The sequence below is a fragment of the Aedes albopictus genome, chromosome 3 (assembly GCF_035046485.1).
Source record: "Aedes albopictus strain Foshan chromosome 3, AalbF5, whole genome shotgun sequence".
NCBI classification, from domain to species: Eukaryota; Metazoa; Arthropoda; class Insecta; order Diptera; family Culicidae; genus Aedes; species Aedes albopictus.
The window spans coordinates 243,033,304-243,177,482 of NC_085138.1; the positions used below are offsets into that span (position 1 = coordinate 243,033,304).

Sequence of the window (144,179 nt, forward strand, 5' to 3'; positions counted from 1 at the left end):
AAATGTATGAAAACCAGCTATTTTGTTCGGATGTTTTTCGAAGAAATCGTCGAAGGTCGAAATTGAGAGCTAAGTAGGGGGTCTTATGCACTTATTTAGGCTCAAACTAGCAGACTAATATGATTTGACAATTTTTGCAGGTATTTTCAAACCTGGACCACTATGTTGCACCAAGATCGACATAGGTGTACGGCAATGAGAGTTTAATGAAGGTGGGGAAGAAGATACTTCGTGTGCGTGAAATCCGTGTCTGGTGCAAAACATGTCACTACTACAAGCAAAGCGAGCTCCCATAAGAACGCGTGTCAAATAGTTACATCACTATTTGTGTTTACATTTTTCTTTCCTTACTAATACATAGCCATCTCTTCTTCTTCCCCACTTGTAATATACTCTTATTACCCAATGCACCCGCACGGAACAAAAATATGAGAGCAGCTTTTGCGATTTTAATACATAAATGTACAGAAAAACAATCAGCTTCAGTAGACGCACCGAAATCCGAGTTTTCAACTTATACTTAAAATTTGTACGCCACACAAGGCTTTACTTGTGTGTAGCAGTGAAGAATATAATACGTACATGGTGGCCTCAGAATTGGATCTCCAACTTGGAGCTCAATCATCGATGTCATCAAATCGACACTAATTTTTCATTTGGGCCTAACTGACAATTTCGAGTTCTCTTCATCGATTCTCTATTTGTGTTATCACAGAATGTGTATTGAGTTTTCCAAAGATTTTTTGGTTGAAATGCGAAGAAGACGACTACATGTTGCTATAGAAACAAAAAGAATAAAAATGTCAGTAGCTATAGAAATTCGCAGCAGATGCAGGGCCAGAGGCTTACACTGTAAAATATTTTTGCTGGTAATCAGCAAACTTTGCTGATTTTTGGCGTGCTGATTGCAATCAGCAATACAAATTACTGAGTATCAGCAATTGTTTTTCAACTTGCTGAACCATCCAGCAATTTTGACAGTTGATCAGCAAAGTTGTGCTGAAATTCAGCAAAAATGTTGCTGAAATTCAGCAATTTCTTTTGTTGATTTTTGGCGTGCTGGAAGCATTTCAAAAATTTTGGTGTGTATGGTAGCGCAGCCTTAGCAAATCCGACGCTTGTGTGTGACTCTCATCACCAATGCATACAACACATCGGAGATACATAATACCACTCGGCCAGGCCTACTGTACAGCGTCAATTAAAATTGAATAAAGCCTAGAACACCGACGTATCGACAACCGACGTTGTTGAAAGTATTTGTTATAGACATATCTGGAGCAACATTTGAAAAGGGCTCAAGAGGTCTTATGTCTTTTTTCTAAAATGCTCCGTTGAGCCTAACAGCAGCCCACCCACGCAAATGAGCACCGTTATCGAGAAGATCGGTGTTTGCTTTATCAGAAGATAACGGTCTTAATTTGTGTGAATAAGCTGATGGGAGCTCAGGAGCGACATGTGAAGTCATTGTTTACCAATGATTGTATGCCCTTTTCAAATTTTGCTCCAGATATAGTAAAATCTTTGGGAGTGACTTCATCGAAGCTCTTCTACAAGGGATGGGACTGAGAACTTAGCAAATATCTGAAATCTTTGGATTATGTTTCGGCCAGACGACTTATTCGGCATGAGGACATTTGCCCAACAAATTAGGCCACTCGAGATTCGGTCAAATTACCGGACACTATCAGGTATCAGAATTTTGGCTCAGGCAGCACGTTCTCCTCCAAATGGGAGATTCGTACCTCACACGCCATTGACATCTCATCTGTTTATTTATTCATATCGGTGGAGGAGTTTATTATAATTCCTATTTATTTATCCCAGCATGAGCAATTGGAGTTATTATTTTATTTACCCGATGAAAAATATAGAATTAAGGGAATAAGGGAAGGATTCAAGAATAAAAGAATGGATGCAAATGATAAAGAGGTAAGGAAGAGAAGTATTCTATAAAAAACACCCCAAATGAGATACTAATTAAAACTACATTTGCATAATTGATACGTAGAACGAAAGCAACACAAAGGAGAGTGAGATTCTTTTATTTTTGCGTACAATAGGGAAGAATCCAGTACAGTATTCCCGAAAGGATACTGAAACTCAATAACTCAACATCCATACAAAAATCATTCCACTGCAACCTGTAGTAGATGGTGATTATTGAATATTTTGAAAAAGAACTCGATGGGAGCTTACTTTTTTGAAAGAGACAAGTAGAAATTTTGTGGAAACCATAGTTCACCATAAAAATTTGCTTTTTTAGGAGATCAACTGAGTTATCGCCAATGCTGCAGAAAACTAGACGATATCCATTTTCCTTTTTTTGACGTTGTTGATCTTCCTCAAGTTTGTCAAAATCGAGGGATTCTAGAAAACTATCCTATTTAAAACATCAGTCTGATTCAGTTTTTATCTCATCCTTTAATACGTCAGTAAAAAGCCGTTCTTAAGCGAAATCTGAAAACGTAATGAAGATCGTGAATTAGGAAGCAGCTTTGCGATTAAGCTTCTTCCTTTGGTTCTTTGCGTAGTATTTACCTCTTCAAAAAGAACCACCTTGATCTTCACCAGTCGATGCAGAGGAGGCTGCAATAGGTAATTTTTTCCCAGCATTCTGGGTTTTCTCAAAAGTATGTCCAGTAGATATTTCTGTTGAACACCCAGACTGCTGTTCCGAATTTCCAGTTGCATTGCCCAGGAAATCAGCCATTATTATGAAACTGTTTCTGATAGCTCGAACAAAACGATCAGCTTTAGAAAACGTCCAAAGAGAAAAGTAAGATTATCTTCAATCAGATTGTTTCTAGACCCGATGCCAAGCGACAACCGTTCGCTGCTGGCAAGCTTCGAATGTGGAAGAAGATGTAAGGTGGAAATCAGGAACCCTGGAACTACCTCTACGAAAGGAATTTCTGTTCAAATGATAAAAGTGCGGTTTGTTGAATTGTGATTTTGATCACACGAAAGCCACCATTTACCACTAGATGAATTTACAATGGTTTAATTTTTGTTATGAAACAAATCTACTATTAAAATCATGAAGAAAAGAATTAATGCCGACAGCCAGATGGCGTTTAGCTGATCACCATTTGGCCGAATGCCATCTGGCTGAATGGGTCGATTGTACGGATGCCATTTGGCTGTATTTTGTTCAAAATAATTCAGAGGAAATTTTTAACATTTAAGCTGTCAATTTAATCGTTAGTGATCCTTCCTTTGTTGCGAAGGCAGATCATCCTTTGCACGATACACAAAAGATTGAAAGCAGCTTTCTGGTTGTGCAGCTTCAATGCTGTAATTCAATTTATAATAATAGTATACACACATTTTAGTATTTTATCCCGCGCTCTTTAAAGATGCAACCTCCTATCAATAACTTGCTATAATAGCCTGGGCCCGTGGCGTAGTTGGTCACACGTTCGCTTCATATGATGGTCATGGGTTTGATTCCCAGCCCCGGCACTTGCAATTTTTCGTCAGTTGCTCTTCTCCCGAGAGCGACTGACACTGACCCTCTTCTGAGCCCCATTGCTCAAACGGACCCGGAAACCTGGACATCGGCGAACTGCTACTTATAATGGATCCCCAATCGGACTGGAAAGGAACAACGGCCATCCATCATCCTTGTGCTCATCATTCTACCAGGTATAAAAGTAGAAAAATGAAAGCAGCAAAAAAGGCAACAATTTCGATAAAGCAGAATAGAATCTAGGCGCTGTAAGTGCAGCAGTCACTTGAATTTGCTCACGTAGTGCCCCAGTGGACAATAGAGCTATAAAATTAGGTTAAGTGATTAAGAATAAAAAAAAAACTTAATTTTTGCCGTTATCTTCCATTCGACCCGTGTTGCCAGTTTCACATGGCATTGTCGTCTCAACATCCTTCTTTTAATCATTGCCTATTCTTCTGGTTCTACAATTCAGATTTTTGTTTGCATTAAAATCATCATTTTTTGTCCCACAGATGTTGCCTTCTTGAAATCATAGGCTGTTTATTTTTTAGCTACGACCGCTTAAGGCTCAATTGGCTTCTTTAGCGGTGTTGAGATAATTTCATATTCAGAATCTGCATGCAAAACTGAGCCGAAATCCAAACTTTCATGAATTTTGGTGTCCGGGAACCTATTTAAAAATCAGTTTGAAGTTTGTATGGGAGCGATTTGTCAAATCACCCCTCGTCGCATTTTGTACTGGGCGGAGCTGTCAAGCAGTTGGCCAGCTGTCAAAAGGTGATTTCGAAAAATCTCTTCGAAATCGATTTTAGGTACCAAAATGAAGTTCTAAAAATCTGAAAAAAATCATGGTGGTTCAGAAAAAGGTGCTCTTTCGTATAAAATCAAAAAATCAATACATTTTTCTAAATTTAAAACCCCAATTGAGAATGGCAAATGTTCCAGAACTAAAATAGCAGTTTTTCCAAATGATCGACAAAATGAAAAAAAAAAATAAGAATGTCCGATTGTTTATTAAGTCAATTATAACAATTCGTTATTCTGGAGAAAAGTGCCTTTTCAGTTATGGATAATATGCGATTCTCATTTGAGCCTCAAGGACAAACGTATTGAAATCCCACTTCAGCAGTGCATCAAAACTTCAGACACTCACATCTTAAGAAAAAAGTTTCAAACAATAGTACATTTCATTATTCTGTTCTTGCTCACTTGCAATAAGCTTAAAATAAGAAGCTCAGGTGCGCTGATTTCGTTTACGAAGAGGTTTGTGCGCTCCAAATCGTGAGTAGGTGCCAAAGTCAGCCATTGTGGTGGCCATTATGGGATTCTAACAAGTCTGTCCTTAAGTTCATAATTTCTTTTTCTGTCAAACAACATTCGGCCAAACAACATTCGGCCAAATGGCATAGAACTTTTGAAATCAATTCTGTAGATGTTGCAGGTAAATATTATGGTGAAAGGCTAGGTGATTTTATTTTAGTTAATCACATTAAGCCAGTAAAATTAAAAAAGTTTGGCATACACTGTCTCTTGTTGAATGAATGGATGGCCGCACGTATCCCGCTATGACGGGTCGATAAGACCCAATTAGCATTGAGACATTTGATTTACTAGATTTTCTCTCTTGTCGACCCTGCGAATGGCCCAAAAAGAGACCGACGATGTTGATAATTAAAGTATCGTTTAATATCTTCCTCCCAGGGAGTAATGTGACCGCATAAACGAGAGCGGGAAAATCGGTACGTTGGATAGACACGATCAAAATTCGACGATGGGAATGAACATTTCGACCACTCCGGAGCGCATACTGTTTTACTCGCGCGTCTTCGATTGTGCGCGGCTAGGACCGCGCGGTTTTCTGTCCCGGTCTTCCCGGTCGTCGGTGGTTCGGCGATAGTCTGTCTGGGCGACGACGTTTGATCGTGATAATTTTCGATAGCCAACGGCCTATGGGCCCGAAATGTGACCGGGTGGTGCGGCTGGGATAGTGATTGTGTTTTCCCGAATCGGCTGCGGGTGGAAAACCGAGATGGCACTAGAGGACCGGACTTTAGGGCCCGATCTTCGATCCTTCTAAGGATTGCCCACAGAAGCTCGGGAGAACATGGTCCCACGTATAAAAGCTAGATATTCATTGTTTCTTCGTCACTCGTCGTTCTACTAAGAAGCCGGCAAGGCATATTCTGCTATCTTTCCAAAGGGTTAGTTATCGTGTTTCGTGTTTATTAATTAATTTGAATTTCTTTATCGGGTTCATAAAAAGTGACTTGATCGGTGTGAAAAGTGATTTGACTGTTGACCAGTTTAAAATTGCGGTTGCATTAAATGAAATGACAAACGTGCGCAGCTCTGGCTTATGGATTATTGAATCATCAGTGTTAAAGTGAAAAGTGATGAAGTTTTTTTTATTAAAAGTTGACTAGTGAAACGTTTTTGTCAAAGAACAAAAGTTTTTTAACCTATTAAGTAAATTGAACGTGTTTAGTTCAATCACATTCAGTTTCAGTAAACCGAAATTTCCGTTATTGGAATTGTATCCCGGTTGAATAATTCACCAAATCAAATTTGAAAGCAGCTGATTAGTTCAAAACTTTGTGAAGAAAATTGTTCAAGGTTTTTCTGCTGAAGAATTAAACAGTGAATACATTCATGATGATTATTTTGATGTTCCATTGAAACACTGCCTTGGATTTTTCATGATACCGTGGGCAAACTGTTCATATTTCATGAAAAAAAAATCTCTTCTTGTTGTTTTTTGCTGTTCTACAGTTTGTTTATTTTTTTTAAATGTGTTCACGACACTATTCACAAGAAAGGTGCATTCGTGTCGAACCAAATTCCTTTAACAGTAGATTTTATCATATTTGAAATTCTTACATGTAACGAGGCTATATGAAAATTTGTGAAAAACGTCATACGTTATGACGTTTTTCACAACTTTCATATTGCATAGTTTCATGTGAGAATTTCAATAATTTTTACGCTATTCAACTTCTACGTTATTCAATGCATCTCGCAAACTTGTCTCACTGATGCAATTTTCTCGTCTTTCCTTCTCATATTTTCGGCAAAGTCATTCAGTTCGTTTCTGTTCTACTGTTTTTTAATTAAACTATCATACTTTATTGAACAATTTATTTTTAAACAATCAAACAAAATTGCACAGCTTACAGAGGGCGAAAATGATTCTCTACTTGCTGACGGCAAATATTTGACTTCTTGCACGTAGGTACATCGACGAGTGAAATTATAGTTTTCAATCTTTACCCCACCCGTTTCACACGTTGGTTGAGAATTATTTTTATCGCTTTACACAAGTTCAAAAAGATGTAAAAAAGCGAGATCAATTCGTGAATGTCAATGCAACCTCGGGACACTTGAAGATTTAATCTAGCAGAAGTTTTCAACTCTAGTAGTAATCTTAGCCCAGCTGCGCGCTGTTAATTAATGTCTGCTGTCAAGCTAATTATTTCTTACATATAACGATCGTGCTGTTCATAATTTTCTTGTCTATCCATCTACAGGGTCAGTAAATCTAAACCAAACCAGCCAAAATGTGTGACGATGATGCTGGAGCGCTCGTTGTTGACAACGGATCCGGAATGTGCAAGGCCGGTTTCGCTGGTGATGACGCCCCACGTGCCGTCTTCCCATCCATCGTTGGCCGCCCACGTCACCAGGGTGTGATGGTCGGTATGGGCAACAAGGACTCGTACGTCGGTGATGAAGCCCAGTCCAAGCGTGGTATCCTCACCCTGAAGTACCCAATTGAGCACGGTATCATCACCAACTGGGATGATATGGAGAAGATCTGGCATCACACCTTCTACAATGAACTGCGTGTTGCCCCAGAAGAGCACCCAGTCCTGCTGACTGAGGCCCCACTGAACCCCAAGGCCAACCGTGAGAAGATGACTCAGATCATGTTTGAGACCTTCAACTCGCCAGCCATGTACGTTGCCATCCAGGCTGTCCTGTCCCTGTATGCCTCCGGTCGTACCACTGGTATCGTCCTGGATTCCGGTGATGGTGTTTCCCACACTGTCCCAATCTACGAAGGTTATGCTCTGCCACATGCCATCCTCCGTCTGGACTTGGCTGGTCGCGATCTGACCGATTACCTGATGAAGATCTTGACTGAGCGCGGCTACTCTTTCACCACCACCGCTGAACGTGAAATCGTTCGCGACATCAAGGAAAAGCTGTGCTACGTCGCTCTGGACTTCGAGCAGGAAATGGCCACCGCTGCTGCTTCCACCTCCCTGGAGAAGTCTTATGAACTTCCCGACGGTCAGGTCATCACCATCGGCAACGAACGCTTCCGTTGCCCAGAAGCCCTCTTCCAGCCATCCTTCCTGGGAATGGAATCTGCCGGTATCCACGAAACCGTCTACAACTCCATCATGAAGTGCGATGTTGACATCCGTAAGGATCTGTACGCCAACACTGTCCTGTCCGGTGGTACCACCATGTATCCAGGTAAATATTGATCAACTATTCAGCTTCCCAGAAAATTAAAAAACACTCACACGAACTTTCTCACCACCCTACCACAGGTATTGCTGATCGTATGCAGAAGGAAATCACCGCCCTGGCCCCATCCACCATCAAGATCAAGATCATTGCTCCACCAGAACGTAAATACTCCGTCTGGATCGGTGGATCCATCCTGGCTTCTCTGTCCACCTTCCAGGCCATGTGGATCTCCAAGCAGGAATACGACGAATCCGGCCCATCCATTGTCCACCGCAAGTGTTTCTAAATCGCTTCCGCCAAAACCAACGCAGTTTAGAGCATCGAAGGCAGTCGGCCCAACGCCACCCAGGGCAACTGCGGGCTGAAACTGCTAGCATACTACCAGCAACAATAGCAGCAGCAACAACAACACCAGCAAGCATCGAGAAATTATTTAACATCATCATCATACAATGTTATCCCATATGTGATTCAACTTATTTATGTGTAAATGATTTTCCTTTATTTATAATGTGGATCATTATCGTTATGTTTTGAGGTTCGTATAGCGAATAAAAACACTCAACCGCTACTATAAACCAAAGAGCTAGTTGAGACTATGGCTACAGCATAGTCGCATTCAGCATCCGAAATACACAGTCGAAATGAAACAAACATCGCCATACTCTAGAGTCTGTTATTCGACCGGACAAATCTTCCAATAGATGTTTAGAAACAACTGAAACAACTTTTATAGCAATAGGGTGTAAAACACTTTTTTGTTATACTTTATAATTTTGTATTAAAGAGTGAAAGTTTAAATGTAGTTCATAATAATTTTTTTGCTAAATTGATGACATTTCGCTTGTTTGAAACTACTTGTTTGTTGGAAATTAAATTATATACATATTTAACTGTAACTGGTTAAATATTGCTTATTTCACCACTAACATTTCAGTTGACATGCTTGTTTAGTTTTTTTTTCTTTCTTTGTCTGCCATTGCATGAATTTGTATATTGTGAGGCAAGTACAATGATACACTATGCCCAGGGAGTCGAGAAAATTTTCCCGACCGGAACGGGAATCGAACCCGCCGTCTCCGGATTGACGATCCATAGCCTTAACCACTAGGCTAACTGGAAACCCAACTATGGGAAATATTGACTGCAATTCAGGATTCACCCATTGAGCAGCATAAAAGTTTAGGGACTACTAATCATCATATCAATGTGAACAAGAAATTCAGATCGAAAGTTTGTCCGGTATTCGACCCAGTCCCTATAAAACCACTCACCAATATCAATTGATTGATTGCTTTGTCTTTATTAAAGAGACTTTCAGCCCTTGGCTGGTTCGTCTCTCCCAATATCAACTTCCTTTCCCGATTAGCCAAGATAGTTGGGTTGTGCTGAACCTTCACGTACCCGGCCCCCGACAACCAGTGAAGAGAATTGTCAGACAAAAGAGGCATGAAACATGAGACAAAGAAGACACGGCGATTGCTCTTTATCCCAACTGGTAACAGATGACATGTTCTAGATTTTTTTTTATTGCAGACAAAATGGAAGCTGAATTCGTTGCGTACTTTTCAACTCGTGACTAATCAATTAACCCAAAATCGAACCTTTTTGATGATACATCTTCAGCAGCATTGCAGTGTTTACCGACTCAAAGTTACCGCTCGAAAATCACAATCCAAGGCTTAAAAATCTCTAAACTCGTGGTGCACGATCTTCGTCCTATTCTGTTCAATTTGGAACAAACCTATGTCGCATTGGGTAGAATGTCGCAACAAATGTAGGTTGCGAGATTGTCTTTATTGTTGCGCGATGGTTGAATTTTGATTCACTGCCGACAGCTCATTTTCGAAATGATGGCTTTTGTTAATTTTCATCCGCAATTTTTGAAGTTGCCCTCAATCGATCATGACCTGATGCAATCATTATTATTATTAAGTTTATTATACTCAAACGGCCATGTAATATCCGGAAACATTCCGGGGATATTCCGGATTGGGCTGGGATCAGGGTTACCCAAATGGATAGAAGTGATTATTTCGTGTGTAATTGTATTTGAACCACCGATTTTCCGCGAAGTTTTGTTGCGAACAGTGAAACACAACTGCGATAACCATATTTGAATAAGTTGACCCTTCCTGGATCCCCGTGATAAGTTCCACTGCGTCTCATTGAGGACACTTCTGGTTTTCAACCCAAACATGCCGTGCGAATCAATCTTCATGATTTCGTATGATTGAGTCAGTATATTGTGAGACAAGTACAATGATAAGGTAAATCGGGGTAATTAGGCCACTATAAGGAAAAGTCAACCGAATATGGAGAAAACATGGTTGAAACTTCCGCACATCGTACGACCACAATGATTTTTGTATTACTAAACTTCATACATGTAAATATTTTAGTTAAATTGTGTTTACGTGTAAAAGAAAGATTTTTGGAAAAATCTGTGATTTTGGGTCGATTTTGAACCGATAGGATAATATGAGCACCCGATTTTTGATGAAGAATTCATCCCACCTAATAAAACACAAACTTGATATTATCATTGTGCATCAAATCCTATAGTATCAACGTGAAATATATGAAAAACAAATTAGATCAAAAGCTATCTAAGGTATTAAAACAAGAGAAGTCTTATGTAGTGTTTTCTGTCTGCGCTCGTCGGGGTAATTTGGCCAATGTTTTCGAAAATTATTTTTCCAATTTAATGCGAACTTGCAGTACTTCGTTCTAACATTTCAGTCGCTGCAATATCAGGCCAGTATTAAAGCTGTAAGTTGAATTTGCAGAAATTACTAGATTTTATGTGTTTTTCATGAGGTGCTCATATTGCTCCATTGGCCAAATTACCCCGACTACCCCTACACTATGCCCAGGGAGTCGAGAGGGCTTTTTCTTCTTCTTTATGGCTCTAAGTCCCAACTGGGACTTGGCCTGTCTCGCTTCAACTTAGTGTTCTTTGAGCACTTCCACAGTTATTAAAACTTAAACTACCAAGGGTCCAAAAAAAGTTGGAAGTCCAACTTTGACAAGGCATTTCTCGGCCGTTTTTCAACCGATGGTTGAACCATATGGTTTTTTCGACCCTAAGTCATGCGTACAGTTTATGCAAAATAAGTGATTTTTCAGTACACTATATGTAAATTTACTGAAAAAACTGCTAAAATACCCTATTTTTCACATCAAATATGCAATAAATCAAAATTCAAAGCGATGACATATAGTTTTTTTTGGTCTTAAATTGTTCGTAGGATTATACTGGACATTTTTGATGAACAATAAAAATGTTCTCTTACACTCATATTTTGTTTTACCTGAAGAACTACGAAAATTCCATATTTTTTACACAAAGTAGTCAAAATTAGAACAATAACTTGTAGTTTTTTAGCCTTGAATTGTTCTTAGTAGTTTGGGGACATACTTGAAGAACAATAGTGATTTTTTCACCACACTCACATTTTGATTTACTCAAAAACCATCCAAAGTACCACATTTCTCGCACAAAATGGTTAAGAAATAAAAATGGCTTACAATTCATTGTAGTTTTTTTGCCTTGAAAGTATCCGTGAAAGAGTACAGGACAAATTTGATGAACAACAGTCACGTTTTTATGACACTCTTAATTTATTTCACTCAAAAAGTAACGGCTCAATTAATTTGCCGAAGCAAACCCCCGTCCCTGTCAGCATACGAGGTTGGTTACTCGATCTTTCCTGAAGTTACTGGTATCCCGGCCGGTGCCATGCGGAGGTAGGGATCGGAATAGCATCACAAGAAGCTGAAGGACCTTATAAGAGATCTGAGTCGCGTTGCCAGCCTTTACCATGCCATTTCATGCCTTTATCAACTTTTTACGTTGCGGGTTTGTTCATCAGTTTTTTTTTTTCAGTGAAAATAATTAAAAATCCAGCATGTACCGAAAGTTTCGATCTTCTACCGTTTTCGGTCATCCTCAGTGGTTCCTTAAATGTTTATATTTGTAGAAAATAATATCAAAAACTTATATGCTATGGGGCAGAAGTGCCCATTTGTTTATTTTTGTTTCTAATTTCTGTTCATTCGTTCGGTGTTGTATTGGTGTTAGTGCTTTATGTTTTTAGTTTTTCAATCAGGCCGTTGTATCGTTGTATGCCGTTAACCTGAACTTCATTGAGTCCCTTTGCAAATTTACAGTGTTGTCGGTTTTTTATACAAAATGTTTCAGTTATTAGACAAGTTTCTGTTCTAGATCAAAGTTTAAACAATGATCTCCCCTCAATAACACCTCCCTACCCCCCTTGTGCACGAGCTTGGTGTCCAGGAATTTCAGGTGGCTATTTTCCTAAATTTCCACCGTGAATTGGAGTCTCGTTGTTGAATACTTTGACAATCCTGCTGATTTCCTGACGTCGTATGCCCAATAAACAGTTATCTACGAACCGTTTAAAGAACATCGGGAAGTTCAGGTCCGCATACAACGGCCTGATTGAAAAAATTAAAAACACAAAGCACTAGCACCAATATAACACCGAACAGAAAACAGAAACAGAAGTAAACATATGCGCAATGGATATACTTCTGCCCCATATCATGTAAGTTTTTGATATTATTTTATATAAATATAAACATTTGAGGAACCGTTGACCGAAAACGGTAGAAGGTCGAAACGTTCGGTAAATGCTGGATTATTGATCATTTTTAACAAAAAAAGCCGATATACAAAGCCGCAACATAATCAACAACGGTGATGATCCAAATAAAACAATTTTATCAACTTTTAGTCTTTTTAGTTTTTAGCCCATTACACAAAGTTCTTGAAATAATCTGGAATCGAACCATGACACTTCCCAAGTAACCACGCTGCTGAATGCCGTAATGCATGCATAAATCCGGTATATATCCAAGTAACACACTTGTCACAGAAGAGTCACTGCGGCGCAGGTTTTTGTTGCACATAAGTCACTATGACTTACTTCTAACAAATAGATACTTACTTGCTAGAAGTAAGTCACAGTGATTTCTGCGCCGCCGTGACTCTTCCGTGGCAAGGGTGTTATACTTGGGTATGAAAAAAAAAGCATTGAAATTCAGGTGGATAAGAAAACCAAATTGAACTTGGCTGCAATGCGACTGACTATATTGGAACACTATGTTAGGATATTTTAACAGAGCATAACAAAGCATAGAAAGCCCATGCGTTCAATTTTTAGGCTCAACTTTTTCTCAAATCTATTTAGCAACAATATTGTCATTGTTGACTAAATATCGGATGGCTCGTTTCACCCCATTGCTGGCGCATGTTGTTGTGATTATCCCTCATAAGCATTTTATTGGTTTTGGTCAATGTTAGACTACATCTTACTACATACATCCAAGTCATAGAATCACAGACCCGTTAAAGGTGAATCACTTACATCGTTGTTTTAATGCCAGACCATCGAATGCATGCACGCGAGATGCACTCCTAGGCCCTCATCCATATATTCTACTCGGTGACAAAAGACAACACGAGGAGGTTATCTGTTTGCCGAAAATAAATGTGTATGCGCACAAACCAGCTCGTTTGCTGCGAAAGCTTAGACAGTAATTTCAGTTACCACGTACTTACTTGCTTGGATTAATAATATAATTATTTTTATCGTTTAGAAACAACGGCATCGAGAAGGAAAATTGCCTTGAATTCTCCCTTCGAGAATAAATTCTCACAACAAATAGACATGAAATCACTTGTGACAAGCCGAAGCCCCGAAGGAATTTGTTCACCACGCAGACTCCGTGGGCGTAAGCGGGTATTGGTGATTTTGTTTAATATGCGAGAAGGGCCAAGCGGGCCCATTACTCCCGGGGATGGTCAGTCTTTTCTCGGCCGCGACACAGTATCTAGCTGCGATAACTTGATTCTCAGTGCAGAAACGGGTGCATATTAGTGCATAGAAAGCAAAATGTGTGACGATGATGCAGGAGCGCTTGTTGTTGACAATGGATCTGGAATGTGCAAGGCCGGCTTCGCGGGAGACGATGCTCCGCGTGCCGTCTTTCCGTCGATCGTCGGTCGCCCTCGCCACCAGGGTGTAATGGTCGGTATGGGTCAGAAGGACTCGTATGTCGGTGATGAAGCTCAATCGAAACGTGGCATCCTCACGCTGAAATATCCCATCGAACATGGCATCATTACCAATTGGGACGATATGGAGAAGATCTGGCATCACACTTTCTACAATGAGCTTCGAGTGGCTCCTGAAGAGCATCCAGTGCTGCTGACGGAAGCTCCGCTCAATCCAAAAGCTAATCGCGAGAAAATGGCACAGATTATGTTTGAAACGTTCAACACCCCAGCAGTGTACGTAGCCATCCAGGCAGTACTTTCTCTGTACGCTTCCGGTCGCACCACTGGCATTGTTTCTGATTCTGGTGATGGTGTGTCCCACTGCGTTCCCATTTTTGAAGGTTATGCTCTGGCGCACGCTATTCTCCGTTTGGATATGGCTGGTCGTGACTTGACCGACTACCTGATGAAGATTATGACCGAGCGAGGATACTCCTTTACCACCACCGCTGAGCGGGAAATTGTTCGCGATATCAAGGAAAAACTATGTTACGTTGCTCTGGACTACGAACAAGAGTCCTTGGCTGCTTCGTCATCTTCATCGCTGGAGAAGTCGTATGAACTCCCGGACGGTCAGGTCATTACCATCGGTGCTGAACGCTTCCGCTGTCCAGAAGCTCTCTTTCAACCGTCTTTCCTGGGCATGGAAACTGCCGGCGTACACGAAACTGTTTATAGTGCAATCATGCGTTGTGATGTAGATATTCGTAAGGACTTGTACGCTAATATTGTCTTATCCGGTGGAACTACAATGTATCCTGGTACATGAAGCTCTAGCTTACCCCTACATGCAAAGTTCTCTCATTCAAATCTGTTTTAGGTATTGCTGATCGTATGCAGAAGGAGATTACCGCCCTCGCTCCGACCACCATCAAGATCAAAATTATCGCCCCACCGGAACGAAAATATTCAGTCTGGATAGGAGGATCTATCTTGGCTTCGCTGTCCACCTTCCAATCGATGTGGATTTCCAAGCAGGAATATGACGAATCTGGTCCATCAATTGTGCATCGAAAATGTTTCTGAGGGTGCAAATGGCATCAAGTTATCGTATTTTCTATTACAAAAGCAATTTTGATATTCACGTGCATTATGATTAGTCACGTTTTTGGTACCGACAATACTGTATTTATTGCATATCTTTTGATGCTTCAATAAAATATATTTAAAAGTTATATCCATCGTCCACTTTATTAAAACATTATTGCTGAAGGTGCCCTACTAACCATAACTGCCCCATGTAGTTTTCAATGCAAGCCGTTTTTCTATCAGTCACGAAGTCATTTGATGGTGACCCGATTTGGTCAGCCTTTTTGAAAAATAAAAATAATAGTGTGTAATCATTGTCATTTTATAATCAATATGGCGTCATATATAAAATACAAAACGAACAAATATCGTGTAACTTTTAAAAACGGTCAAATGTACTTCATCAACTGAATCTGGTCCCAATATCAAAGCATGAAAAATGGGCTTTGTTTTCCAGAGATGCCTTCAAGAATTCCTCCATGAATATTTGGAGGCCGTTCATAAACCACGTAGGCTTTAAGGGGAAGAAAAAGGTCCGGCCAAAGATGATGATAAACGGCCCCTTGATGGAATTGCTTCAGGAGTTGCTACCAGCATTCTTCCAGGCAGTGCTGAAAAATTCATTTCGTCATATCTGAATTCAACCACCTACAGCTCATTTTAGAAGCTGAACCTGAGAATATGGTGTATGAAAAACTTGTGCGGCTAGCCCGGTTCTGCTAGAAAGTCACGGAAAAATCGCAACTTTTTGAATATTTAAGATAAATGTCACGGACTACCTTCGAAAAATCCCAAAGATATTCACGGTGAATATCATTTGGCATTTTTCAAAGGTAGTCCGTGACATTTACCATGAATATTTGAAAAATAGCGGTTTTTCCGTGACTTTCTCGCAGAACTGGTCTAGCTGCACAAGTTTTCCATATACCATATTCTCAGGTTCAGCTTCTAAAATGAGCTGTAGGTGGTTGAATTTAGATATGACGAAATGAAATTTTCAGCACTGCTTCCAGGGGTTTCTACAAAAAATCCGTTTGAAACCCCCCAGGAATTCATAGTAACTGGTGGGACTCCTCCAGAAATTCGCGCTGTGGTTCCTCCAGAAATTTCTGCTGTTGTTTCTTCAAGATTTTCTGCGAGAATTCTTCCAGGAATTTTCCCGATTTTTTAACACTGAAGCCCGACATGGGGCCTTTAGAAGTAAGTAAGTAAGCAAGCTGTAAAGTTCGGTAAAACTCAAAACTGCTCTACTTAACCCTACTTTACTTAAAACCCTCTCTTACCAACCCCACTTTCTTTTACAATTAACTAATTAAGATCTACTCATGAAATATTCTGATTGAATATCTTTAAAAGTTCAAAAAACTTCAATGGTAAGTAAAGGAAAATGGTTCATAACCAAATGTGCTAGTTGGGTGCACATAACCAATAGAGTGGGTCATCGTTTATATGGAAAGATAAAAAAATCAATGGTATCCCATCAGATCAAAGCTCTTTTGATCCCATTTCAGGACCCAAATAAGTGTGCAAAATTTGGGCACGATCGGTTATGTCTACGTTTTGCGCATCGCGTTTGAAGTTTGTATGGGGTTTTACATGGGAAAACACACTTTTTTGCATTTTTCTCATTACAAGCTCGATTTTTTCTAAAACCGTGTAACCGATAAAGTAAAAACGTAGTCTAGAGTGTCCTGAAAAAAATTGTCGAAGACCGCGAAGTGATCTGATGCTTATGAAAAAAGTTATAGCGTTGGCATTGCTTGGCGAAACAGCATGATTTTGTTGCTATTGTTATTCCTTTACATGTTAAAACATAAACACATGCATGCGGTTCGTTGGTTATAACTATTTTCACAAGCATCGGATCGCTTTGCGGTCTTCAACAAAGTTTTTCAAAACATCCTAGGCTATCATTTTATAGTATCGGTTAAAAAGTTTCAGACAAACTTTTTCAACTTATGACAAAAATGCAAAAAAGTATGTTTTCCCATACAAAATCCCATACAAATTTCAATTGCAATGCGCAAAGTGTAGACGCAACCGATCGTGCTCAAATTTTGCACAGATACTCAGGAGCCGAAACGGAACCAAAAAAGCTTTGATCTGAGAAAACGGTTCCGATGACCCACACTAATAACCAATTTTACTCAAGGACTGTGTCCGATACGTTTCGTCTTCGACTCATCAGTACAGACCAGTGCCACTTGCACCGCTAAGTAGGCGTAATGTCTATTAGAGCTTGTACTCACTTAGTACTCCCATATATTTGGCTTGAAAACCCCATATACAAACTTCAACTCATTATTGTGCCAAATTAGTTTTTGCCAATTGAGCTGAATCTCACAAAGATTGTTCCTCTTTTCCAAAGGCACAATTATAGAGGGGGCCATATGGAACTTTTCCGCCGTTACCCGAGCATACTCCCCGATATGAAGTAACTACTTCAACAGAATAAAATGTAACGATCATGCACTACAGCCTGGTTGTATTCGAACCATGCAAAAACCCGATGAGATGACTATTCCGATGAGCTTTTGCCGCTGGGGGCCCATTTGCCGCAACGGAATTTCATGCAACATGGCCGTCTTGTTCTTCGAATACATGGTAGATTGGAGGCTACGGGGTACAAGGTGTACCGCCAGAGAGTGAAGACTGCTCTGGAATTCGCCTTGACGGAGGCTCTCTGAGAGAATTGCGCTGTGTGTGAAAACATTTTTTTTTAACATGGGAAAGGATAGGAGCTGCATTTTCAAATGCTTCTAATTCTTTATAGAAATTTTTTTAAGCAAAACGTTCTTAATGTTATCAAATGAGATTTTGATACGCTATATTATAGACATAACATTGTGATTTAAAAACTTTTTGCCTAAAACCAGTTATAGTGTAGCTAATTGAAAGTATATTGCAAAACATTAACTCTTTCTTCAATCTGAAGTCCCTAAAATATTTTAGAAGCATTTGAATATGCAGCTCCTATCCTTTCCCATGTTAAAAAAAATTGTTTTCACGCACAGCGCAATTCTCTCAAAGAGTTCCGTCAAGGCGAATAACGCTGTAGGAAGCACAATTAAACATTCACCTCCAATCAAGTGACATCCAATACCAGAGCGAGGCAACGATGAACGCTGGGAGCGGGATAACACCGATAGACGAGTGCACCGATGAACATTGAGTTCACTGAGCCTGAAATTTTTTGACAGCACAGCGGGGTCGACTCTCAACAACTTCTACTCGGAGATGTATCACCAAAATGCGCTGATAATATTTTTCTTTGATTTCTTACATGAATTAACATTTAAAGTGATGCATATGCATATAGCTGAAGCACTAGCCGATATTTTTGCGACTTCATCGCGAAAACTAGATGCAATAAATTAAAAAAATGTTCAGCTGGGTAGAAGTTGTTAAGAGTCGACCCCGCTGTGGTGTCAAAATTCGCGGCCCGAGTGAACTTTCGGCGGGCGGTGCACTCGTCTATAGCACACGATACATTTGAACAAAGCAGCTAGTTGGTCCGGTGCTGATTCCATTGAACAATAGAGTGTTGTAATCAGTGAAGACTGGAGAGGTTGGTTGTAGAACGGAGCATGTTGAACTGTTTAACTTTCAATCCATCGAAGATTTTCCGCGCGTTAGGTCACGGCACCATTATGATAGCGCAAGTGGTAGGTTCACAAGGCTCGAGAACGACATTTCTCCTCAGGACTGAAACACTTGGTAAACGGTTACAGAATTTATTAACTAGCACTGCCGATGCAGTGGATTGGCCTACGCTGTGTTTACTACTGAATACATTTGGTGATACATAGCTACTGTATGATAGTAATGGTATGGTAAGAGATCTGCGCCGTTACCCGAACACTACCTTTTTTGAGCTCTTGCTAACCGATCATCAGAGTATCGAAAAAGCCGCGATTTGATAATTCACTAGCATGTATTTGGCTGACTCACATGTTTGGCTACCTGCCACCGGTTCCGGAACACAACCCATTGTTTTAAATATGGTTTTACTCTATTTTCTTACGAACCGTTCATCAGGTTACCGAAAAAGCCGCGATTTGATGTGCCGCATGTATGGGTTTGCTGCGTTTTCCTATCTGACCCCTTCTTGGGGTACCGGACCAAAACACCGAAATGGCCATAACTCCGGAACGGCTTGACCGATCTGATCCATTTTCAATGGGAAACAATGGGACAAAATGCCCCGTCGAATGAACCATCGGTCGTTGAAATCGGTTGATATTTACTACATATCTAAAAATGAGGTAACCTTTTTGTACATACACACGCGTACATACTCACACACACATATACACACACATACATACACACACAGACATTATCTCAGCCGCGTAGTTGCCGGCTAAGAATAGAACTACTAACCCCAATTCAAGGTGTCAAGCGACCCGTGCCGAGTAATGAATGATCGAGGGGGTGAAAAAGATGCTCGACCCTTAACGGATCCTGTGGGGTACCTGGGCACCCCCCACAGTAAGCTGTCCCTTACCGCGTTAATGCAGGGCTCTGGCGTGGTGGACATTCTTTCCCGTGCAACTCGTGGGAATCAAATATGAGCAAAAATTCGAAAAGTCAAAACATAGGTGAAACTTGTGGGGCGATCAACCCCTTCGCAAGAAGCGGGTTGATGAGGTCTCCGACAAGGAGAAGTGAGGAGTCAGGTGCTGGAAGCTGCTTACGTAGCTCAAGCGTGGGAGCTCCTGTCCACTCCACGGCAAGCCAGCCGGTGGAGGTCATGGACGGAGCGTGGTTGCTGAGGGCCATCAGCCAAGAAGTAGGATAAGGACGGCCCGCATTAGAGGTAGCTGAGCAGCAGCTTGGCAAAATCATCGACTTTGCGACAACTAAGTCGAATATAAGCAAGGACCTGAAAACGGTCTTGCTTCGACTTAGAGTGTCTGTCGATGAGGCCAAGCAGGAGCACGCGGTCGCGTTGCTGACTGCTGCAGCGGCGGAACCCGCAAAGGAGAATACGTCGAAGTTTACACAAACGGAGGCCTTCTCCTTCGCAGGTAGTCCGAAGAGAGTGGAAGTGAATGCTCGTGACAAACGTGACAAGCATTCGCAGAAGCGGGCGAGGCAGCCGTCAGGTGAGGAGCTGTCTGGCGGCGCCCGCAAGGCCAGGCGTATAATAACCCCGCCGGCAACGGCAACTGGGTATCGGATGGGACCAGGAAAATGGCGGTGATATGAACGACGGGTAAATACCCCGTGCAGGAGTTGGTGTCTACTACCTATGAGGGCTTCGTGGTCGTCAAAGTAAACGGGGTCTTCTTCTGTAGCTGTTATGCGCCTCCGCGGTGGCCGATCGAGCGGTTCACGCAAATGCTGGAGCGCTTAACGACCGTGCTAACAGGGCGAAGGCCGGTGGTAATAGCGGGTGACTTTAATGCCTGGGCTGTGGAATGGGGAAGCCGTTTCACGAACCAGCGGGGTCAGATCCTGCTAGAAACACTGGCCATCTTAGATGTCGACTTGGCTAACGTCGATACCAAGAGTACCAATAGTCGAAACGGAGCGGAGTCAATTATTGACGTGACCTTTTGTAGTCCTGGCCTAACAAGTAGTTCGAACTGGAGAGTAGATGATGGCTACACTCACAGTGACCACCTGGCGGTTCGCTACAGTATCGACTACAATAACAGCAGACAGCGGATAGAAGAAGAGGCGGCTAGGCCAAGGCCAAGCCCTCGTAGGTGGAAGACATCATACTTCGACGAAGAGGTATTTAGGGAAGCGCTCTGCCGTGAGCGAAACTTAATCGGTTTAGACGGCGACGAGCTGGTAGCGGTGCTCTCACGTGCGTGTGATGCGACCATGCCTAGGCGAGTCCACCCTAGAAATGGGAGGCCTCCGGTTTATGCCTGCCTACGGGCTAGGCGGCGGATGCAGCGAGCACGATCAGAGGAAGAGCGAAACGAACGGCGGGTGGTGTTCGCCGCTGCAAAAGCCGCGCTCAAGACCGAGATAAGAGCAAGCAAAAAGGCCTGCTTCGAGGGTCTCTGGCAGAGTGCTAATACGAATCCGTGGGGTGACGCCTACAGGATCGTTATGGCCAAGACGAGAGGTGTGATGGCTCCTACAGAGCAATCTCAAGAGATGTTGGAGGGGATCATTGGAGGACTTTTTCCGCGTCATGATCCTAGTCCTTGGCCTCCTTGGTTGCTATTGCAGAAGCTCCCGAGATGTTCAGGTCTGCTATGCAGAAATGCTTGGACGAGGGAGTTTTCCCAGAAACTTGGAAGAGGCAGAGCCTGGTACTATTGCCAAAGGCGGGGAAACCACCCGGGGACCCGTCGGCATATAGACCAATATGCTTGATTGACACGGCGGGGAAGGTGCTCGAAAAGATCATCCTCAATAGAATGTTGAGGTTCACTGAGGGTGTAAATGGTCTTTCGAGCAACCAGGCTTCCGGATGGGGAGGTCCACCGTTGACGCTATCTTGTCGGTTACAAAAACCGCCGAGAAAGCACTCGAGCCTAAGAGGAGGGGAATTCGCTTCTGCGGGATAGTGACTCTGGATGTAAGGAATGCGTTTAATAGCGCCAGCTGGTCTGCTATTGCCGATGCGCTCTTGCGTCTGGGGATACCGGAGTACTTGTACAAGATTCTCGGAAGCTACTTTCAGAATCGCGTACTAGCTTACGACACGGAGGTGGGTCGGAAGTGCTTTCACATAACCTCAGGAGTCCCGCAAGGTTCCACCCTGGGTTCGGTGTTATGGAATGTCATGTACGACGAGGTGTTGAGGTTAGAGTACCCAGTGGGAGTGGTGATTGTCGGATTTGCCGACGATATTACGCTCGAACTCTACGGTGAAACGATCGAGGAGGTAAAGTTGTCTACCAACCACTCGATCAAGGTTGTGGAGGCGTGGATGTGGTCCAGAAAACTGAAGCTGGTTCACCACAAGATAGAGGTGAATTTTCACGCAGATTTGTGTAACACCGGATCAACACAAAAAATGTGCTGATCCGGTGTTACACAAATCTGCGTGAAAATTCTTTTGTCTTTTTGCTCGCTGCGTGAAAGTTACTCGTGCGCTGTGTTGTTTCATTTAAGGGTGTGGGGAACGCTGTCGTGAGATGCCCGTTAATCAACAGACGAGAGGAAGAGAGAGTCGAGATCCGAGAAAGCAGCTCCACTAGTTGAGGATTGAACCCGAGGGACCGCATGTTGTTGTATAGAAACGAGTGCCTTACCCGATCGAAAGTATGGTCGAAATCGTAGCTCACAAGTTTCCCTACCTGCCTTCGTGCTGTCAGCTGGGCGATCCGATCTTTCAGCGCCAACGTCGCCTGAAAAATATTGTTGCTCCCATTTGAGCATTTTTGGGCGTTGCTCAGTATTCGGTGTTCCTTCATCACCCGCTCCAGCCGAGATTTTAAGACGCGGGAGAGCAGCTTATAATCGTAGTTGAGAAGGGAGATTGGACGATAGGATCCGACCGTGTCGCCAGATCCCCGCTTTTTAACTACTTAGGACAATGATTCCATCGACGAACTTTGTTGGAAAGTTGGATCCCAAAGCCTCATTTAGCACCAGATTTAACTCCCGGTGGACGATATTGAAGGCGCGAAGATAGAATTCCTTTGGTATCCCATCTGGTCCCGGGGACTTTTTTGACGCGCTCGTTTTGATTGCCTGCAGAATTTCTTCAGTGGTGATCGCCTCCATAGAGGCGTCGTTTATGGTGAATATATAACGAAGCCACACCTCGAATTTGCAAAAGCACAAATCTGAAGAACCGAGGGTTTATTTGCGCTGAAAAGTTGATCGATTGGTCACCACCAGCGGGTCACCAATCGATCAAATTTTCAACGCAACCCGTCTTTTGGTTCCTCAGATTTGTGCTCTTGGAAATTCGAGGTGTGGCTTCGTTATACATTCACCTTATGGCATCATTTTCTGGGATTATCCGGTCACACTGGAAATCATCGGGTGGTCTTCTATCTCTTTCTGGCTCCGAATACAACTCGGTGAAGTATCGAAGCACGTGGTCTTGGATGGCGCGAGAGTCGTTGATAGATTCGCCTTGCTCCCCATCTAGTCGCACTATCGTCGTCCGTTTTCGCCTTCGATCCCCCAGCTGGAAGACAGAGAGCGGCTCTCCCGCCACGATCGGCGCGTTGATGTGCACGAAGGCTTGAGTAAATCTTCGTTGCAGCGATAGCATTTCTCCCTTGAGCCGGTTGATGGTGGATAACATTGCGGGGTTCTGATAGAAGCCGTCGTAGGCCCGTCGCAGCTGGTTGTGGAGGGCTTGTTGCGCGTGATGGAATTCATCAAAAGTTTGTTTTGATTGCCAGCGGAAAAAACTGGCGATTTTAGGCTTACCATGTTCCAGCCACCAGTCCATCCAGCTGCGGTAATTTCGCCTTTGCCGGGTCCAAAACTGCCATCGTGTCTGCAGATCTTCTAGCGCTTCTTCGGTGAGGAGGTGCGGGCGCAGTGACCAGAATCCGCGCCCTGGTGCTGGTCCTAGATCGGGAAGGCACAATCGTGACGTCACGGCCATGTGATCAGTGAACGAGCAAGCGTGCGTGTGTATGTTTCGCAGCTGCTGACACAGACCACCGGAGACGTAGATACGATCCAACCGAGAAGATGAGTTGGCGGTGATGAACGTGTGGCCTGGGTCTCTTGAGCGGAGTTTCAACCACACATCATGCAGCTGCAGCTGCTGAACGGTGGCTTGAAGAGAGGGACTCATGTTATATCCCGTCGCATCGCATTGTCTCACCACGCTGTTGAAATCTCCAGCGAGGACTACGTTCTCGGTGGGATGACGAAGATAGAACGCCAGCGTATTATTGAAAAATCTCTCCCTTTGGGCGCGTAAGGCCGAGCCAGATGGAGCGTAGACACAACAGAGAGTAGTGTTCTGTACACGCACAGCTACGAGACGGCCATCCAAACTTTTCTCCACATGTGAAAACTGGATGTGTTCTTTCAATGCGATAGCCGTTCCTCTTCTAGAGTGGTCAACGTTGGCGATGACGTCGAAACCCGGCAGCGAAAGCTGCTCGTTTTCCACTTCTTGAATGAACAGAATATCCAAGTCCAAAGTTCGGATAAATGTTCGGAACGCATCGATTTTAGTCGTGTTCGTGATGGTGTTCACGTTTACCGTAGCGATATTGTAGCTGGTGAAGAGAACGGCTTAGGGGAGATGGTCGAGTGTGTTGTCGTCGTCGCAGCGCATTTTTTTGGCTTGCTTGTGCGATCGTTTGCTGGAAGTGGACGAATCGGTTTCGTTGCCATCCGTTTTCTTCTGCATTCCCGATTTGCTGCGAGTCACTCTGGTCCAGTCGTCGCCTTCATGTTCGTCTTGCTTTTCGTGTGTTGATGCCGAGGGGTCGCTGACTCTTTCCGGCGGGGGCATTGATCCGCTCGTCGATGGTACGACAGCGTTTTGTAGCGGTTGTGGTGACACTCGATTTCGATGCAATGGTCTTCGGTGGGAGCATTTGTTTGCCTGCGAGCGCTTTGGTACGAGTTGTTTGTGGGTTTTTTGTAACATCAGCGTACGAAGCGTTGTTTGCCGCTAGCTTTTGTACAAGCAGCTTTTTGTTTTGTACACACGAAACGCCGTTGTGTACAAACTCGCTACAGTACCGACACGTCTGATGCTGGCCATAGTAGGGGCATCTGGGGTAATACGCACTGTCGAGGCAAAACGCACCCCCTTTGTTTTTCAGGGATTATCCGTTTTAGAGCTTTGAAACCTTATCAGTCTAATAGAACGTCTTAATAAATGAGCATCTGGAAAATTTTACATATCTGCGTTACGTAATTAGTGAGAAAAATGAATAAAATTGAAAAGCACGATTCTGATGTAATTTTCCCGATCGTTTGTCGAATGATTTGATGGTGAAAACCGACCAAACATCTAATGCTGTTGTATTTATTCAGTTCATTGAGGGCAATTCTAAGCATAGGAAAAATAACTTAAACAGTAATCTACGTAAATTGTATGTTTTAAACTATTTTATTTTTTGCTATTGATTGGGGCAATATGCACTCCATTGGTTGGGGCAAAACGCACCTATAGAAAACAAGCTGTAATAATATCTATGAGTGCTCTGTAAGTAATCGCAAACAAAATTGAGCTATTGTTTGTCTTAAAGCCTTATAAAACATGCATTTTGCATAAGAAGTAAAAAGATTTCTAAACTCGACGGTGCATCTTGCCTCAATGTTGTGGTGCGTCTTGCCCCTTTGTTTGAGTGCATCCTGCCCCATTGTTGTAGTGCATTTTACCCCGAGCAAGGGTGCATACTGCCCCGCATAAACATACGAAGCCGTAATGTTAGTCTTTGCAAAAAACGTTATTTTCAAGAGCTGAACTGTATTAAGGCTGAAATTTTGTTTGGTTTCTCTTAGAATGAAAGTATATGCAATGAATGCATGCATTAAACCAATAAATTATTGCCTTTTTATATGCATTTGGACGCATCTTCCTTAAGTGGTGCGTATTACCCCAGAATCCCCTAAGCCAGATGGGTCGTTTCGGAATCGATCGTGACGTACGAGGCAATGTTTTTTTTGACGACCATTCGTACGACACGGACACCGGTCGGCAGTCCGGCGAACAGATGCTTCTCGTCCCACACCTCCTCGCGGATTGAGAGCACCTCTCCGTACGAACCGAGGAATTTTATGATTTTGTCGTTCGTCACGTCCTCCGAGAGGTTGAAGAGTTTCACCTCCACCGCCCCGTCTTCCATCTTCAAGTGAAGCTTGTACGTCTTCCCGTCCACTGTCATTTCGTGTTTGTCGTCGTTTTCGGCGACGATTTTCTGCGCTACCTCTAGGCAGATGGTCTTGACGAACGCAACGCCGAGATTGCGGCTGTACTGGATCCGCAGCACTTCTCCGCGTTTCAGGCCCAGTGTTGCACCAACGAACTGGTGAACCTCCTCGGATGTTGGCTTCTTCGGCACATTCGCATAGTCAATGCGAAATGTGTTTTCGCGCCGTTTTACCGCGGACATCACACACGGCCGCAAAAAGAAACGGATACGAAAAATACGCGATATTTCACTGTCGAAAACACGCTTCCACGAGAGAAAAAAAAAACTACTAAACGCCGGCGATTGGCTTCCGCAGACGATAACGAACGCGTCTGATCAGCTCGGAAGTTGAGCGCTGGCTTCGTAGGTCATACCGGTGCCCTGCGGTCGAGATCGACCCTTACAGCGATTAAGTGGCCGCGGAGAGGAAGTCCCGGTAGCGGTGCTGTCGTGGCGTCGGTCTACTGGGTTGGATCCGAGCCCGCGGTTGGAAAGGGGTGCCCGGCAAGGGTCGGGGTAGGTGAGACCCTGCTGTCTGCAACCTTCGGGTGCATCTGATAGGGCCTGAAGGGTAGTGATACCCTTCCTTTGCGGGCAGGTCAGATCGGGTTGCACGTGGGCATCAGTTCTTGATGTCTGCTAAGCAGTTGGGCGCGGGCGGGGTTGACCCTGCCCGCCTTCCGAGGACAAAGGGAGTGGCGAGGACCACTCCGGAAACTGGCTAAGCGCCAGCATGCTACCGTGATGGACTCTCCAGAGCGGGTCATCGATATTCGTTGCTGCTAGGCTACGGCATCTAACCTTCAGGGTGCAATATGCACTAGCCCCTCTCTGAAGCAATACCTTCTTGGTGGTTCCGGAGAGACGTAGGGTTTGGCGACCATAGGAATGTGTTTTAGTGGGTCGAGGAGAGAGTAGTCCTGGCTTTTACTAGTGTTGTAGAAGACGGCCTTAACCCCACACTACCCTAACCTTCCTGTTAGGATGTCTGTTGAGCAGATTTATCTCCCTATGGTTTAGAAGAAAAAAAAAAGACATTATCCAAACTTGTCGAGCTGAGTCGATTGATATATAAGACTTGACCCCTCCGAGAGCTCCATCAAATTTTAATTTTTGGAGTGAATATACTGTTATACAGCTTGTCTTATTGTTACACTTTGGTGTACGAGAGAGGCAAAAATAACACAAAACAATACAATTACAGTATAGTAAATTACACTATTCTGGAGGTGAGTTCTACAGTAAAATTACGAAGGATGTTAAGTATCTACATCGTTTGGTAATGAAGTTTCTCTCGGGTGCCGGACTGCGCAGGTTTTGGAGCTGCTGTGAAAAACACATTTGGCTTTGAACAACGCGAAACCACATGCTTTCAAGAAATTTTAAAAGAACATTTTAAATCGGTTTCTCATATAGGTAATTCTACAAAATCGTCATGCCATTGCAGCACTTCTACCGACGCGTCTGCACGTCGTCGGTAGCTGCAACTGCATCCTAATTAAAAGTACGTTGCCTTCGCTATTCTCCCCATCGTCGCCGCCGAATCAAGCGTGACCAGTGAGTGTCATTGTCAATCAACCAATAAAGCGATCATTTACACAATTGGAATCACCAAATGTCGCACTAAATCAGGCAGCCGGCCTCCCCCGTAAGATGGCACTGCTGCAGGTAAATCCGGCCCACAATGGCCAGTGGTGGTGCGTGAGCTGTTTTCGGTCACACGCTTTAGCAAAACTAAGGTTCGCTTATTCCGAAACGTTACACAACAAACGGTGACCGGCGCGGCCGGACAAGTGCAGATGGGAATGGCGGCTTTCGGCGTGAGGCCACTAATCGATTTGATCTACACCCTACGAAACGGAGCGCAACCAAAACATAAAATCAACGTTTGATTGAGTTTTAAACGCAGGATCGTAAACTGGCCAGTTCACCTGATTTGTACAGGTGATTGTTCTGTGCGGCGCGAAATTGTCATGCAAGGAGAGTGCGCTCATTTTGGATGCCATCATATGACACGTATGAACTAAAATAGATTCCTAGATTATTTTAATCAACATTTGTGTGCACAATCATGCGAGCAGCCGAAAAATATGGCGATGATGTGATATGATTTGCAAGCTATGAGGAATTGGAGGCAGCTTTATCAGCGGAAGTAAACTATTTATTGTAATATGGAGAAGATAGACCTTGAACTACTGAATACTATTTCATTGAAGCATTTAAATGAACATAGATTTCAATTTGTATACATTTGTGCCAATGATAATTCGTGGGATGATGCCTACAGGATCGTGATGGCCAAGACAATAGGTGTGTGGTATATCCAGTATTCCTGACAACACTTGCCATGCCATGCTGCTGCGATAAGCATTCGATGGAGTTGAATGTTTATGAACTGATCGAGTTTCGTCGTGTCAGCATTGCATGTGCGGTGCGGTCCCACGGTCTGGACTGACCGCAGTTCTAAGACACATCGATCGTATGATCGTCCAAGCCCCTCCCCAATCCAACTTTGTATGTGTTAGTAATTAAGTAGGTCTAAGAAATATCATGAATAAAGCACAAGCCATTATGGTCAGAACCAACGTAGAGTGAAGTCCGATTCTTCAAGAGAACTCCCGTGGAAAACGTAAACTACCTCATGGCGAACCGTGAAAAATCGTAGTGAAAAGTGTTAGAAGCCACCGTTTGATAGTGAAGAAATAAACTATAAACCATTATGTGACACTTGAAGTATAGTGCAAACCGAGGCTGTTGTGCAATTAGTGAATCGCAATTGAAAACTTTTACACCGAGCCGTCGTCACCATCAAAATGGGTAATCAAAAGTCCAACCCAAAGACTGAACAAAACGGTGATTCGGATATTACAATCATCAATAACCAGGATCAGCACACAGAGATGTTGTTAGCACACGAATGGAAGATTGTAGTTATTTTAGTGATCGTTGGACTACAGTTGGCAGTTACGTTATACGTACTTTTCATGAAACGTGAAAAACGAAGAGCATCAAAAATAGCAGCAAGGTCAATCGCGGCATTGAACCAGGTGTAGTCCACATGCACACGAGCAACGAAGTTGAAACGGAGCCCCCAATCATCAATTACCAACCATGGTGAGTGGAGAAAGTTTGCATGGGTAGGCGACGACATTCCGGTGAGTGACATTATCGGTCAGGGTGATGGTCGAATCAGAGTTAAGAAAACTTCAAACGATTTTGGCAAATTTTAATAAATCGCCAAACAGGCGTTATTTACGCTCAACACTGCACGAAAAGCAGAAAATTACTGAGCAAATTTATAAGCAGATCTTATTGTTAGTGAAGAACACAGAAAAAACAACGGCAGAATATGTTATAAAAGTGGCAGAAGATTTAAAAAATAGCATTATTACTTTTATTGAAACAAGATTGAACCAGCCAAGTTTGCCTAAATTCAAAACAATCGCGAAAAGCTTCATTAAATTTACAACTCTTTTCAAAAACAGCCACCAAAAAATGGCATTCGACATCAAACAAGCTTCAACGCTTGTGGAAGTTTTTGATGGGAACCCTGAAAAAACAGAAGCATTTGTGGATGCTGCTAATTTGCTAATAGAACTGACACCAGCAAATCAGCATCCCACTTTGTTCAAATTTCTAAAAACAAGGCTTGCTGGACAAGCAAGACAGGCCTTACAAGGACAATTAAATGATGATCCAGCTTTATTGGTACAGTCGGTAGAACAAAAATGTGTCTCTCGTCAAACACCGGAAACTATAATAGCCAAGATGAAAAATGTCAAGCAAACATTGGCGTAACTAGGATTTTTTCCTGGAGGGGGCCCAGGGGGGGCCTGACTTGAGATGAATTTTAAGCGGGATGGGCGCCCGATATGTGAATATGCAAATCAGTATTGTAGTTTTGAGTAATCAAAATGACTGTTTCAGATTTGTTCATAGTTTTGTAAACTATATGAGTACGAACAATTCCTCCAAGATTTTTTTCCATAGCTTAATTCCGTGATTCCATCTTGGCTTCTTCCAGTAATTCAATCAAGAATTCATCTAGGGATTCCACTAGACATTTTTTCGGAGATTTGTCCTGGGATATCTTTAGAGGTTCCTCCAGTAATTGTTCCAGTCAGTGCTTTTTTCGAAGTTTCCTTCAGGAATTTCTACAGAGATCCTTTATGGTATTTCTGCAGGTATTCAGAGACTTCTACAGGGCTATCTCCATATATGCCTTCCAAAATTCCACTAGAGATTGCTCCAATAATTACATTTGGAATGATTCGAAGTATTTCTGCAGGAATGTATTCCAGAAATTCTTTTAGAAAATTTTACTTAGAGATTCTTAAAAACCACTCCAAGAATTGCTTGAAAAAATTGTACAAAAAACTTTTAGGGATCCTAGTTTTGTTTATGTGTATTAACGAGATTTTTATCCTTAGGCTAGTTCATCTCGGGACCCACGCTTTATTTCCCTTCCGAAGGAAGAACTCACATTATGCGAGTTTGTCGGGAGTGGGATTCGATCCCAGGTCCTCGGCGTGATAGTCAAGTGTTCTAACCATCCCACCAGGTCCGCCCCACTAGGGATCCTAGTATTCCTTCAACAATTACTGCAGACATTGATTTCTTCATTTTTTTCATCCAGGAATATTCCTACAAAAATTCTTCCAGGTATTCGCTAAGAAAGCTCTCCTAAGATTCCATAAAGAGTTCCTAATGGGGCTTGCTTCCGGGATTCCTCATCGGGTTTCTTCAGAAATTACTTCAAGAGTTCCTCCAGGGATTCACCGGAAATTTCTTCTGTTATTCTTACAAAAACGAATTCCGAGATTATTTTAAACATGTCTAGAAGAACTGTTATTGTGATTCCTCCCGAAGGAATTAATCCAGGATTCCTCTGGGAATTCCTCTAGAAATTTCAATTGGATTTTCTTCAGAAATTTCTCTTGGAGTTTCTTCAGAAATTTCTCTTGGAATTTCTTCAGAAATTTCTCTTGGAATTTCTTCAGAAATTCCTCCATTAATTGCTTCCAGAATTTCTCTCGAGATTCCTCCAGGAATTCATTCAAGAATTCTTCCAGGGATAGTTCCAAGGAATTTCCGCAAAAAAATCCTTTACAGATTAGTCCAGGAATTCTTCCTGAGATTCCGCGAGGAATTTATCCAGAACTTCCTGCAGGAATTTCTCCAGAACTTTCCAGGCATTCCTCCTGAGGTTTCTCCAGAAATTGCTTCAGGGATTCCTCCAAGGATTTTTCAAAGAATTCTCCCAGGGATTCTTCCAAGAATTTTTCTAGACATTTCTCTAAGGATTCCTCTTGGAATTTTTCAAGAGGTTTCTTTAGAAATTTCTCCTGGGAGTTTCTCCATGGACTCATCCCGGGATTTCTCCAGCAGTTCATCTAGAGATTGCTTCGGGAGCTCTTCTAAAAACTCCAAACTCCACTAGATTGCTCCCAGAATTCTTCTGAAAACTCCACCAGGAACTCATCTAGAAATGTATCCAGAGATTACTCCAGGCATTAGTCCAGGAATTTCTCCAGGGATTTTTCAAAGAAATTCCCCTGGGTATCCTCCAGGGATTTCTTAAGGAATTTCTCGAGAGATTCCTCCAGGAATTGATACAGGCATGTCTCCAGGAATTTATCCAGGGGTTACTCCAGGCATTCCCCTAGAAGTTCCTCCAGAGATTTCCATAGGGATTCCTCCAGGCATTAATCCAAGATTCCTTCAGAAATTACTACCGCAAATTCTCCAAGAATTTATCTAGAAAATCCTCCAGGGATTCATTTAGAAATTACCCCAAGAATTCTTCCCGGATTTTATCCAAGAAATATTCCAATAATTCTTCCTGGGATTCCTGAATGATTTCCTCCTGAGATATCTCTAGGAATTCCTTCAAATATTTTTTTCAGGAATCCTCCAGGAAATTCTCAAGGGATTCTTCTAAAAATTTCCCCACAAATTCTTTCTGGAATTTATTCAAGAATTATTCCAGGTATTCCTCCTAGCATTCTTCCAGGATTTCATCCAGGCATTTCTCCAGGGACTCCTCCAGGAGCTCTACCATGAATTTCACCAAAAATTACCCCAGGTATTTCTTCAGGAATACTTTCGGTAATTTATTCAGGAATGGATGCAGGAATTCCTCCAGGAATTTCTTCGGAAATTCGTACAGCAATTCCTTCAGGAATTGTTCCGGGAATTCCTCCAGAAATCCTTCCAGGGTTTCGCCCAAGAATTAATCCAGGAATTTCTTCTGCGAGGTTTCCTCTACACATTCCTCCAGGAATTATTTCATGGATTCCTCCAGAAATTCCTCAGAAGATTTCTCCAGTAATTCTTCCAGAAATTTCTCTTGAAATTGCTCCTGTAAGTCCTCCAGAAATTCCTCTGGAAATTTCTCCTGGAACTCCATTAGAAATTCCTCTCAGAATTCCTCTAGGAATTTCTCTAGGAATTTCTCTAGGAATATCTTTAGGAACTTCTCTATGAATAAATTCAGAAATTTCTCCATGGATTCCTTCCAGAATTCCTCTAGAGATTCTTCCAGGAATTCATTGAAGGATTCCTCAAAGAATTGATTAAGGGATTCCTCCTGGAATTCATCCATGAATAGTTCCACGGAATTTTCCCAAGATTTCATATAAAGATTTGTCCAGAAATTCCTCCTGAAATTCCACCTGGAACTTTTCCGGAAGTTCCTCCAGGAATCCCTCCTAAGGTTCCTCCAGAAAATTGTTCCAGGGATTTCTCCAGGGTTATTTCCAAGAATATCTTCAGGGATTCTTTCAAGAATTTTTGTAGAAATTTCTCTAAGAAATTTTGCGGGGATTCCTTATGAGATTTCTTCAGAAATACTCCAGGAATTTCTTCAGAAAGTCCTTCAGGAATTCATATAGGAATTCCTTCAGGAATTCATATAGGAATTCCTTCAGGAATTCCTCTGGGAATTCTTCAGAAATTACTACCGCAGTATCTCCAGGGGCTCCTCAAGAAATTCCACCAAGATTTACCGTAGGTATTTCTGAAGAAATTCCTACAGGAATTTCTTCAGAAATTGATCCGAGAATCCCTCCAGGAATTTCTTCGAAAATTCCTACAGCATTCCTCCAGGAATTTCTGCAGGAAATCCTTTAGAGAATGCTTCCGATATTCTTTCAGGAGATTCTTCAGGAAATTCTATAGGAATTTTTCCAAGGGATGCCTCCGGCAAATCTTTCAGGTTTCCTCTTGGAATAATCCCATGAATTGCAACTCCAGGGATTCCTCTAGAAATCCGTCCAGGAGTTATTTCACGGGTTCTTCTAGAAATTCCATCAGGAATTCCTTCAAGAATATATCAGAAATTCCTGCAGGGATTTCTAAAAGGATTCTTTCGTGAGATTCCTCCAAGAACTATTCCTGGAATTCCTCCAGAAATTCCTCTGGCAATTCTTCTAGAAACTTATCTTGGAATTTCATCAGAAATTTCTCTAATGCTCCAGGCATTACTCCAGGAACTTCTCCAGGGATGCCTCCTTCAAAAATGTATCCATTAACTTTCGAGCCAAGGGCTGAAAGTCTCTTTAAAAAAGACAAATCAATCAATCCATCCATTAACTTTTCCAGGGAATCCGCCAGGAATTTGTCCAAAAAATTTTCTAGGATTTCCTCCAGAAATCCATCTTGGAATTGCTGAGAAAATTTGCTTATGATTTCACAAAAAAAATGTGCATATGATGCTTCGTTCTATGATTTTTCAAAGTAGGTGGTGTCTGTGGAAAATGTTTGATTTTCACTGGAGTTTTCCGGAAAATTAGGCGACCCTGATTTTTTTCAATTTAGTTTTTCAAATATATATGAACATATGATCCTTACCTAATTTCATTAACCTTCAGAAACTTCATACCAATTTGCACGATAATAAAAAAACCCTAATGCTCCAGGCATTAGTCCAGTAACTTTTCCAGAGATTCCGCATGGATTTTTTCCAGAAGGTTCTCCCGGATATCCTCCAGAAATACATCTAGGAACTCCTCCTGTGATTTCTTGAAGAATTCCTCTAAGGATTCCTCCAGGAATGCATCTATAAATTCCTCCAAGGATTCATCTAAAAAATTTTCTAGTAATTTCTACAGGGATTTCTGATGCGGATTCTTCAGATTTTTTTTCCAGAAATTCCTAGCATAATTGCTTTCCGGATTCCTCCAGGAATTCATCCAGAGATTCCTCCAGGTACACTTTCACAAATTACTCCCAGGGATTCCTGCAGGTATTGCTCCGAGAATTCTTGTAATAATTTCTTCCGAAATTTCTCTCGGGATTTTTTTTTTAAATTTATTCAGCGGTTAGTTAAAAAAATACAGTTTTCCGTTCATAATGTATTTCAGGGATTCACCCCAGGGTCTGTTTTAGGATAACTTGTAGATTTTTTGAATAATTTGAAGGATTTCTAGAGAAATTCCTCCGGCGATTTGTATTGAAATGCTTTTAGATAATTTTAGAGGGACATAGAAGCCAAGAAATTCTCCAAGAAGTCATCCAGGAATTCTTTCACAATTATCTCATGAATACCAAGTCTTTTACAAGTTCAATCATGAATACCTTCAAACTTACGATTACATCTTGCAGCACCAGCTTTTAAATATATTAAAACTTCCTCAATGACCATTTGAATTTGTGCGTTGTTTGATAGACGCAAAAATACCCCTGGCCCACGAAATAAAAGAAATTAATAGTGACCGACTAGAAATCACCTCCAGAATGGTTTTAATGAATACACTCGCGTTTACGCTTCAGCTATGTACATCTATTCTCACTAGGAATTCACAAACTTTTGCTGGAATTCCATTGCAAATTCAACCAGAGATACCTATCCAGGAATTCCTGGAAATTATCATTTAGATTAAATTTCTCAGCGATTTCAAAAAGGAAAATGTACAAAGTAATTGCTTTTTATATAATTCTGATTATATAATATTTCCAAACAAAACTAACTAATTACATAGACCATTTTGGACAATGATCTTGTAAAGAGTGTCAAGTTGAGAATTGTCTCCAAGAACTGTCAATTTAAACATATATTATGCCAAATAAATTTCTATTACTGTACGTGCAGTTGAAACCCGGAATTTTCGACTATCGAAGTTGGATTTTTCTCCAAATCCGACCTAACTTCGGAAGTGGTGCGCTGTATAGCTGTTTGCTATACAGCGCACCACTCCGAAGTTAGGTCCGACGCACGGATTTGGAGAAAAATCCAACTTCGCTAGTCGAAAACTCCGAAAACTCCGAATATAGATCTATGTTTGTCACCACGACAGTGGTTTTCAGATTTTTTCTAATTTCCATATATAAAGTCAAAAAAAATTTCTGGGGGGGGCCTGGCGGATTCTGGGGGGGGCCTGGCCCCCCTGGCCCCCCCTCTAGTTACGCCAATGCAAGCAAAGAGGTCAAGCAGATACTTTTTGCAATGAAATCGAAACGTTAACGACAAAGCTGAACAGTTTATACGTTCAACAGAAAATTCCCGCTGATGTAGCGTGCAAAATGGCTACAAAAGCAGGGGTTGAGAGTTTAATAGCTGGGACCAATAACCCAGAAATCAAACTAATTTTAAAAGCATCGTCTTTCAACACCATTGGAGATGCAATTCAAAAAACTTTGGAAAATTGTGTCTCGCCGACAAATTCAGTGCTCCATTTTACTCGAAACAGAAATGGACCAAATGGTCGTGGTCGAGGCAATATTTTTAGAAGCCGAGGAAGACGTGGTTATTACCAACATGGTCAAACACGTTCTCAAAACAATCATCGTGAGTATAACAATGGTGATTACAACTTTAATCGTGGACAAAACCGTGGACGAAGAGGAAATCACAATCACTCCTGTGATTACCGAAATGTTCGTCAGATTCAAGCAGAAAATGACCAGGAAAACGCTCAGGCGCCTCAGCGAGCAAATCAAAATGCATTGCCGCTGAGGGAAGCCAGACAACAATAAAGAATATATACTCCATAGATTTTGCTGGAGGAAATTTTGTGAAAGCATTTGTTGAAATTGCTAATACTGAATGTACTTTCATACTAGATACAGCCGCAGATATTTCAATACTAAAAGCAGATTTAGTCGATCAAAATTACTTAATAGATCCCTCAACGAGATCTATTATTCGTGGTGTTACAGACGGAACCGTTGGAACTGCAACAACTAATTTAAATTTTGATGGTAATATTTTAACTAACTTTCCTTTCCAATTAGTTGAAACAAATTTTCCCATACCGTCGGATGGTATCCTGGGAAAAGATTTTTTGAACAATTATAAATGCAGTATACATTTTGATTCATACGTATTAGAAGTGCGGACCAGAGAAAAAGTTTTTGAAATTCCAATGGAAGACACTATTCACAACCAAATTGTTATACCTTCCCGTTGTGAAGTCATAAGGAAATTTAAAATAGACAATATCAAAGAAGATTGTGTAATTAAATCAAAGGAATTGATTCCTGGAGTATTCATTCCCAATTCTATTGTGAACAAAGACAATACTTACGTCAAAATTGTCAATTCTAATTCATATTCTGTAACTATTCCGGAAAATCCACAAGTTGATTTTGAAAGTTTAAATGATTATTCAATATTGAACATAACAATTGAGGAGTTTTCTGATATCTTTGCACTAGATAATGAGAAATTATCTGAAAATAATTTTTATCAACAAAAAATTTCTGTAACGGACGATACACCGGTTTACATTAAACCTTATCGTACCCCGCATAGTCAGAAAGAGGAAATTAATAAGCAAGTGAAAAAATTATTAGATAACGATTTAATCGAAACATCTACTTCCAGTTACAACTCTCCTATTTTACTTGTTCCGAAAAAAGGTACAAATAGCGAGAAGAAATGGCGTTTAGTTGTCGATTTCCGACAGCTGAACAAACAAATACTTGCCGATAAATTTCCGTTAACCCGTATTGATGACATTCTTGATCAATTGGGTCGAGCAAAATAGTTTTCCACATTGGACTTAATGTCCGGATTTTTGCAAATTCCTCTTGATGAAAAATCAAGACAATATACAGCTTTCAGTACTGAAAATGGACGTTACCAGTATAAACGTTTACCTTTTGGTCTAAAAATTTCACCCAATAGCTTTCAAAGGATGATGACCATTGCTATGACAGGTCTGAATCCGGAAGTTGCATTTTTGTATATTGACGATATCATCGTCATAGGTTGTTCTACAGAGCACCATCTGAATAATTTGCGTAAAGTTTTTGAACGATTACGTAAATATAATTTGAAACTGAACCCAAGTAAATGCAATTTTTTCAAGAAGGAAGTAACCTATTTAGGGCACAATATTTCCGATAAAGGCATCCTCCCTGATTCTTCAAAGTTTGAAGCAATTATTAACTATCCAGTTTGCAAAACTGCAGATGATGTGAGACGATTTGTTGCATTTTGCAACTATTATCGTAAATTTATTAAAAATTTTGCGCAAATAGCAGCACCTTTAAATAAATTATTAAGAAAAAACGTTAAATTTGAATGGACGGAAGAATGCCAAAGTTCATTCGACAAGTTGAAGAGATCACTTACTGAACCAAATATCTTGCAATATCCTGATCTCAAACAACCTTTCATTCTAACTACAGACGCTTCGGATAAAGCGTGTGGAGCCGTACTTTCACAGAAACATGGTGAAGATGAGTTGCCAATTGCTTTCGCCAGTAAGTCATTTACTAAAGGTGAAGCACATAAACCAGTAATTGAAAAAGAATTAACTGCAATTCATTGGGCAGTTAATCATTTCCAGCCATATTTGTTTGGCACACGTTTTACAATTAAAACTGGTCATAAACCTCTAACGTATTTGTACACCAAAAAGAACCCGAGTCAAAAGTCAACTAGAATGCGACTTGACTTGGATGAATATGATTTCGATATAGAATTTATCAAGGGTCAATCAAATGTTTGTGCGGATGCTTTATCCAGAATCAATCTAAGCTCAGATGATCTTAAACAAGTAGCTATCATGGCAGTACAAACCAGAGCGATGACCAACTCAAGTGAAAACGGAATGGCCAACCGTATTTACGAAGTTGTTAATCCCGAAGAAACGCATAACCTGCCTAAGCTAATAACGAGTACTTCAAAAAGGGGAAAAAACTATGAAATTAATTTTAAACTGACGTCAAAGAATCGAAAAAAGTTAATTAAAGAAATGACTAGTCATATCAATCCAAAAGAGGACTTAGCATTCGAGCTAATGTTTTCAGGATTAGAATCGATGCTATGGGACTGCAGCCCGAAAGTAGCATTAACAGATAGTGACCCCATATTTGAAATTATTCCATTACCAACTTTCAAAGAAATAGGAACAAAATTTCTCGAGAAAGTTGAAATATTGATTTATAAAGCGCCCAAAACAATTGAGCATGACAATGAAATTCAAGAAATATTGTTTAACAATCACAATACAAAAATCGCAGGACATCCTGGACAACTGAAATTGTATAAAAAACTAAAACCTTTTTACTATTGGAAAAACATGCGACAAAGTATACGAGAATATGTACAGAATTGTTCATTCTGTCAACAAAACAAAACTTTCAAAAATCCAAAAGAACAATTAATAAAAACTGATACACCTCCACAACCTTTTCATACAGTTGAAATAGATACTGTAGGACCATTACCAATCACAAACAATGGTAATAGATATTTATTATCGCTACAGTGTGAATTTAGTAAATACATCATTCTAATACCAATGATGGACAAGAAAGCTTCGACAATAGCTAGAAAATTTGTTGATAGCTTATTTCTTATACATGGACCCATACAGTCTATTAAAACAGACATGGGCACAGAATTTAAAAATGAAATTTTCAAAGATGTATCAACATTCCTGAATATCGAACACAAATGTTCAACAGCATATCATCCTCAAACTATTGGTATGCTTGAGAGGAACCACAGAACATTAAACGAATATCTAAGAACATTTTTGAACGAATCCAAAAATGACTGGGATGAAATAATCCAATATTATGCTTTTGCTTATAATACGCTTCCAAGTATTGACACAATATTCTCACCTTTTGAATTGATTTTTGGTAAACCATGTCCAATGCCAAATTCTGTACAAAACAAACCAACACCAATATATAATCCAGAACATTATTACAAAGAATTACATTTCAAACTTAGCAGAGCTTATCAACTGGCACAATCTTGTATTGAAAAAAGTAAAAAGAAACGAGTGAATAATTACAATGTTAACACAAAACCACTACAGTTAGCAGTAGGAGATTTAGTATGGTTAGAGAATAATGCACATCATAAATTAGGAAATTTAAGAATAGGACCATATGAAGTTACAAAAATAAATACACCAAATGCAACCATACGAGATTTGAAAAGTCCTAATAAAGAACAGACAGTTCATAAGAACCGATTAAGAAAATATTGTGGAACAACATTTTTGTGAGGAAGGAGGATGATATCCATCTATATAAATTACAAATAACATTCCTAAAAGTTATAATTTTATATTTTTATTCCAATTTATTATCTCTTATAGAACTATTTGTTGTATTACCTATGATTCAATTTTATCCAATTATTGTTTATCTAACTTCTGTGTAAGGAACTATTTTATAAAAATATCGAATACATTTATAATCATTTAAATCTATATATATAAAAATGCAGTGGCATACGTGGGACCGCGCATAACTTGCGAACGGATGGTCTGATTTGGGTCGTCTAAGTTTTGATCTGTTAGTTTTCACCCAAGGAAGGTTTATGAGGAAAAAAAAACATGCGCAAATTGAGATTTTTTAAAAATCGGGTTTTCATACATTTTGAACGGGGAAAAACGCAGTAGGCAAGACAAAGTTTGCCGGGTTCAGCTAGTCTATCTATCTAAATATATAAAAATGAATTTCCGTCTGTCTGTCTGTCTGTCTGTCTGTCTGTCTGTCTGTCTGTCTGTCTGACCGCTATGCATTCGGAAACTGCTGAACCGATCGGCGTGAAACTTTGTATGTGAGTACTTTTGGGGCCGGGGAAGGTTCTTAGCATAGTTTGAGATCCCTCCCCCCACTGTAAAGGGGGGCTTCCATACCAATGGACCCGAAATGAGCCTTGGGAGAAGTTCAACTCGGTCGCAAACAAAACTAATCTAGAGTGCGGCGCTGCAATGATTGTCAATTGCGTATTTGAAAGGGCTGAAACGAATCCACAAGTTACCTATCACTGCCTTTCCGGCTCAAGACACTCTTTCGCGAAAAAAAAAAACTATACAAATTCTTTACTTTTCTCGAATTATTTTTAAGATGCCCTAATTTGTGACGTGTGCGTGGTCGGTTTAGCAGGCACAGCGACTCCAGTCGAGCTGCGCGGCCGGAAACCTCATCGGACGGCAAGGCAAGCGGTGTGTGGGCCTGTACTCGGCCGACGGGCCCGCAGGCATTGTTGGAAGGGAGATGCTGGAGTCTTCCCTCTTAGACGCAATCGGCAGGCCGTGGCATCGCCACATTGGTCGGCTCCAGGCCGAGAGGGAGAAATCTCCTTTTCAAGATGGGCTTTTGCGCGAGATGATCCTCCTTGGAAAATCCTTTATGGTAAGGCGCGGGAACCAATCCTGATTCCGCGGGCCGAGCCATGTGCTGGACGGTGGAACCTAATTCAGGTCCAATAAAAGAAGTTCAGTTGGACGCTCTAAAGAACAGTGCAGTCCTACAAAATACAAGAGAAGGGTAGGGAAGAGAGAGGGGAGAGTAATGGATGGGGTTTGTCCGAGTGTTAAATCTGATTATCACTGCACTGGCTTAAAAATCTCTTTGTACATGGACGCCTTATTGCAAAAACTGCCTAATTTGGGCGAAGGCCGCCATAATTTTGTAATCTCCAATTCCATTTTTTTAATGCAATCTCTCAGCCAGCCAAGTTTCTATTTTGGTAACGGCAACACACAGCGGTACTTGACCCATTCACTCTGTGGTACAAGAAACGTAAAAAGTCCGACAAACAACATAAAATGAAAAACAAAAACCCACAATCCTGTAACCCAACGGATACAGGGAAAAATAGGTTCTAGGACTATTTGGGCAGGGGGGCCTATTTTGGGCATATGCTGTTATAACTCAGACAATTTCAAACAAATTGACTTGAATTTTTGTACATGGCTAGATACTAAACGTATCTCACCGTGTCCCAAAAATCAAGTCAATTGGTTCAAAATTGTTTGAGTTATAGCATCAAGTGCCCAAAATAGGTCCTCCTTCCGAAATGGTCCCAGACCCCAATGTTCGCCGGTTCAGTCTGACCCTTATGGATTCGGAAACTACTGGACCGATTGACGGGAAAATTTGCATGCAAGATTTTTTTGGGACGGGGAAGGTTCTAAGCATGGTCCGAGACCCCTCCCCCTCTGAAAAGGGGAGCTCCCATACAACTGCATAACTTGAGAACCAATCAAGCAATTGCAACCAAATTTGGCATGAGGAGGATTCAAAGGTTAAAGAATGTTTTTACGGTAGTGTGAGACCCCTCCACCCTTTGAAAAGGGGGGCTCTCATACACATGAAACGGAATTTTCTGCATAATTGAGAACTATTCAAGAAAATAGAACCAAATTTGGCATGTGGAGGACTCAGAAGGTGAGGAATGTTTTTATGGTGGTGTAAGACCCCTCTTCTTCTCGGAAAGAAGGGCTGCCGCACAAATCAAACGGATTTTTTTGCAAACTCAGGATCCAATCAATCAAATGGAACCAAATTTGGCATGTGAAAGTTGTAGTAGGTGTGGTAACGGTCCTTGAGGGTCAAGTACAATAACACGCGCGCTGCGAAGCGGACTGAACTGTACGTTCGTATGGCCGGAGATAGACTGATCGCATGCGCCACAAAGCACACCGACGAACATCTATCGGGTGCGCACGAGGCATACGAAGGGAAACGAATATTAATTGATACTCTACCACATCCCCTTTTTCCTATAGAAAAGATGTTTTCCGTCATTTGATTTAGTATTTACTGATAGTCAAATAGGAAGCAAGCAGCTGCGGTTTTGCTAAAGTGCCGATAGTGGCGCTTTTCTGATAAATGCGGTAAACGTGATAACAGTGTAAACAAGCAGAGAAGCTTGCGCTACGGAATCATAGACGGCGCTCGTGTTCCATGTGTTTTTCACATATACAGCGGCGCCGCCTGGCACCTATCCGCTCGAAACATCATGCGCAACACGGGTGCAAAATGCCAGTCAGAAAAAAAGAAGTAAACAACTTGAAATTTGTATGGTGATGTAATCAATTCTCTGTTACTGCAATGAATCCAGAAGAAACGCGTAGGGATAATGATTTTGTTTCTAATTTGCAATTTTTTGCCCCAAGGCACAAATCGCTGCGATGCGAAACAAGTGCAAGCCAGCGATTTGTCCATACAAGAAAAATGATTTTACTTTTAATGTGGTGGCGCCATCTCTGAGAAAATCAAGCTTTGATTCCTTACTATTAAGTATCATTCATGTTATTGTTTCGCTAAAATAAAACTTTTAATACATACTCATCCGAACTATTTTGAACTCTCCACTATTTACAGAATTTGAAAACCTGTTAAAGTTATAAACCTACTTTATTATGTTAGTTATTACGCCCGCTATTGACTACTTGAATACCGATTACATCAACGCATTATTTTTTTTCATGGAGGAGCATAAACACACAGCTCTATCCCTTCTTTTTTCGTTAAATTATTAGAAATCAAGTTCACCGAAGCTAAATTAACAGTTTATAATTTAACACTGACCAATTCACTCTTATCTTTCATGCAAAGCTGAACAGAATCTAACTATTATTGTTTTGCTCCACTATGTTGATTTATATGACATAAACTCTTATTCAAAGCGAAAATGTTTTAGAGCTCTGAATAATTTTATTTTTATAGTACTGATGAAACTTATTACAATGATAACCGAGGGTTTGGGTACATTCATAGTTATGATAAGGATTGCATACTTAAGTGACATGTGAAAGAAACACTTGGCATTTGAAATGTTGGCATTATATTTCCAGCTAGACAAATATTGGTGATGTTGAATTGAATTTGAATTTGAATGATGCCACGTTTTCACTTACCTACACAGATCGAAAAAAGAGTGTAAAATTCTGTGACATATGATGCACATAATTGGAGCGTGGGATATCGCAGAAGTTTACATGACATATCATGTAAAGTTCATGAAATATCATGTAAACTTCCATTATATGTCATGTAATTCAGCATGACCCTGAGAATTTGCATGACATATAACATAAATTTACATGATATATCATGTAAACCATCATAACACTAAGTTTACATGACTAAAATGAAGTTTACATGACGTGTAAACCTCATTATTTTTATCTGTGTATTTCTGATTAACTAGTGTTACAATAAGGAGTTTAAATACCAATTGTTTTGAACATATATATTTTTGAACTTATGTAACATGTCATGCAAACATCATGGTCTCGTAAAATGTTATCTACAAAAAAGATTAGAGGTTTACTATACTTGATGAGAGGTTTAATAATGATATTCGACATCATAAATAGTTTTTACGACCTTCATCGATTAGTTATTACTTTTGCAATTGTTTACGCACACTATCCACTCTTGAGCAGATTCTTGTGAATATTTACGACGAAGACTGCGCATTTATTTAATTATTTATTCTATTTCTTCTGTTTGTTTGACAACCCATAGTTGCAATCGCAACAGTGGAACAACCCTCGTTAATGATGGATTTTGTTTGCACAATTTAAAGTATTGTGCACTATTCATTAATTTTTTTTTTAAACATACTTCCTCAATATGGGTCGATGCTGTTGACGTTGCATCATGATGAGCAACAATAAGCTTATTTTCAAAAGTGACAGCTGCATACCAAAATCATGTCATAACGAGGAAAAATAGGCTGCAATAACTGCACTTTGCTACGCTAATATTTTTCAGCTTACTTGTTCCAACATTTCTTGATAAGAAGTACAGCCAGCGTCAATGAATAACTTATTTAGCACCCCTTCCTTGAATAACGCCTTCTGATCCACGAACTGGACTATCACAGCCGTTCTGTATTACTTGACATCTAGGCACTGCAATTTTAATTTGTTTATTTGTACTATCGAGAATATTGATGTTCCACTCAGTGTTGCTCTGCTACATACTAAACGACCACTCCGAGTAAAATTGCACGATACAGCGAGTTTTTTTCCATGGAGTATAAGCTACGATTTTTTTTTCGAAGGGGCGTTCCTTAGCTAATAAAACAGGAATATGATGCATGTATTATTAACGAGAGAGCCTGCTAAAACAGTCGTATCTCAATGGATGGAAAATCAAATCTTTTGGTAATATGTATTTTCGTTTATAAATTTCAGTTCTGGATAAAATTGTGTAAAGATCAATGTTCCACGCTCTTCACAAAATATACTATTAACTTTCCCCTTCTCCCTTTGAACTATTTACTCAGACAAACTTTCATAGTGGGAAGTGTACAATAGCGATACGCCTGCAATGCTGTATTCCTATAAACCTTATTCGTGCATTAGCTGGCGCTCACCACAAGACATAGTTCACGCTCATCGTGTCTGTCTGGATCATACAGCCCATAAAAAAATACAGCCAAAACCGTCTTCTAAGTTCTCTTCATGAATGTTCAGAAAATATAACAAATCGTAATGAACGATCTCATTAGGAAAATAGTGTACTTAGTCATGAGTGATAACGCAGTGATTTATGTATGAAAATCAGTCCAACGGTCAAAGATATGTTATATATGATATATAAGTACGGTATTTTAATTCTTTGATTTCTTGGGTTTCACAATCTATGAACAAAAGTGTTTTTTTTTTCTTGGAGTTTTTCGCCACTGCTGCCACAACCTTACTGCTACCGAACAAGATTTTTTTTAATGCACGTTTTTTCGCCGGGGTTAATAAATAAAGTAGAGTAGTATTGTAAAAAGCAGTAACATACAGAATTCCTTCATGATGTATGATTTAACAATGGTCGCATTTTTCCTGCCACATGCTCCAACTATTTCACGGTATCCACCACATACATACGTTCTACTTCTATGTGAGGTATCAATCAAATATTTTACTTCGCTGGATTATCATACTTTAATACGTAGCTTCTCATCGTCCATTTTATTACAAAACGTTTTTATTACTATAGCACAAACATAAACTTTTCTCCTTTTTCATAATCCAAGGTAATCCGCTTAGGAATCATTCACTGTTTACAAAAAGTTAATCATGCTTGAATCAGCATAACGGCCAATTCTTCAATATCTCACTCTTACATCGTTTATAAGCAATTGCTCAGGAGATTGAAATTATCGTTAATTGAATTTGCCATATCTCACGAACGATATTTCAAAAAAACACATCCTCGCAACATTTAAGAGCGAACATTGTTGTACCATTCGAGAGCAATAATTTACGGGATTTTTTGAGCCACATTCTCACTAATGTGTTATATTCTCGTGACATTCAAGTACGATAACTCATGAGACCACCTTCTCGCATCATTTAAGAGCAAACGTCCTCGCATCATCCAAGAGCGACAATTCTTGAGCTACATTTTCGCAACATTTAAGAGCGATAACTCATGAGATTACATTCTCGCATCATCCAAGAGCGATATTTTACAAGACCACCTTTCGCATCATTTAAGAGCGAATATCCTCGCATTATCCTAGAGCGACAATTTATGAGATACATTTTCGCAACATTTAAGAGCGATAACTGATGAGACTACATTCTCGCATCATCCAAGAGCGGCAGTTAATGAGTTACATTCTCGCAGCATTTAAGAGCGACAACTCATGAGTTACATTGTCGCAGCATTCAAGTGCGATTGCATATGAGACAACCTTCTCGAATCATTTAACAGCTAACATCCTCGCATCATCCAAGAGCGACAATTCATAAGGTACCAGCTCGTAACATTTCAGAGCAACAGTTCGTGAGGTACATTCTCACAACATTTAAGACCAAAACGCATGAGACTACATTTTCGCATCATCCAAGAGCGACAACTTGTAAGACATATTATCGTTATATTCAGATCGATTACCCATAAGACTACTTCCTCACATCATTTAAGAGTGATCATTCTCGCAACATTTCACTTTTTTTTTCCATTCAGATACACATTCGTATCGTTTCATCGATTACTAGTACGATTTTATTCCATTGTCTAAAAGCGAAATCTGTATTTTGAAAGGTCCTCTGTGATATACACATTCCATATCGCTGCATCATTCACACTTTCTTCTTCTTTCAGACTCTACATTACCACTGGGATCGGGTCTGCATCTATTGAAATTAGTATTTATTGAACACTTCCTTAAATGTTATCTATGCCGACCATAGTGGTGTCTGCCTTCAGTAGTGTTACATGTATAGTACATATTGCGCGCAAACCCCCAAATTTTATTCCCACCTTTGGGTTTCCGCGCCGAAGACCCAGCGCCAGATTCGGCGACAAAGAAAACTGACAGCAGTCGCCGGACAGTTGGCAATCCTGATATTTGACGGCGGCCGCCCGGTAGTCATGGGAATGGGTTGTTGTCACGCAAATAGATCTTTTCGCTGAAAATGCATGTGTATTGAGTTATTGTTGACAGATTTTCTGCAGTACTAGTCTGAAATTCAGCGATTTTCTGTATCGCGTAAGCCTTCGCTGGAAGAAAACGTCATGTTGTTCAGCGAAGCAAGGAAAATTTTCAGTGAAAAAAACAATACATCGCATAACACGAACACCACCTGAATTGCTGGTGGAAAACAGTAAAATCAATTGTTCTCAGATAAACCAAACGAGCACATTTTCTACCAGTATATTTGCGTTAGTGTTCGTGTGACTGCGTGAAAAGAGCATAATTCCATGGATAAATAGGTGTAACGAACACAATGACACACAGTGTCTAGCAAGTCGAAAAGTCCCAACTAGAACGGGAACCGATCGTGCCGCCTCCGGCTTGGCGACCCAAAGCCCTACTCACAAAGCGAACTGGAAAATGCATCATTCATTCATTATTTTTGTTAGAATCATGGGTGGTCAAAAATCATATCATTATAGCTGTTCAGTATTCACTATTTATCTCCGTTATGTTACAAATTAACAAAAGACAAAATTGTTTTATTTGCTCTCTTTGGTCAAACGTCAAATAATTGTTTTTATATGAAAACTGACACATTGTGATAGCCTTGAAATAATGTTCAAGATAATGGAACATGTGATAGCTGCTCTGGCTTGAAAACAATGCCTTCAGAAAGACTTACCTTTATTTTACACCATATGATACCTTCGCGATTTATTGGTATGTTTGAATTATATAAATATGATCGATATTTAACACACTGTATTGAAAGCGAAAGCAATCTAGTTTTATTCGCGGTAACAGTAATCACCACACAAGCAGAAGTAGCAGCAAATGATCGAAGCTGACACGCTTGCGCGTATCATTCACGCGCCTAGCATCAAACACTTTTTCCTTTTCGCACTCCCTCAAGACTACAACAATAAAATCGAACGACATTATTCTTCCCCGCGCCTATTCACAAGCGTGACCTTGGATGGCGCTTTCACTTCCAGCAGCAACAGAAACAATGACAAAAGGAACGGCGGAAAAAACTATTGCGCTGCAAAACTCATTTCTTTCACATTAATTGGGCACTGATTTGCATCGGCTGTTAGCCGTATTCCATCTCTTCGACAACACAATTCTTCAAAAACTTCTTTCAAATAACAATTTCATAAATTAATCACTTCAGCGCATCACATCGTTCACTTTTCCACCCGTCCCCCACGCTCAGCTTAGCTCCACACATTTTTTCTATTAAACATATTCTTTCCTAATTTCGAATTTTTTTTTTTACACCATTAACAACACAAGGAAATACTATCGCAGGATTCTACATCCTCGTCGCCATCTTGTGGTAACGGTCCTTGAGGGTCAAGTACAATAACACGCGCGCTGCGAAGCGGACTGAACTGTACGTTCGTATGGCCGGAGATAGACTGATCGCATGCGCCACAAAGCACACCGACGAACATCTATCGGGTGCGCACGAGGCATACGAAGGGAAACGAATATTAATTGATACTCTACCACAGTAGGAAAGACCCATCCCCCCTTTGTATAAAGGAGCTTTGTATAATTGCTGCTCATTTCTACAGCCATGTTACATATTTTTTAGCGACAACACAATTAAAGCAGTACATGACCCTTTCACTTCTGTTATATTTTCCTACTGTTTTTACACAACAATCGTGATGGTTTCGACACTCAACATAAAATACAAAACAAAAACCAACAATTAGTAACTCAATGGTTAAAAAGAGGAATGACATATGCTTTTCTAACCGGAAAATTCGCATTTGTCCGTTCCTAACCATCGCAAACCGCAGTTAACTAGGCAGCATAGCAGTTAGACGCGGTTAACGACGGTTAGCAACGCATTTATGTAGATTTTTCCGGTTAGCAAAGGAAGTGTCATTCCTCCTGACGGTTACAAAACAAAGGGAACTAAATTTGACATATGGAGCTGGAAACGTCAATAATATTGTGAGTTCCCTTCCATCCATGAAAACGGAATGGACCATTAAGCCGACGAACGTCATGCAGTTGAATGAACAATATTCCAAATGAAAATTAGGCAGCATGGTAATTGAACCAAAATGCAATCAGGCAGAATGATCATCATTCCGGCATTGTCACACAGGTACTTCCCGATACTTATGCGTCTCACTCCATCTGAGATTTTACATTCTTACAATAATATGCTGTTCAGTCAAGTCACATTGCTAAATAGTTGATCTGAATTTTTTTCTTCTTTTAAAAATAAGTAATTCTTTCGCATTACACTCTGGGGCATTCTAGAAAGAATAGATCGACAAAAGATAAAATTTAAACAGATAACTAAAGTATTTCCCAGGTAATAAGCATGTACTGATAAAAGTTTGAATTTCTTCTTAGTCAAACATGTGTAGGTTTGTGAAGACCAGAAATGTTTCTATGGTGGTGAGTAAAGGTAAAGGCTCTCATACAGATGAACATAAACATGACTTACAACTCAAAAATAAATCAAGCATGTAATATAAAATATGGCATGTGAAGGGTTTTGAAGACAAGGAATGTTTCAAAAGTTGAAGGTTTGCGACCCCTCCTTCATCTGGGAGCAACACTCCAACATATTAATGAAAAAGAATGCAGAGAATGTCAGTATAATATGCGCAAAATTATCTAAATTTGGCAAGTGGACATTTTTTAAGGCGTAGGATGTCTATGATATTAAGGGGATTCACTTAACAGCGTAAACTGATTAAACTGATTAAACGTCGCGATCACCAAGGCAATCTTCGATTATTTCATTCGCAAAATCATGAAACATTTCAAATAAGCAGAAAATCATGGCTTACACAGCAATTTAATCTGTTTAGTGAATACCCCTATTGTGAGCCCTTCCAGAGAGTGGAGAGGGTTTTCATGCAAATAAAATATAAATGTTTACATAACTAGAAAAGAGATTACTGCCGACCGTTAATAGGCCGAAGTTCATAAAGCTGAATGAAGAATAGCCCGTACATTAGGCCAAAAGTTCATTGAATCCACAGGCATAATGATCACCATGTCCTCTTTGTCACGCAGGTTGTACTTCAAGCTGCTTATAATGCTCACTACATCAGAGATTTTTCCTTCTTTTAGAAATAGGCTATTCTTTCAAGCCATACTATTAAATTTTTCTTATGGATCAACTGCTAAAATTTACAACATAGGGTAGCGAACCACTTGGGCAGTTGGGGCACTCTTCGCTATGTATAACTCAGTCAATTCCAAACCAATAGACTTGGAAACACAATTTTTGAATTGTTCAATTTGTTCTCAGAGTGAGAACATTAACATTAAGAAAAATAACAAAAACATTATTAAAACTGAGAAATTATCATAAGTTCTATGAGAACAGAAGATATTCAAAACCAGAACTAAACCAATCTAAAGTGTCGTAGTGAAAGATCCACAATTGAAATGGGGCAATACAAAGTTTGCCGGGTCAGCTAGTAATATATAAAATACAATACATTGTAACATATATAATAAGAGAGGTTTGGACGACAACTTAATAATAGGGTAACGGTCGAATTTTGGACCCCTAGACGACATTAGTTTGAATTTAAGCTAAAATCAAACAGATTCAAAGGGTGTTACACATAATGATGATGTTGGTATGACCGTAAAAGCCGCCACTGTCCGTCAAAAATACACACAAGGTCATTTCTGGCCGAAAATTTGATGGAAATAACTGATTTTTGAAGCATCAGTTTTCACTATTTTGGACACCCCAATTTATTTTGGACCCCCTAAAGTATATATTTTGGACACCCGGTGTTTAAACCAACTTGAAACTATTTTCGAAGAATCTGCCACTTGCATATGCTCGATCACATCCTAATCACTTGATTGACAAAGGCTGATTAGACGAACTTTACAAATTTAATGCGCTAGATTGATAAAAGTTTTTGTTTACATCTGCAAGTTTCCCCGGCACCACTTTCTTTTTTCGTAAACATGCCGCGACACTCGCACGGATGACGAGATTAAAAAATAATTTCAAGGCAAATAATGATATTTCCAGTAGCAAATGATTGCTGCTCGTGCAGAACAATCTAATTTAACGAATGATTCTAAAAATGTTCGTCTTCTCTTCATTACATCTGTGAGAATTATGATAATACGACCCAGGGGGTCCAAAATATATGGGGGTCCAAATTATATTGGTTACCCTAAAATGACTACTGTACCATCCATCATTTTCATAAGGGGGAAGGTGTGGTATATCCAGTATTCCTGACAACACTTGCCATGCCATGCTGCTGCGATAAGCATTCGATGGAGTTGAATGTTTATGAACTGATCGAGTTTCGTCGTGTCAGCATTGCATGTGCGGTGCGGTCCCACGGTCTGGACTGACCGCAGTTCTAAGACACATCGATCGTATGATCGTCCAAGCCCCTCCCCAATCCAACTTTGTATGTGTTAGTAATTAAGTAGGTCTAAGAAATATCATGAATAAAGCACAAGCCATTATGGTCAGAACCAACGTAGAGTGAAGTCCGATTCTTCAAGAGAACTCCCGTGGAAAACGTAAACTACCTCAGGTGTAATGACTCCTCCAAGAGCAGTTTCCGAAGATGTTGGAGGAGAGTTTCATCAAGAGGCTCTTTCCGAGGCAACTATAGTCGTTGAAATAGCCTAGAGACGGAGCTCCGAATTTGGCTTTAAAAGTCGTTGTTTCAGCGACTCCCGGGATGTTCAGGTTTGCTATGCAGAAATGCCTTGACGGGGAAGGACATTTGTGCCATCGCCACAATAAAAGCCTATTTCATCATCTATCTGAGGGAAAAGGAAGGAAATAAGGATTAGAATGGGGATAAGGACAGGTAGGGAAATTGGAAAATGAAATACCCTGGAAGGGGGTACTAATGCATAAGCGCACCACAATGGGTTTTAAGAGCGCCCTGAAAGGGCACTGTAATAGCTCATAAGGCGAAAGAGAGCCTAAAGCTCTTCTTCACAGCAGGTTAAGAATAACAGAATATCCTAAAGATTCAGTTTCACTTAATAAGTGTTTACCGAGTACTCGGAAACGCAGTTGCACATGAAGTCATGTGATGCTCCAGTGCGAGCTCTTATCAGCCAATGTATTTTCTGCGATGGAAAAATGGGCAGGTATCCATACAATGTTAACAGCGTTTGCTGAATTCAGCTCATCGATTTGAGTTCCACAAGCGATAACTATCTTCGACCTAGAGTTGGCTGAGGCAAGTGCCTGGCTATCTGAATAGAAGTATATGACTTTGCCCATTACGTGCTGCTGAAGTGCTGATTGCACTCCGCACATAAGAGCAAAGATTTCGGCCTGAAAAACGGTGCAGTGTCTACTAAGTGAGTAAGACAGATACAGCCTTAGCTCACGAGAATAAACACCAGCACCTGCTCGACCTTCGAGAAGGGAGCCATCAGTGTAACATACGATGCCGTCTGAAATACTTCTTTCCAGATATCCAGATGTCCACTCTTCCCGGGAAGGGAATTTCGTGGAAAATGCTATATATAATTTCCCATATAGGACAACAAGCAATTGTAAGATCACGAGGAGTAAGAACAATTTTGTCAAAATTCACCAAAAGTGAAAACAACGAGGTGTGTGTTGATGTGCAGTTCACAGGAGTTTCCTCTAGTAAACCGAGTACCCATAGACGGCAAGTGCAAGAAAGTGCTTCTTGTTTGAGATGAATGTGTAGTGAGGCGACGTCAAAAAGAACTTCGAGCGCTGCCGTAGGAGTTGAAGAGAACGCTCCAGACATCGTCATTAGGCACATCCTTTGGAGATGGCCTAATTTTGATTGGACCGTTCTCACTTCGCCCTTTTGCCACCACACAAGACATCCATAAGCCAATATTGGACGAACAACAGTTGTGTAAATCCATTTGATATACTTGGGTTTAAGACCACAAGTTGTACCAAAGGTTCGCCGGCGCCTGAAGGCCATACAAGCTTTCTTGATTCTGAACTCAACATGAGGTGTCCAGGAAAGCTTGGAATCGGAATAACTCCAACGTACTTTACCTGTTTAGTTACTCTGTTTTTAGAATCAAAGAGACGCAAAGGTCGAACGCCATTACGGTTTAGCCTTTGCGTAAAACGAACAATAGATGTTTTACTCGGATTAACCGAAAGGCCGTATTGGCAAAACCAACACTCAACTACCTGAAGAGCGGTTTGCATCAGGACGAAAAGGGTGCTGATGCACATACCGACTAACAGTGTAAGGTAGTCGTTGGTAAAACCATAAGAAGGAAAACCGCTATTATTGAGTTGCCTCAGTAGCGTATCTGCTACAAGATTCCACAAAAGCGGTAATAAGACTCCCCCTTGGGGGCATCCACAAACACTCAATTTCCTAATCGCTGCTAGGCGCATTGTCGAGAAGAGATATCGGTTTTTGAGCATTTGGTAAATCCAATTGGAAATCATTGGAGATATACCATGACTCCGTGCGGCTTCCAGCATGTCATCGAAAGACACCCTCGATATCTAAGAAAACACCCAAAGAAGATTGCTTTCGAGCGAATGCCTTCTCGATATCGTAACCGGTTGGTAAAAGAGGTTGTGTAAAAGAGTCACAGTGGACTTTTCCGATTGCTAGGCATGTTGGTTCACATAAAGAGGCACGTTGGCCAGGCGAACATCACGGATGTGGTGATGATCCACAATGCGTTTGAGGCATTTCAGAAAAAAAAACAGGTCAGACTGATAGATCTTAAAATCTTTGCTTCTTCGTACGGTGCACGACCCACTTTCAGATTAAACTTCACAGTAATATCCCGCCAAGATTTGCGAATATACCCTGTACCAAAACTGCAAACAAGTATTTTTTTAAAACATGTTTGAAATAATTTAATCCTTTCTGAAGCAAAATAGGATGAATCCCATTTGCTCCAGGAGATTTGAAAGGAGCGAAGCTATTTAGTGCCCACTCAATTGGTTCTGTAGTTACAATACTCCGCGTCATTGTCAGAGAATCATAACTACAAGAAAATACATTAGGTTCATCCAAAATTATAATATCCACACATCCGGGGAACTGTGTGCTGAATAAGCATTCCAGAACTCCCTCATCAGAGGAAGTGAAATCGCTATTTGGCAAACGAAGTTTGTTCACTCGGAAAATTTTAGATTTCGCCAAGATTTTGTTTAATCGACTGATTACACTCAAACTGGAAACATTTGTACAAAGCTTTTTCCAGCCAGATCATTCAGCAGATTGGAGTGCTTTCTTGTAGGCCTTAAGAGCCTACCTGAAAGCCTCCGAATCAGCCGAACGTCGTCTGTTTCAACTCTTTCTACATTGTTCACTGAGTTTCACCTGATCTGAGTTCCATCCAGGGGTTCGGCTTTTGATCTTCACATACCGCAGAGAGCAGACTTCTTCAAAAGCTTCCATGGTGAAGGTCGTTGTAGTAACAACGGCATCATCTTTTTTTTTTTTTCCTTCTAAACCATAGGGGGATAAATCTGCTCATCAGACACCCTAACAGGAAGGTTAGGGTAGTGTGGGGATGAGGCCGTCTTCTACAATGCCGGTAGAAGCCAGGACTACTCTCTCCTCGACCCACTAAAATACATTCATATGGTCGCCAAACCCTACGTCTCTCCGGAACCACCAAGAAGGTATTGCTTCAGAGAGGGGCTAGTGCATATCGCACCCTCAAGGTTAGCTGCCGTAGCCTAGCAGCAACGAACATCGATGACTCGCACTGGAGAGTCCATCACGATAGCATGCTGGCGCTTAGCCAGTTTCCCGAGTGGTCCTCGCCACTCCCTTTGTCCACGGAAGGCGGGCAGGGTCAACCCCGCCCGCGCCCTACTGCTGAGCGGACATCAAGAACTGATGCCCACATGCAACCCGATCTGACCTGCTGAAGGCAAGGGTATCACTACCCTTCAGGCCTTATCAGCTGCATCCGTAGGTTGCAGACAGCAGGGTCTCACCTACCCCGACCCTTGCCGGGGACCCCTTTCCAACCGCGGGCTCAGATCCAACCCAGTAGACTGACGCCACGACAGCACCGCTACCGGGACTTCCTCTCCGCGGCCACTTAATCGCTGTAAGGGTCGATCTCGACCGCAGGGCACCGGTATGACCTACGAAGCCGACTTCGAACCCCTGGACCACCTCTTGTACTGCATCTGGACTAGCCATTCTCCGAGTCCACGCGCCACCTCCTTTGTAGCTCCCAGACGATATGGGTGATAGCCGTTGAAACGGCATTCCAGCTAATCTCATCCCTACACATTCTCTGGACCAAGTTGTCCGGAGTTGTGTCCTCCCCGCATGTGGCAAGCATGCGGTCACGCATTGTGCGAAAACGCGGGCACACGAACAAAACGTGTTCCGCCGTTTCCTCTAAACCATTGCACACTGGGCATTCGGGAGAATCCGCATGCCCGAAACGGTGTAGATACTGTCGGAAGCAACCATGACCTGTAAGGACCTGTGTCAGGTGGAATGAAACTTCCCCATGGCGCCTATTAATCCAACTATCTACCCTCGGTATCAACCTATGGGTCCACCTTCCTTTGGTGGAACTGTCCCACGCGCGCTGCCATTTGACCATAGAGGCCATCCTGACAGTCTTGCGTATGCCTCTTGTGCCGCGCATTTCGAAGCACTCCATATCCTCACTGATAAGAATGCTGATGGGCACCATACCAGTAATGACACAGAGAGCGTCGTGTGACACGGTACGGTACGCGCTTGCAACCCTCAGACACATAAGCCTGTAAGTACTTTCCAGCTTCCGTCGGTAGCATTCAGTACTTAGCGCGGTACCCCACGCCGGGCCGCCATACCTAAGTATGGACGTAGCAACACTAGCCAGAAGCTTGCGCTTACTGGCGTACACCGCTGAGCTATTGGACATCATCCGGGACAGTGCCGCAATAGCTGTGGAGGCTCTTTTACAGGCATAATCGACGTGGCTACCGAAGGTAAGCTTATCGTCAATCATCACGCCCAAGTGCTTGACAGAGCGCTTCGACAGGATAGTGCACTCTCCTACACTGATCTCCGTCTGCTGCGCCGACTGCATGTTGTTAACAACCGTCACCTCTGTCTTGTGGTGAGCCAGCTCCAGTTTTCTGGACCGCATCCACGCCTCCACAACCTTGATCGAGTGGTCGGTAGTCAACTTCACCTCCTCGATCGTTTCACCGTAGACTTCGAGCGTAATATCGTCGGCAAATCCGACAATCACCACTCCCACTGGGTACTCTAACCTCAACACCTCGTCGTACATGACATTCCATAACACCGGACCCAGGATGGAACCTTGCGGGACTCCTGAGGTTATGTGAAAGCACTTCCGACCCACCTCCGTGTCGTATACTAGTACGCGATTCTGAAAGTAGCTTCCGAGAATTTTGTACAAGTACTCCGGTATCCCCAGACGCAAGAGCGCATCGGCAATAGCAGCCCAACTGGCGCTATTAAATGCATTCCTTACATCCAGAGTCACTACCCCGCAGAAGCGAATTCCCCTCCTCTTAGGCTCGAGTGCTTTCTCGGCGGTTTTTGTAACCGACAAGATAGCGTCTACGGTGGACCTCCCCTTCCGGAAGCCATACTGGTTGCTCGAGAGACCATTTACGCCCTCAGTGAACTTCAACATTCTATTGAGGATGATCTTTTCGAGCACCTTCCCCGCCGTGTCAATCAAGCATATTGGTCTATATGCCGACGGGTCTCCGGGTGGTTTCCCCGCCTTTGGCAATAGTACCAGGCTCTGCCTCTTCCAAGCTTCTGGGAAAACTCCCTCGTCCAGGCATTTCTGCATAGCAGACCTGAACATCTCGGGAGCTTCTGCAATAGCTACTTTTAAGGCCAGGTTCGGAACTCCGTCCGGACCTGGGGCCTTACCTACGCTAAGGGACTTAGCTATCCCCGCAAGTTCCACATCGGTGACCATTTCCTCATCGCCAGCCCCAGTCCCCGGCTGTCCTACGAAAGGAGGCCAAGGACTAGGATCATGACGCGGAAAAAGTCCTCCAATGATCCCCTCCAACATCTCTGGAGATTGCTCTGTAGGAGCCATCACACCTCTCGTCTTGGCCATAACGATCCTGTAGGCATCACCCCACGGGTTCGTATTGGCACTCTGAAAGAGACCCTCAAAGCAGGCCTTTTTGCTTGCTCTTATCTCGGTCTTGAGCGCGGCTTTTGCAGCGGCGAACACCACCCGCCGTTCGTTTCGCTCTTCCTCTGATCGTGCTCGCTGCATCCGCCGCCTAGCCCGTAGGCAGGCGCGGCGCAGGTCCGCAATCGCGTCGGTCCACCAGTAAGCCGGTGGCCTCCCATTTCTAGGGTGGACTCTCCTAGGCATGGTCGCATCACACGCACGTGAGAGCACCGCTACCAGCTCGTCGCCGTCTAAACCGAGTAAGTTTCGCTCACGGCGGAGCGCTTCCCTAAATACCTCTTCGTCGAAGTATGATGTCTTCCACCTACGAGGGCTTGGCCTTGGCCTAGCCGCCTCTTCTTCTATCCGCTGTCTGCTGTTGTTGTAGTCGATACTGTAGCGAACCGCCAGGTGGTCGCTGTGAGTGTAGCCATCATCTACTCTCCAGTTCGAACTACTTGTTAGGCCAGAACTACAAAAGGTCACGTCAATAATTGACTCCGCTCCGTTTCGACTATAGGTACTCTTGGTACCGACGTTAGCCAAGTCGACATCTAAGATGGCCAGTGTTTCTAGCAGGATCTGACCCCGCTGGTTCGTGAAACGGCTTCCCCATTCCACAGCCCAGGCATTAAAGTCACCCGCTATTACCACCGGCCTTCGCCCTGTTAGCACGGCCGTTAAGCGGTCCAGCATTTGCGTGAACCGCTCGACGGCATCATCTAAATCAGTTAGAGTGTCAATGTACGGTATGTATAGCTTTCATGAAATTTGGCCCCAAATAAATTAGTAAAAGGACCCTAGTTGGTTGACCAGGGATTCCTGAAACGCAAAGTTTTCAAAGTAACGATTAAGTGTTAAAAATGCCAATTAATCAGCTCGTGACTAATTCTATTAGAGCAAAGCGTTATGTTTAACATTTTATCTCTAGTAGATACCATGAAGGTTGGGCGATTGCCTATGTTAAGTACTATACTACTTAAGTACTCCATCGGACTGGCGACACTCAATGTCTGAGCTGCCCCAGATGATATTATGAGCATTGACATCACTGCCAACAATTGGCGACAGGCCTTTCGAAATGCAGTATGCGATTACTTGCTTGAAAGTATCCGTAGGGGCTGGTTCATCATGCAGTAAATAAACCGATCAATAGACGTATTTCCTGTTAAGGTTTCCAACAGATCCATCAATGGTGATAGCAAAACAATTGCGTTGTTGACACAGGCTCGAGGCATCACACGCGATTTGGCAATTTTATTTTTAACTGAAAGTAGCAAGCACTGGGTTGACAAGGTTTCTTAGATAGAAATTCCCTGAAAGTAAGGTTCTTGGACCAAGGCCACTTGGGCTATACCATTTTGCATAAGTCTACAAAGATTGATCGTTGCTGTTTTTTTACGCTGAAGATTAATCTGAGCAATCCTAACCGTAGCCACTACCTAAACTAGACAATATTAAACTCTTTACAATCACAGCACATTAAAGAACAGCAGCAATAATACCAGATCGGTATCGATTGGAGAACGCCAAAGGCGAGGATGCATAGAATATAGAATACACTGTGTAAATTGCATAATACGAAACGTCTCCATAACCCCCGCCCTTTTTCAGCCTTAACTTTGAGACTAAAGAAAGGCAGCTGAATATCTCGGAGAAACACAAGGTCCACTGCACCATTGCTCTGGTTAGCGCAGAAAGGGCAAAATACTGTGAAGGGCGCCCTTGTACACCACCCGCTCCGTTAGCGGTTAGGACTTTATTAGACCCCATAGCAATTCATTTCTAGGCACGGTAAGCGTATAGTCGCATAACACCATTAATTAGGGGTCATCTGTTTAGTGAACTCTTACCACCGGAACAGGCGGTTAGTTTTTTTTAGCCAATTGATACAACCTCTAAGGTCCGTCTAGGGTTACGAACGATGACGAAATTTCAACAATAAACAGATGATTGTCTGCAAGTTGCAATCCCGAAATTTATCGAGAATTAGTCGCATGGTGAACATCTGATCCATCGTTGACCGGCCATCACGAAAACCCCCCGACGAAAGACTCCTTAGGGCGAAAGTGGAAGCATTTCCTCATTTTTTGGTTTCAATGGTTTTTGCCAAAACGAGACACATTTTCTACCGCGTAAAAAAATCAGAAGATACCCTGATCTATACTCTACATGTGCATGGAAACCGATTTTGAAAATATTGCTTCGTTCTTTAATAAAAAATCAAAAACCAAAAAATGAGGAAACGCATTAAGTTTCGCCTAAATAGGGAGGCCCACACTTATATGAAAAACAAAAAAAATTGAAAATGCTAATTCTTATTTCCTGAATCAGTTGTTTTGAACTCCCAGAAGCTACACTCAAAATTTGATCAAAATTGATTTAGCCTAATAATACCAAAGGATTTTATCATTAAACGCTTACAGCGCTACCTAGCGGCAAAAATCGAAAACTTAAGATTGCTGCATACATTTGGCCACGTTTTCCCATACAAACTTTAAGCACTTTGAATGCCCCCTTAAGCTTAATCGATTTTGCTCAAATTTTGAAGGTGGCTTCTGAGAGTCAAAACAACCGATTCAGGAGGTAAGACTTCAATTTTTTTGGTTTTTATATAAGTATGGGCCACCCTACTCCTCAATCATCCTCAGCTTTTTAACCTTTCAGGACGCGCATGTTTGATCTTAAAACTTCACCGCGCTCGCGCGAGGTTTTTTGGAAGTGCTGTACTTTTTCAAACGGCGTGCGTCCTGAGGGGTTAAACAGAACTCTAGACAAACTGTTGTACGCTGAAATAAAAAGTGTTGTTCCTCTGCAATTTGCGCATTCCAGTCGATGACCTTTTTCGTACAGAGGGCAAATAAGACCATCTAGTATCTTACCATAGAGAGATAAAAATTTAATCAAGAAATGTTTCTTGCATTTTTTTTGCACATATTTGTTCAAGAAGTGACATTTTGTGGGAAGCCTGAAATCAATGGAATGAAATCACATTGGTCTGAAATGAAGGCCCTGGGCCATGCTTCTAGGCATCCCGTAAATGCGGGTCTGAGTTTCTGATTTTCAATATCGGAACTCAATTAGGTGAACTCCATCGACCTAGGCTGCTATCAGATGCGTTGGGTGAGAATAGTATATTGCCATACACGTGAATCGACAGTTCAGTTCTTTTCAAATGTAGGTCTATCAATATTTTCGCAAAACAAACATTTTTCTACACACCAATGAGTGTTCTCACCTGACTTTACATTCCACCAACGTTACGCAGGGTTTATGACGCACAACTTACAAACGTTGAATGACAATGTCGACGGCATCGTCCGTGATAATGTGTAAACGTAGACGTAGCCCCAACCATAGATACAACGAGCAAGTGCTTGTGGGTGCAACGCATCGATCTGAGCCAGCATGCATAGCTTATAGCTTAGCCAACAACCGCGGTCAACTATTTCTCGCGTAGCTACAGCTGGATCGCCTCGGCGTCATCAATATGCATAGCCGCGCCAGCAGCCGTAGTCGATGCAGTAATGGGTTCGCGAATTGGCAGAATTGAATTTTAATATTTAATTGAACCGTACCTGTAGTACAATCAGTTATTATTTACACTCGATTACGGCTGGTCGCGTCGTGGAGAGCTGTTCTAGGGTTCGCGGCATCCCAGACGGAGATGATAGGTGCTAGTTTGATGCAGTTTGTGTTCTAGTTGAGTGAGGTACAAAGTTGAGGGTCGCCGTTGTACTACACAGAGCAATTAGATAGCTCCGTACGTTCCGATCGGCGGCTAATGCACACGGTAAGCACCTCCCGTTCTGGACGGTGAAATGAAATTGAAAGTAAACATTGTGCAATTTTGTTTGTGGCTTCCGGTGCGGCGTGCTATCCAGCTCGGTACATTTGCGAACAGTCTGATTCCGGTGTCATCCAAATGGATATTTCGCGGTGTTAGATGTGCTGTGGTAGTCGGTTTGTGGTTGATTAATAGAAATTGCATCAATTATTTAATTTCCTATCGATTATCTGTGTTTCCTGAACATTAATTGAATTAGTGATAAGGATTATCTTACTGGCTAGCCGAATGTGACAATGTAGCTGCAATACAGTGGTGCTATGCTGGATGTGCAATTTTAAATGAAGGAAGGTGAATCAGAAACATAAAATAAATTGATGCTAGAGTTGTGATAAAGCATTTCGGAGACTGCCGGACAAAACACTTATCGTACTAGGTATTTACATACTTTGAATCCAGACTGCGCGTTTTGCATTCGTGAAGGCGGTGAGAAATGCAGTTGGTGATCAAGTTCAATAAGAAATGGAAAATTACAGGAGCACTGAATGAAACCTGTTTCAGTCATCATACACAGCGTGTCTTTGATATATATTACAATTTGATTTTCTGTTTGTAGTCATTACTAATAATATAAGCCAAGATGCATTGCAAAAAAGTTAAAACTAATCACATTTTTAACCCATTTTAACAACACTCCATCATGGAAATCATAGCAGGATGTGCGCACAAGTAGCTGCGTATTCAAAACTGTCACGCGTTTTTTTTTCTGCTCCGCGTTGTTTTGTGTATGGCCTGTCGAATTGAGAAACGGCTGCTGCTGGTTCTATGCGCGTAGTGTTGAGTAGGATACTTAGCAATTGTTGTGAGATCTTGTCTTATTCCCATCGGGGTGTTGGAATTCGTCTTCATTTTCACGTGATTTCCGTGTAATTTTTTGGTGATAATGCTGCTGAATGTCCAGGAGACGCAAATGAAAGTCATCAATTTTGTCTCGAGAGTACTGGAATATGTATATATAATTTGGTGAGTTTGTTCCTGTATATCCTTTAAATGCCCAAACGTTGACCAAGCGTATTCTTTGAACTTAACACTGCCACTAACAACAGCCAAACTCCCGGGTGTGAGCTTGCACCGACCAGATGATCGATGACGAAATATGTGTCAGTCGAGCTTTAATATCAACATTCTAAAAAAAAAACAATACGCTCACACTTGTTGTTCGTAGGCCACGAGAGTGCGGGAGATTGAAAAAATAAATAATAAAATAAATGGTATTTTTTCACAAATTTATCTCTCAATTTGTCAATTAAACGTAGTTACTTTGCTTTCAAATACTTTAAGCATGACTTCAAGCTTTTACGTTTATTTCTGACATACTGGCCAGAAAATGATTCTTACAGAGACTCCTCCGGCGATTTCTTCTGCAACTCCACCAATAATTACTTGATCAATTCTTCCAAAAATATTTCAGAAATGTCTCCAGATTCCTTCAGAATTTCCTACAGGGATTTCTTTGTAAATTCTTCCAAAGATTCTTTAATCATTTTTCCATTGATTTCTGCAAAAAGTGTTTAGGATATGGAATTTCTGGCTTTCTCAGTCTAGGGAATCCAAACGATTAAATTTGCATTGCCCGACGTTTCGGCCTGGTTTATTTGGCCTTTTTCAAGGGTAAACTAAAAGAACAACTTTTAAATAGTTGGATACTACTATAAAAATTGATTTTTTTTCTTTTAGTTTACCCTTGAAAAAGGCCAAATAAACCAGGCCGAAACGTCGGGCAATGCAAATTTAATCGTTTGGATTCCCTAGACTGAGAAAGCCAGAAATTCCATAGCAAACCATTTCCAGCCGAAAACCCCTAGCAAAAGTGTTCAAGATATTTCTTCAGAAATTCGCTCAGGTATTTCTTCAGGAAGTCCATCAGATATTTGTTCAGGAATTGCTTTAGGGATTCCATTGAAAATTCTTAAATGAATGTATCCACTAGTTTCTTCCGAGATTCACTCAGAAAACCCTGCAGGCATTTCTTTAGAAATTCTTGCATTATTACTTTCAGGGATTAAGGCAGCTCTTCCACCCGCAAAAAAACGTCACTAGTTGGCACATATGCTTGAGAGTATATTTTCTAAGGATCTTTGCAGACGATTATCGATTTGTATCTCCAGGTACTCAGTTTTTTTTTCAAAAAATATTTTATCCGCAGATTTTTCCAAGAACACTTAAAAAAATCTCTTCTGGAAGTTCATAAGAAATTCCTGCTGAGATTGCTTCCCGAATTTTCCTGGGATTTCTTCGGATTTTCCTCCAGATATTCAAACAATATTACTTCCTAAGATTTCTTCTAAAATTCTTTCGGGTTTTTTTTCGAAATTCCTTTGAAAAGATATTTTTAACTCCAGAGATTTTTTCAGAATCTTAGGAATCGCTTCAAGAATTTCAGCTAAGAATTTCTCCGGAAGTTCTTCCATGGAATTTTTCAGAAATTCTTCTCAAATTTACTCTCAACATCCTATGTGGATTGCTACTGATGGTTTCCATGGTTTCTCCAAAAGTTCTGTGAGAATTATCTTCAGTGAATTATGCAGAAATGCTTACAATGATGTTTTCTTCAGAAATTGCTCTTGCTGTTCTATCAGATATATCTACTGGGATATCTATAGATATCCCTGAAGAACCTGTTAAAATATTACTTCAGGGAATTTTAAGAAGTTCGTCTAGAAATTGCCCAAAAACTTATGAAGAATTCTTTTAGCAATCCCTGTAGAAATCCGTGGAGGATGGACTTCTTAAAAACTTCAGGAGATAACTTTGGAAACTCATGGAAGAAATTTTTTGGAGATTTTTCCTGATCAAAAATTGCTGAATCATTTTCTGGAGCTATCTCTTGGCTGATTCGTGGACGATTTTCTAGGAAAATACCTAGGAAAATAGCTGAAGGAACACCTTTAGATACTCCTTAGATTCTAAAAAAAACATTAGTAATTCATGGAGCAACTCTTCAAGTAATTTCAAGGAAAAAATGCCAAAGAAATATCCGGAGGAGTTTCTGGAGAAATCAGCAGAGGATGTTTTAAGGAATCTCTTAAAACATGTATGAAGAAATTGCATACAAAAGTACTGGTGGTATTCTTGAAGAAATCTCTAAAGGCTTTTCCGAATGAATCCTTGGAAGACATCCTATAGCCCATAGGTACTTCTAAGCTGCCGTAATTCTGCAAAATGATGTAAGCGACATTGAATCTTTTGGAACACTTTCGGTTATTGTGCATCAAACTGAATTTTCTTTCAAACCTGCAAGGTTACGACTAGATCTGTCAGGTAGAAAGCATATAGCAGGTAGCAGGTGTATCACAGCATTGCAATTTCACCAAAATGGCAAAAACTGGAATGCGCTGACACTGTTTTGCAATATTACTGAAGTGAAGGAATTCATAGCAAAATTACTTATACAGTTAGTAGATATTTCTGAAAAAAAATCCTGTACCTAGAAACATAAAAAAAACCCTAGAGAAATTCTTTAGAGAATCGCTCTAGCAATAAATAAATTAATTTTTGATGGAATCTTTGAAATAATAGCAGGAAAAGATGAACAATCCTATGCAAGAATTCAAATTAAAATGTCATGAAAAATAACTAATAAAATTCTATGGAATTCTGGAGTAATTTCGGCAGGTATTATTGAGAGAAAGTTCGGAAATCTTAAAAAAGGAGGTATGAATAAATCCGAAACCTAAAGGGACCCCTAGATAAACTTCCAGAAAAATCTGTTGAGAATTTTATAGAGGAATTTCACAATTAATGTCTGAGAAAATCCCTTAATTCAAACAATAACTGCTGAAAAGTTTTTGGAAATAATATGAATTTCTAAAAGAAAACTCTACGAGGAACTTCTGAAAGAGTCTCCTTATCTTTGTGATGAATTTCTCCTGGAATTGTATCTTTTAATGAAACATTTTAAGTAACTCCTCGAAAACCCAGAAGAAATTCCTAGGAGAATTTCTTAAGAAATCCCAAATAAAAGCTACTGGAAAAATTCTGAAGGTATTCATCCAGGTAGTTCATCTTGGTTTCTTCCAGGAAATTCTTCAGATATTTATCCTGGAATTCTTTGAGGAATTTCTCTTGGAGTTTCTTGAAGAATTTCTTCTGTATTTCCTTAAGGAATTTCTTAAGAAACTCCTTCATGGATTTGTCCTGCAACTCGTTTAAGAATTTCTCCTAGAATTCTTCGTGGGATTTTTCCTCTGGAATTCCTTGAAGGCTTTCTTCTTAAACTCTTTGAGGAATTCTCCCAAGAACTATTTCAGTACTTTGTGTAGGAGTTCTTTCTGGAATTTTAAGGGGACTCCTCCCGAAATTTCTTCAGGGTGTTTTTGGAAAGATTTCTCCTGGAACTAACTTAGAGATATCTTTAAGAATTCCTTCAAGGGATTTTTCTCAAATTCCTTCAAGGATTCTTCCAAAAACCCCTTAACGAATTTGATCAGGAGCTCCTTCAGGGTTTTATTCTGGAATACCTTCAAGAATTCCTTAAAAGAGTTTTATAGGAATTTCGTCAGAAATTCATACTGGAGTTCTTTGAGGTATTTCGCCTGCAGTTCCTTGAGGTTTTTTTTCTGGATTTTTTTAGGGACTCCGCCAGATACTCCTTCAAAGATTTCTTCAGGAGTTTGTTAAATGATTCATCAGGATTTCTCCTAGATGTTTTTTTTCTTTCCCTTCAGGAATTTCTTTCTGGAAATCTTCATAGATTTTTTTTCTGGAATCCTTTGAGAGAATCCCACTGTAATTGCTGAAGATTTTTTTTCGAGAACTCCTACAGAGATTCCTTCAGAAGAAGGGGGAGGAAAGAGATTTCTTCAAGGATTCTTTGGGAGATTTTTTGGATTTTACGTCAACGATTTCAATTGCAAATCCTTCAAGAGTTTTTCTCACTGAGTTCTGCAGGAACACCTTCAGGGGTTTTTTCATAAGCTAATTCATAAACTTTTTTCTAGGGTCTGTTTTAGGGAAATCCAGGAATTTCTACAGAAACTCCGTCAGGAACTCTTTAGGGATTCCTTTGGGAAGTCCTTCAGGGATTCCTTCAGAAACACCTTAAGAGATTCCTACTGGAATTCTTTGAGGGATTCCTTCTTTAATTCCTTTATCGATTTCTCCAGTAATTCCTCAAAGGATTCCTCCAGGAATGCCTTGAAGAATTTCTTCAGAAGTTTCTTCATTTATTCACCCAAGAAACTCTTCAGGGAATTTTTCAGGAATTTCTCCTTGAAATCTTGCAGAAATTTCTTCAGGTATCCCACTAGAATATCCATCAGCGGTTTCTGTTGGAGTTTAACTAAGGATTTCTCCAAAAGTTTTGAGGGATTCCTTCATTCAAGGATTTTCCCTGGTATTTTTTGAGGAATTTCTTCTGGAATTGCTAGAGAGATTTTCAAGGAACTCCTTCAAGACTCTTTCAGGGATTCCTCCAGAAACACCTTCTGAGATTCCTATAGGAGCACTTTTAAGCTGAAAACCAGTTTAGACGTTACGTTAAGAAGAAAAGCAAGTCTTACGGAATTCAAGATATTCCGTAATACTTACTTACTTTCAGTCCTGGGCACCCACGGTGGTGAAGAGGTCCGAATTGAAAGATCTCCATCCTGGGCGATTGCCAGCCATCGCACAGTGGGAAGAAAGGTCTGAAACGCGATTAAATTCAATACAGGTCGGACCAGGCCCGGATTTAAGGGGGGCAATGGGGGCAAGTGCCCCGGGCCCCCCGATTGAGGGGGCCCCCCAAGAATCCCGAAGCACTATATATATTTTGTTCAACGAACTTATATAAAACACAGTTGTCCTAGAGTAGTTGTTATTGGGTTACCAAAAGTATCGAGATTACTTCATAATTGACTTGAGAATAAATCGAAATCCTAAACTTCATGATTTTTGGTGCACTGGCACTATTTTTAGAATGGATTTACAGTTTTTGTGGGATAATTTCTTTTATATGAGCTGCCATTCTAAAAGCATAAAACTGCTTTGTCAATTTATTGATAAATGCAAAACAATTGAAATTAAAAAAAAAAACAACTAAACGATTCAATTGTTTCTCCAGGGAGATATACAATATTCATCAATTGGATAAAAAGAAGTTTCTTTTTTTTTTTTACTTATTTGTTTATTTGGAAGGCTCGGGCGCCACATGGGCATAACTGAGCCGAAATCTTTTGTTTTTTTTTTACAATGGTTATAAATTTTACAACTTATTACTGCCTTAAAACTATGTTAGTTTGGGAAGCCGAAGTACTCGCGGCTGTTTCGAGGTTAAGGATTGAAGAAAAAAAAATTGGGAAGGACGGATTTATGGGTTTAAAACTAAATTATTTGCTAACTTATACTAAAACTTTGATGGGACAAATTGTCCATATCTGTAACGGAACCAAAAAGAAAGGACTTTATCGGTAGAAAACGACAAGAAGAGGACAAACGGAAGGAACAACGAGCTGTCGAAGTCTGAGAAGTTGTTACGATTGGTGTTAACCAGAGATGGGCTTACCTCCAGCGTCATGTACCAGTAGTACACACTCATAAAACGAGTTTGGGGATTCTGTTCGAGCAGCTTTTCGAAGTTTTCTATGACTAACGGATTCACAACCTCGCATCGGATGAGGAACCGGAACGACAACTCCGCAAAGCGGTCTGTCAGAGGCTGTACACCAGCAAGTACCTCTAAACTCATTGTGTGAGTCGAGTTCATGCAACCTAACGCGATCCGAAGGCAACGGTACTGAACCCGTTGAAGCTTCAGCAAGTGTGTTTTCGCCGCGGATTGAAAACAGAAGCTACCGTATTCTAAAACCGATAGAATGGTTGTTTGGTACAGCCTGATCAGATCTTCCGGATGTTCTCCCCACCATGTTCCGGTAATAGTTCGCATAAAGTTGATTCGTTTTTGGCATTTCTGTATCAGATACACAATGTGCTTCCCCCAGGTGCATTTGGAGTCGAACCAGACGCCGAGGTATTGTGAAGACATGCTATGAGTGATTGTCTTACCCATCAGAACGAGCGGAAACTTTGCCGGTTTGTGTTTATTAGAAAAGACAACCATCTCAGTTTTCTCCGGAGAGAACTCGATACCCAGCTTGAGAGCCCAAGTAGACAAATTGTCCAAAGTATCCTGTAGTGGTCCTTGCAGATCGACTGCTATTGATCCCGTTACAGAGACAACACAGTCATCCGCAAGCTGCCTTAACGTGCAGTTTTCCATGAGACAATTATCTATGTCTCTGACATAAAAGTTGTAAAGAAGGGGGCTTAGACATGAACCCTGGGGGAGGCCCATGTAGCTAATTCGTGAAACTGTCAAGTCGCCATGAGCGAAACTCATCTGCTTCTCAAACAGCAAATTGTACAAAAAGTTGTTCAGAATTGGTGAAAGGCCACTGTCGTGTAGTTTGTCAGAAAGAACATCGACACAAACTGAATCAAAAGCCCCCTTAATATCCAAAAACACTGAGCCCATTTGCTGCTTTTGAGCAAAGGCAAGCTGAATTTCTGAAGAAAGCAACGCAAGACAGTCGTTCGTACCTTTGCCTCTGCGGAAACCAAACTGTGTGTCTGACAACATGCCATTCGATTCAACCCATTTGTCCAGTCGAAAGAGAATCATCTTCTCCAACAGCTTCCGTAGACAAGACAACATCGCGATTGGACGGTACGAATTATGATCCGACGCGGGTTTCCCGGGTTTTTGAACAGCTATCACCCTCACTTGTCTCCAGTCATCCGGAACGATGTTGTTATCCAGGAACTGATTGAACAAGTTCAACAAGCGCCTCTTAGCGACGTCGGGGAGGTTTTTAAGCAATTTGAACTTGATTCGATCTATTCCTGGAGCGGAATTGTTACATGAAAGAAGAGCAAGTGAGAATTCAACCATCGAAAACGGTCTATCCATGTCGTCCCTATCCTCGGAAACATCACGAATTATTCGCTCCACGGGTACGGAATCTGGACAAACTTTTTTTGCGAACTTGAGAATCCACCGAGGAGAGCTTTCTCGATCCTCGTTGACCGACGACGCGTTACGCATTCTTCTACCGACGTTCCAAAGAGTTCTCATCGAAGTCTCGCGCGACAAACCCTCGACGAACCGACGCCAGTAACCGCTTTTCTTCGCCTTGATCAAGTTTTTGAGCTTGCTTTCAAGGGAAGCGAACCGCTTGAAGTTTTCGACCGAACCGCGTTTCCGAAACTCTTTGAACGCCGCGGATTTCTCGCGATAGATTTCTGTACACTCACTATCCCACCACGGATTGGGGGGTTTCCTGCGAACCGACGGACCTGGCACTGGTCGACGTTGTGCCTGAAGCGCGCTACTGATGATCAGTTCTGATAGAAACTGATACTCTTCCCGCGGTGGAAGGACTTCTACCGATTGCTCACCGTCGATAATTGCTTCTGCGTACTTCTCCTAGTCAATGTGCTTGGTGAGATCGTAGGCGATGTCGATAGATGGAGGTTGATGTGACCCATTGGAAATAGAAACAACAATCGGCAGATGATCACTACCATGGGGATCCTGGATAACCTTCCATGTACACTCCAGCGATAGTGAGCTCGAACAGATTGAGAGGTCTAATCGGCTGTTTCTAGGGCTGCCATCTTGAGCTGGAGGTGCCACTCGTGTAACTTCTCCGGTATTCAAAATTGTCATGTTGAAGTCGTCGCAGAGGTCATATATCAACGTTGATCGGCTGTCATCGTACAGTTCCCCCCAGCCTGTACCATGGGAGTTGAAATCTCCCATGAGCAGCCGAGGCTCGGGCATAACCGAGCAGATGTGGGCGAGATCCCTGCGAGATATCACAGTTCTCGGAGGAAGATATATGGAGGCAACACTGAGGGTTTTACCTCGGATAGTCACCTCACATGCGACGGCTTCAATGCCTGTCATCGGATAAAAATCGACTCTGTAAAATGAGTGCTGCTTCTTAATCCCTAGAAGCACCCCTCCGTACGAGTCGGATCGATCAAGGCGAATGATATTATAATCGGGAAAAGGTAAGGTTACATCAGGTGTTAGCCATGTTTCGGATAGTGCAAAAACATCGTAAATTGTTAACTAAAAATTTAAAAACGTCTAATTTCGGTGTAACACTACGACAGTTCCAGTGTAGAACCGAAATCGTATCTTCGACCTCGGTGGTTAAATTAGCCATCGAATGATACGATTGTCGCAAGGAGGGGCATTTTAGAAGCCAACTGCTTCAAAAGAGGGGTCACACAAGTGTTGGGGGATGCGGTTCGTGGGTCGAGTATTACCTGTGGCCTTGTTCCAGAGTCCTACGCTGTGTTCCTCCAGATGTAGCAAGCTCCTTTCTTTCCTGTCAAATGCAATCCTTTTCCTCGAATCAACTCCTTTCCAAGTTATCCTTGTTCACTTCCACTAAACCTCCAAGTTCTTCTTTCCACTAATAACTTTCACTGAGTTTAAGAGGCAAACAAGTTTATTAGGCTAATAAATAATTACACTTTATTTTTAATCAAAACTGCGCGCGCGAATAGTTTTCCGCTTTTATTCGTTGGCTATCGGTTGGCTACTAACTACTGTCCAGTCCATGTACATTCTGACCGTTCTCGTGTGTTTTGTGTGTATTGTTCGTGTAATGGTTACAATAGTATGTGCAGTTCATTTAATTTAGTGTACTTGTGGTTACGTGTATAACAGTAACGTTAGGGTAGTACAATTACTTAACTTTTGCATGCTTAGTTTAACTAATTCAAATTTCAATTTAACTAACAACTAACATAACCGGCCCCCTTGAAACTTGTTTCAACTAACTAATTCTAACATTACTAACATTTCATCTAATCTTTACTAATCATTCAATGTTGTCAGCAATGGGTAAGGGGCAAATACGATTGACGGGACGTCTGTAAGTCCCTCTAGACGTTCGTATGGTGACAACTCGTATGACTCCATCAGCTCCAGGGTGAACCTCGGTTATCCGGGCTAATGGCCAGTCCAGCGGAGGTATATTGTCCTCTCGAACTACCACGATGCTACCGATGCGGATGGGGCTTGGTTGAAGGTGCTTGGTCGCTTGCTGAAGCCCGGTGAGATATTCTTGGCTCCAGCGCTGCCAGTAACGTTGAAACATCTGCTGTCGTTGCTGATAGTGGGTCAGGCGGTTCGAGGGTATGGCTGTGAAATCGGGGTCAGCGAGGGATTTCATTGACGTCCCGATTAAGAAATGGGCTGGTGTGAGGGCATTCATGTCAGTGGGGTCATCTGACGAAGGGCAAAGAGGTCTTGAGTTGAGGGCAGCTGCAATTTGTACCAGCAGGGTGCAGAAGTTTTCGTGGGTCAGTTGGTGTGACCCAATTTCCTTCTTCAGAGCAGTTTTGGAGGAGCGGACTGCTGCCTCCCAAAGTCCTCCAAAATTGGGAGCGCGGGGTGGAATAAAATGCCACAAAATTCCTTGCTGTGACATTTCGGCTCCAATAGCCGTCTGGTTTACCTTGCTGTTCAACAGTCGGTATAGGTCGTGTAACTCATGCTTCGCACCTTGAAAATTTGTCGCATTATCGGAATGGATTTCCTTCGGGATTCCGTGGTGGCCGACGAATCTACGAAGCGCAGAGATGAATTCAGCTGACGAGAGGTCCATGACCAGCTCAAGATGAATGGCCTTTGTCGTGAAGCATATAAAAAAAGCGATGTAAACTTTCGGTGGAGCTGCTCGCCGGTGTGGGGGCTTCAAATAGAAGGGTCCGCAGTAGTCGACGCCAGTTATAAGGAAAGGACGAGCTGGGCGTACTCGGACGGATGGGAGCTGTCCCATTGGCTGTTGGATTGGCGTGGGGTTGAAGCGAAAACAGCGGTGGCAGTTTCGAAGAACAGAAGTGACAGCTCTCTTTCCATGAATCGGCCAAAACTCCTGTCTCATTAGCGCAAGAGTTGCTTGATGTCCTCCGTGAAGGGTTTGAACGTGATAATACTCAACGAGCATACGTGTAAATTTATGCGACTGTGGCAGTACTGCTGGATGTCTGGTGGCGTAGTCCTCAAGGGAATGGCGAAGGCGACCTCCAACTCTGATGATTCCTTCCCGATCAACGAAGGGACGAAGAAGCTTCAATGGTGATTTGTGGGGAACTTGGTAACGTTTCTTCAAGGTTTTGAATTCTTCTGAAAACGACTCTTCCTGGACTTAGCGTACCAGGCACATTTTGGAGGTAGCTATTTCCGATGGAGAAAGAAATGATGCAGAAGTCCGCTGCGTTGGCCGTCTACAATTATTCAAAAATCGTAGGCAAAGAGCTACTATTCTGAGGAGAGGTAGCAGTGATGATCGAAGGGAGAAGAAGAAGTTCGGCTCCACTGATGTAGTGTTTGCTTGAACGATGATACGAGGTTCCAAATCAACTTCAGTCGGGAGAGGATCGGAGACATCGATCATCCAGGTAGACGGGGTATTTTCAACCAAATGGGTCCATTTTTCCAAAGGTCGCTCGTCAAAAAGTCTTCGACAGGAACTCCTCGAGAAACTAAATCGGCCGGATTCTCTTTCCCGGCTACATGCTGCCATGAATGTCCAAATGTTGTAGTCTGGATACTGGAAACACGATTGGCGATGAAGGTTTTCCACGTATTTGGCGGAGCTTTCAACCAGTGCAAAACAACGGTTGAGTCCGACCAGAAAAATGATTGAACGTCGTCCAGTGCCAGAGCCTTGACAACGGTCTGATGCAGACGTGCAGCTTCTCTGGCCGCGCAAAGCTCCAATCTCGGTATTGTCAACCGTTTCAATGGTGCAACACGAGACTTGGCTGAAAGAAGTTCTATGCGTACGTTGCCGTAGCGATCGACAGAGCGAACGTATAAACAAGCTCCGTAAGCAAATTCCGAGGCGTCGGCGAAGCAGTGGAACTGAATGTCGACGTAATCCGTAATAAAAGCAAATCTTGGGATGCTGTATTCGGCCAGCTTGTCTAAACAGCGATGAAAAGTTTTCCATTTCTGCTCCAACTGTGATGGCACCGGGGCATCCCATCCGGTTTGTAGTAAAGCCAGCTCCTGCATGATTATCTTGGCAGTCACCACTACAGGAGCAATCAATCCAAGCGGATCAAACAGCTTGGCAATTGAAGATAAAATCTTCTTCCTAGTCCATGTTTCTTCATGATCGTCCGTGCTGAATAGGAACCGAAGTTGATCAGCTTTCGGCTCCCAAGTAATCCCAAGGGTTTTGATCCTTTCGTCTGGGTGTAATTCAAAGGTTATAGAAAGATTTGTTCCCAACTGATCTTCCGGAACTCCAGCCAAGACTTCCGGGCGATTTGAGCACCATTTACGTATTGGGAATCCTCCTTTCGCCATCAACGACGTTAATTCTTCGCGCAGACCGATGGCTTCCTCCACGCATGTGGCACCTCCGATGTAGTCGTCCACGTAAAAATCCTTTTCCAACGCAGCGCTTGCTGGGGAGTCCTCCGAGCCTTCATCGACAGCTAACTGTTTTAGAGCACGGGTTGCCAAAAATGATGATGGTTTCAGCCCGTACGTCACGGTAAGCAGCTCGTAACTGTCAATTGGTTCATCTATGGAGAAGCGAAAAAATATTCGAAGACGAAGAGTGTCGTTGTCGTCCTGCCGCACCTGCCTGTACATTTTCTCCACATCTCCCACAAGTGCCACTTCGTGCTTGCGAAAGCGAATAAGCAGATTCAAAAGATCGTCCTGAATTACGGGCCCCTTCAGTAGTACGTCGTTGAGAGAGTAGCCGTTGTCCGTTTGCGCCGACGCATCGAAGACGACGCGCACCTTGGTCGTTGTGCTTGCTTCTTTAAGTACCGCGTGGTGCAACAAGTAGAAAACCTTCCGTTGACCCGTTCCCGTAGCTTCTGCTTGTAATTCCGCTTCCGATATCCTCCTCATGTGTCCCATTTCCAGGTATTCTTTCATGAATGCGTGATACTGATCCTTCATGGTAGAGTTCCTTTCCAAACGGTTTTCCAGTTTCCGGTATCTTTCCAGCGCTGAAACCTCCGAATTGCCCAACATCCGTTCGAAGCCGAAATGCTTTGGCAACTGTACGATGTATCGTCCATCCTGCGCCCTCGAATGAGTACGCTTAAAGTCCTCTTCGCAATCCTGCTCTTCCTTTGACCATGCCGGTTGATCGTCACAGCTTTCCACCTGCCAGAACCGTTCCAGCAATTCTTCCAGATTCCCGACCGTAGTTGTCGTGCAGCAACGAACTGATACTTTCTGCTGCAGACTTGCATCCCTGCCAGCCACGATCCATCCAAATACCGAATCTACGAGCACGGGTAACTCGGGACCCAGAGAAATCCGTTTCATCTCCCTCTCGTACAAAAAGTTGAAGGAGTGTTCAACGCCAAGTAATAGATCGATGCGGCCACTGACGTTGAACTGAGGATCTGCCAGTTGGAGATTATTTGGGATTTTCCAATGACAAATCGGAACTGTTGTCGAAGGTAATTCTGCAGTCACTCGTTGCAACACCAAGAAATCCAATCCAACAGTGTAGTCCGTGGTTCTGGAACTCACCGTTGCGCTGACGGCATGTTTCGCTGTAGATTCCGATTGTCCAACTCCTGTTATTGGAACACATATTGTTCGCCGCTTGAGTTTGAGCATTTGGCATAGTCTCTCACTCATCACGTTCACCTGCGATCTCGCTGGACAGCGAGCAACGCACGAGCCAGCTGGCTTCCCCCGTACTGATCGCGTACCTTTACCACCACCGTAGACAGGAACACGCTTGAACCTACGCTTCCCTGCTTCGTTCCAATGCTGTACGATCCAGTCGACCCATTTTCCTCGGCTTCCCTTTGATTATCTTCCACTGATTCCGTTACAACATGCGACCTAGTTGCATTATTCTTCCTTGTTGAGTTGCCAGCCGGAGTATTGCCCTCGGAGTCGTTGCTTCCGCTGTTGGATTGAAACCCAGGATGAATGAGGGAGTTATGCTTCTTTCCGCACGTCCTGCAGCTGAACTTCGAACTGCAATCCCGAACCCAGTGACCGGACTTGAAACAATTGCTGCACAACCGCTTGCTGTTGACAAAGTCCAATTTCTCCTTCAGCCCGAAACTCTGGAACTTCGAACACTTCACCAAATAATGCTGCTCACCGCAGCATTGACACAAAGGATCACTTCTCCCACTTTCCATTGACGCATGTACTGCTAACCGTTTACGTTTCACGAACACCTTCGGCTGCTCGCTGATGGCCTTACTACAGTTTGATTGTACAGCATCCAACACCCTCGTCCGCTTCTCCAAAAAGTCCGTCAACGCTGTGAAAGTTGGATCCCGTAGTGATGCCGCGTGGTCCTCCCATAATTGCAAAGTGTGATTATCCAGCTTCGAGCACATCCAATGCACAATCATCGCTCCCCAGTGTTCGGTTTTTTCGCCCAGCTGCTTTAATATCTTTAGTCGTTGATCGAATTCGTCCACCAAACCGTGAATCCGCACCGCCGATTCCTTATCAATTTTTGGGAATTCCATGAGTGCCTGAAGATGCCGTTTCTTCAACAGATACTCATTTGAATACCGCTTCGTGATAGTATCCCATGCTATGGCGTAGTTGTCGTTAGTGATTGTTAACGACTCGATCAACTTGGCCGCCTCCCCTTTCAAGGCAGATTTCAAATAATGAAATTTCTGCACATCGCTGAGCTCCAGTGAGTCATGAATGAGCGAGACGAAGGTGGACTTGAATGACAGCCACCCTTTGTAATCCCCATCAAACTCAGGTAACGATATTTGTGGCAAGCGAACCCCCGTGTGCATTCCCAATGCACTAGTGTTCCGAATGGAGTTATCCAAATTTGGTACTGGTTGGGCAGGTACCAATTTCCCCAGCAAAGCAGCACGAATCTCGTAATACTGATTTTCGAATACTGCAAACGCATTATTCGTATCCTGCTCAAGCTCACCCTCTGTATCCAACTCGCAAATCTCTTCTTGCAACTCGTTGAATTCTTCCCAAGATTCCTCTAACTTGTCCAGCCTTGACTGAACGTGCCCATTCTGTGTGTCCGGATTATAACCCTCCAGAAACTGCATATGCCGTCGCAGAGCCGCAAAAAAGCGCTCGCGTTTCTTGAGTTTGTCTTTAATTCCCCCAGCCATACCCACACTATCAGATCAGCAGTCGCGAAGCAATCCACGGACCGAGAAAGAGAAACCAAAAATACCACGGAAGTACCTCCGGTAACGCTATGGAGTCAATGGACAGTCACTCACCTGTGACCTGTCCAAGCCAGGCCTTGTATTAAATACAAAAAAATCTAAGCTCCGATATCCAAAAATACTCCGGCCCCCGTAACCAACTACCGTTCACGCTGCTGATCTTGTCGTTTGTGCTCAGCCAAAATTATCGAGCGAAGTAGCTCCGTCGCCGACAATCAATGAAAGAAAAAGAAATCTTACGCAGCACCACCAAACCCAGCATATATATGTTGGACAGCTACTAACCTGTAGCCTGTCTACAACAGGCCTTGATCAAATCAAATATTTCGCCTCACACCGCCCAAATATACTATATGCGTTTAAAATTGCAGTGCTAAACGCACTCCTATCCCGAATCGTCAATCCAAAACTTTCGCTTACCGCCTCTCGTCTTTGCCAAACCTTCTGTGTTGCAATATATGCCGATCCGTATTGGTACTACTATCCACCGATCCGCGTAGAGCAGCCACCTCCGATAACGAGTCAGATGTAAACAGTCCAATACACCGACGATTCAACCGATGACCGCCGCCAGTACGTACATGAAAGGGTGAAATAGACCCAAAGTAGCACCACAATGAGAGGGATAAATAATTGGACAGGCACTCACCTGAGGCCTGTCGACAATAGGCCTTGTATAGCGTATATCACAGGAGCCAAAATGTAAACACCGGCGTTGATGTGTACCGCGCTGCAGTAGTGGTAATCCGAGCAGTCACGTGGCCCAACCGAATCCAACCGATGATGTCGTATACAGATTACTGCCGATCGTCTATCCCGTCACCGTCGCAAGTATCGCTGGGAATACTATCAAGCCGTCCTCTGTGGCTATTCACGAATATCCAGTGCACAACAGCAGTGTCGATCTAATCCACCGCGATAGCTGTGGCCTAATGCAATTAGGCCTTGTATTTTATTCCACGGCAAAATGCCTGCAGTCTCCCACAGTGAGTTGTCCGCGCCAATCCGTTTGAGTGATGATATAGATGATAAAAGACGTTGAAATGTTTCACCACAAAGAACAGCCAGCCAATATGGATCCGTTGCCCTCCAAAGTCCAAATTCCAAGCCACAATGGCCCAATTGTCCTCAGGGCCAACGACCTTCCCAACTCAACCGCCGATCCTGGTCACGGCACCAAATATGTTGGGGGATGCGGTTCGTCGGTCGAGTATTACCTGTGGCCTTGTTCCAGAGTCCTACGCTGTGTTCCTCCAGATGTAGCAAGCTCCTTTCTTTCCTGTCAAATGCAATCCTTTTCCTCGAATCAACTCCTTTCCAAGTTATCCTTGTTCACTTCCACTAAACCTCCAAGTTCTTCTTTCCACTAATAACTTTCACTGAGTTTAAGAGGCAAACAAGTTTATTAGGCTAATAAATAATTACACTTTATTTTTAATCAAAACTGCGCGCGCGAATAGTTTTCCGCTTTTATTCGTTGGCTATCGGTTGGCTACTAACTACTGTCCAGTCCATGTACATTCTGACCGTTCTCGTGTGTTTTGTGTGTATTGTTCGTGTAATGGTTACAATAGTATGTGCAGTTCATTTAATTTAGTGTACTTGTGGTTACGTGTATAACAGTAACGTTAGGGTAGTACAATTACTTAACTTTTGCATGCTTAGTTTAACTAATTCAAATTTCAATTTAACTAACAACTAACAACAAGGAAGAAGTCCTTTTACAATGTTCTTCACGGAATCTGAAGCATTGAAGAAGCTGAGGATGATGTCTACGATGCCAGAGAGCGTAAACAATGATGCACCCTGAGGTTGCTCCTGGTGCTCCGAATGCTGTCTTTCCGGTTGAGAATTCGAAAAACGTGGGACATCTGGGATTTTAGATGTTCCCGGGAGTGATGGAAAGTCTCGTTCGTCCTGGATTTTGAAACCCGGAGGGGAACGTTTTGTGACTTTCTTACCACTCTTGAAATTTGTGATGGTGGGTTGGGGGTCGCTGCTAGGCAGATTCCGAGGTTTTTTGGTGGGTCTCTGGAGCCTCATCCGTTTCCTCGTTTCACCCTTGAAAACAAAGGGAACCCCGTCCCCGACCTCAGAGTCAGAGCCCTGATCATCGAGAGATAAAGACGAGTAGATGTTACGGGATTCAACGGTCGGGGCAGCTTTTTTCAGCATTTCGGCGTAGCTTCGCCGTGATCGCTGCTGCAACGATCGTTTTTGATGTTTTTTCTGCTGTATGTACCTTGGGCAATCAATCAGATCATGTGGACGGTCGCTGCCACAATAAACACACTTGGGCGGCGTTTTACACGCACCGTCCACATGTCTCTCCCCGCATGTTGCACAGCGAGGTTTATTGCTGCAGTACTGAGCGGTGTGGCCGAGCTGCTTGCAATTGATGCAATTCATTACCTTCGGTACATACAGCCTCACAGGTAGCCGAAGTTTGCCAATCACCAGCAGATCTGGTAATGCAGATCCGGAGAAGGTCACAGAAAATTCTTCAGATGGTGTGTAAACCTTCTTCTCGCCCTCCTGGGATACCGAATGCAGTTGCCGGCAATCCAGTATCTGGACAGGAGGTAGAGAAGGGTTATGGAAACGACCACAGCCTTGCATGATCGTTTCGCAGGTCAAAGATGCGTCGGCGACCTTCCCCGAAATCTCTATCGACGCGCTCGGTAGGTAAACGAAGTACTCAAGTGTAAACAACTCGCAGGCCACAATCTCATTAGCGTGTTTTCGGTCGCCTACTGTCACCCGAAGCTTAGCTGTACCGACCATGTCAATGGAGACAACGGAAGAATACCGCTTAGTCAGATCCTTGCTGATTTGAACGGTGTTCAAACGTTTGCCTTTGGGTCGGAAGAAAACAACATATGGCCCGCCAAAGTCGGGAGGGTAGGCCTTGAGGCGGGGGGACGTCGAAACAGATTTACTGTTGGTGTCCATTGGAGAAGCACCAGGGTGAAGGGAGACAAAGGGATTAGCATTTACATCGCCTTGTTGGCTCGAGCAGTCCGATGCCAATAACGAAGCTTCGTTGATGCGGTACGACGTACCCCCGCCATCATCATCATCGCCCATTGTGGTAGTTGACTACCACCACGGGGCACTCAAAAAACCTTAAACTAACACTATCACGGGGACGAGAAATAATCAAAAAACAAGGGACAAAATTAACGCTACAGGAAAAGTGAGAAAAAACTGCTTATGTACCAAATTAAATCTAATCAAAGAGTCAGTAGAGAGGGGGGAACAACGAGAGGTAACTTTATGTACTTATCTTTGTGTACACGCAGAACTCGATGTACACAGCGCAACGAGTAACTTTCACGCAGCGACCGAAAAGACAAAAGAATTTTCACGCAGATTTGTGTAACACCGGATCAACACAAAAAATGTGCTGATCCGGTGTTACACAAATCTGCGTGAAAATTCTTTTGTCTTTTTGCTCGCTGCGTGAAAGTTACTCGTGCGCTGTGTTGTTTCATTTAAGGGTGTACTCTGTTTAGCCACAGGCTCGACGACGACAGGTCCAAGCGATCGGATGGCCCGAACAGGGAGGAAGCGAGCTTCTGCTGAGCGCCCGACGCTGCGCTGGTGTGCGGCGGTTGAACGCTCTCTGCTCTTCTCTCGGTGGGCTGCTGCTGTCGACGACGATGAGCTTGGGTACTCACTGGAAGAAGCCGATCACGGCCGCGGGAGCGCCGCGGTGTGCGGGGGGTGCTGCACTGCTGTGCTCGATAATTGGACAATGCGCCACGTGATATAATGAATACGAAACGTGAACTTTACTCAAACCAAACGAACTTTTGCGGCAAAAATTGTGGCCTAGCCAACCGCACGCGTCCCACTAGGGATTTTCACTTCAACACTTGATCACTCGGAAAACTAGCACTGGAAAAAGCCACCGAACTGGATAGTATCGGGAGACAAACCGGACGAACGAAAAGTTGCGACTGTCTCGCACGAACGCTCGCCAAAGAGTGTTTCTTTTTTTTTTGGTGTACACGAGTTTCTCTAAAACCTCTTGAAAGTTTTTATTGAGTTCTGTAGAAAAAATTAAAAACGTTTCTTAACAAAACCAAAGATTATTTTTTTCTGAGTAAATTAAACGATGTTTGTGTATCAATAGAAATGTCATTTCATTGATAGGTTAACAATTCAATCACTTATTTGATAATGATTATGCTTCTGTTGATTATACAATTATATTCTGAAACACATACTCAATACCCATCTGCCTTAGTTCGTTGAGGACAGATGTTTTTATGGGAAAGATATGATAATTATTCCAGGAGATGTTTAGGAAATTGGGATCAATTTTGGAAACCTAGCTTCCTCAAATACCTCGGAGCAGTGGTTTCACATATCTATATTTTGGATTTCACCGACGTTTTCGTAAATTTATTGCTACAGTTGCCCCTAAAGACCTAACTTTTTTCAGTCTTAAAGTACTCGTAAAATATTGCAATCGCAAAAAAACAGTAAAAATCTAAAAAAAAATACGTCAGACACGAATGCCCCTTAAGTGGTAAAGTGTCTTAAATATATAGTAATAATAATAATAATAATAAAATGCGAATTACACAACATTGACAAAACAAATAATATAAGATTTCCATCTTTAAAAACTAATTTTTAGGGGGCCTACTCCAAAAAGTTTGCCCCGGGCCCCCCGAAGCCTAAATCCGGTACTGGGTCGGACTCGATTATCCGGAGTCGGGTTCTGATGCTTCTCCAACATATATCTGGAGAACGGAATGCTCTAGAAAGCTGAAATTTTGACATTTTGTCATGCCAACTTTGATTAGTGATCAGTTAAAATATCAGCTTCTTACAGCATTTCGTTTCCGATATATTGTTTTGGGAAGCGCCAGAACCTGATCGAGTTTGACCTGTATCTCTGCTCGGAGTGGATGGATTCGAACGAATTTTTGACACAAACTATAAAAATCTCTACAGTTTCAGATAAGGAGCGTGTCATTCGCCGCACGATGCTGGAAATCAGTGTATTGAGCTTGTTTTACCCTGCTCTCTCTCACACACACCTTTTTGAGAAAATCCCCATCTATTCCCGACTGGCGTGCAAAATAAATGACTTACTCAACTCGTATTTGTGTATAAACTTCCATAGATTCGGTTATTTGACATGGGGTTGGTCCTGCTCTTATCAATTGCGTTCCTCTCCGGGCGGAGATGCATGTGAAATTTAAAAGAAATAGAAGATATAGGGGCAAGTATAGGGGTTACTTGAAGATTTTTCAATTTTTGAGGCCGTGCGGTGAGCCAAACCAACTCCATTCGATACTACGGAAGTTTTTACAAAAGTACGAATTGAATAAATCATTTATTTTCCACTCCAGGATTTTTCTGAAAAGGTGAAACATAGATAGAGTGGGATAAAACGGACCCGATACACCGATTTCCAGCATCGTGCGGCGAATGACACCCTCCTTATCTGCAACTGTAAAGATTTTTGCAGTTTGTGTCAAAAATTCATTCAAATCCATCCACTCCGAGCAGAAATATTGAATTTACTCGCGTTTTATACCTATTTATTCCCATTGTGCATCGCCTTGACCTGTGACCAGGTCAAATTTCTGTCGACTTGTTTGATTTCGTTATTGAGGCTGCGCCGCCATGAGCCTCTGGGTCTGCCTCTGGTGCGATGTCCTGCTGGGTTCCAATCTAACGCTTGCTTGCAGATTTCGTTTCCGCCCCTGCGTAGAGGGTGGTCGACTCACCACCACTTTCAATCCCGAATTTCTGTCGCTATCGGCTTTTGATGACATCGACGATGGAGCTCCTCGTTGGAGATCCAGTTGTGAGGCCACCATGCATGAATTATCTACCGCTGAAATCTATTGATGAAGACCTGTAGCTTATGAGTGTTCTCCACTGATAAACACCAGGTTTCACTGGCGTATTCATAGTAGCACAGATTTCACGTTCGAGGTTAAAATTCGGATTTTGGTGCGTCGACTTTTTCTATACATTTCTTAAACTCGCAAAAGCAACCCTCGTCTTCTTGATCCGTGCACCTATGTCGATCATGGATGTTGGAAGCTTTCAACATTCTGCACCGATTGTCCAGCTAGCGTAAAGCTGGAAGATCGTGTTTACATCCAACGATTTGGTCTTGTTGACGTTGATGGTAATACCTGCCGCTGAAGAGCGATTGGCAAGATCATCGAGCTTGCTCTGCATATCAGAGCGCCGTTGAACTAGGAGAGCAACGTCATCAGCCAATTCGAAATCATTCAGGTGCTCCAGGGCAATGGGCTGCCACAGCAATCCTCGATTTGGTTTACGGTCAATCGCACCTACCAGGATCTCGTCGATTACGATGAGGGGCAGTAGCAGCGGTGATAGTATACATCCTTGCCTCACTCCAGCAACGCCCCGTATTGGATCGGACAAAACACCGTTATGCAGTACTCTGCACGAAAATGCCCTGTAGGGTAGTGGAGGTATTTTGGACCGGGCAGGTATTTTGGCCCACCTAGAAAGTTTTATGATATTTGTCACATAATCTCTACTAAATCTTGGTAAATTTTTATTGGAACACAAAAAGTATTCAACTATGTGATGACCTTTATTTTGGATGTCAATTAAATATGCTGTTCAGTATCAAAAATAGAGAAAATGTTTTCACTTCCAATGAAACGCACGGAAAAGCACCAAAAACAAAGAAGATGATAAATTTGTAGTCGGCTTCGAAGAGGTATTAAAATTTACAAATAAATATTTATTTCATGTAAATGTAGTTAGGGCCTTGTAAGAACTCAAAATAAACTGTTCTTAACCTCGGTGGAGCGATAATATTTACTAAAATGATGATTTGAGGTATGGCCAAAATATGTTCAACATTACACAGCGCAACATTTTTTTGTCTCAAGAGCAAACCTATGTGTCTCCGAAGGATTTTGGGCCGCTGAATTCGAATCCGGGCTCAGATTTGCTCTAACACGTCACAATTTTGAGCTATACCTCAATTTATGGGGCAGAATATGCGATTTTGGGCTTTTTTGACTGCAAGCCATTAAGCAAGGCAATATTTTTTTTAAGTAATCAAAAGGTTAATTGGTCAATTAACATCTAAATTAACGACTCATGCAAAATATTTCGTTTTACCTAATCAAATTTGATAGATTTAAGAATTTTATATTTGTATGGAAACTTGCATGCAACTTCTGGAGGGTGACTTGTATGGGAAATATCGTACCTAACATAAATCGCTTAAAACTATCAAATTCGATTTGGTAAAACGAAATATTTTGCATGAGTCGTTAATTTAGATGTTAATTGACCAATTAACCTTTTGATTGCTTAAAAAAATATTTTCTTGCTTAATGGCTTGCAGTCAAAAAAGCCCAAAATCGCACATTTTGTTCTATAAATTGAAGTATAACTCAAAATTGTGACGTATTAGAGCAAATCTGAGCCCGGATTCGGATTCAGCGGCCCAAAATCCTTCGGAGACACATAAGTTTGCTCTTGAGACAGACAAAAGGTTATTTTTTGTTACGCTGTGTTATCAGATGTGGACATATTTTGGACCACCTGTCAGATCCATCTCTCCAGTTCCCTCTAAAGGGAGAAAATATTCAAGCCAATGTAATGTACTCTAAAAACAGATAAATAGAATATGTTGGGAGTCCCCAACTTGGGACCTCCCATGATCTGGGATGTTATACGTTTATTTTACAATGAGATTGTTGTGGGTTCGATTTGTTCTAACAACTTTTCGCCAAGTTAAAAATTTCGATTCGATTTGTGTCCTGACAGCTTTTCGACAAGATGAAATTTTCAGGTGTTTAGTCATCCAGTTGTCCTTCTCGGCAATCAGTAGATGACTGAGACAATGTGTTATCTAATGTATGTTTGACAATTTACGTATCATTCAAATTACTTTATTTTTGATGGCCTTTCCACTCATTACAATATATGGAGAACGCCTTTATATTTAGCAAAATCACTAGACTTTCTCACTTCCATGAAGCGTTACGAAATTTATGCATGGTGACTGACGTCATGTAAAAAAATACACGTTTTGCGTAACATTTTTTATGAAACATCATACAACAATGCGTAAAAACTGGCAATTGCAGCAAAATTTTATCTTTGTTTACCGTTACGTAATTTTTAAGCGTTCCCTGCCTCAAAAAATGAATAGAAAAGATGTAAACTTCACGTAGTTTTAACTATGTTGAAATTTTTGCTGAGGTAACTTTCATTTCATCAATCAATTGAAGTTTAATTTGGTGGGCCAAAATATGTGTACTTGGTGGTCCAAAATAAAATCAGGTGGTCCAAAATAGAAGCCCGAGATCCTTCAAGAGTTTTGATATTTCTTGTATTTACTACAACAATTTTGAGTTCTGTTTTGCCTTTTCCGACAGAAAACATGTTGATCTACGTAATGCCTACTAAAGTTATCCATATTTTGAAGTGAGAACTTTCTTTTTTCGCTGAATTGTTCATCCACTTCCTAAAGGGGTCCAAAATACCTCCCTTACCCTACTGTGCGTTAATGAGGCCGATGATTTTCTCAGGGAGACCCTTGCGCCTGAGGGCTTCCCACATGTTTCCGTGATTGAGATGGTCGAAAGTTTTTTCATAATCAATGAACACTCTTGGAATATTCCGTAATACCGAAACGATAATTTGAACGATGTTGGAATTTATTTAACTCTATGCATATGTGCGCTTTCCTTGACCTCCTGGGGCATAGAGTATCTTCATGCCTGCTCCACGGTATACATTTGCAAAATCATTATTGGCAGGGGAAGCTCTCTTTTATTATCTGTGGAAATGCTCATAGAATCAGGCTGTCGCAGAATCAGAATGTCGCAGTGATGACGTCATATCGAGAAGAAAAAGAGAGAAATGCAACATGTTTTTAAAATTTCGAATATGCCAAAATCGCAGACCAAAACCTTACTTTTAAAAATTGGAATTGCTGAAACAGTCCTCGTTAAATGCTTCATATTCATTTTATTTCTCTTGAATCAACAATCAACATTGAAATTGTTCTGCTCTGCCCCCATTCGCATTACAGTCCCATGTGAATAGGAAACCCAGCAAACATGGGACTGTTATGCGAATAGGGGAAGTGCTTTTTGTATTTTTTTAATGATTATTATAAAAAAGCATGAGAAAATCAGATTTTGGTCACCATATTGCATCAATGCGGAAAGACAGAGATTTGAACCCATTCACCTTCAGCATGGTTTAGCTGTGCCGACAATAACATTGTAGAAACTCTTTGCTTCCTCGAGAATAACACATCAACATTGTTTTCAAGTTATACCAGCGCCACAAGCGAGAACCACGTACCCAGATCATGGAACCATTCAAACATCTACGGTTTCAATTGCATCTACAAATTTGGAATGCCAAGTACCTCCGCCAGCCTGGCCCGGCTGGCTTGCATGCACCAATGCAGAAGCAGTTAAACTTCTCAAAAAACATTCATGCAACACTTGTATAGGTGGTATGAACTTGGACATCATTTGCATCCCGGTCACGTCCGTAGCGTTCTCCCAAATTTGAACTAAATAATTCACGTTATGCACCTGGCCGAGCACCCCAGCACAGTGGCTGAAGGTTTACTCGAATCTTAATAGTCCCAATAATCGATATTCCCTATTGTAAATATAAGACAGAGAACATCTAGGAAGTCATCGTTTATTAATCTACATCTGATTTTTATGTGCACATGAAGTTTATTTTCGAGAGTCTTTGTATACCACTGTGCAGCGCCAAACGTGGAAGTGTTGGCGGCAGCGTCTGCGGTTGGCGATGGCGCGCGCCAAGACCACGTGCCCCAACAACGCCGGCACACGGTCAGGGAAAAGAACGTCGGTTTAATAAATTTAGCACAACCACCATGCTGGCCTCATAGGGGGTCCGTTGAATATTGAAATCGCATCCGAGCTGGAAAATTTGAATATTTCAATTTATGCCATACCTTATTCCTCGTATGCCACTTCCACGTGCCGGCGCTGATTGCATGACATAATTTTGCAGATGGAACTCAGGCTCAGAAAAAAGCGGATTTTTCCAATGCTGCTACTGCTGCTGCTGGTGGGGGTGCTTTCGCTGGACTACGTGAGCGCACAAAACCGGATCAATCGGCAGAGAGGAAACATTCTGAAAAATTTAACCAGGACGCACGAGTACGACAATCACATCGTCACGAGCCAGTTGGATGCGTCCACACCTATACGGATGTTCTACAGAGGCTTTCGAGAGGTATACAATCGATTGCTGGGGCCTACCGGTGGACGGTTGCAAGGAGCGTTCCTCCAGCCGCACGTCATGCCGAATGTTCCTTTTCCGTGCGATACCAGAGGAATGCGGAGCAGTAAAGTGCCAACCAGCGTTCATCAGCTGCGACCCGGTGACATCGACATCATCTCCGCTGTGGGTGATTCCCTAACGAGTGCAACTGCCGCCAATTCCATTGCCCTGTGGGAGCTGCTAATTGAGAACCGTGGCCTCGCATGGTGCATTGGAGGGCAGGGCACCTGGAGGACGCACCTCACATTGCCGAACATTATCAAAGAGTTCAATCCGAAACTATTCGGGTAAGTTAAAGTTTGCTGTGTGAAATGAATGATTGAATTTCCTCACCATTTTTCTAGATATTCTCTATTCGACTCGTACAATGTTCATCACACTGCTCAGTTCAATGTAGCCGAGAACATTGCGACAACGACGGACATGCCGTACAATGCGGCAAAACTGGTGGATCGTATGAAACTTGATCCAAGGTAGGAAAGGCTATAAATATGACGAAAGTGTATTTGTACTCCCGTTCCAATAAATTTTCCACAGAGTCAAGTGGGAAAAGCACTGGAAGCTGCTAACATTCATGATCGGAGGTAACGACTTTTGCTCGGATGTTTGCTACCAGACTAATGCCACCGAGTGGATCAACGAGGTACAGGAGAAGTATCTCATTAAAACACTGCTCTATTTGAAGCACAATATGCCAAGGTAAGTGGTTCAATTATACATAGCGTGTGGTGTGAAGTGTAACCTGTTATGTGCCATATTACTTATTTATATGTGAATAGTTTGATCGCTTTCAAAGATTATTCAATTCTCACAAGTTATCCTTGTGAACCTGGGCATAAACGTCAACTTGTGGCGCTGTGAGCGAGCCTCCCCAAAACGGAATAATGTTTAGCTCATTTTTTATGTGATTTAATTGGGTCTGGGACCATTTGGGCACTTGCTGCTATAACTCAGTCAAATTCAAACCGATTGACTTGAATTTTTGAACATGGCTAGATACTGTGCGTATCTGATCGTGTCTAAAAAATCAAGTCAATCGGTTCTAATTTAACTGAGTTATGGCAGCAAATGCCCAAAATAGGTGCTCCTGTCCAAATGGTCCCAGACCCTATAACAAATAAATTTGGGAACTACGCTTTACCTCGAGAATTGAAATTTCAGAGGTCAAAACTTGGATGAAGTTTAGCGTCAGCAATCGTAGTTCGATGATGCATAAGCAGGCTTTATAATCGTGTAATACAGAACCTATGGAGGTCATTATCCGGGCCGTGCGCAAACTTGAGCAAGTTCAGGTGACCAAAACCAGATGGGAATCTTGAGCGTAGACTGTCAGGGAAAGAAGAGTTTGCTCCTGCAAGCCTGTTGATTAGTGGTTTAGAGCAGTCATTTGATTGGATTTCCACTCTGATCGTCTGTTTCTTCTCCTCCTATGTGTTAAAGGTCGACCGCCGTTTGTTTAGTGTGTCCAACAGGCCCATTCAGTTTTGTTAACATGTTTGGCGTTACAAAACGTTTCTCAGCATAATCAAATAGATCTGTAGGGTACATTAAACAAAGCCAGCAAGTGCCCCATAGTTTGTTTACCCCTTCGAGAAGGTTAAATGAGACTTTGTGTTTAGGTGTATCGCACGCATGAAGTGAAGTTTATAAATCGGTTTGATGCGATCGGTTTTTACCAATCGGTTGAGAACGTTTGGTTCTCGTGCCGAATGAATAACACGTCTATGAAGGAAATCTGCTGGTTTTCTTCTACATCTGCCATGAAACGCTTGAAAAAAGTACTCTTTGTCTTGAATTTTGGCAGCATCGGTTAGCACCAGGACCCTAGAGGATAGGCAGAAGAGGAAGCGAAAGGAGCAGGATCTCATAGACACCAAGGAAAGACGAGGTAGGGTGGCAAATACTAAGCACGTGAAGTGTATCAGGTATCAGAATGCTGGCTCCACCCACAGGCACGTTATTCTCCATTTGGGACACTTGTGCCATCGCCATAATAAAAGCCTATTTCATCATCTAACTGAGGGGAAACGAAGGAAATAAGGATTAAGATTGGGGCAGGAAAGGAAATATGAAAAATTACCTTGGAGAGGGTATCAACGCATAACCCAATAACCCAAGCAACAATCTTGATTCTGTTTGGTTTTATTTGTTTTATGATAGTTTTATCACAGCATTGCATAGTCTAATTAATCTTATCATTGTTACTTCTGACCACAATTACTTCATTAATATGTGGTTTTAAAACTATCTCCAAGAATACTTGCGAATCAGTGCGTAAAACCACAAACACAATAAGAACTATTGACCTTATTGTCAGTTTTAAGAGACTCTCGTAGTTATCTTTAATTTTTAATCGCTCTTGAGCAAGAGTAACTGTTTTCGAGTGAGAACAGTTTGGTTAATAAAAGAAATAAAAAAACTTCAGCAACAGATTCCGATTTTCGTCGATGCACTATTGCATCCGTCCTAAAACCCGACCCTGAAGCGGCACATTGCCAAATTCCTTCGGTTTCAGCATCCGAAAGGAGGTAGGTCTGATCATTTTACGCCAATTCCCGTGCAATCGGCAAATTCATCGGACTGCAGACACTGATAAACAATTACTTAGGGTCTTGTACCATTTGGGCAGGGATGAGAGACCACCAATTCAAGTTGAATTTGCCCGACTTTTGTTGACTCTTTTCCTCAGGGGACTCTCGAACGGTCGCTGGCTAAATACTTAACTAAAAATACTTACTCCAACTCCGGCATACTCTCCCCTTTTAAACGCAAAAAAAGAAAAACTTGAGTTCTCTCAAAATCGCTGAACGCTGTACACAGTAGGCGAAAGCTCGAAATTCTAACTGAGTGAGAAGCGGAAAACCAAACTGAACACCGTAATTGGAGTGAATAACTCAGCACCGTCAAACGGAAGCAACTAAAACACAAACTCAGTTAGATTTCAAACAATTTCGCAAACTTAACTTTATAAGCTCATTCGGGTTGGACTTAAAGTTGTTCGATACGGAATGGAAATGAGCTACTAAATCATGACCATGAATAGAGAAAAAAGCTCACATACCTGCGCAGGTTTTTCTTACTCGTTGACACGATGGCGTCCTCGCTCCTCCTGATTCGGTGGCGATGGAGGTTTGGAGCGATTGGCGGCAGCGATGGAGGTCGAGCTCGTGCTGTATGGCCGAAACTAAAGCTACGGGGGTGAGTGGCGGCTGGGCGGAGGCCTTTCGACTTTGTGTAGGACGAGAACGTCCGGATTCGCCTTCCTCTTCAGAGGGAAGCCCCTTTTCCCAATCGCCCCGGCTTCGCGTACCTTTCCGCTATGACCGAGCGGAGTCAAGGGAACTTCCAACCGTCGATTCAGGTCTCGATCCTGCGTACACTAATTGGCGGTGTACGGGGATCGCGTTCTCGATTCGAAAGATCCAGGGGATTGTAACTTGTCGGATCTTCACCGGCGGTTGATTAGCGACCGCGGTTGGTTTCGCTCCTCTTGACGAGCGACTTCACTCGCCCTCGTTTGACTGCCTTCGAAGGCGGGCCTTGACGGGTGCACGAGCTCCAAAATGTCCGTGCTTCACGGACGGAAATGGCGGGCCCTGATTTCGCCACAAAAGGTTCCCCGATTCGACTCCGGTCGAATCCACAAAATTCCAGCCCGTACCAAAAAGCGCTTCGCGCTTTTTGAACGTTTCAATAAATTCACTACTAGAAATTACGCGGTTAAAGTCAAAAACTGCCGTTGGCAACGGAAAACTTTATCAAAAACCACTAACTAATCTTCAAACTACAGAAAACTTCAACTCAAACTCACTTATAAAACTTCGAACTCTCGCGATAACTTCTAATCGCCAGCCGTACTTGAGCGATAATGATCGAGCTTAAGGACAAACGTCTTGAAATCCCGCTTCAAAAGTGCATGAAAACTTAAAACGCACAAATCTCAAGAAGCAAGCTTCAAACAACAGTGCATTTTATTATTCTATTCTTGCTCACTTGCAATAAGCTTAAAATATGAAGATCAAATGCGCTGGTTTTGTTTACGAAGAGATTTGTGCCTTCAAAATCGTGAGTAAGTGCCAAAGTCGGCCATTGTGGCGGCCATCTTGGGATTCTAACAAGTCTGTCCTTAAGATCTATGGCAAGCATGAAACTTCATCTTGGTCTCAAATCTATTATTTCAAATTTTGCGCCAAGCAATTTTAGGATGGCAACATTGAGTTCACACCATCGGTGAGCCGACGAAAAACCGAGTACATAAACCATTATAGTCGGGTACGTGCTAAATTCATATTGGATAACAGTTTATAGCACGATCTTAGTCAATGCACAAACCCGCAGTCGACATAAACAAATTCAAATGTTGTCGTACTGATGACGTCATTTTGACTTTACTTAACGTTTCGTCCTAATCGATTTATAACTACTTACTCTAATTCAGTTTATTCATTTTATTTCAGTTCATTATTTTACTTAAAAAAGATAAAAACGTCAAAAGCTATAATTACATCAAAATAATTCAAAATAATATTTTGCTTAAAAAGACAAAAAACGTCAAACGTTACAAACTAAGTCAATTTGAAATTTTGTATAGAGTTAGGCAGGTACAGTATCTAACTCTGTACAAGACCCTACCTATTGGAAACGCTGACCAGAGTTACTTGGCACTGCACTGCACCGGGACGGTCAAGAGCTACCGGTGGACAGCGGTGATGGGATTTATCGGACGGGGGAGCCAAGTTTGAATTGTCAGTGCACTTAATCCACCACGGTGCGATGGAATTATTCTGTTTGTTTACAATTGACTAAAATATTTATGACGTTCTCGATGGAGTTTGCGTATATCCGGATCAAGAACATCATAAATCGGAGTACTCTAGAGTAACACTTCGTGCTCTTGGTTAAGTTGAAATAAATTTAAGACGGTTTTCTGGTGTTTTTTGAAAGAGAACATTATAAATCTAAGTACTCCTGAGTTACGCTTGCAACTCTTACTTGAGTTGAAAAGAACACTAAGAATAAATGCAAATATACTATATTAACAATATAGGTCACCAGGGATGGGAACACTCACTTGCAAAGAGTTACACTCACTTGCTATTTTCTCAGCTCAGAAGCGTGCAATCAAGAAACGATGTATGGACGACTTTTGCCTTGTGGTTTTGTCTAAAACTGTGCTGAATAGAGTAAGGGTCGTCTACGCATACCAAAGTCGTGACAGAGCTGTGAAAGCGACTCTCCACGAGGTGAGTGTAATTTACATTCACCTCGTGGAGAGTTGCCTTCGCAGATTCCTCACGACTTCGGTATGCGTGTGCGACCCCTACTCTATTCGGCAAACTTTTAGACAAAGCCATAAGGCAAAAGTCGTCCATACATCGTTTCTTGATTGCAAGCTTCTGAGTTGAGAAAAAAACAAGTGAGTGTAACTCTTTGCAAGTGAGTGTTCCCATCCTTGTAGGTCACTTCACGTTTTCACATACAACGACATGGAGACACCCTTGGCGAATGATTACAGTACCACCTGTTGTCAGAAAAAGCCAATAATTGTACTTTGATCAATTTCAGTTTACCGTGCAATGCGGCATTTGTCGAAAAAAGATGTTAGGGGTGTCTATGTTTTTTGTTCCCAAATAATCGATTCATAAATAATCGATTTAGAATATACGCAAACAACATTATATAAATGAAATCTAAGAATATTGCGAATCTTTTCTGAAATCCGCATACTGGCCAACAACTTTGGCGCCGACCGCCCATGCGCCGAGTTATGCACCATATAAAATATAAATAAACAAGTGTCAGAATGGATCGCACAAAGAGCTCAATCTCTTTTAAGCTGTTAGTACACAAGGTCCAATATTTGTCCAAAAGAAACCAATACTTAAACATCTTGTTTGACTCGTTCGAATCTTCATTAGTGTCAAACTAATGCTGTTTCTTGAGTTCTTTCCTTGTCAAATATTTGACCCTGTTTACTTGAGGCCTTAGTGTTCGGATCTAGTTGTTGTTCAAAACAATCATCTTCCGTATGTCTGGAAACAGTGTGCAACAAAGATATTATTATTGATGGTAGCAACACTTCTACCGTCTACCCGCATTGGCTTGACCGCATCTAATTTGAACGCTTTTTAATTTGACCCCCGCTTATCTGCACATCGTTCAAACTAAAAATGGATCAAACGTCATTCTGCGAATGGAACGGGGTGAAACGGAACGCAGAATCAAAACAAAACAGCAAAAAGGGCTACCATCAGTGCGATTTTTGATGCCCACAGGGTTACTAGAAGTTCAAATTAAAAAATAAACTCCGTTGGTTTGCATGAGGTGTCGTTCAAGCCAACGGGGGTACTCTCTTTCGCTAATAACTTGATCAAAACAAACAAAACCATTATTCTTTTTGTTTTTATAGCAACATGTAGTCGTCTCCTTCACATTTCAACCAAAAAATCTTTGGAAAACTCAATACACATTCTATGATAACACAAAGAGAGGATCGATGAAGAGAACTCGAAAATGTCAGTTATGGCCAGAGAAATATACAAGAAAATCCTGACAACTTTTTTTTTTAATTCCTTTTTTTTCAAAGAGCTGCTTATAAAAGCGTGCGACCACTTGAACAAAGCGTTTTCTAGTCGTTTATAGTAAAGACATTTGTAAAGAAAACGTTGTATATAATTTAGACTTCGTGGCCTTGGATAATTTTGTTTTTTTTTAACTTTTCGTGAGATCAAACACACCAATTGTATGTTGATGGCAAGCTTGATTTTATAAAACTTCAAACACGAATTCAAAATCCGAGACAAAAACTACAACTACGGCAAAAGCTCTTACTTTAAATTTGTCGAAATTCTTGTTCAACAGTAACCTGAGGAGTTATACTAATACTCTGATACATTTTTCTATTTATACCACTATCGGTGTAAATTTCTGTTCGTACGCATCACCAGTCCATAACGCAGATAAGTTATGGATAATCAATGTTGTTGTCGATTAAGGACAGACTTGTTAGAATCCCAAAATGGCCGCCACAATGGCCTACTTTGGCACCTACTCACGATTCCGAGCGCACAAATCTGTGCATAAACAAAACCAGCGTATCTGATCTTCTTATTTTAAGCTTATTACAAGTGAGCAAGAACAGAATAATGAAATGCACTGTTGTTTGAAGCTTACTTCTTGAGATTTGTGCGTCTGAAGTTCTGATGCATTGTCCAAGCGGGACTTCACGACGTTTGTCCTTAACATTTCAGACTAAGTGCAGTGAAATTAGAAAATAACGAAAAGACATTTTTTGGCATTTCTCATCCCTGCTGTGTACCGTTTTTTGCTGTTTAAAGACACTACATCGTCTTAAACCAGAGATTTTACAGGCTGAACGATCACTAACAATAGTCTACGGACAATACACAAAACACCCAGTTATCCAGTGAAGAATTTTCCGTTGACGAAAGGTTTTCACCGACTAGAGTAGGAATCGAACCCACACTCTAAGCCTTATGAAACGGCCAGACGTAATTTGTTATAGTTTGAGTAGTTGGAAAAATCGATTATTGTTTAATCGATTATTTAAGAATAAATGGACATCTGTTGACGACGGGGCACTTACACTCCGTGTGGTGTTTCTGTCAGCTGCCGCGACGATCACTTGGCGACGACGACGACGACGATGATGGTAATCACACCACATCAGATGCACGGTACCGTTGCGAAGGGAGACGGTATTCGATTCCGCGTGTGCCGATCAACAGGCAAGAGAAACGCACTGAATAAACTGTCGACGACCGAAACTACTTACTGATACTCGGAGGATTGAGTGGTAGATAATTAAAATCGATTGGTCCAAATCGAATATGGGAGCAATCAACTGGCCTTCCTAGATCCGGTCAAATTCTTTCGCATTCGAAGACGTGACTTAGTCGGATGAGGAAAAGTTGATCGCAATGCATTTATATTTTTTCTAGACTCATGCCAAGTTACTCGCATTCGGAACCGTGGCGTACCAGAGTGAGAAAATAAGTGCTTGCCCACACTTGAATCGGTGTCAAACTGGCCTTTTCAGACTCTTGCCATAGTTACTCGCATTCGGAACCGTAGCGTGCCAGAGTGGAAAAAGTTTGATCGATTCAGTATGATTTAGACTCCTCGATTCTAAATACTAAGTAACTCTTTTCAAAGACTTAAATTTTCCAATCAAGCTCCAGCCAACTCCTTTCGCATTCGAAGGCTTGGGTAAAAGGAGGGATTAGAAAAGATTAAGCTTCTCAAAGTGCTTGGTAAGAAGGATTTCGAGTAGCAAGTGAATGAGCGTTCTGTAGCTTGTGACTTACAAGGCAAAACTGCTACCGTCTTTATTGTTCGATCGCCTTTTATACTCTCGTCCAGACATTATTCGCACCCTCTTTTTACATGTCTTTTCCTGATTCCTACGTAAAGCATAATAATTATATGTGTATCGTCCAGAAACTATGCTCACCCTCTTTACATCATTAATTAACTCATGATTCATCAAAATTCTAACTTGTATACATACAATCCTGCAATGAATCTTTCCAACAAGTTTTGCTAACAAATAATTAATCCCTGATCAAAACCTTTTCTGATACTTTGACCATTACAATACATTGGGGTTGTGTTCTTGACTTTACGTTAGTTGTGAGCATAGATAATTGATTACAATTTTATATCCTATCGGTGCATGTCTGGAACTAACAATTACAAATGGCGTAGCTTGTATTCTAGTTTAATGAATTTCACAATATTGCGTAATTATAAATCATGCTTATGTGTAAGTGCTATCCGATTGCGCAACATTAAATCCGATGGTGAAATTCCATACCGCGCTTGCGCATTTACGCTGTGAAACCGTGAACATGCTTGAATATGATATCAGTTTCTAATATGAATTAGAATGATTCATCCCCATGTAGGCTATGAGTATGCGTTCCGGGCTAATCGATTACTACGCACGCGCAGTTTGTTCCGTTCTTGATCAGTCATCCTCGATGCTGCGCTATCGTAGCATATCGTATACAACGTTGTGTGAAAGGTCGCTCGTTTTCAATTCGATCTAATTGATTTTGCATATTGCAATTTACACTGGTTATCATGAATATGTGACCAACACGATTCACAAAACGTTACCTCTACGATTATTATACAAGCTTTTGCGTTAGATTAATACAAGCGATTTGCTTAATGCTAGATGTAGGAAATGATTGGAATTAGTGTGCTCTAGTTGTTAGAAATTAATGTACTTCACGCGTCGCGTTCGTAACAACATCCCTACCATGCAAGGACAGTTCGCCAGAATAAACGTCATTCGGATAGCGCATGCATTTAGTGTGTAGTAGTACCTCTTCTGCCGCTTGGTGGCGACACATTCACTAAAAAGGAGTCGCCAAAAATTCGTAAGAGTGACCTATATTGTTAATAAAGTATATTTGATAAATGACAAAAGTCTGTGAAATTTAACCGAAATGGCTATCTATAAGCTATAGGCTATCTACGAAAATACAGATCACATAAATTCAATGGCAACCTATTTATCACACCCATAAATAAAAAGGAACGCTCCATAGAAAATCAAAAAGCGCTCCGTAAATAATGAACATATGTTCCATGAAAATGTGCAATGTTACCCATAAATAATTGAAAACGTTTCATACTTTATAAAAAAAAATGTACCGGTAAAACATAAAATTTTCTCATTAAAGGTGAAATTTTGCACCAATATTTAATACTGAAATGCTCCATAATAAATACAAATGCTCCTTAGAAAAATGCAATGCTCCATAAATAATTTAAATTGTACCCATAGAAAATTGAATATTGCTCCATAGAAAAATTAAATTGCACCATTTAAAATAAATAAAAGAATTCTCCATCAGTATTATTTGTGGTGGTTCGTGGTCGTGCGGCTAAGGTCACCAAGCCTCTAGTCGCATCGTGCTAAGAAGCGCGGGTTCGATTCCCGCCGCAGCTGTCAGGAAAAGTTTTCGGCTGTGCCACTGGGCATTGCATGCTAGTCCGTTGTCTAGTGTCGTGCTTCCTTCAAAGAGCAAATAGCTCACTGGAAGCATTAAACGTGTCTGTCTTTTTTTTTTTTATTATTAAACTGCACCATAGAAAATATGAATTGCTCCATGAAAAATTGAAAATCTTCCATAGATAACATATTCTTATAATTTAAATCGACAGGGCTGAATTGCTTTACATTGCACTGCTTTAGTAATGCAAATGTTTAAAGTTATGGGGAATTTTCAATTGTTCATGGAGCAAATTGTATTTTATGTGGTGCAGTTTGATAATACTTATGGAGCATTTTTCTATTTTCTATGGTGCAATTTCAAATTTTTATGGTGCAATTTAATTTTTCTATGGAGCAATTGCAATTTGTTCTGGTTGTAATAACCTTTTGCCAAATTCAATTACTTGTTCTCACCTTAATACCTACTTCTAAATCGTGAACGGGTAAGCAATATCAATAAATTCAAACTAATTGTACAAATTCGAAATAAATAAATCAGTTCAGATGCAATGCATAAGAATGTCATAGTCATTATGATGACAGAATGACGTCTCAGTGGGTAGGTAGTATCCACGACAGACAAACGCCTGCCAAATCACGATTGATCCGAGTTGCCAGTTGGTTTATCGCGTGCCAACAACTCCCATTATCCTTGGAAGGCGGGCAGAGATGATACCACACAGCAACATTACGAGTAAGTTATTTGCGCGCCGCTTATTCGATAGAAGGGTCAAGTTTGACCGCAGGGCACTAGTTTGATCTTCGCAGCCGACTTCATACCCATGAAACATCTCCTCTTTAACTCACAGACGATTTGGGTGATATCCAATGATACGGAATTTCAGCCAAGCTTGTCTTTACGAATTATCGTGTCACAGGTGATACATTCCGGATATTTGACAGTTTTTGATATCGTAATTCAAATCGTTCTAAAGCGTGAACAAAATGATCTAGTACTCCACATAAATTTGATCAACGTAAAAGGACGATAAGAACGACGTCACATGTTTACATCCAAAATTGATGTTAACATAAGTAACTAGCCTGCTTTGTGCAATTGTATTCCGTGGTGTCACACATATGGTGGGATGCTCCGCCGCTTCCTGTAAACCTGTATACACCGGATACTTGGGACAACTCGCATGACCGAAACGTAGATACTGTCTGGAACCATGGTCCGAAAGAGCCTAAGTCAAGTGGCAAGTCCATCCTAGGAATGGGAGACCACAGGCGTACTGTGTCAAGTGATGGATGCAGCGAGCTCGTTCTGAAGAGCAGTGAAGTAAGTGATGGATGACGTACGCCACTGTCAAAGTCGCGTCCAATGCCGAGATCTCTAAGTATCTCTGCCAGCAGCTGGTTCCGTGGGGCTGTCTTCTTTTAAGTGAAATTGTTGTCTGGTCTGTATCTGAAATAACAACTGTGTACGAGTTACTGCATATACTTCAGCATAATGCTAGCACCACACATGTTCAAACTCAGTCGCTCATTTGATTGCTTTCCCTATTCCTAATGCAATAATGGTTTATTAATTCATTCTGCACCTTTCGTTTCCAGAACCATCGTGAATCTCGTTCCAACTCCACTCATCAGCCTGTCATTCTCAATGGATAAGGCGCCTCATCTTCCGTTTTCCTGCTACCTCTCCCGACCCATCGAATGTTCCTGCCTATTCGGACCAAGATATTCCCACCGGCGAAACCTGTACCACCAATTGGAACGAAACTTCGCGAAAATCATGGAACGGGTCAGCTATTTACCGGACTTTCACAGCGATGATTTCACCGTGGTGTATCAACCATTTTTCAAGGAAGCCAGTGTTTTCTATCAGCGGGACGGCAAAGCGGATATGTCCATCATGTCTGTGGACTGTGTCCACCTGAGTCAAAAGGGACATGCTGTGTCGGCGAACGGGTTGTGGAACAATATGTTGGAACCGACGGGAAGCAAGACTGTTGGGTTTAGGAAGCTTTTTGAGGATTTCAAGTGTCCGACGGTAGCGAATCCTTACATTAGAACGTATTTCAACAGTTGATGGTCTGTGATATTTTAGGTTTTAAGTGAGATTTTGTTATTGTTTTATATTTTTGGTAACAAATTTTTGTTTATTTCAACAAGTGATTCAGTATGAGAAAAGCAGATGAAACTATGAATAAATTAACTCGAGAGTTGACTTAGATTTTTGATTTGCGATGACAGCATTTAATGGTGGTGTGGGACTCCGTAAACCGGTCGGGGAGCAGAGTAAACTGGGGCAGGTGCGTGGTAGCTGCTGGCCGGAGCATGGTAAACTGGTGCTGGAGGGCGGAAAGAGCTGAGAGAGTGGGAGGGTGCGCCGTAGACGGTGGATGGAACACGGTGATGGCTGCTTCCACTGCTGAATGATGGGGCTCCGTAAGTGGAAGAAGGGAGTGAGAAAGAAGCATGGGAAGAGTGAGATTGGTGAGAAGAGAAAGATGGTGCCGAGAAGGAGTGTGAAGAGCTGAAAGACGGAGCTCCGTAGGAGGAAGATGGAGCACTGTAAGAGGCCGATGGGGCACCATAGGAAGATGAAGGAGCAGAGTAAGAGTGAGACGAGAACGATGGGACAGAGTGGGATGAGTAGGAAGGAGCAGAGTACGAATGAGAGGAGTACGATGGGGCATGCTGGGCCTTGTAGTACTGAGCAACCTGGACTCCCTGGCGAACATGGCCAAGTTCGATTCCAGTCACGCGAGATGAATGTCCTCCGAACGAGGGGACACCGTAGACTGGGGAAGGTGGGCCGTACGAATGGGATGGTGGTCCGTAGGATGAAGACGGTACACCGTACGAGGTGGATGGTACCGAGACACCATGCGACGAATGTCCTCCGAAGGAAGATGAGCCGGTGTTTTCGTGTTCCAGCAGCACTTCCTTCACTTTGTGCAGTAGATGGGGATCCACGTGGAGGCCTTCGGAAGATTGATGTCCTGGGCTGACCGAAACGTAACCACCATTGGAGTCACCGTGATCGCCATGGCTGTGGCCACCACTGGAGTAGGAATAGCCCGCACTGATCGGGGGTTCGGCAATGACAGCTCCTGCCACCACAAGAATGGAAATCTGAAACAGAAAAGGATAAAAAAAATGGGTATTAGAGAATAGGAATTATTATAGATGTTGCCATGTGGTTTCTTCTTGGCGTAATGTCCCAACTGGAACAAAGCCAGCATCTCAGTTTTGTGTTCTATGAACACTTCCACTTTTATTACTTAGTTTGCTCTATCAATGATCATTTTACATGAGTGAGTATTCATATCGCCTGGCAGCAAAAAGAAATTTTGTGCCCTGTGAAATAAAAGAAATTGTTTTCACGTATAGTTCCTGGACCTACCGAGAATCAATCCCATCACTCTCAGAGCTGATCATGCTGAACACCCGTGCGCTTACCGCATCGACCATATGAGGCCTAGTGTTGCCATGTATAACAATATATTCATTTGCATTATATGCAAGTTAATTGTATACATTAAAAAAAATCCATCTATGTATTTTAAAGCATTTTCCTACAATCACGATTAATTTCATTTGAGGGCAAATAAAATTAAGCAAGTCTTAATATGTAATTATTGTTGTTGTCCCAACGATGCATTCCAAATCTGCTTATTTATTTATTTTTTATTATCTGATTTTTACACAGTTCAGATTTTAATAAAATGAAACAGTGATACGTTTCGTTTTATTTTATGATCGATTAGGATTGTGCAACAAGAACTAGTCCATTAATGTTAACTATTTATTATTATTATTTGCTATTACTAAAAAGTTTTCTTCCTGTTCTTGCACAAGTAGTTGTACAATTGAAATAAATAAATATAAGTAAATCTCTAGAGTAATTTCTAGAAGAAGCATTGGTGGAATTCCTATTAAAATCCCTGAAAAAAAAAACTTCTAGCATTTCAGATAAAACTCTTGGAGAAATTAAAAAATCCTGGAAAAAGTGTGGGAAAATATTTGGCACAATTTATGTAGGAATTCCAGCGGACATGATTCAAGAAATTCGAGCATGAGTTCCAGAAGAGCTCCCAGCAAGAATTTCTACGAGAATCTCTGCAGAGATTTCAGAAGAAATCACAGAAGATATCTCTGACTATCGAAATATACTTATTCCTGTAGGAATACCAAGAGGAAATCTTGGAGAATTCCCTAGAGGAACCTCCAGGAAATCGTTAGGGGTAGCTCCATAGGGAAATCTGTAGAGGAATCATGTAGATATCCCAGAGGGAGGAATTCCTGGATAAACTGTTTGAGAAATTTTTGTAAAAATAACTTAAGACATCCATAGGGATTTTTTTAAGAAATCCTTAGAAGGACCAATTCCCCTTTCCGGTAATGCCAGTCGGCCAGTATATTTGAAATAGATGTAAATACTTGAAGCTTTTAAAGGCAAATCACGTTTAGTAGTCAAATTGAGAGAGAAATTTGTGAAAAAAAAATATCACTTGTTTAGATGGAATTCAAACCCACGATTCCGTATCGCTAGTCCGGCGATTTAATCAACTGAGTCACAGAACAAGTTCCGCTTCTGCGGAATAGAGAATCAAACTGGATTCGAAGCGCCACCCCTGTGGCCCTAACCAGTTACGCCTTTCATAACTTTATCTCTCCTTCGGCTCTTGGGTATCAATGTTCCGCACTCTTGCGGCCTACGAGATCCCTGCCCTAAAGTGATTTCCGCAGAAATCCTAGAATGAATCCCCGGTAGAGTTTCTGAAAAATCCCAGCCTGAAGAAGTCCTAAAAGGAATATCCAAAAAATGCCTAGATATTTTTTTGGATAAATAGACGGAGTAATTCTATGAACAAATTTTGTAAATACATATAGAAATATATGGAAACATTCTTAGAGGAGTTCCTGTATAAATCCTCGGAAAAAGTCCTGTAGAAATGCCAGCAAGAATTTCTGAAAAAGCACGAGTTCCTGAAGGAATTCCAATAGAAAAAAAAAACGCTTGCGGAGGTATCACTAGAGAAATGCTTGGAAAAATATCTTAAAGAAATAATTTTAAAGTTAGTATCTATCGAATTTGATTTGGTTGAACAAAATATTTTCCATGAGTCGATAATTTAGATGTAAAATGACCACTTTATCCTTTTTTTTTATTATATAGAAAGGCTGCATCCTTTGTTTCCAGTACGTGTCCAGAGCTGTCAGTATAGGCTTGGATAGGTTTGACGACTGGCTGGGTAATAATCGCCACCGTATTACGGATCATCCATATGCGTATGACTTCGAATGCATCAGATGAAGAGCCGTAATTTACTTGTCAGGCCCTACGGTTTATCGTGTGTTGGTCATATTACATATGAGCAACTTTAGTATCGTATGAAAGATCTATAAAGAAAAGGAATAAATAAGTATAACAGTAGTAATAATGTCCGTCCAAATTTCTTTCTTGTGGACATATAGGAACTATCTCGATGGAGTACCTATTTTGGGCACCATCCCGCTACAACACAGTCAATTCCGACCCAATCGACTCGATCCCCCGTACGCGGTAAGATACGTATAATAACTAGACGTGTACAAAAATACGAGTCAACTGATCTGAAACCGATTGAGCTACAGCGGAAAACTATCCAAAACACCAGCCCAAGTTGTTCGCCACCCTACTACATAAACCCTGTATAACATTTTTACTATTGCTATACACAGCACAACATAATAGTAATTATAATAATTACAATAATTTTACTCTTCATCCACGCCTGACTCTGATTCTTCTTCACTACCTATTGTTTTATATATCTCTTCTGCTTGCTTTTTCAGTTCATTTTTATCTTTCGCTATTCTATTCCAATCTTCGTCTGTTATATTAGGTAACTTATTCTTATCTTCTCTTATTGCTGCCTTCCATGTTTTGGCTGGTCTTCCTATTTTTCTCTTTCTGCATTTTATTTTTTCTGCTATTTTCAGCGGATGTCCTTCTAATCTTCTCTGTATGTGTCCCCAATAATTTATTCTCATGACTCTTATTTTTTTAACTGCTGTCTTTCCATCAAGTAACTTTGAAGCTGTCATCCTTCCTTTCGGTTTTTCTCTACAATACTTAACCATTTCTCTTAATATCTGCATTTCATATCTAGTAATTGACTTCCTATTGCTTTTAACTAAGGTGGCTGTTTTTAATCCGTAAGTGATTGCTGGAGATATAACTGTTTTATACATTAGCTTAGCCAGATTCCAATTAGGTTTGTATTTTCTCAGGAATTCAATCATTATTTTACTACTACCTATTGCCAATTTACATCTTTTCCTTGAAGTTTGAGGTCTATCCAATTTTTCCGATAAATATGTTCCTAAGTATCTCATGGTATTTACAACTTCATAAGTCTCTCCATTTATTAGAACCTCTTTTGGTATATTTCTGTCTGACATTGGTTCTCTTATCATTATTTAACTCTTATTATTGTTTATCTCTAAACCTATTTTTTCTAACTCTATTTTTAAGATTTTGACAATATCCTCCACCTCTTCTAAAGTTTTAGCTATAATTAGAATGTCGTCAGCAAATACTAGAATTATTGGTAATTTATCATTATTCAGTTCCAAAAGGTTAACTCTAGGATATTTTCTTTTTACCTCCCTTAGTACATCTTGTAGAATAAGTGTAAATATATACGGTGATAACGGGCACCCTTGTTTAATCCCCTTAACTTTCATTTTTTCTTCTGTACTAACTCCATTCCACAGAATACAAGTTTTTTCTACATTCAGTGCTTGCATAACTCTACTTATAATGTGTTCAGGTACTAATAATTTACGGAGAACCCTAGGTATTTCTGCTATCTTAACATTGTCAAATGCTTTTCTTATGTCTATTGATGCTACTATTGTTGTTTCTCCTCCGTTCCATCTTTCCTCTAAAAATCACCTAGCATAAAACATCTGATTATCTGTAGATCTATTGTTGGTGAATGCTGCTTGATGATAGTCTGGATCTCCTGCATATTCCTTGAGTCTTTGCATTAGCCATTTAGCATAAATTTTATATCCTAGGTTACACAAACTTATTCTTCTATAGTCTTTTGTTTCTTTTGGTTTTTTGCATTTTGGTATTGGTATTTGAACAGATTGTTTCCACTGCTCTGGTATACTATTAGTTTCCCATACTTTTTTGATTATGTTATATAATTCATCCACTGTTTCTTCGTTAGCATATTTAATAAATTCATTTTTAATTCCATCCTGTCCTGCCGCTTTCCCATTTGCTAAACCCCTTATAATGTCTCTTATCTCTTCTTTACTGAGTCCTTCCGTCAAACTTTCTTTATCAGGTTCTATTTCTATTGGAGTACCTTCGGTAAGTTCTAATTCTTCTGCCCATCTTTTGATTGAAATATTTGGTTTTTTAGGTTCTTTACTTCTCATAAAATTCCTCAAAAACCTATACGACCGTTTTATTCTTTCACCTATCTCATAGTCTTGTAACTCATTGTAAAATTTACAAACTTCTTTTTCGTTGTGTTCTTTTACCTTGCTAGCATATTCTTGTCTTCTAATACTGATATTTTGCCTAAACCAATCTGTGCCCATTCCTCTTTCCTTGGCTAACCTCATCTGCTTCCTGGCTTTCATAAGCTTCGTCATAGCTCTTTTCCTATTTGGAGTCAATGGCGTTTTCTTCCCTTCTAAAACCTTTTTTGCACTTTTAGTAACTTTCCTAGTAAATTCTGTATAAGCCTTGGTTGTATCAACTTTGTCTAATTCGATTCCATTATGTTTGTTTAATTCCTCAACAAATTCTTTATTCTTCTCCTTTTCCTGTAGAGCGCTTGGTTGTAACATTTTATTTAAAATTTTCTGTTTTCTCTCTTCTTTCTTTTGATCTGTGTATATTCCTACTTTGACTAGTTTGTGATCGCTTTGAATTGTTGTCCAAACTGCTCTTACAAATTTTGTCTTTACTACCGATTCCTGAGCTACAACTACATGGTCAATTTGTGATTGTTTATTTCCATTGGTCCAAGTGATTAATACAGACTCGTCAAATCTCATTGATATAATGTTCATTTTATGTATCTTTAGAAAGTTTTTCATATATTCTCCATTCTCGTTTGTGTGTGTATGCCCTATAAATTTTCCTAGCCTATCCATGTCGTCCTCATCTGAGTCCTCTATACCTATCTGAGAATTGAAATCTCCTAGAATAATTGATTTATTTTTAATAAAACTACATATAACCAAGATTGTACAATTAATTAATAAAAATAAATAAAAACAAAAGCGGGAAAAATACTGGAACCAATCTAAAGAGAAATTCCTTCTTTTATTGTCTCGCCTCAAAATAAAAAAAAATAACTTGATATTTAATTTATTTACTTATTTATATCTTTATTACAATCAATAGGTGGGGAATCAATTAAAGGAAAAAGAAAAAGAATCAACAAAGAACAATAAGCTGATAGAAGGAAGCGGGAACAACGAAGCAAGATTACAATTCGAAGTAATGCGAACAGGAGCTAATAGAGGACAATGACTAAGCGAAAGGTCATACACAAGTGAGGATAGGATCTATTACGCAATATATGAGCATAGGAACTGCTAAATATCCCGAGAATCAGGAACGAGGACAAATTGGAGAACCAATCATTGCTGGAGAAACAAATGCAAACAAGGATAATGATGGAATGGATAATACAAGAAGCAGAACATCGAAAATGGTGAGATCGAAACAATTATTCACTTCACTTATTATATTACCTCCAATAAATTAAATACGCGCTAGGTTTGAAGAAAACAACTTCAAACCCGGAAGTGTGTATGTAATATCATTATCCATTTGATAACGGTAATACAGACATGCGGGGCTTATTGTATATGAAAGTGACTTCTGAATGGACGTGTCTCTCCAGCCATTCTGAAATGGGTCACTGGATCTGCAATAGAGCTATCACCCTCTAGCTCCCGGACTTAAGCTAATTGCAATCAGCATAAACAAAAGCGTTGCAAAAAGCTAATTTCCATAATACCACTGCCGGACAGTGGGGGTTAGAAGGACCACACACACACACACACACACACACACACACACACACACACACACACACACACACACACACACACACACACACACACACACACACACACACACACACACACACACACACACACACACACACACACACACACACACACACACACACACACACACACAAAATGACCACTTTATCCTTTGATTGGTTTGATTAATGATTTGCAGCCAAAAAAGCTCAAAATCGCATATTTTGCCGTATACATTCAGGTATAGCTCAAAATTGTGACGTGCTGGAGCAAATCTGAGCCCAGATTCGGATTAAACGGCCCAAAATCTGTCAGAGACACATAAGTTTGCTCTTGAGATAAAAAAAAAATGTTGCGCTGTGTAATAGTAAATCGAAAGTTTTTGAATAATGTTACCTAACAGTTGTTTATGCTATCCAGAGCTATTGCAAATTTGACAGTGAGTGTGAGTTCAATGATACATATTGTCCTTTTTACTGGCATTTACCAGATTTGCTGCTGGTATGTCTAAAAACTTGAAACTAGAAGGCGCTAATTGACAAATTGAGAGATGAAATTTGTGAAAAAATCGCACTCTGGTAGGATTTGAGAACCCACGACTCCGTATTCGCTAGACCGGCGCTTCAACCAACTAAGTCATAAAATAAGTTACAATTCTGCGAAAGCTGAATTTTAGTATGGTGAGAAGGTCAATTCCCCGTTTCTGCAATGAATTGTGCAAAAAAAACGTGGGTATTATGTTTCCTTGCCTAATTTGATGCTGTTTGAGCAACACTCTGGGCAACAGTGTTGTTGTTTTCTCCATTTCTTGCAACATAAACAACATAGTTATCCAAAGTTTTGCTCAAACAGCATCAAATTAGGCAAGGAATCAGAATACCCACGCTTTTTGGACCATTTCATTGCAGAAACGGAGAATTGACCTTCTCACCACACTAAAATTCAGCTTATTACTGCAAATCTAGTACTACACCGAACGTGCCCCATTACAAGTTTTTCCAGTAGTGTGAGTTCATTTGCTGAAATGTAAACAACCCAAAATAACCTTTTCGAAGACAAACATATTCGGTGAGTTTGGAAAGTTTCTAATGTTTTTTTTTACGTGCGTTGAAGGAGGTACATGTTTGCTTGTACATAATAGTTAACCAACATTTTTCACATGATCACATTTTCACATTTTCAACGTATCAATCCGTCTATGTAGCTATCGGATCCAGCAATACAGGCGTATTTCGATAGTACGTACCCTCGATAGTACGTACATTTTGCCTCGATAGTACGTACACCAAAATTTAGTTAATTTTTAATCTACAAAAATGAGTTCGAATCATTAGTAGACGTATAGCAGAGACTCCGACACTATGAATTTGTGTTATGCAGACTCCTATAACATGGATTTTAAGTAAAATTAAATGTAGCGAAATGAAAGGCATGAACGAATACGTTTGATGTAATGATTGCCGTATTCTTCGCTTTACAGAGATATTTTCTGCCAGTCACCACAAGAATTCCATCCGGGACTTCCCTCGTGGTTTGTCCACAAATTTGATCCCGAGCTTTCTTCTGGGATTCCGTAAGCTCTTAATGAAATTCTTCCGGAAGTTTATTTAGGATTCCTTCAGAAGTTTCCTCTGGGATATTCCCAAAAGTTTTTTTTTCTGAGTTCCGCCTGGGGTTCCGTCAAAAGCTCTTGCCAGGATTGTTCCAGGAAGTTCTCCAAGATTCTTTCAGAGATTCCTGGATTTCTGTAGAAATTAATTTCGAGATTCCTTCAGCATTACTCCTTCTAGGATTACGTTAGTATTTTTTCCTGAAACTCTTCCAGGTATTCATTTCGTAGTTTCTCCACAAACTTATTCCAGAAATCCTTTAGGAGGGAGCTATAACTAAGTTGCCTTTTCCAGTGTTTATTCAAGAAAATCCTACAGAAACTACATGAGGAATTCCAAAAACATAATACTCCAAAAAATTCATAATGAACTCCAGGCGGATTTCCATTACAAACATCTGAAAGAATTCCAGAAGGATCTGCAGGCATTCCTAACGGAGCTCTTGGTAGAAACCAAAAAAGAGTTCTCAGATGATTCCTGGAAAAAGTTCTCGAAGAAATCCCGGAATCAGTTTCTGAAACAATTCTTAGAAGAAGCTCTAAGAAGAATCCCGGAAGAAGTTCCTGAAAAGTAATTCCTGACAGTCACCAAGAAGAAATTCCTGGAGTAATCCCGGAAGGAATTTCCGAAAGAATCCTAGAAAAATCTCAGAAAGATTACCTGATGAAATCATTGTAGGAATCCCAGAAGGAATACTTGAATCAGAAGGTGCTCCCGAAAAAAAAACCGGAAGAAGTTCCTGGAGGGATCTCGGAGAAGCTTTTAGAGGAATGCTGAATAAAGTTCTTGTCAGGGATCTTGTAGGATTTCTGGAAGGGTTTCAGAAGGAATTCCTGAAGAATTTCCAGAAGATACTCCGGGAAGAATCTCGTATGAACTTCCAGGAATAAATCCATACGGATTGTTGCAAGGAGTTTTTGAAGGAATCTTGGTAAGAATTGCTGATACAATTTCCGAAAGAACTCTTAGAGAAATTCTGGGTGAAGTTGCTAGAATTTCCAGGAATACCATCTGGAAGCCCAAAAAATAAATCCCAAAAGAAACTATTCGAAAATCACGGATGAAATTCCTGGAGGACTCCGGGGACTGCTTGAAAAATTCTGGAAGAAATCTCTTGAAGGCCGAACGTAAACTAAAAAGTCACAAAACATCAAAAACATGAAAAAAAATCTTTAGGATCCGCGGCTTGTATTGTCCTATAGGCTGTACCAATTCCGGGGTCTTTTTCAGATATTTCTCCAGAGATTCCTGAGGAATTCCACGGAGTCATGTCAGTCGATCCTGAGCGACCATTTCAAAAATATCTGAAACTTTGCACAGTTTTTCAATTTCATCTAAATCGCCATTTTTCGATATTAAACCTTCATATTCACTCACGACTAACTTTTCAAAAGGGTGTATGCGAAAATAGTTCAAAAATATTCTAAAAGCTGTACAGCAAAAACGGATTGTTCGATTGTTATGAATTTTTCAGCAAAGTTAGATAACTAAATGATGATTCCTTAGAAAATATACACTGTAAAAAAAATATTTTTTTACTTTAAAAAAATATGATCTTTGTCACAAAAACTCAAATATCTCAAAACCCTATCTTTTTACCAACGTCAATTTTTTAGGGGAAATGGCCCATTATATCAGCTATCTACCATAAAATTTTGGTGATGGTAAACTGATAAACAAAAAAGTTATGACATTTCATACATTTCACAATTTTTACATTTAGTAACAAAAAAAAAAATTTCTTTGTAAATTATTTCGAGAATTATATTTTGATGTTGATTTTATTGTAAAGGCTACCGCCTGAATTAAACAAATTGTTTTCATGATATTTTTGTTTGATTATTCATAATTGCTGTAGTATCTATTTGAAACTTAGACGCGATCCAGTGTTGTGATCAAAAACATTGAGAGTGTCATACTTTTTATTGTACGTGACTGGTGAAAAAATCCCTTGATAGTGTTGAAAAGCTGTTGATTATAAGAAAAATGGAATTAAACTTATTTTTAAGAGAAAAGCTGTATAATAAAAGTTTTATATACGCGTATACGTCTAGTTTATCTAAAAAAAAAATTACCTCTTAAAGAACAGACTTTATGATCGGAAGAATGTGAGTAACTTCAACAACAACAAATGCATGAGAGGTACATACCATAGACAAACAGACGAAACGCCTAGAACAATTTTCGTGAAAATCCATCGCCCAGTTCACACTAACACCACCTGGTGGAAATGTTTCACGAAACACTGCGTTGTGCAATATCGTCATCAGAAGGCGCTGGTGTGAAACGTCAAACGCACGATGGGCGCTCTTCTGGTTATGAAAGCCACAACCAAGATTCAAAATGATCGTTAAAGGCGTGGTCAATGAAAATTTCGTCAGTGTTACGTTTGTGTGTCTGTATACATACCATGACAATGCTCACGAAAAAGCAAAGAAATACTTCGCTATGGATATTAAATTAATTATTAGTAATTTTTTTCTTCAGTCAAGCAAACAACACCAAACTAGTCAGTTAAAACTAATAAGTGATTTTGTTTATTATAATCTAACGAACAACATAAATAGTCGCTTTCTCAAAGGTCTTCAACTCAACGCTCTCTTGTAGACCGTTTGATGAAAAAAAAATGTTCAAAAGAGTTACGAAATCTCACCGAAAGCACCATAGATAAACTGAAAGAGACTCGTTATGCCCAAATGCCCACATTGAATACAAATTTACTTGCACGTCCTGCCGTCTAGACTTTGACAAACGAGCCATCTGTATATCATCGGTAAAGCAGGGCGCAGGAAGTTCTAAAACGACAACAACTGAGAAATTGCCAGAAGTGCTAAGTGCAGAGAGTCATGCCACCGCACCATCAGCGACATCTGTTTAAACAATTTAATCACGCCCCTTTTCAAAAATGTTTTGGAATATTCTTGAACATCTATACCCATTTCAATATTTTTAACGTTGCAAAACACGCTCTCAACATTCATCTTGAAGAAGAGGGAAAACACTTGTCCTCAAATGTAACAGCAAATTAATGAATAAGGTACACCGGGGCAAGTTGAAACGGGTGGGGCAAGATGAAACAGCGGGTTAACATGATGTTTTCTAATGATAATAAATAGTTTGATCGCCGTAACGCATAGTTTTTGATTCAAACAATCTTTTAACGAAAGATAAATTACAAAATTGTATTGAAATCTGTTTCAAAACTTCGTGTTTCATCTTGCCCCACCCATTTCAACTTGCTCCGGTGTACCTTAAACGACTAATGCGCGGAGGGCGTGATAAAATCGGAACATTACTGTACATATAATATACATAATACATAATAAAAACAGCTTGTTTTACTCACGCACGACCATTAACAATAAAATCAGCATCAAACTGCGATTTCCGGCCGAAATAATTTACACTTAAAAAAAATATTACTAAATGTGATAATTGTGAAATGTTTTAATTGTCATAACTTTTTTGTTTATTAGTTCATCATCACCAAATTTTTATGGTAGATTGTTAATACAATGGACCGTTTTCCCTAAAAAATTACGTTGGTAAAAAGATAGGGTTTTGAGATATTTGAGTTTTTGTGACAAAAATGATATTTTTTAAGATTAAAAAAGATTTTTTTTTCACAGTGTATATTTTCTTAGGAATCACCATTTAGTTATCTAACTTTGCTTAACAATAAAATCAGCATCAAACTGCGATTTCTGACCGAAATAATTTACACAGAAAAAAATATTTACCAAATGTGAAAATTGTGAAATGTTTGAAATGTTATAACTTTTTTGTTTATTAGTTTACCATCACCAAATTTTTATGGTAGATTGCTAATATAATGGACCGTCTTCGCTAAAAAAATTACGTTGGTAAAAAGATAGGGTTTTGAGATATTTGAGTTTTTGTGGCAAAAATGATATTTTTTAATGTTAAAAAAGATTTTTTTTCACAGTGTATATTTTCTTAGGAATCACCATTTAGTTATCTAACTTTGCTGAAAAATTCATAGCAATCGAACGAACCATTTTGGCTGTGCAGATTTTTGAATATTTTTGAACCATTTTCACATACACCCTTTTGAAAAGTTAGTCGTGATTCAAAATTAAAATTTGATATCGAAAAATGGCGATTTAGATGGAACTGAAAAACTGTGCAAAGTTTCAGTTCAATAGAAAATCATGAATTAAAAAATTTGCTTAATTTTGATGCTGTTGCTTGGAATCGCTCTCCTTCCGAAACTTCACCAATAATTTCTTCTGTAATACTTTTGGGTCCTTCAGGATTTCAGCAGGAATTTGTTCCTGAATACCTCCAGGAATTTCGTTCCGGAATTTCTCCATAAACTCATTCCAAGATTCCTCCAGAAATTCATTCCTAGATTCCTACAGGATTTTTTTCTAAGATTCATCAAATATTTTTTCCTTGAATTCCTCCAAGAATTCCGGGATTCCTCCAAGGGCTCCGGGATACCTCTAGGAATCCCTTCTCGTAAAAATTTAAACTCTTGGAGGTATCCTAGATGGAGCAGTGTTCAGAAGATTTTAAAAATATCACGGCAATAAATATTGCAGGAGAAAATAATTCTAGAATGTTTCTGTAACAAGATATAACTGATCTACATCGATTTAATTACATCTAGACTAATTTGGATGGTTCTAAAAGATAATTCAAATAAAATCAAAGTTCCCAGAGACGAGATGCCTCTACGAAGCATCCCCAGAGTACAAGAAGATTGTTCCAATAAAGATAGGATCCTAAACAAGCAAAATTACGTAAATAAAAAACGAACCCCTAGGCCACATGTAATTTTATGGCTGTTCTGACGTTCTAGAAATAACATTTTTTGATTTGAAAATTAAATTTGAAATAAAAATTTGTGATTCGATAGTACGTACGTTTCGATAGTACGTACACTAAACGAAGCGGTGGTGTACGTACTATCGAGGTATGTCTGTATGTAGGGAAACTGTACTCTTCTTCATAATACCGAAAAGAGATTCTACTGTGTATCAAAATTGATAGCAACTAACAATATCCGGATTGCAATCGTCTAACCTTTTCGATTACATAAACCAATTTGGGCCTTTCAAGGAAGCCTCTTTATTGCATGTTTCCTCTTGTGATACATATCTCATTTGCCAAACTCAAGCCCCGGAGCAAACCCAAAAAACGATTACATCTTTCGAGAAGTTCAACACCTCACAAGATGCACTTCATTATGCTCTAGCGATCAGCTCACGAGACAAAACCCCCTCGGGCAATCCCGCCCCATAAAAGTGTCGGAACATTATATCACACACCCTCTCATAAAATCAACAAAAAAAGCACACACGCGAAACCCGTAGCGCGCGTTGATGAACGAGCATGTCGCGAGATGTGACTAACTCTCTTCGCCACATGCCGGTGCTGCCGCCAAATGCATGCGAAAGAAATGCTCGTTGTTGATTGCTTATTATGCGGCGAACCATAAACTGTCGGTCGATCCGTTCGTTGTCGGTAAGTACGAAACGATCGCAATTTTAAGCTTGTTCATCACCAGTGAAGAAGCATGCTTTCCCGCAAAGTGTTGTCGTCGTTCACTCACGCAAATGGAACAAGAGCGGGAGAGCACGTTATGGTTCGACGATGCTCTCAAGGTTGAAGAGATTTTGGACGATCGTTCAATGACATGACGAGGACTAGAAGAGCGAAGCTAAACCCTGAAACCTAAAGCACTTCGCGAACATTACCGGTGGTCGCGTAGCTGCGGAACCGACGACGAATAGTGGGTAAGAACCTCGAAGTGGGCTGGACAATGTCTTATTTTTTATGAGGAAAACTTTTGGGAAAACTTGATAATACATAAAGAAAGTATAGTATCAGAGTAATCTTAGTACAATCTTGTTCACGCAGGACTCCGATATCTGCATGAATTTCTGCAGGGACAGGTGGTATATACAGTCTGCCGTGTGCAAGCGATTGCATAATCACTTTCTGTCTCTTATCAATATTGACCTACAACCTGAACAGAACCTGGCAGAAGCAATTCTCATCTGAGTCTAGAAGATCATCAAAACTGAAACACTAAAAATGTGACATTTCTGATAAGTTTCAAGTTATATTCTGAAAAATATTGAGCTTCTTTACATACAAACATCGATACATCTACATTGTAATGTTTCTTTGGCATTATTCGAGCTGGGATTGATTTATGAAAATGCAAACATAACATATCTTCTGAGCCAAATGTTGATCCAACAACGATCCCACTGTGCGATGCAGTCGTTTTGAAGGTTTTGAAGTACAAATAGCCTCGCGATCAGTGTCGGTCGGTCACCGCCGCGCGCCGCCGGGAATGACGACGCTTAATCTTGATTAGGTAAAATAATAATCCGGTGAAAGGAACTCATACTCCACCTGGGTGATAGTACCTACAGCGTCCTCCAGCACCAGCTGCTGAGGTCCACTGTGAGGCGGCGGTGGATTATGCAATAAGGTGGTTCGGAATTGTCTGCAGTAGTGGATTACGACGATTCGACGATTGGTCGGCATATCGACGAAATGTGAGCTTGAGCCTTAGCTACAAGTGAAGAGCGGGGTGTGGACTTGCGGAAGACTTGTTCTTCAGTCCACCCGGTAGACTATCCGAAGTCAGCTATTGCAGCTCTTTCCAAGATCCTACCATGATTGGATGGGTGGGTGATGTTGAGCAACAGGAACGGGTTTGTCGTGCCATAATACGGGTACTTTCATTTTAATTTAAACGATAAATAAGCAAGTTTATGGAACAAAAGGTTAAAACGGATTATGAGGCTCGGCCGATCATCATTATTGGAGATGGCGGTGCTTTCTGTCCAGGCCGTTTGAGGCTGGCGCAACTTTGTTGCCCTCCGGGCATAGCAATTATACCAAACACAAGACTAGTGCGATTGAAATGGTACGTTATTTAAGTTGGCGTTTAATTTAATTTGTTTTATGTTAGCCATGGGTCGTAACATTTTTTTTTCTCATTCGATTTACAATAACCTTTGCGGGGACTTTCGTACACCGTCTGCGAGGAGTGCTATATGTGATTAATTAATGAACAATAGAAAGGTTTTGAATGTCGTTCTATTCTTCAGGAGCTCTTCGAATTTTTTCCAGGAATTCTTCAGAAATTCCTCCCGGATTACTCCATAAGATCCCCGAAATATCCCGAGGATTTTATGGGGGAATATAGGAAACTATACCATATGCACTTTTGATAAACACCTGGAAAATTTCCCGGGAATCTTCTGGAAGAATTCACGACAAACTCCTGAATATATCCCTTGAAACTCCTGGAGAAACTTTCGAGAAACTAGGGTCTGGGACCATTTGGGCAGGAGCACCTATTTTGGGCACTTGCTGCTATAACTCAGTCAATTTTCAACCGATTGGCTTGATTTTTGAGACACAATCAGCTAGGCACAGTATCTAGCCGTGTACAAAAATTCAAGTCAATCGGTTTGAAATTGACGGAGTTGTAGCAGCAAGTGCCCAAAATAGGTGCTCCTGCCCAAATGGTCCCAGACCCTACTACCGGAGTTCCCGAGAACACGATTAAGAAATTCTCAAGATCCTAAACGTGGTATTCCCAAGAAACTCCTTATGAAATTTCCAAGGAAATCCTAGAGAATTTCCAAAGAACCTCCAAGGGGTATACCCGTAAGTTTACTCGGAGGTATACCCAAGAATCTCCTGGAGAAATCCCCGAGGAACTCGTGGAATAATTTCCGAGGAACTCCTGAGGGAATTCTCGAGGAACACATGGAGTAATTTCTGAGGAGCTCCAGGAGGCGTTCTCGAGGATTTTCTGGAGGAACTCCCAGTCCTATAGGAATTCCCGAGAAACTCCTGCAGGATTTTCAGAGGGACTCCTGCAGCGTTTCCTGAGGAACTTCTGGAGGAATTTCAAAGGGACGCCTTTTTTTTTCGAGGAACTCCGAGAGAAAACTTATTAGGTACATAGACAAATGTAAGGGGATCGACTGTAATTGGTATTATGCAATCCAATCCCCGCTTGCATAATACATAGACAAAAATAATGAGGTTCACACGTCATGTAAATTTATTTTAATCATGTGAACTTTGTGTTATGATGGTTTACATGATATTTTATGACATTTACATGATATGTCATGTAAACTTTTGTGTGGGATATCCTCACGTATAATCCACTTATGTGTATACGTCACATAATTTTACATTCTTTTTTAATCTGTGTATTCTTGAACAAATCTTCAGACAAATCTGCGGGAAATTCTAGATGAAGCTTCTATCTGAAATTCAAACAAAGTTCTGGTGAGAATTACCAATTAAAACCTCGCTAAACTTCTTAAAAGAGCCTTGAATATTTATTTCCAAATTGATTGACCGCCCGTAGATTCCACTCCAGTGTCGCCAGATCAGCTAAACTCGCATAAGGAACCAATGAGATAGCTGCTTGGGACGAACAGGCATCTTCAGTGAGTGAGCATGGATGATCTTCTGGGCGACAATAGTGCCTGCTACATCAGGTTGCAGGTCAATGTGGGCATGTTTGTTGCCAACCCATGTATAAGTGACAGCTTCTAAGGTATACTAGAACGCCATTTTTCCACCCATACATAAAAATAGTTATGAAATTCCATTTGAGCTCTGTGCAAAACTATTTACCACTACTAAAGCAAAAAAGGATCTAGCATACTAAGAGAACTGTCATCTATACTCGAGTTGCAAACAGACCGCGGAATTCACTGCATATGCACAAGTTCATGCGGATGTCGGAGTGTTGTTTTGTATCGTTTGTTTTTGGCACAGGGGTTTACGCATGGGTGCGTGGATGCCAGGTGTAAAGTGATAAATTGTGTGAAAGGTTACTATGAAGCGGCACTGTTTATGGCACAACTAGTAAACCGACTTTTTTTAATCCGTTTCTGGTTCTAGCGGATGGCTATGAACATAGTTTATATGTGAGATGTATATGTAGAGAAAAGAGTATAGAGAAAGTAGATAGAAAGATGCAGGTTGGAGGAAAGGGACAAGCCAGGGAACCAAGGACCTTCTGCACATGAATCAGTAGCGATAGTTACTAGACCACCAAGCTCGTCAAAGAATCTTTGTTTGAGAGATTTTCAGATTCCTTAAGGGAATTCTTAAAATATTATTTCAAAACCTTCAATGGCATTTATAAATGTTCTTGAATGAAATTCTACATATTTTTAATTATACACTTTGATTATTTTGAAAGTATATCTAGAAAAGACTTGTTGAGGTTCGACGGGGGAGTTGACTTATTTCTCGTGGAATTTCGGCTTTCAGTCCAAGAAATGCGTTAATTTTCTTATCTCATCGCCAACGTTTCGATCCAGATGTTGGGATCTTCTTCAGAGCTGATTAATTTCGAGCTTAACCTAAATCCCTAAATGAAGGTTAAGGTGTATGTTACTTGATATATCTGTTTTTTTTTCTTTTGGAACATATTAAGAAATTGACTTCATTTTTCCGAATATCATAGTTGTTCTATGGAATCTATGGTATCTTTTGGAGAAATTTCTAAATAAGTTTTCCAGCTCGGTGCCACAGATACTTTTAAGATAAAAAACAAGAAAGTTGGAAACTATTTTGAGACTATAAATGTTCCAAAAGCTTCTATGACATCGATCTAGATTATTTTTTAGTTTCGTATTCTATATAGGGCCCATATAGCCGAGGCGGTAAATGCACGGGTATTCAGCATGACCATGCTGAGGGGGACGGGTTCAATTCCCGGTCGGTCCAGGATCTTTTCGTAAAGTAAATTTCCTTGACTTCCTTGGGCATAGAGTATCTTCGTGCCTGCCACACGATATACGCATGCAAAATGGTCATTGGCAGAGGAAGCTCTCAGCTAATAACTGTGGAAGTGCTCAAAGAACACTAAGCTGAGAAGCAGACTTTGTCCCAATGAGGACGTTACGCCAAGAAGAGAGAGAGAGAGATTCTATAAAAAAAAGTTGAGGTTTTATGAATAAACTTTTAAAAAGCTTTTTTGCGAACATTCAAGTTTATTTGTTTAAAATTTTGAATCTTAAATTTCAGAATTGATGTCAACAGCTGATAACATTTTCAATTTTTAAAATAGTTCGTTAACCACCCCAAGGAACAATTCAAAGTCATAAATAAGCATGAATGTCGAATTATTGCTGGTTTATAACATTCTCAACCGAGCAAAACCAAATTCTGAATAATAAACTGAAATGATGCTATTTACATTATAGATAAGGCAAAATGCAACATTTGACACGTATGTGAACAAGGATTTAACATAGATATTCATTATCTAAGGATTTAATTACAAGTTTAACAAACGTCAGTAATTTTTGTTTGTTCGTAAGTAAGAGCAAATAGCATTGATATTAGCTGAAGAAGAACTTTTGTCTACACGTTAAAAAAAAACTTATGTTCCACAGTTTCCAAAAGGCACCCCCTAGAATTTGAATGCATTGCGTTGAGATATGGGCAATGAAAAATGAATGGATGAACTAATAAATATTTGTTTGTAGTGCATCCCCTGATAAAAATGGTGAACATCGCACTTTCATACGTTCTGATCCATTTCATGGCATCAGAGATCATATCGTTCATCTGGCTTTTGATTTTTGAGCCTTACCCTCTTGAAAAACAGCATCAATCTTGAATTTTGAGCCGCCATTTCGGAGTGAAATCCGGCAGCCTGGGAATGCTGATCGCCATTGTTGGACTCCAGACTTCTTCCCCATACCAGATACACCCATATTGAATTGTTTTAGAGCCCAAAACGTCATTAAACAGCCGCCATTTTGAATTTTGAGACGCCATCTTGGATATTTTAATCACTATCTTGGATATTTTAATCGACATTTTTGGACTCAAGTCTTTTTCCCAATACCAGATATACCTATATTCCATGGTTTTAGAGCCCAAACTCCATTGAACAGAATCCATTTTGAATTTTGAGTTTCTATCTTGGATTTTAGTCGGCCATCTTGGATATTCTGGTTGTCATTTTTGGAGTCCAGACTTCTTCCCCATATCAAATATACCCATATTGCATGGTTTCAGGTCCAAAAACTCCATTAAATAGTCACCATCTTGAATTTTGAGACGCCATCTTGGCTATTTTGGTCGCCGTCTTGAATAGTTTATTCATCATTTTTGGACACCAGACATCTTTCCAATTCCAAATATACACATATTGCATGGTTTAGAACCCAAAACTACATTAAACGAGCGCCATCTTGAGTGTTGAACCGCCTTTTTGGATATTCTGGTCACCATTTTTGGACTCTGGACATCTTCACTATACCAAATATACCCATATTGCTTGGTTTTTGATCCTACGTTATGCTACGAGGAAGACAAGGACGGCAATCATTGCATGCCGAAAAAACGAAATTGTGTTGCTCTTGTTGTCCTTTTATATGGTCAATTAAAAAACACTTCCAATTGATTTTTAGAAAATAACTCTCTCAATTAAAAAACACTTCCAATTGATTTTTAGAAAATAACTCTCTTTGCAAGCATCAAATCGTTTTGTTGTCTTTGACAAAGTTTTTCGGACGTTCTAGGACTAGAACTATTCTAGGACGTGCATCAGCTTCATCGGTTACAAAGTTTTAGACAAAATTGAAAATCACCAGAATAACGTGTGATACCTCAATCTTCATTGTTCGTCGAATCGTGAAAAGACAATCAGGTTTCTGGGCGAGGAGCACAGTCCCAAAGCCATCGCATCAAGCTTTCTGCTGAATCGTGATGGCTTCTCGTTGAGAAACATGAACATAAGCTATTGACAAGGAGTTGTTCAGCAGTTCCCTCGTATCGATGGTTGAGCTGTCTGATCATCCATTAACGATTCCGACGCAATGACACACTAGTTCCCACTAATCACAAATATCAGGATCCAGTCCAGCATTTTGTTATGTATGTATCACTTTAACAGTGTTTGTTGCACAACGGTTTGTTGTCGATTGATAGTTCTGATTCATCCCACTTTTTTCTTGTTAGCTGTGCACATGCTTATTATTTCATCAGTTCGTATCAACAAATATCACTTTTTCGTATAAACTATCCATGATTTTTAATGTAGCTTTTCTTCACATTGTCCATCGTTCTTCACTTACCACACTGAACTTGATCATTGTTGCACTTCTCAGTAGAATATCCCGAAAAAACGAACAAAAAAACACGAAAACGACAACGTCCGCAGCTTTAAACTTGGCCAACCGAGCACTGACCCACGAGAGTCCTATTTCGAGGTCTCCGGTGCTCGAGATCTGCACGGAAACACTGCGACGAGATTAATAATGAAATTGCTTGCCCGGCCAAATGCTTTTATATGATTACCTTCTCTCGGCTGCGCGCCGGCGGTGGCGTGTATGGTTCGGTTCGGCAGAAAAGTCAGCGCGCGCGATCCAACCAACCCGCTCCAGTGGATTTTTTGGGGATGCTTGCTTATCTCGTGGCGCGGTCGGTGGTGGCGGCGAGCAGGTCGGGTACATGGGCCTGGTTCGGAGAAGCCATAGCCAGAAAGGTTTTTTCTTGCCGCTCGGTAGGGATTCCTAGTGGGTACCAGTAGAGACACTCTCTGTGGCAGCCCGGCCTTTCTTCGGCTGAGCCAATTCGAGCAAGATCACGCTGCACGGTGGGTTTGGATAAGATGGGTAACGTGAATAAATAGTAATTAATCGGTGTGAAGCGTTCATATGCTCTCCCTGACTTTAATGCAATATTTTTAATATGGTTTTGAATGTGGATTGCATACGGATGATAACTTGAATGAATTAATAATTGAAATTTGATTAGATTTGGGTTGGATTTGGATTGGATTAGGATTAGATTTAGGTTGGATTTGGATTGGATTAGGATTGGGTTTAGATTGGATTTGGATTGGATTTGGATTGGATTTGGATTGGATTTGGATTGGATTTGGATTGGATTTGGATTGGATTTGGATTGGATTTGGATTGGATTTGGATTGGATTTGGATTGGATTTGGATTGGATTTGGATTGGATTTGGATTGGATTTGGATTGGATTTGGATTGGATTTGGATTGGATTTGGATTGGATTTGGATTGGATTTGGATTGGATTTGGATTGGATTTGGATTGGATTTGGATTGGATTTGGATTGGATTTGGATTGGATTTGGATTGGATTTGGATTGGATTTGGATTGGATTTGGATTGGATTTGGATTGGATTTGGATTGGATTTGGATTGGATTTGGATTGGATTTGGATTGGATTTGGATTGGATTTGGATTGGATTTGGATTGGATTTGGATTGGATTTGGATTGGATTTGGATTGGATTTGGATTGGATTTGGATTGGATTTGGATTGGATTTGGATTGGATTTGGATTGGATTTGGATTGGATTTGGATTGGATTTGGATTGGATTTGGATTGGATTTGGATTGGATTTGGATTGGATTTGGATTGGATTTGGATTGGATTTGGATTGGATTTGGATTGGATTTGGATTGGATTTGGATTGGATTTGGATTGGATTTGGATTGGATTTGGATTGGATTTGGATTGGATTTGGATTGGATTTGGATTGGATTTGGATTGGATTTGGATTGGATTTGGATTGGATTTGGATTGGATTTGGATTGGATTTGGATTGGATTTGGATTGGATTTGGATTGGATTTGGATTGGATTTGGATTGGATTTGGATTGGATTTGGATTGGATTTGGATTGGATTTGGATTGGATTTGGATTGGATTTGGATTGGATTTGGATTGGATTTGGATTGGATTTGGATTGGATTTGGATTGGATTTGGATTGGATTTGGATTGGATTTGGATTGGATTTGGATTGGATTTGGATTGGATTTGGATTGGATTTGGATTGGATTTGGATTGGATTTGGATTGGATTTGGATTGGATTTGGATTGGATTTGGATTGGATTTGGATTGGATTTGGATTGGATTTGGATTGGATTTGGATTGGATTTGGATTGGATTTGGATTGGATTTGGATTGGATTTGGATTGGATTTGGATTGGATTTGGATTGGATTTGGATTGGATTTGGATTGGATTTGGATTGGATTTGGATTGGATTTGGATTGGATTTGGATTGGATTTGGATTGGATTTGGATTGGATTTGGATTGGATTTGGATTGGATTCGGATTGGATTTGGATTGGATTTGGTTTGGATTTGGATTGGATTTGGATTGGATTTGGATTGGATTTGGATTGGATTTGGATTGGATTTGGATTGGATTTGGATTGGATTTGGATTGGATTTGGATTGGATTTGGATTGGATTTGGATTGGATTTGGATTGGATTTGGATTGGATTTGGATTGGATTTGGATTGGATTTGGATTGGATTTGGATTGGATTTGGATTTGGATTGGAAGCAAAAAATAAATAATCGAAATTTTTTCGACTTCAAGCCCACCTTGCTCCATGATAGTAAACAACCCCCAGTTTGATCGTGAAGAGAGCAAATTGATCGTATCAGCTCACCAAACTGCACTTCACAGTCAGCCACTAGGAAAACACCGGCGGCAGGTTGCGAATCAAGGTGATCGAGCGTAGGTACCTGTGGTACCTAGGGCACCACGACGGATGCAACGTCATTCGTAAAACAAAAACTCATTCCACTCTCTTTCTCCCGCTCGAACGCAGACCGGTTGCTTACGTGCGGAGCTTCTATGATCTCTCGAATTTTGAAACGTCGAACATGTGCTCGGGCTTCGGCTTCGAACAGATTTTAATCCTTTCGCTTGAGCGAGCCCACTGATCGGATGACTGATGACCGGTTGCAATGGTTTTGATGTGCATTTCGTTGGAAAGCTGAAATATGTATCTCAGGATGACGCCTCCCTGCGTCCTTGACGTGATGTAATAATCACTCTTCTTGACGCTTGACTATTTTTGGTATGAAAATTGGGTTAAATGGATTATCCATTTCTGAGTTAAGACAAAGTGTAGTGACATTTGTATTACTAGCTAGCAACTAGTGTGGCGATTTGCTTTTGCAAGCCTCTTCCTCTTAGCAAGCTAATACAGTACCTATTTGATTTGTTTTTCTTTTTCAAGTGATTCTTCCAGGAAATTAACCAGAGATTTATTCAGATTATGTGGGGATTAGGGACTTCTTAAGGGATTTTCTTAGGGATTTCACAAGAAATTCAACAGTGTTTTCATCCTGGTGTATTGCTAGGGACTTCGCCATGAATTTATTCCAGGGAGGTTCCACAAGAATTCTTCCACCATTTTCTTCACGAACTCCTCCATGAATGCATCTAGTGATTTTTTTTTGGGATTTCTTCAGGTTGTTTTTTGAGTTTTTCCAGGATTTTTTTAGGGATTCCTCCGAGGATTTACCCCAGCGTCTCTCAATGGTTTTTTTTTTGCTATGATTCTCCTGGGAGTTTCTTCAGAGAATCTCCAATGGATTCTTCCAGAGCGTTCTCTAGAGATCTGAACAGAAATTTCTACAGGAATTTTTTTCACGGATTTCTCAAGAGTCCCTCGAAAATCCGGGGATTACTTTTGCGATTACACTAAGGGTTATTTCTAAGGTTCTTCCAGCAATCACACAAACAATAAATTCTAGAATTTCTTTCCTTTTCCCAGTATTTATCCGGGAGTTCCTGACTTTATCCGGGAGTTCTTGAATTCCCGAGGTGGTTCGAGGAAATTCCACGCTCGTACACTGAGAAGTGGGTTGCCCACGTGGACAGCATCGGTTCAAGGGAACTTCAACGAATTCCAGAGGGTTTCAGGAGATTTTAGCGGTTTTCATGGGTGTTTCAGGGGTGTTCATGAGTCTTACTGAGTCTCAGAGATGTTTGAGGGGGACCACAGCGAGTTGCAGGGGCATTTCTGAGAGTCTCAGGGTATTTCAGTGTGTCCTGGAGGCTTTAGGACTATTTCAGCGGTTTGAATAGGTTTCAGGGTGTTCCAGGGGATTTATGGATTTGATTATGGTTAAGAGTGTCTTGGGGGTGTTTCAGAGTGTCTCGAGAGATGTCTGGGGGTATCAGTGGCATTTCAGGGGCTCATCAGGCGATATTAACAGATTTCAATGGGTTTCAGGGGAGTTTTAGGATCGTTCCTTGGGCGTCTAAAGGGGTTTTCAGGAGGCTTTCGGGAGATTTTTGAGCGTTTACGAAGAGTTTTGTAACGTTTTAGGAGCTTGTTTTTTTTTGTATCTGCCCTAAGCTAGTTAATCTCGGGACCCACGCTTTACTTCCCTTCCGAAGGAAGAACTTACATTTTGTGAGTTTGTTGGGAGTGGGATTCGATCCCAGGTCCTCGGCGTGATAGTCAAGTGTTCTAACCATCACACCAGGTCCGCTCCCCCTGGAGCTTGGTTTTCAAATGCGTCCCAGGTCGCTTTTCTGGATGCAACCTCGCATGTCTAGAATACATTTGTAGGGGTCGGTTTTTTCGGCTAGCCTAATGTGACCCATCCGTCTCCAAAGGGTTAAAGCACTGACTCACACATAATTCCTTCTTTTTATGCTCTGTTTTATTTATTCCAACCCCAGTGCATTTCCCAGTGCAAACCCCATTTCATAAGAAGAGGTTCCAGTTTACACCGGAAATATGTCATGAAATTTAGCTGAAGTTTCTCCATGTGATTGATAACTTTGTATTCCTTTTATTAATATTATAGAAACAGTGAATTAAAAACAAAAAATATAATTAGGTTAAAAAATCGCTCTTTTCGGCAAAACCATGTAAAAAATCTAAATATCTTTTGTGGGAAAGTCCTGTAGCAGTTTCACTAGATTCATTATGGCAATTTCAACAAAAAGTCTCAAAAACACTAACAAAAATCAGAGGGGTGTGTGCAAGACACAACCGCATGACGTAAACTACGTAAAGCAGTTTGTTATGAACGACAAAGGACTACTATGCAATTTCTTTGGATCCATAATAGTATTTGTAGTGGCTAATGGTTTTGAAAATCGTTAATTTTAACAATGTAAACTCTACAAGATTTTGGTGGATTCTGGGGACTTGTGTTGGAAATATTTATGACAAAGTTTGAAACATAAGCAAAGCCTGAGGAAATTGCTTTATAGCTATACACTGTATACAAAAGAAGAAAGCGTACTCGCCAGATTCGGTGACACGACCAAATGATGAGACAAGCTGTTGCATTTAGTTTAGGAGTAGTTTTCGAAATTCGGCGATTGTGACACTTATGTTACCAGCGTCACTTTGTCAGAAAATCTACCGTTTACTCTTTCCTAAAACTGCTCTCAAAAGGGCTGTTTGAACAATAATTTGTTAAAAATATTGCATGTGTCATCAATAATTTCGTTGTTCTGCCAGCAAATGTCAGAACAGCTACAATGATAGGCTTTGTAAGAATAATTGGTTTGATAGTCTAAATTTTCAATCACTTGTTAGGGTTCGTTCAAATATTACGTAACGCTAACGGGGGAGGGAGGGGGTCTAGCTCTGTGTTACGCTTCATACAAAATTCCAAAAGTCCCCATATAAAATTTGTTACGTGGGGGAAGGAGGGGGTCTAAAATTGTGAAATTTTGCGTTACGTAATATTTGAATGAACCCTTATGATGAAAAGGAATGCAATAGTGCAAAGGGCGCACTAGAGAAATGTTACCTTTTCTGCGACAAGATGCGGTTTGATTTCTACAGAATGCTTTTGATGTAGTTGGTTTCAAATTGTTGGCGGTAGCAACTTTCTTGGAAAATTCACCGTACCCTCTTTCAGAAAATTGTTGGCCCTCCAAAGAACTGTTCGAACCAATTTTACAGAAAATTGAGCTCCTATACGACAAAACACCAAATGCTTTCGAATAATTATCTCATTGAATGTTTGTATAATTTCGATAAATCATGCAAATGTTTAGGCAAAATTGTAAAGATTTACGAATTTTGCGAAGACTTACACACATTGAAATATTGCAACACTAAGTAATACATTTCATCAAAATGAAATTTTCTTCATCATCTGAAAAGAAGAAAATGTTTTCGAAATTGCACAGTTTAAACAAATTTGTATTGAGTATCCCATGGTTGTGACGGAGCGCTATTCAATTTTCACACAGCGCTCATAGTGATTAACACTTGTGTCCTGGGATTTCGTCCTAAGAAAATTATTCTTTCACTCCAGTGGGACATATTCGTAGCCCTTACAAGGACTGTTTTACTGCAAGCGCGATTCAGCGGTGTAATTTTGTTGGCTTCTGCAAAGCTGCCTGGACGCCCGATGAAGCCAGAATGAAGAAAGCTTCCGCTCCTACCGCACCAGAGATCTGATCCGGTGTGAACTGGTTAGCAGCCCCACTGGTACAGCGTACAGCGATGCGAAGACGACTAGCAACATCCAACGACCACCGCGCCCGGCTAGCCAAAGCATACTGAAGGGAGAAGCAAACGAAGAAGACTTAGTCTTCCGATGCGTTTCCCTCGAGGTGTGAAAGAATGATGAAAGATTGAAAGATAAGAAGAAGTTTGTGTGACCCGGCGTCTTGGAAAATTATTCGGTTCTCTCTTGTGGAAAATATTTTCGAAGCCCTTAGATGGGCTGTTTAAATCTATATGCTGAACAATAATTGTTCAATTATTGTGTACATGAGGTAAAATCCGGTAGTTATGACAATCAAATCCAGAACGGCAGCGTTTGCTTTGCGTGACGGGACAGCAAGCCCTCGCTGCTGCCGTGTCGTGTCAGTTTTGCCGTGCACCAGTGTGAACCGGTTGGTGGTGTCTCCAGTAGCACCGCGCACGACGACGATGCGAAGGTGAACACGAATGAACAAATTCCCCTCTCGCACGTGATTGGTTAGATGAAAGAGGGGTGAAAATTAGTGATGCCATACAGATAATCTGATCTGATCTTTGCACAATGCATACCAATTGCTTTCGAATTATAATTATCTTATTGAACTTTTGCAAATCGATCAGCACAATTATAATGTTTAACAAATAATTTCTATAAATCATGCAAATTTTTCGGCAAAATTGTAAAGAACATTTAAGAATTTTGCGAAAACCTACATACATTGAAATATGGCAACACTGAGTAATACATTTCATCAAAATGAAAATTGCATTATCTGAGTTGAAGAAAATGTTTTCCAATTGCGAAACAACTAGCACAGTTTTCGCACATAAAATTTTGAATTGAATTTCTCATTGTTGCGACAAAGCGCAGTTCAATTTTCACACAGCGCTCATAGTGATTGACACTTTTGTGTCCCGGGCTTTCTCAGGAGAAAATTATTCGGTTCACTCCCGTGGGACATTTTCGTAGCCCTTTCAAGGGCTGTTTTAATTTACTTGCAGTATTACTGCAAGCGCGTTTCATGATTATGTTAATTCCGATGTTGGCTTGTGCTGCCCGGACGCCCGATGAAGAAAATTTTAGCAGAGATCCGATCCGGTGTGAACCGGCTGGCGGCCCCACTGGTACCGCGCACGGCGTTGCCATGACGACTAGTATCAGCCGACGACCACCGCGCACGCCTAGGCAGAACATACTGAAGGAGGCTTTCCTCCTGAGAAAATTATTCGGTTCACTCCCGTGGGACATTTTCGTAGCCCTTTCAAGGGCTGTTTTAATTTATTTGAAGTATTACTGCAAGCGCGTTCCATAATTGTGTTAATTCCAATGTTGGCTTGCGCTGCCCGGACGCCCGATGAAGCCAGAATGAAGAAAATTTTCGCAGAGCTGATCCGGTCTGGTTGGCGGCCCCACTGGTACCGCGCACGGCGACGCGACGACGACTGATAAAGCAAGTGGCAACAGCCGACGACCACCACGCTCGGCTAGCCAAAGCATACTGAAGGGAGAAGCAAGCGGAGAAACTGGCTAGCAGTCCTCCGATGCGTTCCCCTCGAGGTGTCGCGGAAGAATGATGGAAGATGAGAAGAAGACAATAACTTATATACCAAGCGAGAAAACCCAAAAAATGTGCTCGCTCGTGATTGGCTGGATAAAATTTAAACATAGGTTCACTTTTCCGCAATTTTCAATAGTTTGCTGTTGAAAATCAATAGTTTTCTCTATTCGACATGAAAGGGACATAGTTTTGCGATTGTTTGATGGCAAAATTTTAAAAATCGGTCAATAAATGGCTGAGTTATTAGCGTGCAAAATCTTTCATAATTTCGTGACGGTCGCAAAATTTAGATTTTCATTTTACACCCGGTGCCGTGGTACAGTACCGTACCTTCCCCATAGACGTAGTTTACGTCAAAATCGTTTCCGCTTACCGTTTTGGCTTTCATTTGATTTTGTTTTTTCGTAGACAACTAGTTTTCAATCGTTTGAAAATTCATCCTCTTTCTAGTATTTTTGTTTCAAATTTCAAGGCAACTCACCTCTCTTCAGCTGCATTTTATTGATTTGATTTGTCTTTATTTAAGAGACTTTTAGCCCTTGGCTGGTTCGTCTCTATTTTTCTGCATTTAGCCTGCTTCAAGAATCACTCATCGCGGGACAACGCTCGCCAGATCACGCTTTACCTGTTCCATCCATTGTGCCTTTGCGTTCCACGCCTTTTTATACCAACCAGATCATTTGCAAACACCAATTCTGCATTCTTGCAACATGTCCTGTCCACCGTATTCTTACAGCATTGACTATTTCCAGGATGTGGGGTTCATCATAGAATGCAGTGAGCTCGTGCTCCATCCTTCGCCGCCACACACCGTTCTCTTGCACCCCACCAAAGATCGTCCATAGCACACGTCGCTTGAAAACTCTGAGTGCTTGCAGGTCCTCCCCAAGCACGGTTCGTTTCTCGTGTCCGTAGAGGATCACCGGTCTTATAAGCGTCTTGTATATGGCACCATTGATGCTGGGGTGAATCTTTTTCGACCGGAGTTTCTTCTGGAGCCCGTAGTAGGCCCAACTTCCGCTCAGTGTCACGCTATGTCTGAACCAGCAGATTATAAAAATTGCTTGTACATCGGGTTTCTTTCCATAAAACATCAGTATTCAAGCTATATTTTCATTTGCAGAAGGTTTCAAAATATTCTATCGGGGAAATTTTGAATTTTCCATCTTTTTGACCGTTTTTCATACAAATTTGCTTGAAATCCTCATTTTCGGCCAATTTCTCTCCCATACAAAATGTATGGAAAAATTTTCACCGATAGAATATTTTAAAACCTTCTGCAAATGAAAATATAGCTTGAATACTGATGTTTTATGGAAAGAAACCCGATGTACATTCAATTTTTATAATCTGCTGGTTCAGACAGTAATAATTAAATTAATTTAATATTATTATTAATATTATATTATTAATATTATTATTAATTTGGTAATAACTCAAATTCTCAAATCTCATGGTTGATTTGTTTCACGGGCGATTCTTGACTCGCCAAACTCACCGCTGAAAAAATCATGCATGAATTGACTCGCGATTTCACTCATTGCATCATTTCTTGGTGTTCTTATTATTTACATCAAAGTTTTTAGGATTATATGATAGAACAAAAGCAAATCTAGCATACAATAACAGTTAATGCCGTTCCAATTGATTTGGGTTAGTTTTACAAGCGAACGAGATTTCGGCGCTTGACTCGTGAGAGCGAGATTTTGCATGAAAATCTGACGCGTGAGAAAGGGGCTGTCCATAAACCACGTGGTCATGAGGGGGGGTTCGGCCAATGAGCATTTTGTATGGACGAATAAAAAATTTTGTATGGACAAATGACCACGTTGAGAAGTCCCAAAAAAAGACCACGTGGTTTATGGACAGCCCCAAATGATTCAAAATCGCGCGCGAGTTTGCTCACGCAGGAGTGGTTCATGAGTCTGCTTTGAGTGTGATTTTACCAACACTGCTTCCGCTTATAATGCGCCTTCGAATTTCACGACTCACGTTGTTGTCAGCCATCAGTAAAGATCCGAGGTAGACGAATTCCTTCACCACCTCGAAGGTATCCCAGTCTATCGTAACATTACTAGCCGTCTGGCTCTGGTCGTGTTCGGTTCCGCCTACCAGCACGTACTTTGTTTTTGAGGCATTCACCACCAGTCCGACTTTTGCTGCTTCGCGTTTCAGGCGGGTGTACAGCTCTGCTACCGTTCCAAATAATCTGGCGATAATGTCCATGTCGTCCGCAAAGCACACAAATTGACCGGATTTTGTGAAAATCGTTCTCCTGCTGTTGAGCCCGGCTCGTCGCATCACACCTTCAAGAGCGATGTTGAAGAGTAGTCATGAGAGTCCATCACCTTGTCGCAGTTCTCGACGAGAATCGGTTGAACTGGAGAGTTCTCCCGAAACCATTACGCAATTTTCACACCGTCCATCGTTGCTTTAATCAGCCTAGTCAGCTTCCCAGGAAAGTTGTTTTCGTCCATGATTCTCGATAGCTCTGCGTGGTCGATACTGTCGTATGCCGCTTTGAAGTCGATGAACAGGTGATGCGTTGGGACCTGGTATTCACGGCATATCTGGAGGATTTGCCGCACGGTAAAGATCTGGTCCGTTGCCGATCGGCCGTCGATAAAGCCGGCTTGATAACTTCCCACGAACTCATTCATTTTAGGTGACAGACGACGGAAGATGATCTGGGATAGCACTTTGTAGGCAGCATTCAAAATAATGATTGCCCTGAAGTTCTCACATTCCAAGTAGTCACCTTTCTTATGAATGGGGCAGATTACCTCTTCCTTCCACTCCTCCGGTAGCTGTTCGGTTTCCCAGATCCTGACTATCAGCCGATGCAGACAGGTGGCCAACTTTTCTGGGCCCATCTTCATGAGTTCAGCTGCGATACCATCCTTACCAGCTGCTTTGTTGGTTTTGAGCTGGCGAATGGCATCCTTAACTTCCCTCAGCGTGGGAGTTGGTTCATTTGCAACCGCCCCAATCTCGAGCGATTGTAAAAAAAATTAAAAAAAAATGTACTTTTCGGATGTGATATTTTGTGGAAAAGCTAAATGAATCCTTAAAATAGGTTATTTATTAGTTCTTATACTTAGCTGCGTTTTCCATGTCAGATTTTCAGGAGCTTAATGATTACTCTTCCTGTTTTTCTTTTTTTTTTCACAAAATAAAAACGAACTTCCTAGTCTTCACTATACACTTCAATATCACTTACTAAGAACTCCCTAAATAACTCAACTTCTTAATAACAACTCTTAAAAAAATTCTAAGCACTTCCTTCTAACTTCTTAATAACTTCTTAATAACTTCTCTCGAATAAATTCCTAAGCACTTCCTCGATCAAGGGTCCGGCAGCGGTTTTTATATCCTGAGATTTCAACCTATACATCAACTCTCATTACAATACATATGCACTACACTTTTCAATCATCCCCACTCTGGAATCAGAAAAGAATCCTGGAGTTCCTGAGCTGGAAAGAGATGTGCATATATCCTTCTTTCATTTGTGCTGTTTCCCCATATGATGTCTTTTTGAATCAAAGAGATTCATTTGACCAATCGCATTCCAAAATTTTCCCCCCGAACTTGCATGCGTTTCAGCCTCTGCGCCTAGAAAAAATCTTGAGCTCGGGATAAACTTTGATTTTTCATGGCGAGTTAAAAACAAATATTCAAATCTAATGAAACTTCGATTCTATTGGAACCCAACCCGTTTCTACACACCAAAAGTATATTTTCAGACCGATAGTTTTTTTCGTCCTTAAAAACTAAACATCATTCCATATCACTTGTGTTCCCATAAAAATCGAACCCATCATTTTATAATTTGAAGGCAAACCATCCTCATGAAGTCCGACCCTAAAGGGGCCTTTTCTATTTTTCAATCCGACCACGTCCGAGATAATTATCCATGACAAAAAAAAGTTTTCGTTCAGCATCGGGATAATTCGGGTCCCTAAAAACAATGGTGGGGAGAGATCGAGTCAACTTCGGAATATTTATCCGTGATAAATGGAAGGGAGAGATCGGATCTGTATTCGTTAAACTTCGGAATATTTATCCGTGATGAATGGAAGGGAGAGATCGGGTTCATATTCGTTCAACTTCGGAATATTTATACGTGATGAATGGAAGGGAGAGATCGGGTTCATATTCGTTCAACTTCGGAATATTTATCCGTGACGAATGAAAGAGAGAGATCGGATCCACGATCGGTCTTGATCGGGATACGGGTCCTACAGAATATCCCTAAAGAGTGGTGGGGAGAGATCGGTTCACCTTCGGAATATTTATCCGAAATATGGTATACTCCCCACCATAGTCCATATTTGCAACCCCTACCCATAAATAAAATTTTCACACACTATCAATATAAAGTGGTGGGGTAAGATCTAATTCGTGATGAAAATGAAGTTTCCCAATTGATTGATTCGTACTCAAATGTATGAAGAAAATGTCTCGTACTCAAATTCGTTCGAGAACCCCTGTAGTACGAATACTCATAATCACAGTTGGATCGATTGTTCCTTACACCAGGCTCTCGCCTTGAATAAGTGGCTGAATCTATGCCTTGTATGAATCATTGAATGGATTCCTATCTCCATCTATCGAAACATATGCCATGTTCCATAAGAGGTAATCTGTTCTAAATGGAAGAACAAAAAGAAAACCCAAGACGGACTGTCGCTTGCAACACGCATTGCGTTTTGATCGCGCGTCCGATCGATATTTCTCCAAACATAAACAACTCTCAGCTAAACGCCAAACTATCGGTGATCGTTCTAGAGGAAGAGTGTTTATAAATATTGTCGCATATGGTGTATGCAAGGTTTTCTCCCCTTGAACTTGAAAAGTATTCAATGTCAGGGCTATATGTGGCTTGTTATGCTCGCAGTGGCGAGTGGATCTAGGCCAAATCGATTCAATTCTAATTGATTGGTCCAAAGTAAATTTGGACACTCAAAAACACTCAACTACTGCTTTTAATCAAATATGCCAACTTGTAACAAACTGCCTTTTTACAATGGGCAGTTTGTTGCACATTTCCGTCCTCCGCTGCACTGGCGTCGTCGTTTTCTCCGTTGCCGTGGGCTCCCGTGCCTACCCGGGTAGAGGCTAATGGCAAACAAAGGACAAAATAATAACTGGTTTTGCCATCATATCTCGTTTTGCTATTCTTCTGTTATTATGAAAAACTTAAAATAGCTAATCAATAGCAAAATATACAATCATAGCAAATCTTGTCATTGATATGTTATTCATGAATAATGTTAAATAACACATCAATAACAAAAATTACTATCATGGTAAAACTTGCAATTTAGCACCTTTTATAATGAATTGTATAAAATATCAAAACAATAACATAATTTACATTCCTAGCTAAATTTACCATTATTTTGATATTGTGAGAAATTATTTATAAACATTAGGCAGCATAACATATGTATTTCTTAATATACCATTAACTATTTGTATATTTCAAGCATAATGGTGGCTACGTTCATCAGAGTGAATTTGATTTTAAGTTCGTTTCGTTTTGAGTTTTAATTTCCACAAAATAAAACTGTTTTTACATTGATTGAATTTTATTGAAGGAAAAAAAAAGAAATGGCTCATTTTACCTTTCTTCTGCAACTTTGAAATAATAACTGAATCTACCATTATTTTAAAATTGAATTTGAACAACTAAACCTACCATTATTTTGATCGCCACATAATCAGCTAAATTTGTTCTTATTCTGTAATCAATAACTCAAGAATGTCATATTTTGTTATTCGCCGATAACAATTAATTTGGGTCTTATTTTGTTATCAATATCTCAATAATAACTTATTTTGTTCTTCAATTTAATCCGCATGCTATACCATTACTTTGTTATTACAATGGCAAAATAAGTTATTTTTATGTTTTTCTGCTACCAAAATTTTGTTATTATTTTTGTTATTTTAACTCTTATTTCAAACAAACAAATAACACATTTTGCCATTCAAACATTCTGTTTTAATGGTAAAATTTGCCATTCTTTTGCCATTAAGCTCTACCCGGGTACGTTCTCCACGCCGTTCATTGAAGTGCTGCTTCCACCTTTCGATCACCTCACGTCCGTCCGTCAAGAGGCCTCCGTCATTATCCCTGCATATTTCGGCTCGCGGCACGAAGCCGTTGCGGGATGCGTTGAGCTTCTGATAGAACTTTCGTGTTTCTTGGGAATGGCACAGCTGTTCCATTTCTTCACACTCTGCTTCTTCCATGCGGCGCTTTTTCTCCCGAAAGAGGCGGGTCTGCTGTTTCGGCTTCTGTTTTTAAAGTTCCACGTTCTGTCGAGTCCCTTGCTGCAGCATTACACTCAAATGGAGGTTAGGTAAAATCTATTTAGGTCCCTCCATTTAGGTAACGTTACCTAAATGGAATTTGATTGTGTTCAGATCAGTTGGAGTACTTGAGACTAGGTATAAGGTTGGTTTACGGAAAAGAAGTAGTGTGTGGTGTTGAGGGGATATGGGGGGAGGGGAGGAGGGATGCAGTGTTGAGATATGCCTCCTAAACCCCCCCCCCCCTCCCTTCCATGCAGTGTTGAAAAGTGTCAGTATCCGGCGTCATTTCCAGCTAAAATTGAGATAAGCAACCATCCTTCCATCATTCATTTGATATGTATAAGCTCCTGCATTGATGACGTCAATCCCGACATTAACATATCATTCACCTGTTTTTATTTTGGCCACGAAACCCAACATAGACACAACAGTTGTTCAATGTTGGTCCAACAATGGTCCAACATGCGATAAAAATTGACCCGACTTTGACCCGACATTCAATTATTTTTCAGTCTCGTGGAATTTTGCAAGGTTTTTCGTGTTTCGTGCCCAGTTAGTCATTTGAATGACAATTCTGATCTAAGACTCTCCAAATCCCCCGAAAACGCCCCTGAAGCCCCTCCCCTCCTGAAACCCATCCCCTCCTGGAACTCCTTGGAAGCCATCTGAAACTCCGGATGACCTCCTTTAAATCTCCTAGTAACTCTCCCTTCTTAAACTTCTTTGCAACCTTCTACTCCATTTAGGTAATGAATCCATTTAGGTAAAAATTCTATTTAGACAGTCCCGACCCATTACCTAAATGGAGGTTTTGGTGTACCGCCCTCGCTGCGTTCTTCTCCTCCAAAATCGTTCTGCACTCTTCGTCGAACCATTTGTTCCGTCGATTCCGTTCCACGTACCCGATGGTGCTCTCGGCTGAGGTTCTATTTTGATCACTTCCCTGTAGAACTTAATCATTATTATTTCAACTGACTTTATTGTTTGTACACGGTATCTCATACACAGATAAAATAATGATATTTTCACGTCATGTAAACTTACTCTTATGATGGTTTACATGATGTATCATGTAAAGTTGTGTTATATGTCATGTAAACTCACAGAGTCATGTTGATTTACATGACATGTAATGGAAGTTTACATGATATTTTATGACTTTTACATGATATGTCATGTAAACTTCTGTGATATTCCACGCTCCAATCATGTGCATCATATGTCACAGAATATTACACTCTTTTTTCGATCTGTGTACTGTATCTAGTCGGATACAAAAGTTTAGTTGAAGTTATAGTTCAGTTATGGTTGAAAGTTGCCAAAATATGACCGTCTACCCATATGCCCCAGCACGCTATTTATGTATGAAGTTATACATGAAGACATTATTGTTTATTTTTTTACGTACGTCAATGTCATGGCAATTTTGCTTCGGTATGTGCATCAATACACCATTCGGAATACTTCTATCGACAGCTGAACGGTTTTCTTGGTAAGATAATTATTCCCCTGTAAGAAAATTACCGGCGGATTTAAATGAGCTGCCACATTGAGACCCTAAATGCAACATTATATGGGTCTCAAAACGTAAAGGTCATTGTACCGATATTTCGGTTAATTATTTGAAGACGAGACGGCACAAAAGTGGACTTGTGACTGTCTGTCATGGCAATCAATAAACAAGGGGAAAGCTTTTCACTACTTCATTGTTGCTAGGAAATACATTTGTTGGAAGAAATTTCCGTGTGATGTCAAAACAATAAAAATAAGAGAAAAAAGAGGTCAAACTGGAAAAAAGGCATACCGTTGATAATGCGTTGTCATTTGTTATAACAATAATTGATAAAACGCCTTTTCTCGCTGATAATTACTTGGAAATAATTATCGATTGAATAAAAATGTCACCGACATTTTGCTCACATTCGAAAATTGGTTTCTTTGTCATTTTCGACGGGTCTTCTTCTGGCCTTCTGTCCGTTGAAGTTGAACCATCAAAAGCATCTCCGACATCGCATGCTTGACCGACCGCTTCAATACAAAAACCAACTCCGTGAACCGAGCCTCTGATAGTTATGATCCAATTATCATAAAAATCGCAATGCCTATTCGAAGAGCTGTGGCCGCATCAAAACCATCGTAAATGACACAATCTCTGCCATTTGTCCGCTCCTTTCGCTCGGATATTTCGTCTCACATTAAAACCAGAGCCTCCTCGCATGTGATCCGGGTGACACAGGTACGCGTTACCTTTCGGGACTGGACGGGCACGCGGTACGAGCGACCGACCCGGGGAAGTAATCATATGTTTATACTTCTTGTCTCTCTCGTTACCTACATCTTCAATGGTCAAGTCAACCTGGCTGGCACGGCAGGTGTTACATAAAGCAACCTTGCGGGTCTCCGATCGACCGTGGCTGAGATAGATTGTTGTACCTGATGAAAACGAAACGGAGCCCCGTTGCACTTTCTTTCGTACGCATTGCAGCTTAGCTCCCCGTACCTACATACGTACGTACGTACGACCCAATCCGAGTCCCTTTCAATGGGGTGGCTTAATCTCTCGCGTGTTGGTCCTACAGAGTTGGCTCGCTACCGCCCGTTTGTCCAAAAATCGTAATTGAGGCCATCGTCGCAGTGGGAACGCCTGAAGCTGTTTGGCGGGATTTTTCCATCTTTCTGCAGTCGTCTTGGTTTGTGTGTTAATCGGTGCTCTATTTATCCCTTCACTTTGGGTTAATGTGACCATTTCGCCGTTATTGCATAATTAAGACGAAAAAATGTGTATGGCAAGAAACAGAGACGCACAATTGGAATGTTGCCTATCATAATCAAGTGTGTGACTTATGGCGAATGTGGGGATTTATATACTGTTTACCTTATTGTATGTCACAGTTCTTTCAGGAGAGACTTCTGATAAGTGGAGCCCCATACTTCACTTACTTGATAATTTCTTGGTGGGCTACGATTTACTCCGTTGAATCTATGTCTAGTGCAGAATCACTGGACCCGGTTTTGGGGCAATCGCTTCCAGTCATCCCGGAGGTCAAATTCTCTCAGATATTTTCCAACCGCAAACAGCCATCGTATGCACGGCTTGCCAGGGAGTTCTCTACTACTTACACTAGTTTACAAACAGCATTTGTGAATTCGGTACTGATGATCATTTTTCGTACAAAAGAATGTCCTGAGTTCGAAAACGCAAAGGAAAAAACACCATGTACCGATGCCTCTGTTGAAGATGTGATAAGCTGCGATCAACGTTGATAGAATCGGCGTGCGTCAAAAGATCGTAATGAGAGCTACCTATACATGTAGGTAGGCCGAAAACTGTAGGCAAAGGAGAAGAAATCTGAAAACTGAAAAGTCACGTTTGTTATGATAGTTACTGAACTGATGAAATTTATGAAATAATTCTATTGATACGGAGTGAATTTGAGGTATTTTTCTCGATAAATGTAGTGCATATTCCAGTAATGTGAGTTTTGTGCAACATATATTAAATTCCATGCAATTAACGATAAATTTGTTACCCCAGGTAAAATCTACAATTTGATAACCTAAATTCCTATGAATTCCTTTCACAACTGCTACAATTGAATCTTAAATCTAAACTTAATCCAAAAAATCAAAGTAAGTTTCACATGCTGTATAGTTTTATTTTATTTTTATTTTAATTTATTTATTTTACACGCAATACAAGATTGACATCTTTTAATCGCTACAACGTATTGCATGGAGTTAGTCACCAAAACATCTAAAACAAATACTGAATACTTCAACTCTAATTCTAATAAACAATTAACTAAAAAGTTGATAAGATTAATAACGTATTAGCTAAATTCTATTATATTAACCTACTAAGGTCTGAACCGTTTACTCCCGGTTTGAAGAAGTATCATTTGGCTCCCTGAGGAAAGGTGGAAGAAAAACTTGTTGTTAGTTTATTAAGATTCTTAAATTCAAACAACTTACTGAAAAATAAAACCCTTTTTTAGCTTCAAGCTGTCAACAACAAGACTGCTCTGAGGACCGTTTGCATTTCTATCCGAACAATCTTGAAGAACAACTCTCGGATAACCTCGAAATGCCGGAGAATAACGATGCACCAGGAAGTGGCGATCTCACCTGCATGCTCTGCGAGGATCACGAAAGCGTAGACGATATGGTCCAATGTGACAATTGTGACCAGTGGGCCCACTATACTTGCGCCGGTGTCACCGAAGCTGTAAAGGAGTCACAGTGGGTCTGTACAAAGTACACGAATACCTTGCAGGTGCCAAAAAATTCCAAAAAGGTACCCTCGAAGTAGACCGGTAAGAAAACAAGTAATAAGAGTGATACTGGGTCTGAGTCGGGTAAAGTGGACGCTATTGTCGCTAGTCGTCGCTGGCGCAGCTGCAATGTGAAAAAAATGTTAAAGTGAAACAGCTGGACGAAGAAAAAGCTCTGCACGAGAAGCGTCTGCAGATGGAACGGGAACTCCTGGAGAAGAAGCGGCTGCAGAAACGGCAAATGCAGGAAAAGGAGCTGGCACAGGAACAAGAAGTCCTGGAACAACAGCTGCGTGATGAACAGAAGTTTCTACAACGGCGCCAGGAACTTCGAAGTCGGTTCCAGAAACTTAAACTGGATCTTTCTCAACAGTACGAAGAACATGACGAGACTGATGATGAAGAAGAAGGTGCAGCAGGGGTTGATAGAGCGAAGACCTGGTTGGACACGGTAAGGGATGATCCACGTGGAGCGTATCCAAAGAAGTGTGACGGACATGAGCCGGTTCTCCAATGCTCACACACGAAACCTTCAACCGGGAACAACTTGCGGAACGTCAACCGGGAGTTACCAAGACCCACGATGCTAAACGAGCCGGGGATCGAGCCAGCTACCAGTTCCGTTCAACGTTCATTGCAAAACCCACCAGCACCAACGAACGTTTCCCGAGAATGGGACGAACTTCTGCATCGATCGGACTTGACTGCGGAGCAACAACTCGTCATCCGGAATGTTAGGAACCGCCGAAGGCCCGAAGATCAACCTCAAGGCTACGCTGGAGGACGAGGACCTACGCCAGAACAGCTAGCGGCTAGACAAGCCGTGTCTAAGCATCTACCAGTATTTCGTGGGGAGCCGGAGGTGTGGCCGCTTTTTATAAGTTGCTACGAGTATACTACAGCCGCGTGTGGGTTTACGAACACGGACAATTTGAAAAGGCTTCAAGACAGCCTTCAGGGACTGGCGAAGGAAGCCGTGTAAAGCCGCCTGCTGATTCCGGATTCTGTACCCGAACTTATTGAGGATCTCCGGAAGCTGTTCGGTAACCCGGAAAAGTTGCTGAAGGCTCTGGTTGAGAAGGTACGACAGGCCCAAGCTCTACGAATGGATCGGCTCGAGACGTTCCTGCACTTCTGGATCACAGTCAAACAACTCCGATCCCCTCGAGGCAGCTGGGTTGTACGATCATCTGAGTAATCCCATGCTAGTACAAGAGCTTGTCAACAAGTTACCACAAGGTCTCTGAGGTAGCAGACTTCACTGGAGCGGAGCATGGGATAGTCGGATAGTCGCTGAAAAGTAAGCCGAAGAAGAAGGAGTTCGTTAACACCCACAACGCTCAACCAAACAGGCCAAGAATGCCGCGTTCGGAAACACATCCGAAACCAAGGAAGCCGTGCGTCGTCTGCAAGCGAAACGACCACAAGGTGCGATATTGTGATGACTTTGTCAAGCTCAATATTGGTGAACGGCTAGAAATCGTTGTGAAATTCAAACTTTGCCAATTATGTCTCAACGACCATGGTAAAGCACCATGCACGTTCAAAGGGCGCTGCAAACTGCACCAAAAGCTATCATATTCTACTCCACCGAGCAGTAGAAAGCATCCAGCTCTCGGTAGTCGAGAGTAACGCACATTTGCAGTCGTACAGATCGGTAATATTCCGCATCGTTCCTATCACGCTACACTGCGGAGATCGAATGGTCGAAACATCAGCGTTCCTCGACGAAGGTGCCTCGACAACGCTGGTAGAAGATTCGATTGCCGAGACGCTCAAAGCAGACGGTATTCCAGAGCCGTTAGAAGTTGTCTGGACAGCAAATCGAAAGCGGTACGAGCAAAGATCAAACGGATGCAAAACGGTGAGTCGATAAGGAGAGCGTCCAATATAGCTCTGGTCCTCACAAGTTCCTACCTCATGCTTCCACGGGTCAAGCGATGACAAAGACCGCCAGCTAAGAGTTGTGTGCTTAGCTGGTAGTGCAGCCTGGGCACTGTTGTCATTCTGACTTCAGCTAGATTCAGGAGGTACGATCCGAGTGTCTGTTCACCAAGGAGGTGCGGCTCAAACAGCGTCTGTTCTGGCATCCAGCGGCTGAGTAAGAAACGCTGCACCACGCCCAGCTAGATCCAAGGTGGTAGCCCCATCAGCCTGGTCGTCCCAGTGTTGGTTGGGACGTTAAACAGAACTGGCACGATGGCCCTCCGGCGAGACAGGAGTGTTGGCGTAGGCCCAATAAGCCACCCGTAAAAATCCCCATTGCGAATAACATAGGAGAAAATACGACTCGATACAATCGGCAAAGACCCACGCGACGAAATAAGGACTACGATTGGAAACTTGGAACATGGAATTGCATGTCACTAGGTTTCGCAGGATGTGACAGGATAATCTACGACGAACTACATCCCCGCAACTTCGACATCGTGGCGTTGCAGGAACTTTGTTGGACTGGACAGAAAGTGTGGAAAAGCGGACATCGAGCTTCTACCTTCTACCAAAGCTGTGGCACCACCAATGAACTGGGAACAGGATTTATATTGTTGGGCAAGATGCGGCAACGTGTGATCGGGTGGCAGCCGATCAACGCAAGGATGTGCATGTTGAGAGTTAAGGGCCGTTTCTTCCACTACAGCATCATCAACGTCCACTGCCCACACGAAGGGAGACCCGATGACGAGAAAGAAGCGTTCTACGTGTAGTTAGAGCAAACATACGATGGTTGCTCGCCGCGTGACGTGAAAATCGTTGTCGGCGACATGAACGCGCAGGTAGGAACGGAGGAAATGTACAGACCGGTAATCGGGCGAAACAGCCTGCACGCCGTATCGAATGATAACGGCCAGCGATGCGTAAACTTTGCAGCCTCCCGTGGTATGGTAGTCCGAAGCACCTTCTTCCCCCGCAAAGATATCCAAAAAGCCACCTGGAGATCACCCGACCACCAAACAGAAAACCAAATCGACCACGTTCTAATCGACGGTAAATTCTTCTAGGATATAACTAACGTCCGCTCATACCCCAGTGCGAATATAGATTCGGATCACTACTTAGTCACTGTATGCATGCGCTCAAAACTTTCGACAGTTATCACCACGCGTCGAAGTCGAACGCCGCGGCTCAACATCGAGCAACTTCGTAACGTAGAAGTGGCTCAAGACTACGCGCAGCAGTTAGCAGTGGCCCTACCAACGGAAGAGCAGCTTGGCGCAGCTACACTTGAAGATGGCTGGAGGGACATCCGATCCGCCATAGGTAGTACCTCGGCTACAGCACTAGGCTTCGCGACTCCGAATCACAGAAACGACTGGTACGACGGCGAATGTGAACAGTTGAAAAACGAGAAAAATGCAGCATGGGCGAGAATGCTGCAACACCGTACGAGAGCGAATTAGGCACGTTACAAACAGGCGCGGAACAGGCAGAACTCAGTCTTCCGGATGAAGAAGCGCCAGCAGGAAGAACGAGATCGCGAAGCGATGGAAGAGCTGTACCGCGCTAAGGACACACGAAAGTTCTACGAGAAGCTGAACCGCTCGCGCAGAGGCTTTGTGCCACAAGCCGACATGTGCCGAGATAATCACGGGAATATTCTCACGAGCGAGCGTGAGGTAGTCGAGAGGTGGCGGCAGCATTACGATGAGCACCTCAATGGCGACGTTGCAAGTACCGAAGGTGGCGTGGTAACAGATCTAGGAGTATGTGCACAGGACGAAAGACTTCCGGCCCCTGACCTTCAAGAGATTGAGGAGGAGGTTGGCCGGTTGAAAAACAACAAAGTCGCTGGAGCAGATCAACTACCAAGCGAGCTTCTAAAATACGGTGGAGAAGCACTGGTGAGAGCACTACACTGGGTCATTACCAAGATTTGGGAGGAGGAAGTATTACCGGAGGAATGGATGGAAGGTATCGTGTGTCCCATCTACAAAAAGGGCGACAAGTTGGATTGCGGAAACTACCGAGCGATCACACTACTGAGCGCTGCCTACAAGATACTCTCCCAAATTTTATGCCGCCGTCTATCACCGATTGCAAGAGAGTTCGTGGGGCAATATCAGGCTGGATTCATGGGTGAACGCGCTACAACGGACCAGATGTTTGCCATCCGCCAGGTGTTGCAGAAATGCCGCGAATACAACGTGCCCACACATCACTTGTTCATCGATTTCAAATCGGCGTATGATACAATCGATCGAGAACAGCTATGGCAAATTATGCACGAATACGGATTCCCGGATAAACTGATACGGTTGATCAAGGCGACGATGGATCGAGTGATGTGCGTAGTTCGAGTATTAGGGACACTCTCGAGTCCCTTCGAATCTCGCAGAGGGTTACGGCAAGGTGATGGTCTTTCGTGCTTGCTGTTCAACATTGCTTTGGAGGGTGTAATAAGAAGAGCGAGGATAAACACGAGTGGGACGATTTTCACGAGGTCCGTTCAGCTGCTTGGTTTTGCCGATGATATTGATATTATTGCTCGTAAATTTGAGACGATGGCGGAAACGTACATCCGACTAAAGAGTGAAGCCAGGCGAATCGGATTAGTCATTAATGTGTCGAAGACAAAGTACATGATGGCAAAGGGCTCCAGGGAGGAATCACCGCGCCCGCCACCACGAATTCATATCGACGGTGATGAAATCGAGGCGGTTGAAGAATTCGTGTACTTGGGCTCACTGGTGACCGACGACAACGACACCAGCAGAGAAATTCAGAGGCGCATTGTGGCAGGAAATCGTGCCTACTTTGGACTCCGCAGAACTCTACGATCGAATAAAGTTCGCCGTAACACGAAGTTAACCATCTACAAAACGTTGATTAGACCGGTCGTCCTCTATGGGCACGAAACATGGACCCTACGTGCAGAGGACCAACGCGCCCTTGGAGTTTTCGAACGGAAGGTGTTGCGTACCATCTACGGCGGAGTGCAGATGGAAGACGGGACCTGGAGAAGGCGAATAAACCACGAGCTGCATCAGCTGCTGGGAGAACCAACCATCGTCCATACCGCGAAAATCGGGAGGCTACGGTGGGCGGATCACGTCATCAGGATGTCGGATAGCAACCCGACTAAAATGGTTCTCGGGAGTCATCCGACCGGTACAAGAAGACGTGGAGCGCAGCGAGCTAGGTGGGTCAACCAAGTGGAGGACGATCTGCGGACCCTACGCAGAGTGCGGAACTGGAGACAAACAGCCATGGACCGAGTGGAGTGGAGGCGGCTACTATGTACAGCAGTGGCCACCCCGGCCTCAGCCTGATCGACAATAATAATAATAATAATAATATATTAAGCTGCACACGGCAAGTACAAGTCTTTCAGTTGGGTGACACGGCTGTGAAACTCGGTACATCGCCGCCCTACCCATCATCGTTTTTGGTACGGCGCGTTTTGGTACTCACTTTCTGATCGGTTTACCCTAACTTGCTCCTGATTTTCGGGTGTGTGGCTCGTGTGCTGCTTGTGCTAATTTCGGAAATTACACATTTCAAACAAAGCCGTTGTTTTTTATGGTTGTTTTTCTTTCTTTATGCAAAGTGATAACGATATTATATGTAGCAGCGAAGTAGAGTCGATGTTTCTAGCGCATTTTTTCCATGAATTAAGCAATCAAAACAAAAACATTGGACGCCATGTTGAATTGAATGCTGGGTTGATGATTCTGGCCCTTCGTCATCCCCCTGAAGTCTTAATCAATAGATGCTAATAATTATAAGTTATCATCACCTGGCATTATTGGATTGTATCATCAAAGCGGAGCTTCATAGTTGATGTTATCAAAAGCCGATAGTGATAGGAATTTAGGAGCGAAAGTGGATGTGGGTCGGCCATGCTCTACGCAGGAGCAGGAACAAAATCAACATATAAGTAAGCGTTAGACTGGAACCCAGTAGGACATCGCAGTAGCGGCAGGCCCACAGACTCATGGAAGAACAACCTCAGCAAAGAAATAATAGCAGCCAGCAGAAATTCGACTTGGCCACAGGTTAAGGCAATGTGGGCAATCGCCCAATGCCCAGGTTGGTGAATAAAAATCTTTCACTTTTAGCCTTCTGCACCTTCTCAGATGCACAGGACCAAAAATAAGTATAAAGTAGAAAAAATATCATTCATAATAACTCACGTAACTTATTAAATTACAAGCTCCAATTTCGTTACATTTTCCATGGATTTCTATAATCATAAAAACGCATCAAGAGTCACATTCAATCAATCCTACAAGTTTTAGTCCCACATGTTTGTCCATTCACTAATAACCGTTGATTCCGATTTCTCTCACTTCATCAGGTGTGATACAGTTTTAAAGCCAACACATAACGATCTGGAGTTCCATGCTCCGGTCTACCAGCTGTCAAACAAGCTAAAGCAAGGCAAGTGCCAAACCGTGCAAAAATGTGCCCTCCTATGAACTCTTGTGCAATGCTGTCTCCGCTATGATGCCAGCCGTTTCGACGACAACGACGGACAGCTCCGAGGTGGCCGAATTATCATCGCTTCATAGATGCTACACGGGGTGATAATCCGCCACGACAAAGAAACAGCCGTCAACCAACTGGAACGGAGGGAAACCTCAAAAATTGCGTTGATGCACACACGATTCAGCAACCGGATTGCAACCAGAGTGCAACGCGTGCACCGATTTCCTCTCCTCCTGTATGGCTAACGCGTAGAGGCCACCTTTGAAGACAAGTTTCCAAATTTCACCGGTAATTTAATTAAGCTTCATTACGCTTCATAAACGCCTTGCATTATTAAAGGTTAATTTAGGGTTGTAATTGAGCGCCTGTTTGAGAAATGACTCGGCGGATAATCACAAATCAGCAGCGTTCGGTACGGCTATATGTAACATTGTCGCCGGGTTCACCAAGGCCACTTTTTGTTCGACCAACTGCAGCTACCTTCATACGAGGTAGAAGAAAGGAAGGCCGAAAACACGTCGCAGCGGCAAAAACTGGGGGATTTCATCTTTGTTATTGTTTCAAGCGGTGTTTTTATTGAGTTGGATTCTCGCATCACTATTTTTTTCTTTTTGGGGCATTTTCTGGTTTATTGCATAATCGCATATGTTTAAAGTTTTGACAATTTGCAGTGGCAACAACAGCAGGC

General features: G+C 41.3%; 4 protein-coding genes across 4 annotated transcripts; 3 read left to right on the top strand and 1 right to left on the bottom strand.

The window, feature by feature from the left end:
* The first annotated feature begins 5,497 nt into the window (after window positions 1-5,497).
* LOC109412623 (actin-1-like) lies at window positions 5,498-8,735 on the top strand. Its single transcript, XM_029878229.2, has 3 exons — window positions 5,498-5,655; window positions 6,979-7,933; window positions 8,011-8,735. Exons 2-3 carry the CDS (start codon window positions 7,009-7,011, stop codon window positions 8,214-8,216), a joined length of 1,131 nt encoding a protein of 376 aa, XP_029734089.1. The 5' UTR covers window positions 5,498-5,655; window positions 6,979-7,008; the 3' UTR covers window positions 8,217-8,735.
* A 5,009-nt stretch (window positions 8,736-13,744) lies between these two features.
* On the top strand, window positions 13,745-15,190 carry LOC109401551 (actin, muscle-type A2-like). The gene is made up of 2 exons (XM_029868560.2): window positions 13,745-14,776; window positions 14,836-15,190. The coding sequence occupies exons 1-2, from the start codon at window positions 13,852-13,854 to the stop codon at window positions 15,039-15,041; spliced, it is 1,131 nt and encodes a 376-aa protein (XP_029724420.1). The 5' UTR covers window positions 13,745-13,851; the 3' UTR covers window positions 15,042-15,190.
* A 44,963-nt stretch (window positions 15,191-60,153) lies between these two features.
* On the top strand, window positions 60,154-98,165 carry LOC109412620 (phospholipase B1, membrane-associated). Its single transcript, XM_029868580.2, has 5 exons — window positions 60,154-60,435; window positions 85,693-86,252; window positions 86,310-86,438; window positions 86,503-86,664; window positions 97,550-98,165. The coding sequence occupies exons 1-5, from the start codon at window positions 60,427-60,429 to the stop codon at window positions 98,025-98,027; spliced, it is 1,338 nt and encodes a 445-aa protein (XP_029724440.2). The 5' UTR covers window positions 60,154-60,426; the 3' UTR covers window positions 98,028-98,165.
* Window positions 98,054-119,177, bottom strand: LOC115264652 (uncharacterized). Its single transcript, XM_029868586.2, has 2 exons — window positions 118,743-119,177; window positions 98,054-99,076 (listed from the first exon to the last, which is right to left on the bottom strand). Exons 1-2 carry the CDS (start codon window positions 118,758-118,760, stop codon window positions 98,195-98,197), a joined length of 900 nt encoding a protein of 299 aa, XP_029724446.2. The 5' UTR covers window positions 118,761-119,177; the 3' UTR covers window positions 98,054-98,194.
* Between the last annotated feature and the right edge of the window lie 25,002 nt (window positions 119,178-144,179).

What these genes read in the sequence shown, in the direction of transcription:
- LOC109412623 (XM_029878229.2), top strand. Translation starts at nt 7,009, where the DNA reads ATGTGTGACGATGATGCTGGAGCGCTCGTTGTTGACAACGGATCCGGA. An exon ending in TGGTACCACCATGTATCCAG is followed by an intron (nt 7,934 to 8,010) that starts GTAAATATTGAT and finishes ACCCTACCACAG; the next exon opens with GTATTGCTGATCGTATGCAG.
- LOC109401551 (XM_029868560.2), top strand. Translation starts at nt 13,852, where the DNA reads ATGTGTGACGATGATGCAGGAGCGCTTGTTGTTGACAATGGATCTGGA. An exon ending in TGGAACTACAATGTATCCTG is followed by an intron (nt 14,777 to 14,835) that starts GTACATGAAGCT and finishes AATCTGTTTTAG; the next exon opens with GTATTGCTGATCGTATGCAG.
- LOC109412620 (XM_029868580.2), top strand. An exon ending in CGTATGAAACTTGATCCAAG is followed by an intron (nt 86,439 to 86,502) that starts GTAGGAAAGGCT and finishes AATTTTCCACAG; the next exon opens with AGTCAAGTGGGAAAAGCACT. An exon ending in TTGAAGCACAATATGCCAAG is followed by an intron (nt 86,665 to 97,549) that starts GTAAGTGGTTCA and finishes TTTCGTTTCCAG; the next exon opens with AACCATCGTGAATCTCGTTC.